General features: G+C 44.1%; 6 protein-coding genes across 9 annotated transcripts; 2 read left to right on the top strand and 4 right to left on the bottom strand.

The window, feature by feature from the left end:
• Positions 1-35307: 35307 nt before the first annotated feature.
• Positions 35308-38425, bottom strand: gdf3 (growth differentiation factor 3). The gene is made up of 2 exons (XM_084022941.1): positions 37303-38425; positions 35308-36311 (listed from the first exon to the last, which is right to left on the bottom strand). Exons 1-2 carry the CDS (start codon positions 37595-37597, stop codon positions 35455-35457), a joined length of 1152 nt encoding a protein of 383 aa, XP_083879067.1. The 5' UTR covers positions 37598-38425; the 3' UTR covers positions 35308-35454.
• A 3277-nt stretch (positions 38426-41702) lies between these two features.
• On the bottom strand, positions 41703-60633 carry trappc10 (trafficking protein particle complex subunit 10). 2 transcript variants are annotated; one of them, XM_084023021.1, is made up of 23 exons: positions 60473-60633; positions 56767-56848; positions 55561-55696; positions 53189-53388; positions 52536-52731; positions 51979-52090; positions 51621-51868; positions 51206-51352; positions 50345-50459; positions 50089-50165; positions 49790-49881; positions 48732-48872; positions 48488-48597; positions 47437-47966; positions 47086-47227; positions 46166-46324; positions 45843-46072; positions 45269-45369; positions 45067-45190; positions 44000-44164; positions 43701-43881; positions 43015-43209; positions 41703-42200 (listed from the first exon to the last, which is right to left on the bottom strand). In XM_084023021.1, the coding sequence occupies exons 1-23, from the start codon at positions 60531-60533 to the stop codon at positions 41953-41955; spliced, it is 3792 nt and encodes a 1263-aa protein (XP_083879147.1). In that variant the 5' UTR covers positions 60534-60633; the 3' UTR covers positions 41703-41952. The 2 variants fall into 2 exon arrangements, with proteins under 2 accessions (XP_083879147.1, XP_083879148.1); XM_084023022.1 differs by lacking the exon at positions 41703-42200 and adding an exon at positions 42254-42372 and having other exon boundaries at positions 42951-43209.
• An 822-nt stretch (positions 60634-61455) lies between these two features.
• Positions 61456-65130, bottom strand: cnga4 (cyclic nucleotide gated channel subunit alpha 4; the record flags this gene model as incomplete). Its single annotated transcript, XM_084022146.1, has 7 exons — positions 61456-62156; positions 62338-62503; positions 62589-62834; positions 62918-63501; positions 64284-64390; positions 64498-64599; positions 64979-65130. 7 exons carry the CDS (start codon positions 65128-65130, stop codon positions 61456-61458), a joined length of 2058 nt encoding a protein of 685 aa, XP_083878272.1.
• Positions 65131-66093: 963 nt separating this feature from the next.
• fhip1b (FHF complex subunit HOOK interacting protein 1B) lies at positions 66094-90212 on the top strand. The gene is made up of 12 exons (XM_084023687.1): positions 66094-66417; positions 70800-71185; positions 74582-74986; positions 75382-75612; positions 79939-80184; positions 80613-80780; positions 81261-81340; positions 81797-81966; positions 82189-83589; positions 84353-84531; positions 84927-85089; positions 85776-90212. The coding sequence occupies exons 2-12, from the start codon at positions 71057-71059 to the stop codon at positions 86084-86086; spliced, it is 3483 nt and encodes a 1160-aa protein (XP_083879813.1). The 5' UTR covers positions 66094-66417; positions 70800-71056; the 3' UTR covers positions 86087-90212.
• A 917-nt stretch (positions 90213-91129) lies between these two features.
• LOC311021542 (uncharacterized protein) lies at positions 91130-97885 on the top strand. The gene is made up of 3 exons (XM_084022145.1): positions 91130-91248; positions 94906-96839; positions 96937-97885. The coding sequence occupies exons 2-3, from the start codon at positions 94947-94949 to the stop codon at positions 97678-97680; spliced, it is 2637 nt and encodes an 878-aa protein (XP_083878271.1). The 5' UTR covers positions 91130-91248; positions 94906-94946; the 3' UTR covers positions 97681-97885.
• A 3480-nt stretch (positions 97886-101365) lies between these two features.
• Positions 101366-113694, bottom strand: ankrd50l (ankyrin repeat domain 50-like). 3 transcript variants are annotated; one of them, XM_084022859.1, is made up of 4 exons: positions 112742-113694; positions 111965-112656; positions 106284-106495; positions 101366-105782 (listed from the first exon to the last, which is right to left on the bottom strand). In XM_084022859.1, the coding sequence occupies exons 2-4, from the start codon at positions 112390-112392 to the stop codon at positions 102256-102258; spliced, it is 4167 nt and encodes a 1388-aa protein (XP_083878985.1). In that variant the 5' UTR covers positions 112393-112656; positions 112742-113694; the 3' UTR covers positions 101366-102255. The 3 variants fall into 3 exon arrangements, with proteins under 3 accessions (XP_083878985.1, XP_083878984.1, XP_083878986.1); XM_084022858.1 differs by having other exon boundaries at positions 111965-113694; XM_084022860.1 differs by lacking the exon at positions 112742-113694 and having other exon boundaries at positions 106284-106490; positions 111965-112171.
• Between the last annotated feature and the right edge of the window lie 8806 nt (positions 113695-122500).

The raw sequence follows: 122500 nt of genomic DNA, 5'->3' as shown, positions 1-122500 counted from the left end.
ATGCGGAGCAGCTAATTTCGTAATGTTAACACCAAGGCGAAGTCGTGTTCCTCGAGACGAAGCCTCCGAGCCAATTTGCTCGGCTTTTGCAGAGCTTCCGTTGTCCAGCGATCTTCTGTCAGTATCCTCCAGTTCAACCTTTCAGTGTGAGACAGCAGCTCTCTCTTTCTGTGTGAGTGTGTGTGTGTAGGTCCTTCCCAGCATGTACAGTATCCAATTAAAGCCCAGAACCCAATTTACATTCTGCTGCTGCCTCGGCCAGGTGGCTGAGGGGAGCCGAGCGAGGGAGCGGAGGGCTGAGAGGGAGATAAAGTTCGCCCTTCTAATTAAAACTGAAACATGGCTTCAGTCTGAAGGTGCAGGCCACTGCTTTTTCCTTTTTTTCCCAAGGCTTTATCTAGGTCAGCAGGACTGTAAAAGTGACATTCAGCAGTACAACCACCGGCTGTGTGTGACGGCGTATTTGATCTCAATTTCAAATTAGAGTCAGAATAAGACTCGTGCTGTTTGCAGGTGACCTGTGTGAAACTAGTTTATTCACAAGTGTCACAGATCGGTACAGTCATTACTTCTGTTCATTACACAGACACGCTCACACTGGTGCTGCTGGCTGGCAGGTAAGGAAGCAGCTACATACCAGGTGGTCTAGTTACCAGGTGGTCTAGTTACCAGGTCATCTAAATACCAGGTGGTCTAGTTACCAGGTGGTCTAATTACCAGGTCATCTAAATACCAGGTGGTCTAGTTACCAGGTCATCTACATACCAGGGCATCTACATACCAGGTCATCTAGTTACCAGGTCATCTACATACCAGGTCATCTACATACCAGGTCATCTACATACCAGGTGGTCTAGTTACCAGGTGGTCTAGTTACCAGGTCATCTACATACCAGGTCATCTACATACCAGGTCGTCTAGTTATCAGGTCTTCTACTTACCAGGTAATCTAGTTACCAGGTCACCTACATACCAGGTCATCTTGTTACCAGGTCATCTACATACCAGGTCATCTAGTTACCAGGTCGTCTACATACCAGGTCATCTTGTTACCAGGTCATCTACATACCAGGTCATCTAGTTACCAGGTCATCTAGTTACCAGGTCATCTACATACCAGGGCATCTACATACCAGGTCATCTAGTTACCAGGTCATCTAGTTACCAGGTCATCTACATACCAGGTCATCTACATACCAGGTGGTCTAGTTACCAGGTGGTCTAGTTACCAGGTCATCTACATACCAGGTCATCTACATACCAGGTCGTCTAGTTATCAGGTCTTCTACTTACCAGGTAATCTAGTTACCAGGTCACCTACATACCAGGTCATCTTGTTACCAAGTCATCTACATACCAGGTCATCTAGTTACCAGGTCGTCTACATACCAGGTCATCTTGTTACCAGGTCATCTACATACCAGGTCATCTAGTTACCAGGTCATCTACATACCAGGTCATCTAGTTACCAGGTCATCTACATACCAGGTCATCTAGTTACCAGGTCATCTACATACCAGGTCATCTTGTTACCAGGTCATCTAGTTACCAGGTCATCTACATACCAGGTCATCTTGTTACCAGGTCATCTACATACCAGGTCATCTTGTTACCAGGTCATCTACATACCAGGTCATCTACATACCAGGTCATCTTGTTACCAGGTCATCTACATACCAGGTCATCTACATACCAGGTCATCTAGTTACCAGGTCATCTAGTTACCAGTTCATCTATTTACCAGGTAATCTACATACAAGGTTGTCTAGTTACCAGGTCATCTACATACCAGGTCATCTTGTTACCAGGTCATCTACATACCAGGTCATCTTGTTACCAGGTCATCTACATACCAGGTCATCTTGTTACCAGGTCATCTACATACCAGGTCATCTAGTTACCAGGTCATCTACATACCAGGTCATCTACATACCAGGTCGTCTAGTTACCAGGTCGTCTAGTTACCAGGTCATCTACATACCAGGTCGTCTAGTTACCAGGTCATCTACATACCAGGTCATCTACATACCAGGTCATCTACATACCAGGTCATCTAGTTACCAGGTCATCTACATACCAGGTCTACTTTTGTTGCATAAACTTTAACTACTAAGTACTACTAAGTTTAACCCTGTAAATAATGAAAACATTGTTTCCAAGTGTTTTACATTCCGATGTTTTCCATCCACAAAACTAAATTAACCAGGTGACACTGACATGAGCGCGTCAGCTCCACGGACAGCAACGTTTCAACGCCCGGCTGCGTCTCATCACGACTCGAGCGGGAGCTCAAACAAAGATGAATTGAAACTCAGCACACTTTTTCACTTTAAATTATCAGACGGCTGCGATGAAACTTCTCCGGGGAGTTCCGATCTTGTCAAGTCTCATCGTGTATGAAGTGAGCGACGCGGCCTCCTGTCAGAAATCCCTGCTGGGAGACAATGTTTTTGTGTTTTTGTAGCCGGCTTCCTGTGTCATCGCTGTTTTAACATAATTAACAAATATCTGTCAGGATGTCGGCTGGTTTTCACCCTGTGATCGAGTCTGTTTCCCGTTCTCCGTGTGTGTGTGTGTGTGTTTGCCTAAACGGCTGTGTGCTCTATTTAAAAAGCCACAGCGGTGTTTTATTTATCAGCCTGGGCAGAGGTGCTGCTCACATCTCATCTCTCACTCCCCGTGTGCTCTGATTGTCTCCGCTAATTCCTGCTTGTTCAGGCAGGTGAGATGCAAATGTCGGTCGCTCTGATTTGCATATTCACGTTTAAAAAAATGGAGGAGAAAGTCGCTGGTATTGAGTGGAGTTAATCCATTATAAACAGCTGCAACCGTGTTTTGTTGTGATTGACTCGTCTGCTTCGACATGTTTTCACCGTCGCTCTTTGTCTTCCACTGATTTGTGATTGTTTCACATATGTTGAGACACTTTTCTGGGAAAAAGCCCCTTGGTGTCAGTAATTCCCAATCAGGGGTAGGTGTAACCCCGGAGGGAACTTCTGCAGCTGCTAGATTAAGTCAGTAAAACATTTAATTGATTACAAAACACATCCACCTACTGTATTTGTGTTCAGCAGGAAAATAAACAGAAATGGGATCGTGGATGTGGTTTGAGGCTGAATTATAGTGTCTTCAATGTCAGAATAAGCAATAACCAGCGATGCTGTACCGGCTCCACTTCCTTTGCTTTCGCACCGCACGCTGTGAGCTGGTGAGCAAAGACGCGTTCAAACGCAAGCAGATGAGTCAAACTGGATAAAGGTGTAATGGATAATGGATGAAACTCGCAGCTTCTGAAACTCCGACTGGAAGCAGTGTGAATGAAATGTGGGCCAAACGGTTGCTGGGAAAAAGAACAATTCCTGGAAAATATTTGTTTAATTGTGTTAGAAATAACATCCAATTGAATAATTGTGTTTAATTGTGTTTGTTTTGTACTATGGAGGACTAAAACAGGGTATTCCATAAAGTTGGAATACTTTGCAGATGTCTTGTCTTTTATTGCACCAAACAAATATTATGCATGAATAAATTTCACCTGAATGATTGGGACACATAATGTAAATCATTGCACCTGGTCAAAAGTGAAGACTGATGCATTTAAATAGGAATCAACCGAGGATTGTGTCTGAAAACTGAATATTCCACCTTTTAGGTCAACAGTGTAAAATACTAATAAACGTTATTTGTATAGCACCTTTAAAAGCACCTTCTGCGTAAAATGTTTACATGTTTTCCTTTTCTTTCTGTTTTTATGTTGATTTGTTGTCTGTATGTTTTTATAATACCTGACTTAGGACGACGAATGAAATTTCTGCTAACTGCATATTTACATTGATGCCCCCTGATATGTTAATTAATGTGCATTGTCCTAATAAATAAATAATAATAAAAAAAGTTTACTTTGGCTGACACATTCATATATACACCTATTTAGATCTTTAAGATAGTGAAACAAATAAGAGATAGCAAAAACAACAAATTAATTAAAGACTAAAGGTGTGAAGCGAGAAGTTAATTTGTTTTCCTCATTTGTACAAAAATTGAAATTCTTATCAAGATGCTGATTGGCTGCCTTTTGGAAAGGTATTTTAGTAAGTAATATACTTCATGTTTAGAGGGAACGGGGGTTTAGTTTGGAAGCAAGCGTTTTTCTCAGCATTCAGAACAACTTTGTACATATATATGTGTGTGTGTGTGTGTGTGTGTGTGTGTGTGTGTGTGTGTGTGTGTGTGTGTGTGTGTGTGTGTGTGTTGACAAGCCAACAAATCTCCCGTGATCTTACGTGACACATTGGTCAGCGCGTTAGAATCTATTCAGGTGCTGAAACAGGTTGATGTGTTTTCGCCGGCTTCCCTTCTCACTTTTTCTCTCGTCTGACTGAGTTACGATCTCGGCCTCACGAACGCGTCTCGACACGGACGCCACACAAACACACCTCAGCCTTGGTCAAAGCCCCAGATGCTCGTAAATCCTCTTTTATGAGCGGGACTTGATGAAAGCGTTTCCCTGGACACTGGCGACGGCGGTGGCAGTGGCGGCGGCGGCGGGGTGTTTTTTTGCCCTCTGGCAGGCTGTTGGTTTATTTCTCCACACACCACCAACTTTATGTGCCATCTCTATCATTCTGCTCTGACAAGGACCAGACACAAGCAACAGTCCATGTCAAATGCACATGCATTATTCAGATTTATCCAAAAGCAGGTGCGCCAGCGTGATGCAAAGTGGGAGGATTTCACATTTAGAAACCATCACAGTATTAGTCTTAGCCCCGACACTGTTGTCTGTCTGAAACCTATCCCGTATTGTATAGATTTTTCAGTGATACAAGCTGATTTCTACACACATTATTTCATGTGTCATTGAACTGCAACGCACTGAAGTGGAAGCTCGGAGGAAATACGACCTCCGACGAGGAGAAGTGCAAGTAACGGTCGTTCAAGTTGGAAATCCACGTCGATATTTGTGATGCAAGTCAGAAGATGATAATTAAAGTTGAACCCATGGATGTCTGCAGCTGATGCTGATGTTTGTCTCTGAGCTTCACAAGCATCAACGGAGGACTTACATCAACCACCTCAGCAGCATCAGGGAAGGGAAACCGTGTTTAAAGCAAATATCTTTCAAATCAACAAGTGCAGAATCCTGTTGAGGAATATTTCAGAAAAACTAGATGTTTCAAGAATCCGCCAGAATCCTACGGAAGTGACATTTTCTCCCTCTCCTATTATTTCAATCCATTTTGAGCATTTTTATTTTATTCAGTCAATCTTAATTTCTCCCATTTTATGGACTAAACAGATGAAAATACTCTTTTTTTGCAGCCGTAGGACAATTATGGCCTCTGAGGTCCTTGCACACCCACACAGGTTGAAGTTATGAGTTACTCGGGAGAATTTCATCATCAAACTCTTGCCTTAGCAGGTGCAACAAGGCCAACAGAGTGTGAGGGAAACGTAAATCAAGCCTGTGTGGGGGACCCGAGTAGGTGAAGGGCCATTCATTAATTAAGCTACTTCATTTCCGTTTCACCTGCAAATCTCTAATAACGTTTCCTGCCTATCGCCGTGGTTACCGACCGACAACCTAACCATGCAATCTCCCAAATCTGGTTGCCTTAATTCGTCATTGCCACACCGAATCTTTTTTCCTGGTCACCTTGTACAGCAGCGAGCATGTCGCTCGGAGAGAAACGGAGCTCCCGCTGCTCTCGCTGCTGATTTAACAACTCTGGGAGAAGAAAGACAGCAGAGAGGAGACGGCAGGAGGGGGAAGATGCTGATGGAGACGGAGAGGTCTGCAGTTCCCCCCCGAGAGTTAGCTAGCTGTGCTTCAGACGAGCTCTCGCAGAGGAGACGGAGATAAATAAGGCTTCGAGAAAGATCGAGATGGAGCCCGATAAACGGGGAGAGTTTGGAGGTTCGGGAGAAGGAGTTGATTAAAAAGAAGGAAAAGGGGAAGCGGTGGGGGAAGAGATAAATTTAGGGGGAAAAGAAGAGAGAAAAAGGCTCCTAAAACATTTTTAGGGCGCCCCTCTTCTTTAATTTGCCAGCAGCTCTCTCTGACATGGTGTGAAATAATGTCGCTTTGTCTCTTTCACTCTTTTTCTCTCCCTTCTTCCACTCGAACAGACCTCAGAACAGTCTTTAGAAGTGATGTTATAAATGGACGACCTTGACGAAGTTACTAGTAGAGATTGTAGAAAAATATTCTCCATTTAATGAGTATTATTGTAGCAGCAAACTATTATTTAAGCTGTATTATATATGCATATATGAAAAGGTATTTACTATGAGAAAGAGGTCACCCTCCCTCTGTGTGTGTTGTTACACAAAACAATGTTGTTGTTTGCACCGTTAGCACTGTTAGCACCGTTAGCTGCAGGCTACCACCTCATTCATGCTGAGAACCTTGTAAAGGGACTATGGATGCTTATTAACAACTGGAAACGTGCAGTCTTGCTTCCATTTCTGACTAGTGGCCACTTACGGCATTACAGCCAAAAATCGCTTTGCCCAAAATGCATTTGTGAAAGAAATGTGTAATTGTTGACAGGACAACTTGAACGTCAAATATGACTCTTGCATCATGATTTTTGGAACGATGGATATTTTATTTTGTGCAACTAGGCTCAAGAAAAGAAATGTACAAATCTGTCACGTCACCACAATGTCAAGCCAAAAGCAAGATCAAGAACACAAAGGCCGGACCATGTGCTTATTCAGCCGGCCGTATACCTCGGAAGTAAACCTGGATAGCTAGAAAAGGTTCTTGGCGTATGTCGAGCGATGCTAATTGGACGGAATCGGCGCCATCTTGGAGTTGAAGCCTAAAATGTACATGTTTGCCAGCGGGACTTTGCATGGAAACCATCGGCTGTCCTACAGGCAGAAGAGTGTATCTCTGAACCCCCGTTTGGGGTTTCGCCGTGTATCCGCCATGCGTTTGCACCTGTGTGAGCGTCTGAGGAGGAATCCACACTGGAGCAGAGCAATTTGTTGTCTGCGATGCGTGACCTGTCACAACATGGAGGCAAGCAGACAAAAAGCCCTGGGCCTGAAGTTGCAATCCAGCCCTCCTTTTTTTTATTCCATTCTCACAGCGCCTCTAGTCTCTAATTTCAACAGAAATTATGCCACAATGCCTATAAATCGTTTATGTAATAGCTTTGTGGCGAAGGCGGGAGGGTTTTTTCGGCTGGAGGCTCGGAGGGGAGACTTGGATCCCTCCAGCTTTTTATTATTCGCCATCCTGCTGAGGCTGTTTGTCTGGTTCACTGTGTGAGGGAACGACCACCTGAACACTAACTCCTGGTTGTCTGGAAGCTGTCGATGGATACAGGAAGCAGTTAACACAAGTCGCATTTATTCTCCTCTCTCTTCCTGATGTTTCTATTTCTTCGTCTTCTCGCCATCTCTCTCTGCAAACTTGGCAATGGGTCAACTCACTAAATGCGGGAGGGGAACTATTCTTCGGTATCTCCCTGCAGCTCTCTGTGTTTTAGGCTAATTGGGCTTCTCATTAACAGCATAGCAACCTTCAGCTGCTAATGATGTGGAACTTTTTGATTTGGCTACAGGCTGTAACGGGGGGGAAGTTCGGCGTGACGTCGGGATCAAATTAGGGAGGTGTGGCATTTCCCCCTCCGTCCCTCGCCTTGTTTGTGCTCGCTGCCATTAAATCGTCCCCCAAAGGAGTTTCACTAAGATGCATTATGCAGGTCGCCCTTTAACACGGTCGCTTTTCAATTCTGGGCAACTTACGCCACTCAAATGAAGGTTAATTAGCTGTCTTATATTATCAGTGCAAGTGGAGGGAAATAAAGAGGCGTAAACAATGTGACCGGTTTGTTCTGTTCATTTTTTATGTACAAGTACGAGTTGAGAAAAAGTGTGGCTGAATTCAGATGACTATGAGTTTGAGGGATGACCAGAGGTCTTCAGGACCCCCCAAGGCTGAGAGTGACCCGGAGGAGGGACCCCCTATTACATATCATATAACGTTCCTTATTAAACCAGCCAATAATAATGTGTAGTGCAGCCTGTAATGTCAGGTATAACAGTACTTTGTAATCATGTATGGATACAATGCTAAGACATTAAAATAAGAATTGTTGTGTAATTATATTTTCACAACAAACGATTTATAGGTCGAATTCATGTTAAGGTTGATTTTTGGACATATTTAGATGTTTGGAAGAAAAAAGGTTTGGGATCAAATCATTTCGGGGACCCCCTTCAGTCACTCTGTGGACCCCCTAGGGGTCCCGGACCCCCTGTTGAAGAACAACCAACCTGCTGTATTACATGTTCATTTCTTTGTATACAAGTTTATAGTGAGATTTGATATTGCACACATGCACAACCCTCCGAATCCAAAACAAAGCTCCCCACGGTCGCGTTTCCCAGAAGGCCGTCTGTTTGTGGAGCCGAACTGACGCCGATGTGAAGTCTGTTAGCAGCCATCATACACTCCAGCGTGAGCACCCTTCAGTAAATGACTGGCTGCCCTTCTGCCCACTCACACTGTCAGCTGTAATGACATTTAACCATCCAGCTGAACGGGCCTGTGTGTGTGTGTGTGTGTGTGTGTGTGTGTGTGTGTGTGAGTGTGTGTGTGTGTGTGTGTGTGTGTGTGTGTGTGCATCAGTTTGTGGATATGTATTTTCAAATATTTATTAAGTGTAAGTCTATTCTGACATCTAGGAACGTATATTAAGTGGTTCTTGACCTTTCGGGGCCTTTAGAAAAGGAAACCAGCCGCCTATTCATGTCCTTTTTATTGTGCGAGCCGTATTCTATCTTTCCCCATTTATTGTTACTTGACATTTGGCTGCATGTTCACTGTGAATGCCTGAGCCACGCTGAAAAGATTTCTTTTTTTCTATCCATTTCTATTCAACACTTTTTTTCAGTTTTTTTTCCCATTAAAAACTTTGTGATGTAATTTTGCCACAGAAACAGCCGAAGCTGCTGTCGGTGGTGCGGTTTGGTATCCACCGGGAGTGGACTGGAGTAGACTGGACCAATGAAAACAGCCGCTGACGGACGGAAGTCATAAGACATTGACGTAAAATATCAGAACTGATCTGTAGACGCTGAATCATGAACACTGCGAATGAACATGTTAATCCATCCATCCATCCATTTTCTACCGCTTATCCTGTATTTAGGGTCACGGGGGGGCTGGAGCCGATCCCAGCTGTCATTGGGCGAAGGCAGGGTACACCCTGGACAGGACGCCAGTCTATCACAGGGCCTGAACATGTTAATAATAATGATAATTTGACTGCTTAAATGCACTGTTCTTTTTGCAACCAGTAAAGGTAGTGACCATATTTGGACTGTGAAGGAGTGACAGGTGGATCTGACGAACTCAAGCGGCAGAGCGACACCCTTACTGGATCTGGATCCATCAGGATTCTGGTGTTGAAGCTGCTAACGGAGTTAGCTTTTATAATTTAAATTCAACTCTACAGCTAAGTGTTGCAAAGTCCAGCAGCTATCTAGCAGTGGTAGCGTGGTAGCGACCTGTCAATCAGCAGGTAAGCCCCGCCCCCTAAAGCATCCCCCGCTTTCTGGTCTGGTGGACTCTAAATGGACCATAATGTACTAAATGAACATCATGCTGGATTGAAGAAGACTTGAAACTAAAGATTGAGACCATAAACTCATGTTTACAATGTTTACTGAGATAATACATCAAGAGAGAAGTAGGACCATTTTCTCATAGACTTCTATACAACCAGAGAGGAGTCGCCCCCTGGTGGCCAGCAGAGAGAAATAGGACCATTTTCTCATAGACTTCTATACAACCAGAGAGGAGTCGCCCCCTGGTGGCCAGCAGAGAGAAATAGGACCATTTTCTCATAGACTTCTATACAACCAGAGAGGAGTCGCCCCCTGGTGGCCAGCAGAGAGAAGTAGGACCATTTTCTCATAGACTTCTATACAACCAGAGAGGAGTCGCCCCCTGGTGGCCAGCAGAGAGAAGTAGGACCATTTTCTCATAGACTTCTATACAACCAGAGAGGAGTCGCCCCCTGGTGGCCAGCAGAGAGAAGTAGGACCATTTTCTCATAGACTTCTATACAACCAGAGAGGAGTCGCCCCCTGGTGGCCAGCAGAGAGAAGTAGGACCATTTTCTCATACACTTCTATACAACCAGAGAGGAGTCTCCCCCTGGTGGCCAGCAGAGATAATGACAGTTTAAGGCACTTCAGCTTGGCTTCACTTTCCAGACATTTTCAGGTTGTATAAAGGAATCCATATTATTATAAAGGACAATACCTTATTTCAAATAAAACCACAGCCAATCAAATTGACTCTTTAAATCTTTTGGGGATTTAACAGAAAGCTTTTCCAGAGAAAGAACTTGAACATTCAGTATAAAAATACAGTTTAAAAGATAATGAGTCATTTTAAGTGGAACATTGAACATCTTTTTCACCACAATTTGAGTGGGAACACTTTGTCCAGAACACCAGAGTCTCCTCAACCTCAGGATCTCAACGTCCCTTGAAAAGTGTCCGGCGTTATTTAAAGTGTCTCACCAACTTTATGGAGCTTTTTATCAAATCCACCATCGGTTAAAAACGAGCTGCAAAGTCTGTGTGTGTTTCTGCAAACTCGTGACCAGGTAAGGCAGATAAATGAGATCATTTAGAGTGAACGTCTTCCCTCTGATTCGTGCTCGTGTCTTTTCTCTTTCATGATCGTCACGGCAACCTTGTTTGACCTGGACTACTGTTCTGCTTTTTCGTCAGTGTATTTAACTTGAACTCTGTCATGTGTTTGCGATGAGTAAACTGGGCGTTGCTGGTCCTGTTTGCTTGTAGATGGTTTAGCGAGCGACCGCTCCCACGCTGATGATCCTGCTTCTGGCGTCCACACCCAGTATGCAAGTACACGAGTCACCGATCAATCAAACACGGCACATGATCGAGGTCACGGGTACAGGAGACAATACCAGACAGCGTGGAGCTCCTCTTTAAAACATGATCTCATGCTCACCGTCTATGTCATGTGTATTAATGGTGCTAGTTAGGCACATAGGTGTGGTTTTTATTTTTGTAACGTAGTCTGTTAGACTCTGCATCCGAGCATACTTAGCGGGCGAAGGCGAGGAAATCGGACAGCGGTGAAGGTCAGATGATAATTTTGGAGGAAGATTCAACAATGAGAGAAGGGAAATGAATACACCTCCCATTTCCTGGTCATTTTGTAAAAGGTCAGGAGGAAATGTTAAAAAATCTACAGGGAATGAAAAACTGCAAATTGCAGCCGTAGAAGAAAATCCACTGAATTTCAGAGACGGTTTCTCGCGCCGAAGCTGTAACTCTCTCTTGTATAAGAGGGTTTTAAAACTATTTCACAAGGTCAAATTACTCAATCTTATAATCAGAGTCTTGGATCAGTTCTTGTGAAGTGTGATTCACGTATTCTGGTGCCGTAACTTTGAAAGGATCAGAGAACGGAACTACGATCCATAAACTTGGCAAAAACACAAAAACGTGTGTTTGTCCTTGTGTGTCAAAAAAAAGTCAACATCCTGCTGAATAAGCTTCAGATTCTGGTTCCCAAAGCTCCAGCTATTGTCTTCAGTTTGAATCCGATGATCTTTTTTCGTTAAAATTTAAGCAAATCCTTGACATCCCAACTAAACATCAAACCAAGCCTTTAAAGGGTAGGTGAGACAGGTTGATTTGGATGTTGTGCAACGTGTTTGCTATCCAGAGAGACAGCTACAGGTCACCACTAAGTGCTTTTGAAGTGCATCGAAGGAAAGAGTCCCCTACAGTTCGACCTCTCAAGGTCGTCTTCTTTGATTTATTGCTTGTTACATATGCGTCTTGGAGTCTTCCATATTAATGGCCAGCATTATGTTAATGCCGTCATAAGACTGCAGGTGTCCATCCGCTTCAACAACGTTCCTCACCTTGAATACGGCACCGGTCAGTCCCGTTAACATGCATCTTCACCAGGCAGCAACATCGCTGAAGTGCCTTCAACTTGCATTCTCTCTGCTGGCCACCAGGGGGCGACTCCTCTCTGGTTGTATAGAAGTCTATGAGAAAATGGTCCTACTTCTCTCTTGATGTATTATCTCAGTAAACATTGTAAACATGAGTTTATGGTCTCAATCTCTAGTTTCAAGTCTTCTTCAATCCAGCATGATGTTCATTTAGTACATTATGGTCCATTTAGAGTCCAACAGACCAGAATGCAGGGGATGCTTTAGGGGGCGGGGCTTACCTGCTGATTGACAGGTCGATACCACGCTACCAATGCAGTTAGGTACTGAGATGACATTTAGCTGTAAAGTTGACCTTGAATTATTAAGTTAACTTTGTTAACAGAATCCAGATGGATCCAGAGCCGGTAAGGTTCCAGATCCACCCGTCGCTCCTCCACAGTCCAAATATGGTCACTTCCTTTTACTGGTTACAAAAATCCAAGATGACGGCCAAAATGCTGAACATGAGGCTTCAAAACCATCGTCCACAAACCAATGGGTGACATCACCATGACCAATGGGTGACATCACCATGACAACATCCTTCTTCTATACCAACGATGTTCACACCCTCAATATCGTACAAACATTAACAGAAATAGCCGTAGCTGTCTACGCCAAAGCCTTCCCGGAGACTTGACCCGGACTCGAGAGTCGTCTCCGCCTGCTGTTTCAGAGTCGTGATGAGAATCTGCTTCCATGAATGTTTCGCTGGCCTCCGTGACCGACCCCTTCATAACCAGCACGACCCGGCACATCGCCTATTCTGGTGAGCAGCCAAGAAACACCTCTGGCATTATTACACAAACACACACACACACACACACACACACACACACACACACACACACACACACACACACACACACACACAGAAGCTCCTGCTAATACGTGCATGTGCGTGCAACGTGCACACAATCTCCCCGGCAACCGTCTGGGACTACTCTCTCTCTCGCTCTCTCTCTCTGTCCTCCTGTAATATATATTCAGGCTGTTGTATCTGCACCCACAGGAATCATGTAATAACAGCTTGTCAAGGCTTTTCTGTGTGTGTGTCTATGTGTGTGTGTGTGTGTGTCGGGAAAAACATTTGCATATTCAAATGCGTTTGAGGAGCGAGGGCTCGCCGCGGCGGATTCTCTAATGTGCACATTCACACGGTGGGTTTGTGTTCATGTTTCCGCACCGCTAATGGACGCATCAGGCTCATTGGTTTTTTAGCTTTCTAGATTTTCCACAGTAAAATAAAAACGGAGAGACTTCGTGTTCCTCACCTGCATATTTATGCAGGGTTTTTTTTAGCGCACGTCCGAATTCCCTCATACCCATGCACAAACACATTTCTGATTTACAGCCTGTTTATTCCCTGCCAAGAGACGCTATCAGCCTACAAATAAAAGATAATGGAGGCCAAGTGCACACTTAGTGCGCTGAGAGCATTCCAAGTCTGCAGCTTTATCACACACACACACACACACACACACACAAACACACACACACACACACACACACACACACACACACACACACACACACACACACAGAAAGATGTGGAGATTTCCTTTAAGGGCTTCTCAAAATCACGGCCCCCGAAACATATTTTCACACTTAGCCTCGGCGGGTTTTTACAGTCAGTTTTAAGTTATATTTGCATTTTATGTTTTTTCGGATAACTCGTCTCGGAGACTTCTCCCCGATTACAATGCAGCCAGATTGGAATTGTGTTCGCCGAAAAAAAAATTCACTTCATTTAGAAACAATGTCCCAGTCGGTCGGAATAATCCGCAGACGTCGCTGAATAACTTTTATGGGAACAAAAGGGGGGAAATCATCACTTCTGGAATCACAACTTGCTGAATTCCATTTCCTCCATTGTGTTCACAGAGAACTCGGCAGATACGACAAAACTACCGCCACGCTGGAGGAAGTGCTCGACTCCAGGCCTCCGGGTTTATTTCTCATTCATCCTGACTTTTGCTGTCTTTGTTTGGGGCTGCCAGTCCTGATATCAGCTGTTCCCGTCACATCCATCCAATAGTACAGCAACACACCTACATTGTTAGCCTATGGTCATGCTGCTGTCTCTACCTCACCCCTCCATCTCCCCATCAGCACCAAGTCTCAGTGGTCTGGACTCCATGGGGGTTTAACCTCCCTGAAGCCTTTCCATCAATATTATCACACATGATCTATTATTATAATATATTCTCTCTACAGGGTTAGAAACCACAAGTAGGTAGTTAGAAAGATCTTTTTGTGTGAGGGGTGAGACAGGTGAGTAGGTGAGGAGACTCCGATCTCTGCAAAGCAAAGGCATGAGGATCATTGAGAATCTGAGGAGAAGGGTTGAATGTGCTGCAGGGCTGATGAGGGGAAGTGGAACCAGGTGGGAGGCCAGAGTGTGCTGGTTTTCATGGTTTAATCAGAGTTCCTTAGAATCAATTGTAGTGGAGCTGAAACGTCATTTCAAGAGTGTCTGTCTTCTGTATGGTGACGTATTAACATACGAAGGAATCTCATTTTTGTATTTTTTTCAGTACATTGTTAAATAGGTGCAGAATATGACCTGAGATGTGATCTAAAAGGGTTAAAAAGGTGATTCTTCCCTTATCTAAAGCTTCAGCAAACAACTAGACAACAACAACAACAACAACGTCCGGTGGCTTAAAGCACCTTTAAGAATCTGAACGGGAGTGAAAGGAAATGGGCTGGTTTTCTACTGCAGGGTTGATGAGGGGAAAGTGAAAACAGGTGCGCAGGTAGAGGTCAGGTGACTGGAGCAGTTGGATCAGGTGACTGGAGCAGGTGGGAAAAGTCTGAGGCCACCTGGTGGACAGGTGGGAGAATGGCAATGAAGGGGAAGCGAGTATGTGGCTGGTAGGAGAGTGACCCAAAGGTAGAGTTTAGTAATCAGTCAGCATTATTAATATTACCATAACATTTGGCTGCTAAGCAGCTGATTCCAAGCCAGTGGAGTGTAAAGTAAACAAGAGAGTCCCAAGGCCTCAAGACAATATTAAAGTGAAAAAAATAAAGCAAAATCATTAATCATCATGAAAATGAAGTAATTGTCTGAAAATGTAAATGCACCATTTATTAAATTCTCTTCATGATTGAACGCATTTTTTCTCCTGGAGCCATAATAATCATATTCAACTATTTGGCTCATTTTACTTATTTATTTATTTTATTGGTGACTTAACAGATATGATGGACATAAAAGAGAAACAGCAGAATAACAACAATAAAAAAACAGATCAAATGAAACCATGTGAAACAAAACTAACAGCTTTAGTCCATTTATGAAGATGGAAAAAATAGATAATAATAGAACACGTTTTTGGTTAATTTTAGACACAGTTGTCTCATTATCTTAAATGAAGTGGAAAAATACAAGGATTATCAACACCCAGTTTAAAACTGGACCCAGGTCAGATCCCGGGTCCATCCAGTTTAATATCTATGGTGGATCCAGCTTGTCCAGGTCCATCACGTTGGATTGAGTCTTCTCTATAGACGATACCGACTGCATTTACTGGAGACAAAAGGAGGCGTTGTGCCGTTACGTGAGGATCCCCGTGGGCCGGCGTATCCGCGGTCGGGCCGGCTGCTTCGCTAGAATTAGTTACGGCCTGTCAGGCCTTTTGGAAGCTGCTTTAAATGGACTCGTCAATGAGCAAACACATAAACATTTATGCTGCTTAAGGCTGAAATATGGAAAGCAATGAGCCTTTCATAAACCCAATTGCTCTCCTAGTGTTGAGTCATCACACACATTAATGACAATTTCAATGCCATCATTAGCAAACACACACACCTACACACACATACACACAGACTACAGCACAGTGTGTGCACCAGCAGCAGTTCAAATATGTCCAGCCTAATTGTAATGGGTGATGTGACTCGTGGCTGTTTAGAGCTATTGACTGGAGCCGGAGACACACTGTTTGTTAAAGTCATCATTAACACTGCCTTCAATAAGGGTCACTGGCAGCGAGCGTAACACTGATTAGTGTGTGTGTGTGTGTGTGTGTGTATGTGTGTAACACAGTATGAAAGAGAGCAAGACGACTGTTTCTGTTTGTGGAAAAAGCACTTATCGCCCTTGTGTTTGTCTGCCTGCTGCTGCATCAAAGTCCGTCTGTAACACAGATAGATGTGAAAAAAACATGATGTGTGTGTTTTCTATAAGTTCCCTTTTCACGCCGAGACACCAGAACAAAGTAGGGAAAACAAAAAGAATAGAATATTACGTGTACCGTGTATTAAAATCCCGTCCAGATATGATGGATGAGACGCAGACGATTAGATTACATATATAGACTACTGTAAAGGCGATCGATATCTGAGTGGTTTTACATGGAAGACCTTGACCTCGATTGATCCGCTGGCATTTATTATCATGTTCCACTCCCGACGCATTAATGTTTTATCGTTATCAAAACACAGAGGTGACACTGCAGATTTTTTTTTGTTCTAGCAGCAACAACTGAAAGCTTTTAGAAATCCAGGTTTTTTTGTAGCAGAGACATTAAAAGACTTCTCATAATGTAGGTGTAAGTTGGACTAAACCACCCTGCACATTTTGGTTTCTTAAACGATTAAAACATATTTTGAGTCAAATTTGTTCTTACCAGTCAGAGAAATGGTCGACCAATCAGAGAAGGCATCACCTTCCTGCACCTTGGCGTCTAAAACAGGCAGCAACCTCCAGGTCTGAAAAGTGAAGCCAATCCTGAAGTGCCTTAAACCTGCATTCTCTCTGCTGGCCACCAGGGGGCGACTCCTCTCTGGTTGTATAGAAGTCTATGAGAAAATGGTCCTACTTCTCTCTGCTGGCCACCAGGGGGCGACTCCTCTCTGGTTGTATAGAAGTCTATGAGAAAATGGTCCTACTTCTCTCTGCTGGCCACCAGGGGGCGACTCCTCTCTGGTTGTATAGAAGTCTATGAGAAAATGGTCCTAATTCTCTCTGCTGGCCACCAGGGGGCGACTCCTCTCTGGTTGTATAGAAGTCTATGAGAAAATGGTCCTACTTCTCCCTGCTGGCCACCAGGGGGCGACCCCTCTCTGGTTGTATAGAAGTCTATGAGAAAATGGTCCTACTTCTCTCTGCTAGCCACCAGGGGGCGACTCCTCTCTGGTTGTATAGAAGTCTATGAGAAAATGGTCCTACTTCTCTCTGCTGGCCACCAGGGGGCGACTCCTCTCTGGTTGTATAGAAGTCTATGAGAAAATGGTCCTACTTCTCTCTGCTGGCCACCAGGGGGCGACTCCTCTCTGGTTGTATAGAAGTCTATGAGAAAATGGTCCTAATTCTCTCTGCTGGCCACCAGGGGGCGACTCCTCTCTGGTTGTATAGAAGTCTATGAGAAAATGGTCCTACTTCTCCCTGCTGGCCACCAGGGGGCGACTCCTCTCTGGTTGTATAGAAGTCTATGAGAAAATGGTCCTACTTCTCTCTGCTGGCCACCAGGGGGGGACTCCTCTCTGGTTGTATAGAAGTCTATGAGAAAATGGTCCTACTTCTCTCTGCTGGCCACCAGGGGGCGACTCCTCTCTGGTTGTATAGAAGTCTATGAGAAAATGGTCCTACTTCTCTCTTGATGTATTATCTCAGTAAACATTGTAAACATGAGTTTATGGTCTCAATCTCTAGTTTCAAGTCTTCTTCAATCCAGCATGATGTTCATTTAGTACATTATGGTCCATTTAGAGTCCACCAGACCAGAAAGCAGGGGATGCTTTAGGGGGCGGGGCTTACCTGCTGATTGACAGGTCTCTACCATACTACCAATGCTAGCTACTAAGATGACTTTAACGCTGAGCTGAAAATTTGACCTTGAATTATAGAAGCTAACTTTGTTAGCAGCTTCAACACCAGAATCAAGATGGATCCGGATCCAGGAAGGTAGCTCTGCCGTCCGTCGCTCCTTCCACAGTCCAAATATGGTCACTTCCTTCACTGGTTGCAAAAATGCCAAACGCAAGGCTTCAAAGCCGCAGTCCACAAACCACCGGGTGACGTCACCATGACGACGTCCACTTCTTACAAAGTTTGTGGTCTGAAAAGGGTTTTTCCCTCTTGACTTTGGTTCACAGTAACTATCAGCCCGAGCAGCTGTTGTTATGCCGACGACAGCCTCTTAATTCAGTGAATGGAAACAAAACCTCAGAACTGGAGCTGCTTACATTCATCTAAAACTGTCACCGAATCTCAAAAGGAACTTCTGGAGGTTTGTTTTTTTTTATTTTCTTTACAAAGTTGAATGTTTCCCGAAGCTTCACTCTGCAGCCAAATCAGCTCATTGATTGGCTGCGTCACATCGGGGAGAAGTCGTAATAACTTCTCTCTTTAAGTTCACATATTTTTCGTCCCACGTTTCTGTACCGATGACTCATGGGAGAGCTGCATGTTCATGCGAGCCTTTTTAGCGAGCGTCTAAAAAAAGGAAAGGAGACGTTTAGTCGCGGACACCTGAAATAACTCGGCGAGTTACATCATCTAAGAGCCTCCACGACTCGCTGGCTGGTGAACTCCTCCACCCTGATCTTCCTCTCAGCTTCCTCCATCGTTATTCTTCTCCCTCTCTCTCCATGTCCCAGTTCTCTCCCCCCTTTGCCTCCCTCCCTCCCTCCTTCTGTCGCCTCAGGAAGAATCCAGCACCAACTGACAGTCTGATTTAGTTCCAATACCAACCTCCCATCTCTCGCTCTCTCTCCCTCCTCCATTTCTCTCTAGAGAGAGGGTGTCGCACATAAATCTCCTCCGTAGCCATCTATTACCTTCCACATTCCAGTCCTGACCTAATTCCTCCCCGTCTCCAATGTGTCAGTAGGTCCAGGATATAGTGGCCCCGATTGGAAGTCCCTCCCTCCGATTCCATGCTGGAGTCTTTGTTTTATGGTTGATAATTAAAAATACTCATATTATCTCACACCATCGATGTAATAAGACACACCGCTCTTATATATAGTTCACTTTATTTCCCTAATCGCCTCTTTTACTTTTTTTTCTCTCGGAGCGTGCGTCTGAAATGATGACAAGATATATTTCTATCGCCTCCCTTATTGAAGGCGAAACTTTAGCCATTTTTTAAGAGGTCCTTACCGTTCCTCACGAGATCCAGATTTATTTTCAGACTTCTTACTAAATTTTACCGCCTGGCTCCAAAGTCCAAATTTACCCCTGAATCCAATCCCATCACCCTCACTCACCAGGATGTCCATTGTTAGATTCTCTGGGACCCAAAAACATTAACCACTGGGAGCCCTGGAGGTCCAGACCTGGAGGTGGTCCTCACCTATCCCCACCCTCCTCCCTGATGGAGCTGAGCTGATAACAGTTGTGTTCTCATGTGATTTGCTTTTTTTATTGCACTTCTGAGAGACAGTAAATGTGATTGCAGTTAATTAGACACAATTCATTTTAATTAACAAGTAATCATCCGTTAATCGGGCTCCGTAGTTAACGTTGTTCCGTCGCAGATTAAAGACGCGCGGGTCAGGTGAAGCGGAAACTCTTTGTTTTAGACTTTATTAGCAAGAAAAGTGAATTAATATAAAGAAAAAAAAGATAATTAAACGCAGAAAAAACACACAGCTGAACAAAAACATCAAAAGGTGCAGTAAGCTTAAAGTAAAAGAGAATATGTATATACTTATTCAAATCAGGCAGGGAAAATGAATAAGTAAATACATAAAGTAAAAAAAACACTGTATCAAGACAGTAGTGATAGTCCGTCAGGTGGCTTAAAGTGGGAGTTTGTAACATTTTCATCTATTTATTGTCTTTTAAGTTCATAAAGTTAAAACAATGGTGGTTGATCGTGTGACCCACTAATGAAAGTGATGGTAAAGATCCTGCTTCGTCCAGAAACAGGATCTCCGTGTCTGTGGCCACATTCCCTGAACTTCCAACTGCTGAGTCATGCTCCCTCTAGTCTAAAGTGTTTGATACATTTCATTCCTGCTGACTCACAATGGAGGATCAACAGGCAGAGAAAGAAGACCATTCGACTTCCAGTCCAAGAAAAAGAAACAACAAACTAATGGAAGTGAAGAAGGAAAGTCATCAAGAAGCAAAGTGACGCCAACGAGGGAAAACCACCGACCTCCTTTCAGAAGGCATCACGCAGAGGAGAGACAGTCACACTGTTGGGTCCCAGAGGCTCGCCTGCAGTTCCATCTACCACCAGAGAGGCCGCTAGAAGCATCTCAAATCTTACGCACTGCCACTTTAAAGCTTAAAGAACGCGACAGACTGTTTCTGATAGAAAAGGCAGCAAACCTGAACACTTAGAGAATTTTAATGTGTGGGTGTAATATGATGCTCGTGATCCAGGTGGAAATCTGTGTGTATCGGGGTCTAGACTGTAGGGGTGTAGACTTTCCACCAAATAAAAACACAAATATAGAAAATATCCCCACGTTTAGTGGTCCCTCCCTTTTTAAATCAGCATGAAACCACGATGAACTGAAACCAGTGAGAGAAGAAGAAGCTTTAACTGCAGCATCCGAGTGCACGGACATGTTTATACACCAGTCGACCTCCATCCATCCTCTCAAACCTTCTCCCTTCAGATGGGTAGTTATCCCCAAAGTGCCCTTCAAAAACGGATTCAATCAGGAGCCAAAAGCCAGAAGGGACTAAAAGAAGGAATGAAATGATCAGTCTGGTGTGCTCGATGGCAAACTGTGTGGTCAGCGATAAAAAAAAAAAAAGGCTCGCCTTAAGGTGCTCGGGAACACGGGGGCCAATAAACGTGATCGAAGGGGTCGAGCTAAACGCACTTTCATCGGTTTCAGGAAGAGATTTCTGGAACTGCAGCGACGAAAACCACCAGAGATTAAAGTTTTACATCCGAGCGGTTCCAGAAGTTTCTGTGGATGTTTATAAAAAAGTAGCAACGCAACAGTGTTAACAAATCTCTGCTAAAAGTAAAAGATCTGCAGTTGAATTTTCAGCAAAAGTATAAAATATTTAAGTGCCAGATAATAACCCAATTCAGTTGTATTGTTATATGTCATAATATTGCATTTTAATATTGAAGCTGCTTGAAGCAGAAGAGATAGTTTGGATTTCTGGGGATTTTAGAGGAAAATGCATCCTATTGAATGAGATGATAATATATTTTTTATGTAAAATGTTAGAATAAGTAGCAGGAAATGGAAGTCGACTTAAGGACTCAGTAAAAGTAACATTGCACCGCTGAACTTCTCACACTGAGTTTTTTGTGTTATTCGCAAGACAGGAGTGAAGTTTCAATCGACTTACTTTATGCAAATATATTCATAAAAGACATATGTTTTCACATAATTATCCTCTTCTTTCTCAGCCAAGAATAAACACTTTCTTGTGATATTTTCACATTTTCCTCCAACGTCTGAATTTGGACTTTGGGGCGGTTTCGAGGTAGTTTGAAGGTTGGAGGATAAGACAGAGGGATGGTGGACGGGGAAAGATTGAGTTTGGTTGAGAGTGTGTGTGTGTGTGTGTGTGTGTGTCCGTGTGTGTGTGTGTGTCCTTATACCATCTTGACATTAAGGACACTTTTAGAAAAGTCCCATTCTGTCTTCTCCTAACGTCTTTAAAGGGCTGCAGGAGGTTTTAGGATTAAAGTCTCTCTAATGGTCCTGACCAGCCTTCATCCTCTGTTTCCTCTCTTCTCTTCCATGATTGTTATCCCATCTTCTCTTCTTCTTCTCCCTTCCTGTTATCTCTTCTCTCCACTCAACGTTTTCTCCTACTTTCTTAAATGTCTCCTCTTTTTCTTCACCCTCTTCCCTGCTTCCCACCCCTTCATTTGTTCCTTCACCTTGTTTTTCACTGTCTAAATATTTACCCCCTTATTCCTCCCCCTTTCCTGCTGGTCTGCTGGTCTCTTCTGGTCCCAGCTGGATTATTGATGGCCTCCTATTCTCTGTGGCCGGGCAGACAGGAAACAGAGACTCCTGCAAAAGAGTGAAACAGCATCGCAACCCCTCAGGCAGGTGACCAGGTGAATGACTCTGTGTGTGTGTGTGTGTGTGTGTGTGTGTGTGTGTGTGTGTGTGTGTGTGTGTGTGTGTGTGTGTGTGTGTGTGTGTGTGTGTGTGTACCCGTGAATGTGTGTGTGTGTGTGATGGGATTTGTGCCCAGGTAGGAGTTATAGTGTTTGCGCTGACTGAAGCAAAAAGGTAAAGGGGGGGAAAAGAGGGAACAGAGGAAAAGAATCCAATGAGAGCTTTCTGTGTGTGTGTGTGTGTGTGTGTGTGTGTGTGTGTGTGTGTGTGTGTGTGTGTGTAGTACCAGTGGACTCCTGCTACCTTCAGCCCCACAGGCCTCTCAGAATAAATGGATTTTCTTTTTCTATTCTAGGACGCACTGGACCTTATTTCCTTCTCATTCTCCTCTCTCTTTCAATCTCTGTCTCCATCTCTGTTCCTCCCCGAGCGACGAGAACATGCTCACAGATGTTTTAACCCTCACCCTCAGCTCCATTATCTCGCTGGGGAAACGCTAATAGACTTTAATTTAATTTAATAATACTATATTACAGTAGACTATAAGAAAAAAAGGAGGAAGCTGAACTAATCCAAAAAAAAAAGGCCGCTCTCAGATGAACTTCAATAAGCGATGTTCGGCTGAGATGAGCACGTTTACGTCCTGGTACGAAAGACGGGTTTCGATCTTTATAGATGATATCTAGGTTCATGGATTGTTTTTATAACTCAAAAACCCTCTTTGTCCATTTTTTTATTGGCTATGCCCAAATTTGAGCTTCTTCCTCCAGACATCAAACAAAAAGTGGTAGTCATGGTAACAAAATCCTAATTATTGGTCCGATTAGTTTGCTGGTTTCTACACAACAGGACAAGAAAGACAACCAAAGTGGTGAAGCGTTCAGAGGCCTCATCTCTGGCTCAGATTTTTCCACGTCGGCATAGGCCAACCTTCCATTCTAAGTCTGGCAGGTCTGAGGTCTGAGCTTATTAAAAACATGTAGAGTCTAATAACCGGCGTGATTAACAGGATACGACTCACTCACAACATTTTTATTAAATCTGCAACCCGAAAAGAATCGAAACAAAATTAATTCTCAACCGGAATAAACACGAATGCACAAAAAGTGGCCTCTTCACTTTGTTTCCGGCGTTTCAAGGTTTTCTCAGTTTTCTCTACCTGCCTGCAGCTTCGGAGTTTCATGCATTTTAAATTCTTGGCTCGTTTAAAATAACGCTCCTCCACTGAAACCATATCTCGATGTCTCGGTAACACAAAGCTGCAGGGCTTTCACGTAAACTCCGTCGTTTAGCATCCACGAGAAAATCCTGCCCTTGAATTTGACTTTTCATATTCCTGAGTGGACGAGTCGTCTCCATCTGTTTTGGCTCTCGAGTCTGGAATCAAATCTACAGAGAGAGAGAGAGAGAGAGAGAGAGAGAGAGAGAGAGAGAGAGAGAGAGAGAGAGAGAGGCTTGACATTGTCCAGAGACGGTCCATCCCCGAGTGATCGCCATGGTGATAACTGCATTATGTCACATCTTGCAGCGGCGAGGAGAGACGTGAATGGAGGAGGAAGAGATTCAGTTTCATCAGGACGTGCAGGCGAGCGAGTGCAAGTAGAATAAAAAACAGAAAACCCTTTTTAGATGGATCTAGATTAAAGGCTTAAATCAATAAAATATGATATGAATGATATTCCAATTAAAACAAAAACCACTCGACTGAAAATGCTCGTTTCTCATTGGCTGGCAGTTGGTTTGTAAATTGGACGCAGGATCACACATCACATGAAAATCCTTATTTTTTCATCTCCACCTTTTCTGTTTGTCTCATTTTTCCATTCGTGTTTACTTTACTGGATTTTTGTACGTTCTATTAAGTTATAAACAACAACGGTGGCTTTGTGAGCTTATATGAGAATTGGAGATTATTTCAAAGCAGAGGATGTCGCTGAAGGCTTCCTCCCGACTCGCCAAGGGTTTGATTGACAGATGGTTCATCCAATCACCTGCCAATCATTTTCATCAACTTTTTCCCAATGTGTAACAAATTGTCTGGTGGGTCCGGTTTAGTCTTCCTGTCTCACTTCTGTTAAAGCCCCCGTTTCGTCCGTTTTAAACGTGGAACATGAAGCTATAAAGAGCCGAAGTCAGGTTCATTCAGCATGTATTTCATCAGTATTTATGATAAGCTGAAAGTAACTGAAAGGAAGTGAAAACATTATTTATTTTCCAACTCACATGGCTGCATCTCTTCAACGTGATTCGACTTGCATCTCACCTCATCTTTAATGAGTTGTGATTTGGTGTCTTTGACTCCCTGGTTTGTCAAAGAGCGAGCAAAGCGTAATGTGAGAAACTCCGTTTCAGTACATAAGTGATTTCAATCCACCAGCTCAGACACCGAAGTGTCGAAGCGTTTTTGAATCCCGGTCGACGTGAGACGTCTGATTCATTCCGCCCCGTCTGCTTGAAGCTGTGATGTTTTGTGAAATCTTCCGGTTCCTCCGGTGGCACGGCGGCTCCGCGGGTTTCACAAACAATCATGTTCAGCTTGATTGTTTTTGCTTTAAACCTGCCGGGAGCAGCAGACGGGCAGGGATAACCGATTTCAAGATAGACTGCGTGAACTTTCAAGTTGCCTTCGGGGAAAAATTCAAACCCGGCAGCAGCAATCTGAGGAAGCTCGTTAAAGCATCATCAAAGTGGAGTCGTTGGTCCGAGGCGAAGGGTTGCGTTCTGTCGGAAGAAATGCTAATTATACCGTTGTTTGGTAAAAAGTGGGAACTGAGTTTTATTTTCACAGGAAACACGTAAACTGAGTAAAAAGCTGGTCTTTCTCATGATACAAAAATACAGTTAATAACTAGATTTTTAGGGATTAGAATCCCATGAAAACTGATATTTTTGGTGGTAGGGACCAAAATGGAGGTAAAAGGAGATATATATTGTTATATAGCATATATTGGACCTTCATCCATTACATGGATTTATAAACTCATCTGAATGAATGCTCATGTTGTTCCGTGTTTGCTGGATGTGTAAATAAGCAACAACACATTATGGATAATATATCATCAATGTTGTTTTCACAGCTTGCTCTGCCGCAAAAAAGTGTCAAAAATAAAATAAAACTCTGCTTTAAGTGACGTTTAAAGATCCAGTAAACGAGTTGATTGTTTACTCGTTGGTAAAACGAGAGAAACATAGAAATGATGAAGATAGTGAATCATCTTAATCATAAATAACAGAGAGAACAAGGGGGGGAAACTGTCAACAACAAAAAAGGCAACAAAGTGAAAAGGAAACGAGGATGTTTTGCAAATGATCCTGAAAGCCTCATTAGAGCAGATCATTAGTTCCCTGCTAGGCTGCTGTACAAAGGCTTTTCATTAATGTTCATGAGATTGTTTCAACAACTAAAAACCAAGTTGCCAGACACGATTTTTTCTGCAAAGCTCAGGACGAGATGAACGTCGATGTTTGGGAACCGGAAAAATACGTTTCACGTCCGTGGACTGCAGATAAACGTACAATCCAGAGATTTCTTTAACTTTGGTTAAACGTGTAATGTCTTGCTCATAATAGTAACAAAAAATACCTTTATTCATTATTAATTCTCAACTCTGTTAGACAGTTTGGAGTTTATTACTCACAAATAAAACTGTATTTTACAGTTAACATCTTGAGTACTGGAGAGAGGAAATGAAAAGGAGAGAACTGGTCGATAGTTCCTTGTTTTTCCGTCTGATTGGTCGTATTTCTGTTTCTTGTAATTGCTGCTGTAAGACCAAGGAGAAGAACGAGCCCTGGTCTCTCTCTGTAACGATGTGCTGTTTTTGGTAATAATGGTGTTAGAAGACTGGATGGCCCTTTGAGAAATAAATAAATAGATAAAAATAAAAAAAATGAACACCCTCTTCCTCCTCAGGGAGGAGTGGACAGGTGATCATCGCCTGCTGCCGTTTTTTTCCACTGACCTACAAACCAAACGCACCTCCGGCCTTATGGGGACTTTTTTTTTTCTTTCCGTAGAGTCAATTTTCTTTCTCTGAGGAGAAATTAATCACTTCTCGGTGTGTGTACGACCCCGTGTGTGTGTGTGTTGGACGAGTTAATATTCAGGTTGTGGAACGAATGCTAATTTAATCAATATGCTGTAAATCCGACTGGGTGCTTGCTCACGCTGGACTGAGAGTCCCAGCGGGGGGAGAAGAAGAAAAAAAGCTGGTGTGTTCAGCAGCTCACATGCAAAGTTCAACCGGATCTATATATAGGTCTCCTATATCGGTTATGAAGATGTGCATCACCTCAGACAGGATTTATTTTCCTGATTTAATATATGCACCAATCATTGATCATCCTGATTGTGTGTGATTATTCTCACCATGTTCCACAAGTGAATATAAAAGTCGTATTAATGATAAAAAACAAAAAATGTGACAAACTGCAATGGAAGCAGACTTAAATGTGATGGAAGCTTCCACCGAAGACACAAGGAGACTGTAACCTTCCTCATATAAATGCATGAAACAAACATCAGTGTCATATTTCCAGCATATTTTCTGTTTTTAAATATCTCGTCACGATCTTTTCTCCTGTAAAGATTTAATGGCAGCCGACTGGAGGATTATATTAAGATTCATTATCCGATCATGTGATCGACAGGCTAACTAAAACGCCACTCCATCTTGTTGTTTTGGGGCATAACAGTGATTTATATAACAGCTGCAGGGAGGTGTGTTTGTTGGAACCCGATTGGAGAATATTCAGGAAACCTCCGTCTCTTACGAAACCAATTTATTTTACTTTCACATCAATTTAAAACAAAATGAAACACAAAATGTGCAGATTAAATAGTCACACTGTGAGCAGGATACGACTCTGGAAACCTCTTATATTCTCAAGGCCGTTGGTGAAACAGTCACACAATGTAAATCATTCAAGTAGTCCTATGCACATTTTCTATTTTTTTTGTTTTTGTTTTTTTTGTTCGAGACCCAAATCTTTTCCAAAAATATTTTTTCTTAAACCTTTCCTAAACCTAACGTCATGTTACGTTTTGTTCCGTAATATCAACCCAACGGACACAAACACAAAACACAAAACACAAAAAAGTTTGAAAATCGTGCTGTGCAGCACCCTTATTGGATCTGGATCCATCTGGATTCTGGTGTGAATGCTGCTAACAAAGTTAGCTTATATAATAACTTTACAGCTAAGTGTTAAAGTCATCTTAGTAGCTAACTAGCATTGATAAGTCCCGCCCCCTAAAACATCCCCTGCTTTCTGGTCTATCTGACTCTAAATGGACCTGTCAATCAGCAGGTAAGCCCCGCCCCCTAAAGCATCCCCTGCTTTCTGGTCTGGTGGACTCTAAATGGACCATAATGTACTAAATGAACATCATGCTGGATTGAAGAAGACTTGAAACTAGAGATTGAGACCATAAACTCATGTTTACAATGTTTACTGAGATAATACATCAAGAGAGAAGTAGGACCATTTTCTCATAGACTTCTATACAACCAGAGAGGAGTCGCCCCCTGGTGGCCAGCAGAGAGAAGTAGGACCATTTTCTCATAGACTTCTATACAACCAGAGAGGAGTCGCCCCCTGGTGGCCAGCAGAGAGAAGTAGGACCATTTTCTCATAGACTTCTATACAACCAGAGAGGAGTCGCCCCCTGGTGGCCAGCAGAGAGAAGTAGGACCATTTTCTCATAGACTTCTATACAACCAGAGAGGAGTCGCCCCCTGGTGGCCAGCAGAGAGAAGTAGGACCATTTTTTCATAGACTTTTATACAACCAGAGAGCAGTCGCCCCCTGGTGGCCAGCACAGAGAATGCAAATTAAGGCACTTTATTTGGCTTCACTTTTCAGCTCAAACAGTTTTGTAGAGGAGTGATTCTGTGAGCGTTTTGATCCATCTAAGCAATTGATCTCTGTAACCGTGACAACGACAATGGCTTTCCAACATTTCACGTTCTCATTTCAGTTCCAAAAAAACCCCCACAAAAAAACCTCAGGTTGCTTCTTTTCCTGGCAGAATGAATTCAAAGCAGCAGGAGATCAACAGAGCCGCTTCGTCCTCGGGCCGTTACACAAACGGAGGTCGAGACCGACTTCACGCTTCCCGTCACGGAGCCGTCTCGCCGAAAACACAAGAGAGCGTTCTTCATAAATATGGCAAAAAAAGGACCCATTAACCCCGGAGAGGGTCCGTGACCTGTGTCCGACTGTCTGACAGTTTATTAGACGCTCGTTAAAATCATATTTGTGTAAGAATTAATGTGAATGTGCTGAACCGGAGCAGCAGCAGCAGCAGCTGAGCCGTATGGTTCCTAATTAAATACTCCCAACTGGCCCCGCCCACTGCAAACACACACACACACACACACACCTGGACACACACACACACGGATGCAGGCTGTAGGGTCAGGGGTAATGGTGTCACCTCTATGTGTGTGTGTGTGTGTGTGTGTGTGTGAGTGTGATGGTGGAACCTGCTGTCACCTCATTACAGGACGCCGCCGGACCGGACTCACGCCGGCGTCCAGGGGCCAGATTTCACTTCACCACCAGGAGTTTCTGCTAAATGGCACTAAAAAAGTTCTGAGCTGAACAGCTTTTCCTCTCAAGATGCATTCACGAAGCTGCTGGGAGCAACTGTTACTGGGAAATAGAGGAAACTATTAAAGAGAGTGTAATAAAAAAATGTTTTTCTTTTTTATACTCGAAATATATAGTTTGTCTTTTCACTTCCTGTAAAAAATTAGTTCATATATGGACAAGCAAAGTGCTTCTGTGGTTAAAAATGCACTTCTTGTTTTTGGGACACACTAGCTACAGTGTGTTTGGATTAGAGGTCTACAAAACCGGACCAAGACCTGACCCTGAGACACACCTGTGCAATAATCACGCTGTCTAATCAGCGTCTTCCTTCACCACACCTGTCAGGTGGATGGATTATCTCAGCAAAGGAAGAGAAAGAGAAGAGCTCACTGACACAAATATAATCACATTTGTGAAGAAAGGGCCTTTGTGTTCGTAGAAACAGTCTGAGATCTTTGATTTCATGAAGAATTGAAGCAAAAACAAAAGTTTATATTTTTTGTTCAGTTTGTCATGAACTGGCTCAGATGAAGGAACACATGATGTGAGATATGAGTGAAAACTAATAAAGCAACACAAACAAACAAAGGGGACCATGCAGGATCTGAGAGACAGGGAGGAACTGAGCAGGCCGGCCTTTTTAAAGGCTTCCCAGACCTGCAGACCAGGTGAACCTGGTCTCGCTGACGACCTGGACTCAAGGAGGGAGGAGTCACAATATAGAGTGGACAGGAAAACGTGCAGCTGTTCTTTGCCAGGTGCTTTTTCAGCTGATTTATTCTTTAAAAGATGAATGCATGTCAGGTTTGGTCGGATCAGGTGCACATTTTGGACCTCAAGAAGAACTCGTGTGCATTCATTTGTGGATGCACCAAAGAGCGTCGGTGTCAAATGAAATGTGTCTGATGCAAAAAATAAGTTGCAAACGCAGAGCAACATTAGCATTTAGCATTCTGATGTTTTAGTTTTAGTCTCCACCAACTCCTGGGGAACGCAGTTGGCTCTTTAGCAGCTAAATGTTTCACTTCCTTTAATGGTCAGTAGATAACTTTGGTAAAAAATACATCGGCGTATTAGGGCCACTGTAGGAAAAAAAGAAAAAAAGAAACAGAGCCGAGAGAGAGGGGGGGGGGGGCAATATTCTGGGGGAAAAAAATAGCAAATTTGCCACTTGCCATAAACTTGCATAGTTAATTATGCAACCGGCATTTATGCTAGCTAACGTCCCACGGATGTACGCATTTATTTTTCTAATTAATACGCCTCCTTTAGGTCCTTATGGTGATGATGTTGATGGTTATTGTTGGTTTCATTTATTTGAGGCCAAATTGTCATCTTATGGGTGTTTTATTGATCGGGGTGGTCGGGCTAAGATGCTAGCGGTAGCTTTCCCTTGTCGTCATAGCAACGGCAAACATCCGTGTTAGCAGAACCAAGCAACCTGTTTATAATCAACAATATATACTTATGAAGTGGTAAATTTGCGAGTTTATAAAACGGCAAATTTGCAACTGAATATTGCCCCCCCTCTCTCTGCAACATTTTTTTTCACTACATATTAAAATGTCACTGTTTTACATGACTTATATTCATTGTTTATGGAGAAATGTAGATTTCCGGAGCATTAAAGTTACAAACACTCATTCAACCCTGTTGGGAAATGCTTGCAGCTCGTCGATCGACTGACGTCGGCTTTAATTGTAACGTCGGTTTGATTGTAAGTAAATACGTGTTCCGACACGGGAACACGGGAACACGTGTACATGCGTGACCGAACTTTAGGTTCGCATGTTAATGACACACAGGCGTCGTGTTACCGGGCAGGATACACAGCGATTCCATTATCATTGATTAGGTGACTGAGTGTGTGTGTGATGGTGTGACACACACACTGCAAAAGGGATTAGAAATATGGGAGCCAAGAAATGTGTGTGTGTGTGTGTGTGTGTGTGTGGTGACAGGACATTAGTCAGAGTGCTTGTCCTATCAGATGGGTTATTACTGTACTCACTATGGAGGTCAATGGAACGATGAGCTTGTGTGTGTTTGAAAGAAGAATAAGTGCCTCGCTGTCGTCTCCGCCGCCGCTCGCATTAAAAGCTGCTGGAACGTCTAATGGAAGCTGTAAGCTCGCCGCAACAACGCCGACACACCGCCGTGTACGCTAGGATTGGAAGGATTAGAGAGATATTAGTGTAAAGTACATTTTTTATCTCATAGCATCTTTAGAAACACATCAATAAGATGCTAGTCGTGAATTTAAAAGTTGACACGTCACAGAGCATTCAGATCATTCGGAGGTGTGGCCACTATGTTGCTCCGTTTTTGGTCTCCACCCACTCCTGAAGGCTTTTTAGTTGCTGAGATCTCCGTTGTGTTCGCCAGCTCGTTGCTAACTGTGTCTGATAGCCGTTTACTGCTGGAGATGAAGTGTACAGTCGGGTTTTAGGGCTTTTTCACCGAAGACAACTATGAATCAGCACATGAGAGCCTAGAGAGTGAATTAATATGGTAGCCTTAAGCTCCGGGCGCCCTGTAAATCAGAGGGGAGCTGCACATTTGGGTGATAATTCTCTGGTTTCATCACTATGACGACGCCTTGTCATCAAGTTGTTATGTTGAGTCTTGGTTGAATTAGATTTTTTTTAAAAATTTTTACGCATACTCATCATACATATAGTTTCAAAACAAAATATCTGCAATTGAATGTAAAATAAAATGAATATTTAATGAACTTATTTTATGCCTTTTTCACCCACGTGGTTTTTGTGATTATGTTGAAATATTGGAAAATAATTAACTTTTTTTTTTATTACAGGCCTCATCTATATGTTTATATTCCTCCACAAACACTTCAGGCTTAATGAACAGAACCAGAGCGTTTGGGGCTCAGATGGAAAATCTGCATCTTTATGCATGCATGCTTTAAATTGAAAATGTGTTTATGTATGAATAACTCTCTGTGCAGCAGCAACAAACATTATTTATGATGCTCATAAGTGTAAGTGTACGCATATGAAGACGTGTCAATCAAACTGGAGATGATGGAGGAATCAGACATGAGAACAAATATCAGATTTGACTGCGTTTCCAAGGTTCTATTGAGACGCCTTAATAAGATTATGAAATGATAAAAACTTACCATTCAGCCCTGCGCCCACACACACACACACTCACACACAACACACACACACACACACACACACACACACACACACACACACACACACACACACACACACACACACACACACACACACACTCATACACACACATGCACCCATTGAACCAAAGACAGCTACAGCAGCCAGTCAGCTGTGGACTTTGAGCTAAAGCCACATTGCCCCCTGCTGGTTGATTGGGGAACATCTCCACACAGTATTAACATCCTTCAGTTTCCAGTGATAGGACTCATCACTCAGTGTAACCCAGACAGAGCATGATGTTGGAATCTATCTGCATCTTTCAAATATTTCCTATTTCAGAATAAATTCAGGAATATCGGGTTATCTGTATTTTTTTTAATGAAATATAAAGCTCTAAAGTGCCGAATTCTCCTTTAAATGTTGGGAAAAGTTGCATATATGAGATAACATCCCAGAATTCAATTGTTTTCTGGTTTCATGTTTCCCTTTCCTTATGATTGCTTAATTAAATGTCTTCCACCAGAACGTTTTTACTTATAATCTCTGAGGAAATAAGGAAGTCTGCCGGTCGCTCCAACAATCTGATGCGTCTCCACATCCTGTTCTGTTGGCTGAATCAGTAAAAAGCTGCTGTGTAACCACAGATAAGCCGACGTTAAACATTAAAAAAGTGTAATTTATCTCCTGATAAAGTTTTGCTTCCCTCTTTCAGCCTTTGTTTGTTGGTCTATAACATCACAGCGTGCTGCAGCATTAAGATTGCCTTCCTGTTGAAATGGACAGAAGGACCGGAGACAGAAAGGAGGCCGGACGGAAGAAGCCACATCCAGTCAGGACGGCTCGGTCATGGCGGCTCCATCTCGACTGCTATTGATTATTCACTCCTCATCGGCTGTGCACACGTGGCCGAGTTAAAACGCAGAGGAAGAGAGAGAGAAAGGAAGCCATTATCCATCATGTCCGATAACAATCTGAACTCAATGAAAACGCAGATTTAACTAGAAGTTTATTTGTAGAGTTTGTGGTCAACAGGTTAGAACAGCACATTTTTGACCAGGCGGAGATGCTAATTTTAATTAATTATATCTTCTAATCATCTAATTCCCATATCAAACAGCTGTTAGCTTTGTTAGCTGAAAGCTAGCCTGCTTGCGGACTGTAATCCTGTAGTTAGACACATTATTTTATGTGATTAAACCATCTTTTAAATGATTCTGATGCCATTTATTCTGTTTGTAGAAAAGAAAAACCTAAAAAAAAAGTCTTCTTTATTACACATTTTCAATCCAGGTACAGTCTGTGATGTAGAGGCCTATTTTTTTTCTTTTTTTGATAATACAACCAGGTTATGCTTAAAAGTTGTATCATTGCATTTAAACTGAAATCGAACTACAATTCCCTTCTTTAACTTTGAATCAAGACGAGTCTACAGCCGTGCCGAATGCTAATCTCAACATGCTAACACACCGATGTTTCCAACGGTCACCATCTTACTTTAGCACCCTGCTAACGTTTGCTAATTAGCACTGGAAATGTACAGCCGATGCTGACGGGAACTTTAGTTTGCAGATCATGAACCTGAAGTATGTTTTAGACCTCATGAGCTCGATGAAGTTAATCAAGTTCCCACATTTTACCCAAAACCCCCGAATGTGAAACTCGAGGAAAAAGGTCACGAGAATGCATCCTCTGGGGACCATGATCATCTGTCCAAGATTTCACGACAATCCATCCGATAGATGTCCAGATATCTCAGCCGGGACCAAAGTGGTGGACCTCAGATCTGCTAGCGTGGCTAAAAAAACAGACTCGGCCCCCCTTTAGTCCAAGCGAGTTCTGGAGGAGATCGGGTGCTCCTGAGGCTTCACCGCCGATGTCAACGCCGAAAGATGATTTGACTCCGCGGCTCGTCGGTAACTGAGTGAAGGTTCTTTTGGGAGGCGGAGGAGAGAGAGCGAGTGTTTTAGTTTTTAGAGACAGTAAGAAAACACTTCTGAGACCTCCGGTTCCAGATCGAGTGTGTACTATCGGCCCCCGAGGGCCAAGAGGAGATGGCTTTGTCTTTGACAGCAAAGTACTGTTGAACAGCCCGAGGCAACTTCCCTTTCTGCCTGTCTGTCTCGCTGTGCTGCTCCACCGTCTCTCTCTCTTCCTCGTTCATTCATCTTCTTCTTTCAGTTCATTTATGTTGCAGAGGAAAATAAAAAGCTGGATGATGAACGGGAAGGAATGCAAAATCTCGAAAAAAAAACCTCATGGAGAAAATTCCACTGCTGTCAGATCTTTTACAGCGGAAATATGATGATCCTCCACACAAGTGAAGCCAAAGCTGGAGTGCCTTAAATTTGCAGTCTCTCTGCTGGCCATCAGGGGGTGACTCCTCTGGTTGCAAGTAGAAGTCTGGTGACGGAAGTCAATGAGAAAATGACTTCCAACTTGATTTATTATCTCACATCGTAAACATGTTTTCTTCAATACACGATGATATAAATATACATAAAAGCATACGTCATATATCCTATAAAATAAACTTTAAACTTTGTGGGCGTTTCCACGTTCCCAAACGTGACGTAGAGTCGGGCATCGTTCGAACACTAATGCACCGAAAATAGTTTTTTTTTAATCTTCGGGACATTTGTATGAATTGATGCTACTCTCTCGCTACAATAATTCCGTTTAACGTAGAAAATCTCAAGTTTAACGGATTAATAATTTTGTTTTGTTTCATGTTAAGTTCACATAACGTGATGGGAAGGAAGACTGACACATTTAAACATGACACGAAACCCCACCGGGATCCTCCTTCACACCCTAAACTCTCCGTCACTCTCTCACTAATTACTACAACCTGCAGCTTCTCCCGGTTGCTGGGGTGACTGGCCGTCTCCATGGCAACTCCAGTGGTCCGTCTGGCACTGTGAGGGCGGTGGTGGTGCTATCACGGGGGGAGATAAGAGTTAATTTCTGCTTTAGTTGATAAAAGAGTAGCTGGTCTCGGTTTGAACCCTCTGGAAAACGGCGGGGAGACTAAAGGAAAACATTACAATGTGCCAAAGAAGGAATTTGGATATTCTGTTTGCCTTTATAGTAAAACTATACACTTATCTGAAATTATTTGTTTTTTTAAGAAGTTTAATCTTCAGACTACATTTGATTAATTGATTAGTAGCTCAATAGGAATAATTTAAAATGCTTGATGAAGCAAACATTCCCTTTCAGCTTCTCAAATGTGACATTTAAACTACCGGCCCTCATAGAGACGCTAAGTCCCGCCCCTTTCTGTGTTCAGAACAAATAAGTACGTTAGTCAATGGTGAAAGATGTGATTAAAAAAGTTGCAGAAAATTGATTCTGGTGAATTTCCGTGATCGGGTGAAAAATAGAGCCTGATTAAAAAAAAAAAAAAAAAAATACAGCATCGAAAAATGTGTTAAGAATCCATTTGTTTATCCTTTATTCATACAGGGAGACCTTTTGATTTACAAATCATCTTATTTAAGATTATTTGATTTATTGCAAATTTTATTAACAATCAGCCGTCATATTAAAAAACAAATACAAATTTTTAAAAATTGAATGTGACAAACAACCAAAGCAGCGTTGAGTCACATTATCAAATCCAGACTCTGAACTTTGGATAAAGAAGCTTCTAAAAGTGGATATCAGAATGTCAGAGACGACCCCCGACCTCAGCGACAGCCGCACTCGTCCACCACCATGTCCTGGTAATGGCGGAGCACCACGTTGTCGTTGTTGTCGTAGTAAAGCATGGAGATGGGCGAGAGGCGGATGGGCACGCAGCAGGGCTGCGGGGTCCCGTGGGGGTCCAGGGAGTGCACCAGGGTCTGCAGGATGGCGTGGTTGGTGCCGTTCAGGCTCTCGCTGAGCGGGAACGGGCACTCACCGTTGCAGTAGTTGGCCATGTAGCCCTGCGGGGCGATGATCCAGTCCTGCCAGCCCACGTCCTTGAAGTCGATGTAGAGGCGGCGGGCCTTGCACACGTTGCTCGGGGTCACAGGGAGGTGGACGGCGCTCCTCCTCTGCCTGGAGCGACACTGGTGGGGGTTCAGGGACACGGCCACCAGCGTGGCCTGGACCAGCGGCCGGGCTCCGGCCGGCTCCGGCGGGAGGGCGTTCCCTGGGTGGAAGGGAAGCAGCTCCTCCGGATCCTCGCCGGCGGGCAGCATCTCCAGCAGCAGCCCGTAGTTGCGTCCCGGTTTGCGCCAGCCCTCCGCCAGCGAGGTGAGGTCCAAGGCGACGGCGGTGGGCTCGGGCTGCAGCCGCACCGACTGGGACAGCAGGAGCCGGCGGTTGGCCTGGGGATCGGCCCCCCGCAGCGTGGCTCGGATCACTTTGTACAGGGACACGCTGAGGGCCCGGGGCCCTCGCAGGAGGTCGGCGGGTCTGAAGGGCTTCCAGTGGAACTTGAGCTCCAGCTGAGCCAGAGACAGCAGCTCCACAGGCTGCAGGACGGACATGTTGAAGAAGAAGAGCTGCTGCTCCAGACAGAGCCGACAGCTGCTGCTCCAGCCAGAGAGCAGCCGGCCTGCAAACACAGCAGCGGGGAGAGAGGGGCCGTTAAACAGCAGGGGGCCACTTTCCTGCTTTTTTCTTTATTTAAGGGGAGATGAGATGCATGATAAGCTAAATCAGTGGGAAGAAGAATTTGTCATGACCGATTACTTCTCGGTCGTCGTCGCTCTGCATATTTACCAGCATGATGATTTTCATCTTAACACAATAAAACATTTATCGTCTGCTATAAAAAGAAATGTTGACAAAAAAAAGAAGCTTTTCAATCATCTGAATAACACTGTTGCTGAATAACACTTTGATCAATAAATAATGTGTTTTTGTGGCTAATATTGAGGTGAAGTCCAGCGGTGCACCATGGGACCTTATTTTGGAAAACAGACTAATCATTTCTTGATTTTGTTTGAATTGTATCACGAGTTACACTATTCAAAAGATCATTTTACAAATCAAGAAAGCCGCAGTTCGTCATAGTATTAGAGATGGAACCATGACCATCCGGCCCAAAAAGCTTCAAACCCTTAAATTGACATTTAAACCCACTGGTATCACTCTATATTTAGTACAATATTTCTACCTTTTCATAAACTGAATCAGAGTATTCTTGAACACAAGTATCTGTACTTCTACTCGAGTAGAGAACGTCATACTTTTGACAGTTAAACATTTTACAGTTAAATTATTGTGATTTTCTTGTTATACAGGGTCAAAACCTTTTACCTTACTCCTTCAATGTTAAAGAAAATGCACGTATATGAGAAGTATATCCCCAAAACCTCCACAAGTAACTTACTTCTTCAAACTTTTAGTAAAACACTGGATCCTGGTCACATGACTCGTCATGTTATGGTGAAAGAAAAATAATCAGATTTTATGATAAACAAAGACATTAGCCTCCATGATTAATAAAGTGTGCATATTTTAAAAAATGTACCTTAAAACATAATTAATCATTATTGCAAATAAAGTGCGATTGGTCTGCATCTATGACCCACGTGACCCACCTTGGTCCTGCACGTAGCGGATGATGTTGCCGCGGACTCCGTACTCCGACACCGTGCAGGGGTCGCCCTCCCGGGCCTGGCTGTCCTCTGACCTCCGGAACATCCTCCAGAGCGCGGAGGGCACGTTGCGGCGGGCCTGCGGGCCCCCGGCGGGCCGAGGCCGGGGCCGCCCGGAGAGCCCCAGGGAGCTGAGGAAGAGCCGCTCCTGGCTCTTCATCTCGTCCACGCGGGAGAGCGCGCACACGCCGAGGAAGCACGCGGACAACAGCACCGGAAGGGTCGCGTTGGGCCTCATGGTTCGGGGTCCGCGGGTTTCCTCTCCCCTGTAAGGTCGGGCACGTTGGTTTTAACCTGCGAGACCTCCCGGTGTGCAGCTGCGTGATTATGCTAATGAGCAGAGATAAGGTGAGAGGGGGGCGGGGATAAAAACTGACCTCAGGTCATGGACTCGAACTCACTTATCCTGACGTCATAGTTTGTTGACTTTACCAACAAAGCCAAGAGGTTAAGTTAAAAGATGAAAAGCTGTTTAACTAATTTAAGGACCACTAATTAGGGGGCGTGGTCTATTGGCAGAAACAGAATATGATATAAATAATGTTTTCTTAGTATTTAATCACCAGTTTTTGTTTGCTTAGAATTCATAACATAGACTGGATATAAGAAGTGACCGTCGTCATGGTGACGTCATCTGTTGGTTGGTGGATTTCCGTTTCAGAGCCTCGAGCAGGCATTTTTTTTTTTTTTTGCAACCGGTGAAGGAAGTGACCATATTTGGACTGTGGAGGAGCAACGGGTGGAACACAAGCAGCAGAGCGGCAAGCTTACTGGATCTGGATCCATCTGGATTCTGGTCTGAAGTTCTTTCTCTGTTCTCAAACCTCACAAACACTGATGAGAAATCAAAACCTCCACTTAGGATTATAAAGAAAGCAAATATGGGGGTAAAGGGGAGACTGTGGCTCCCCTAGTGGTCGTATAAAACATGACACTGCTCCATGCACCACTCATCAGCATGAACACGGAGATCCGGGTTTGAATTGGACCCAGAAGTTCTGAGAGATCAAAGCTCCAGCAGCAGGACCAACAGATGTTAAACTGATGTTTTAGTTTTTTCACCAACATTTGAACCTGTGAGCTCGTCATCACTTAACGGTCCTGCCAGCTCTATGTGGGTTTCTTACGCCACCTAGTGTCCATTGTTGTGCAGTAAAAATGTTCCCTAGTGTATATACTGCTGACATAAAGGAAAACTTCATCAAACATTCAACATTAACACATCTGGAGATTCTTACTAGACAGGAAGGAAAACTGTAAAGAAGCTGAATCCGATAAATGTAGTTGAAGTATATTTACTCTGAAATCCAGTGGAGGAGAAGTAGAACTCAAGTAGAAGTACCTAAAATGTGTACTTAATTCCTCGGATAGATGTACTGACTCACATTCCAAACGAAGTACAAATACCTTTTTGCTGTACTTAGGAATTTTCAGGTATCTGTACTTTAACTTGAGTATTCATTAAATGTTTTTATTTTCTACTCCACACATTTTCAAAACACTCCTTACTTTAGTTTTAATGCATTTTTTAGGCGAATTATCGATTCTTGTTTTTGTTTTCAAAACAAAAGCCTGTAGAAATGTCCTTCATAGTCGCGACACATTTGCTTGAAAAATATTAATTTTAATTTATATTTAATAGATTATACAAACGTGGGAAGCTGCCATATTGTCTTTGTTTAAATATGTAATGATCAATTTATACATTTGTTGTTTTTGCAGTATGTTTAAGTTGTTATGTACGTTTAACTATATAATGCACAAACCAAAATGAAATGGTTTAAAATAAGACTAATAACTAATATTTAGCATAGCTTCAGCTCACAAAAATGAATCAATTTATTGGAAGGACAATAGTTGATGAAAATGCTCCTGTTAGTGTGGAGTTCATATATCACTCTAAGTAAATAATTAGTTATCTTTATTGTTAATATGTGTTGTTTTATTTACTGTAGCAGCTAAACTAAAATACTCTCATTATTATTAAAGGTACAGGGTTGTTTTAAACGCTGGCTTTAGTCATGGAGAACCAGCTAGCACGGTGGTGAGGGTTGGAAAGGGGTTTTAAACGCTGGTCTTAGTCATAGAGAACCAGCTAGCATGGTGGTGCGGGTTTGTCGGGGGTTTTAAACACTTGGTTTAGTCATAGAGAACCAGCTAGCATGGTGGTGAGGGTTTGCCGGGGGTTTTAAACACTTGGTTTAGTCATAGAGAACCAGCTAGCATGGTGGTGAGGGTTGGCCGGGGGTTTTAAACACTTGGTTTAGTCATAGAGAACCAGCTAGCATGGTGGTGAGGGTTGGCCGGGGGTTTTAAACACTTGGTTTAGTCATAGAGAACCAGCTAGCACGGTGGTGAGGGTTTGCCGGGGGTTTTAAACACTTGGTTTAGTCATAGAGAACCAGCTAGCATGGTGGTGAGGGTTGGAAAGGGGTTTTAAACAGTGGCTTTAGTCATAGAGAACCAGCTAGCATGGTGGTGAGGGTTTGCCGGGGGTTTTAAACACTTGGTTTAGTCATAGAGAACCAGCTAGCATGGTGGTGCGGGTTTGCCTGGGGTTTTAACACTGGCTTTAGTCGTAGAGAACCAGCTAGCATGGTGGTGAGGGTTTGCCGGGGGTTTTAAACACTTGGTTTAGTCATAGAGAACCAGCTAGCATGGTGGTGCGGGTTTGCCGGGGGTTTTAAACGCTGGCTTTAGTCGTAGAGAACCAGCTAGCATGGTGGTGAGGATTGGAAAGGGGTTTTAAACACTGGCTTTAGTCATAGAGAACCAGCTAGCATGGTGGTGAGGGTTTTCCGGGGGTTTTAAACACTTGGTATAGTCATAGAGAACCAGCTAGCATGGTGGTGAGGGTTTGCCGGGGGTTTTAAACACTTGGTTTAGTCATAGAGAACCAGCTAGCATGGTGGTGAGGGTTTGCCGGGGGTTTTAAACACTTGGTTTAGTCATAGAGAACCAGCTAGCATGGTGGTGAGGGTTGAAAAGGGGTTTGAAACGCTTGCTTTAGTCCGTCCAACTCACTGCCGACGGTGGAATCTCCCTGACTCTTCTCACCAGCACCACCACCACCTCCTCCTCCTCCTCCTCCTACTCCTGCACTGCTGCTGCTACTCGCCTCCCCACCGGCTCCTGCAGCAGCAGTCGGTATCTCCAGGACCTGTAGGTCAAAGTCTGTCCCTCCCTCCATCTTTATCACCGCTGCAGAGGAAGACAGAGGGGAGACACCGGTGTTTGAGGACTTGGGAAGTGTTTCTCAAGTCTGAGAATCTGGGACTTAAATGTGATGAGTCATCTAAAAATGTTGTTTAAATTGAACACGAGGCGTGTAAAGAAATGTTTTTTGGTGTGGAAGTGCTGGACTGGTCTGAGGTCAGCATCGGTGTTGAGTCTCACTAACGCCTCCTTCAGAGTGTGGAGGAGAAACCGCTGAAACCAGGAAAGAGGAGGCTGTTAAATATCATAATGCAACTTTCATAAACGCCAAACATCCAGTGAGTTCCAATGATTTCTTTTTTTTTTTTAATATAGTTGGCAATCAAAGAGTTTGGATTTGAATCATTATTTACAGATCAGTTATGTACAGTGGTCAAAGAGGAGCAGGGGGCTGTAGTTACACTCTGTGTGTGTGTGTGTGTGTGTGTGTGTGTGTGTGTGTGTGTACAGCTTGGATACGACGCACAATCACACCCGACACACACACAGAATAAATACACACACTGTATATGAACAATCCACTGATAAGGTAAGACAATAGATCAGACAAAGCTGTGCACTGGCTGTTCTCTCACGCACACGCACACACGCACACACACACACGCTCTCGTGTCATCGATGGTTTTACATTTCATAAATGGAGTTATTGAATGAACCTAACTGTCGTTTTAGCAGTAAAAACGATTTTGATTAACTCAGCAACACAATTATTCAAAATATTTAAAAGGTAGATTAGTTTAAAATGTTTCCATGTGCTCAATTCTGATCTGAGGTCATTTTGAATTTCACGTCTAAACACTGGGACTCTAATGGAATTTAAAGAGGAATATTTTGATATTTGTATCTGCAGCACAGAAGTCTGAAGATTATGGATCCGCTTCAGAAACTGTTTTAAAGTCTAAAATGTAAAAAACGACGACTAGGCGACACACACACACACACACAGACACACACGCAGAAACACACACACACACACTCGGCTTTGGTGCATCATGGGACAATCAGGACTCTTCAGTTTGAAGGAGCGCTCCACTCTGATTGATCAGTCCATATTTATATATATATTTCTATCTATATATATATATTGATTTGTAACTATAAATCCATCCAATGAGCTATGTACAAAGTATGGCAAAGAAAAATCTTTATTTAAATGTTATCAGCAGATGTCATTGGCTCGTCACTGCGTCTCGTCCGTAATGTCTCCAGTGATGTGAACGTTTCATGCTTAAGGGGCGAGTCCACGCCGGCGGCCTGCGGCGGCCCTCCCACGTGGACTCGTGGACCCGGTCTGCCCCAGAGCAAAAGCTCATCGGAGTCCATCCGGGGCCGGGGTTCAGTTCTATAAGATGGGGGCGGGCGGTCTCGCCACCAGGGTCATGTGGCGTTGACCTCCATGATGTGGTCGTCGGTGGCGGGATGCACCAGCACCTGCTGCGTGTGGCTGTGGTTGAACACCTGTCCGGGGCTGAAGGGCTCCAGACGCGGCATGGCCACGCCCTTCTGCTGCTGGTCGCCGCTGCCCACCGAGTGCACGCTGCCCCGGCTGCGGATGCTCGCCGTGTCCGCCTGGTCGTCCAGCGTCTTGTCCAGCAGGGACAGGCTGTCGTTCTCCACGCAGCTGTCTGAGGGCGGCGGCAGACGAGATACATTACTCAGAAGGTCAAGTCCGTTTGCTACAGACCTCGTTTGTAAACTGCGATGACGGATTTTGTGGGCGGAGCAAAACTGGTGGTAAAATAATCTGGATCATCTGGACGCCTTCTCTGGTTATTTTACTGGTTTTCCAGCAGAAGCCTGTCTGTCTGACATGGTGAGTTCACTAACCCGAGCTCACTGTACAAAACTAAATTCGGACAGACTTCTTCTATATCTTGTGAGATCTTCAACAGGGGGTTCGGGACCCCGAGGGGGTCCGCAGATTTACAGCAAGGGGTCCCCGAAATGATTAAATACACCTTAACATGAATACAACCTAATAAGCAAATTAAATTTTGTGAAAGAAATGCCGATATATGATTAAAATATGTTCTATAAATATATGAATCTGTCAAAAATCTATATTTTAATGACTTAGCATTGTAAACATACATCATTACAAAGTACTTTTATGCCTAGAGGCTGCACTACATATTATTATTGACCGGTTTAATAAGCAACACAATTTCATAATATTGTAATAGGGGGTCCCAGACTGTATATAAGAAGTGGTCGTAGTCATGGTGACGTCACCTCGTTACAGTTATGAAGCCTCGAGTTCGGCATCTTGGATTTTTGGCAACCAGTGAAGGAAGTGACCATATTTGGTCTACGGAGGAGCGACGGGTGGATCTGACGAACACAAGCCGAGGGCTTAACCTGATATTTAGAACAACTCGATACGTTTTCATAACTAGCATGACAACAAATAATAATGCTGATAATTAAAAAGTGTCTCACCAGGGTCCGGCTGAATGGCCACGGCCGCCGTGTGAGGCAGGTACTTCAGCACCTTGATCTTGGGGAAGGGCAGGCGTCCTGCAAACAGAGGCATCACCTCGATCTGCACCTTGTGGGTGGCGTGGGCCGCCATCGGCATGGAAACCATCCCCGAGCTCTTCCCACACACTGCCCAGTTACTGCTGCTGTCAGCCACTGTGGACACAAACACACACACAAGCTGAAGTCACTTATATACTAATTAATATACTTTTATACATACTAATCAGGTGTTCTTATACTGACACAGCAAACACGTTATTTTCAATATTCTCTACAACCACTGACTCTGCAAATGGTATTAATTAGTGTGTTCAGTCTATCAAGTGTTGGGTATAATGAGAGGCAGAAATGAGGACTATATAAATATAACATTTTCTTTAACCAGGTAAACAATTATTGAAAGAGAGTCTTTGTGGAAAATGTTGGTAATTGTTATTTGAATATATTACTATAATCTTGATAGTATAATAAAAACGACGGTTTCATGATAATACTCACTGACTCTGCATTATGAGAGCCTAAATGTGAGGCTTTTTTACTCACATGTGAAATGCAGTAAGTGGATAAAAGATCCTTCATGTTTCAGTGCTGCTATGATCGCCTCTGCTTTCGTTTATCCGTCCCCAGCCGTGCTCCCGACATACCTTCATACATGAGTTTGGTGGTTTTGAGGCCATCGGTGTCGGTCTTGCCGTCCTCGGCCAGCTCTCCCTCCGCGGGTTCAGTCAGTCGCGTCACGCAGACCTCGAGGCCGCAGAGCAGACCGGAGCGACACTGCTTCTCGCCAGGCGGAGGCAAGATCTCAGCTCTCACGCTGTACAACGTCTGACAACGAACCCACGGAGGTTATTCACAGATCACAGAGATGATCTCACACAGACATAGTACAGCGTGTCTTCACACAGAACTGTCCGGATGATTCCGACATCAGAATTTAACTCACAGTGACTCGCTCCAGCTGGAAGTGGTAGTGGAAGGGCTTGAAGGCGGAGACGTCTTGCTTAAGCGGCGAGAAGTTGGCGGAGAAAACGCACTGGAGACACGAGAGCAGGTCGTCCTTCCACCTCACCTCCCACAAGCAGAACAGGCTGTGCTTACTGCACACAAGCTGCACAAACACACACACACACACACACACACACACAACATGCCGGAGAGGAATATGAATTTGTGGACATCAGTGGAACGACAAGATTCAAGGTGGCCATCGTCTATTTTTAGACAGAAACACACTCTTTCCACCAAAACTACATTTTTCTTTCTAAATTCAAGCGGGAAGATCTGGAAATCTACACCGACAATTTTCACTCGCCTTTAGGCAACGAATGAGGTAAAAGAGAGTGACATGGGCGGGACTACTTCCACACCAAACTAGACTCCATCCAGGAAACAGCTTGAAAACAAACCCCTTCAAAAACATGCTGCACTGAGGCAAACTAAATCATCTATCAATGATATGTTGTTTTTTTTAAGGTTCTTCAAAATCAAAAAAACAACACATGAGAGAAACTGATGGACGGTCGGTGTCCATGCTAATGTGGCTGAGTTTGAAAATGATGTTTCTGTGATAAACAAGGTTTAAAAACAATAAAATCACCACCCACACTTTAACTGAAGCAACACAGCAACTGTAAAAATGATAAAAACCTTCTTCCACACACAGTAAAGACTTTGACGGAAGGATAAAAGACAGACATGTCGTCATCTTTTTAAAGTGAAAGTGAAAGATACTCTACTCTCTTCTGTAAATACCTTCAGAGGGAGGAACCCGATCATGACTTTGAGTTCCCTCCGGATATCTGAGCTCCTCCACCTCCTCACTACGTCTCTCGAAGGAAACTCAGCGTGTTCGCTTGTAAACACGATCATTATTTCCCACTTCACAGCCTCCGCTTGCAAATTAGAGCAGCGGGTAAAATCAAGAGCTGCACCTTCAAACTCGCCTCCCTCTACAAGGAATGCATTTTCATATTCCTACCTAATGAATATTTCATCGTTTCTGCAGCTCACCTGGTGACTTTTAGTGTTGAGGGACTGCAGCTCCAGGGATCCGTGCTGCTTCTCGGTCAGCTTCACTTCTGCCAGCGTGAAGTTCACCTCCGACATGTTCTGAACACACACCTGGATGTACTTCCTGTGGGGTCGGGTCAAAAGGTCAGACGGGTGTGCGAGGGACGGAAATGCAGGTATTTCCATGGGAACGGAGGCTCACCGGTTGCCGGCTGAAAGCAGAGAGTGTTTGGTCTTGAAGGGGATGTAGAAGGTGAGGGCCAGCAGCGTGGAGTAGATGGACCACGGGCAGTCGATGGACATCTGTGGACGGACACCAGCAAAATCTCTCCATCAATAACGAGCAACTAACCGCTATTTTACTAACAGATTCATCCGCGGATTATTTTCACAATCAATCGATTGATCTTTCGGCTCATAACACATTAGCAAACGGTGAAAAATGAAATGAAAAAACAATATCCTTGAGCCCAAGGTCACCTCATCAAATGTCTTGTTCTGTCCAACCAAATGCTAACCCAAAATTAATCAGTGTCCTATAAAAGCAAGCAAATCCAGAGATCTGAGATTCTAGAAATATCATTTTGGCATTCTGAAACCTACAAGTGCTTTATTTCATGTTTCTTTGGATACTAATACCAGTTGTTTGATAGATTGGCTTCACCCCTTTGCTATTATTATCTACTTGTGTGTCTATGTATTTGTTTTACATGATGATTGCTACATATTTTGTCAGGACAAGCTTGTGAATGCTGAGATGTGTTCGGGGGCCTCACCCTCTGGTCGATGGCCGTCATGGGCGTGTCGGGGTGACTGTAGCTCCGCGGCCGGTGCCGGACCTCCCCGTTGGTCAGCCTCTCGTTGGCGGGCCCCTCGGACCCGGACGGGATGACGCACAGCACCTCCAGGTGGAACTCCAGAGTGTGGTAGGGAGGGGCGGCGGGCAGGCTGATGCTGGTCACCTTCTCAGACGACTGGATGTACAGGGCGTTCTCACCCACCAGCTCTGGACACGGGGAAAAAACAGTCATGAGAAGGTTGTAAGCATGCAAATACCTGGTTTCTATACGTTTTTTAAAAGCTTTGCATGTGCACTGACCGGCTGCGGGGTTGGTGATGCGGACGGTGCAGCTGGCGGAGGGCAGGATGGGCATGGTGTCTGTGTTGCTGAGCTGCAGAGCGTCGCCTTTCTTCACAGCGTAGTGACCCGTCAGCAGCGTGAACTTCACCGTCTGAGGCAGACCGGCCAGCAGCGGCTCTGAAAGCACCGACGAGGACGAGTGAGTGTCGCGGTGATCGGAGCCAAAGAAACGGGTTTGTTAACTTTGACTTCTTCAAACAATAAACTCCATGCATGTGGAAGAAAGCAGGAGCTGCAGTCACAATGTTATATAAATGCAGGAAGAACTACAGCCTTGCCTCCGTCAACCAGTCAAATTGTAGTTTGTCCATCCAAACAGTCACTTCATAATTTCTTTCCTGTTAGATGCACAGCTGCTTGGTTAAAGTTAGGCATCAACCTCGAGTGGTTTGGATCAGGACTAATCAACAAAATCAGGTTAGTGGGTACCTGACGCCTGGCCAATCAGATTGCTTGAGTGCTACAGGGGGCGGGTCTTGTCGGGAAAAAGCAGCAGGACTCACTATAACGCTTGAGAAGTGGACATTTCAATCGAAGAAATTATCTCAAGGACAAAAATATCACATTGTTTTTAGCCTCACAGCTTTTTGATATCACAGATTTACAGGCAGGTGATGGAGATTCAGCTCTGGTACCCACAGAAACCATAAGATAGGATTGGAAGTGAGACTGGAACCTCCTAACACAGTTAAACTGAAGAAGCCTCAGTGCTTGTGTGTCATGTTTTGGTCTGACAGCTGCATTTAATAAGAGACATGTATGTGATTGCAGCTCCTGATATAGCAAGCGATCTATAAATGTCAAGAGAAAGCCATGTGCTTGAGTAAGAAAAAAAAAAGAAAAGTGAACTGCATGTCATGTCACATGAAAATGCAGACCTGAGAGCGGCTCCACGGTGAGTTGGGGCTCCTGAGAATAGACTTCGTACTGGACCGATGGGTAGATATGAGGAAGCACAAACTGCACCTGACCCACGGTGGCGTACAGCTGACGCAACGTGTACGTACCTGGTTGTCCGCTCTACAGGAAAGAAAGAGAAAAGGAAATTACAGATTAAATAAGTACGTTTGATGAAAGAGAACAGAGATTCAGAGCGGGATTGAGAGGGAGAGGGAATCCATGCTTTTAAAAATCAATCAACAGATACAGCTTGAATCCTCATTTGAATGTAAAACATTTCAAAAGGTCACATTGTTGTTTTTTTCCCCCATTCAGTACGTGTCTCTTACTGCTGCTGTGAATACGATGCTGTTATTCCCGGGCTCCAACGTTAAATCCTGCACTTTCAGCATGTGCGCTCCGTCCTTCAGGTTAACAACAGGAGGGTTGATGCAGTTGGGCGTGCCCGGCGGCGAGTTGCTGTCATGGCAACGCATGACCAGATGAGTGTTTTTACACACCACTCCCGTGGAGTTGAGGGAATTGTCCGTAGGACTCCGGTCCTGAATCTCGTCGAGCTCTAAAGGGGGGCCGGCGGCCGAGGAGGAGGACGGAGGCCCGGCCGACGAGTTGGCCTGGTTAAACTCCACGGTCCCCGGGTTCGTTTGTCTCTGAGCTCCCTTCGACCGCCCGTTAGTCCCCGCCCGCTCCAGGTCAAAGTGAATGCTGATGGCGAGCTGCTGTATGTGCACGGACACGGGCATCAAACAGCGCAGCGTGAGCTCCACCTCCAGGACGGCTCCGGAGTGCACCGACGCCGTGGCCGGACGGAACTGCAGCCGCGTGAGCTGAGAGAACACGGCCATGCTGAGAGTCACCGCTGTGGGAGAAGAAATACAAGAAAAACATGGTGGATGTTTGGAAAACAGTTGCTATTATTTAACTGGCAATGTAGCATGAAGTAAAGATATGTATTGTTGCTCTGGTTGCCTGTAGGGACAACAATCACCCAAATATTGATAGATTATTTGGCCAGGTAGCTTCCTATGTCATGTGCTTACTGTTTAATGAAAGCAAGTTCAAACCATAGACTGTTCATAAGAAGTGGATGTAGTCATGGTGATGTCATCTATTGGAAGGAAGTGAAGTATTTGCACTACTGACCATAATTTACAAACAAGGGTCATTTTCTCAAAGACTTGCATGCAAAAAGACTTATTTTTACAACCAGAGGAGTCGCCCCCTGATGGCCAGCAGAGAGAGCTTCACCTGGTTCGACACCTTTCTACTCAGGTTGTCGAACTTCATTTTAAATAGACGGTAGGATGACATGAACACCACAAACTGATGCTGCGATATAAAGTGTTGCGTCGTAAACCTGTAATCAACAAGATCACTTACACTGATCTTCAGACTTGCTGGAAAAAGTCAGAATTTCTTGACAAAAGTGCTTCCTCTCCTCCGTGGTCAGATTCCCATCACCAGCCAACAAAGCACTGGTCTGCAAGTAGCTGTGGTGGGTCGTCAAGGAAACCAAACGCTGCAGTACATTGGTGAAAACACAACTCATAGCTGATCACTCTCCATCTCTAAGGTTACATGATCTCACATGACTACTGTTTGAGTGGTTTGTTTTGGAGGATACTCTTCAGTTCTGCCCAGCAGCTTCTGACACTCGGCGATCTGTTTCCTGGTGTGAGTGACGGGGATGCTCCATCCCTCCGATACGTACGACTTCAGAGCTTCCTGTAAGAAGGTTTCTGCCCGCTCGGGGTCGCCCTTCTTCCTAATGAAAAAAAACACAAACACATCGCCTCATTTTTCATATGACAGCAAGAGAAAAATCACAGGGATAACTGACATAACTGACTTATCTAGGAATATTTTTTAACGCTACTTAAAAGTGAAATTATATTTAAAGAGAGGAAACAGAGGGAGAATAGCTATATAATTTACATATGTGCAGTATGAGCATATTAGCATAAACATACCTTAAACGTTAGTGTTTTTTAAGCTTTTTAAAAAGGGTATTCATTTGAAAATCAAAGCCTAACCAGGGACAAATCTGCCAATGAATGCCTATTTAAATGTAACAATACCTACATGAATTGTCACTTTCAAATAAATTAATACATTTTTTTTTTTAAATTACTACTATGAAAACAGATTGGCCAACTATCCATCTGCTATTGGCTGATGTTTGACATCAGGTGACGTAACGATCTGTATTTTAAAACAGTGATTTACGCACACATGTTCGGGTAAAAAAGGTGCAGCGTGAACTAGGATGTGGCACCATCTAGTGGTGAGTTTGCAGATTGAAACCAACTGAAACTTCTGCAGAACTATGGTGACACAAACGGCTCTATCTAATGCCGGTGTTGTTTGTCCATTCCGGGCTCCTGTAGAAATGGAACAACTCAATCTACATGACGGTCTAAACAGCAAAAAACCTGTCATGGCATGATGACCACTAATCGTTACCTCACTTGTTGGCTTCAAATGCATTTTAAAAACCTCGTCACGCCCATCGTACCACATTAGTGTTTCATTAATTCTGCCTGATTAGACCTCATGACTGTGTGGGTGTTCACAAGCAGCGACTGATTGACAGCTCTGGAGAAGAGGCCTAATCAGCAGGAAATACACCAGCGTGGATGATTTCTGAGATGAAACCCAGAGGGAACTAGCCGGGTTCCTTACATGTAGAACTCGGCGAGGCTTTTTCCCACCAGTCTGGCAGATCTCAGCCGGCCGATGGCCGTGTACATCTCCATGGCAGCGTGGGAGAGTTCCTGATGCAAGAAGTGGCCAACGAGGTGGAGAAGGGAAAGCGGGGGGGAAAAAAGAGAGAACGATAATGAACCGTTTCCACTGAGGTTTCCAGGAGATTACATCAGGAAAAAAATAGATTCAGGTTTACGGACAGGAACTCAGAAAATGTGTGTTAACTTGCCAACTACTGAAACACAACGCCGAGCTGTGCCGAGGAATCGACTTACCAGATAGTGCCTTTCAAAAGCTTCCACGGACGACAAGGCTTCCTTCAGCTTTTTGTAAGGACTCTGCAAACTGCTGACTGTGGAGGAAGACGACGCAAGATTAAAACAAGGCTCATTATTGCCTCTTGGATCGTTTTTAGTACAGTTTCTAGTTCTGAAGCCTCCAGTTCTGCATTTTAGCCTTCGCCATCTCGGCTTTTTGCAACCAGGAGTGACGTGAGAGCCAAGAATTACACCGGTATTTAATAAAACTCACCTGTCTCGGGCCTCTCGTCCCCCAGTCCGGCCAGCAGATCTACAGTCCTGTTCAGGTCCTCGGATGTGGGTCCCTTCTCTGACACCAGGCCACAGAGTTCCCCCAGGGACTTCAGCTGGAGGAGGCAGGCAGGGAATTATTATCTATGTAATGTTTTCTTAGCTCGTTTATTCATTATTTCATGCTGCTATCACTTAACTGTTGTTTCAGAATTATGGACAGCCCTGTTTGTTGTGTATAGTGTGTGTATAGTGTGTGTGTGTGTGTGTGTGTGTGTGTTAGTGGGAGTGGAGTTGCGGTGGGCGCTGTCCCTGGTGCTGAAATGGAGTGGAGATCGATAGACAGCGAGAGACACGGTTTCTTGGCCTGCTGGCTTTTTCATGGTTGTAAATAGAACTTTTGGTCTTATTTTTTTTTTAAAGAAACAGTCAACGAAAGAGACACAAGCCGCAAACATCCCCCAGCTGATCTTAGAGAATTGTTCATAAATGTAAAATATATTGAGTGCTCTGAGACAGAGTACTCTTGATTAATAAATGTAGGCAGTGTTGTTATTTATAAATGATCGTTTGTTCCACGACCACATTTTCCTGTTGTGGCAACGATTCCGCTGTGAGTTATAGAGCACTTACAAAAACAAAGTGATCCACAGAGAGAAAACAAACTATCACAGTGAATGATAAAATACATGAACGCCAAGATTAAAATAATAAACAAAACATTTATTTCAAAGAGCATCAAGATATGCTCTCCGATAAAAGTATGTTTTTATAAGAGCCTTAAAGGACGACACCGACTCTGACAACCGTAATTCCTCTGTAATCAAAAGGCAAAGCTGCAGGATTCAGTGTGTTTTATTACCTTGTCAGTGGCGTAAGCCCACAGCCCAACGGTGTGGGAGCAGTTAGCAGCTAACTGGGCCTGATCACAACAGCCCTCGATCCTGTGCAGAACCTCCAAGCAGCTGAGAAACACCCAGCAGTCTAGCGCCCCCTCCAGTACCGACACCTGAACAACAAGGGAAACCACGGAATGTTAGCCGTCTGTTTGGCTTTTCAATCACGGCACGGATAAAGATGACCCCTGACCTCCTAACATTCCCTTAATGAACAACATGTTTCAAAAGATAGGAATTCCTATCTTTCAAGTGGGATATAAGGCAGTCCATATTTCAATCCAAAATGGTCCATTTTCCATAAAAACTGCAGTTTGATTAGCTTACATTTTGTTATTCAAACTATATGAAGTACATGTTTCTAAAAAAATGTATTTGTACCTCCAGCAGGCGGAGCTCCTGGACACAGTTGTGCAGCAGCTCCAGGGCCCTCTGGGTGACCTCCCAGGGCCTCAGGAGGAAGATGAGCAAGGTGCACTGGCGGGAGAACAGGTAGCTCCTGAGATCCAGCAGGCTGGCCTCCCCCCGCTGGATCCCATCCCTCTTCTCCATGTCGATGGGCCGCCGCAGCAGTAAGCCGCTCCAGCTGCGCACCGGAGCGCAGAATGAGCCGAGCCAGTTCGCCGTATCTGAAATTAGAAGACTAGTCAGGACAGGCATGGAACTTTGATTGTGAGATTTATTTCACTTAAAGAAAACATATTGAAGCATTAGATGAGGGAGGTGGGCGGTTACTTACCTCCAGCTCCAAAGTTAAGGACATATTGGGTAAAAAGAGCATCTAGTTCATCGTACTGGACCAAGGCATCTTCAAACTGCTGCAGCATCTCAAAAACAAAGGCCAGCTCCTCCTGCACACACACACACACACACACACACACGCACACACACACACGCACATGCACACGCACACTGATTGGCTGTCTGAAGCAAGTACGACACTGAGAAGAGGTGCAACTCTCTGTCTGGCACTGAAAAGATGAGGATAAATCTAAAAAAAAAAAATGCTATGTGCTCTAAAAACGAAACATGAGCTTTTGCAGGCATCATGTTTCCAGCAGAGGAACTTTTTCAACCAGCACAAACACAGAATCCTTCTACATCGAAATGTTGAATATGTGAATATATGAATATGTTCTCAGAGGACAGCTCCACTGAGAACTCTGAAGTCAGTTTCATGTAATTATCTGGTTTAAACGACGTGAAACAGTGAATATAAATTCTGTAGTTTAACACTGAACAACCTCTACTTCTCTTCCTGTGCAGACTTGGACCTGTTGTGTAAAATATGTATACCTGGACCATGAAGTATTCACAGAAGCTCCAGCCGGGCTGGGTGCGTTTTTCTCGGAGCGTGCGCATGTCGTCCTCGAAGCGTCCCAGGTTCTTGGTGAAGGACATGAGGAGGAGCGTCCGCAGCTTGAGCAGCAAGGAATTCCAGGATTCCTGAGACCGCGACGAGTCCTTCAGAGGATCCGACAGCACCACACACCTGCATCAGAGCGCAATAAGCTTTATGTACTCTACATGGTTATATATACTCAGCTGGTACTGGTGGTACTGCCTGCTGGTAGAATATATGTAAACAGCAGTAATAAGTCTGGTGCTCATTCTCACAATCATGGGACAACTATCTGGCTCTGCTCCATAGACTCTCATGCAATAGTTTCATTTTCAGGCGGCTTTTGTGGATTTCAATCTAGTCAGGGTTAAACGTTGTGCAATAGACCTTTTTTTCATTTCCAAACAGCAATGACTTCAAATAGCATTTTCTACACAGTATTCTATAAAAAATAAAGATCATCTGTTTTTTGTATTTCCAGAGATATGGTTAGTGTCAACTGCCGTGATTCTTGTGACCCTCAGAGTGGCAGCGAGAGGCGGGGCTTAACAAAAGGGTCACGTCCACCTAAATGAAACGTGATTGTTGGTGGCTGGAATGTCCTCACCTGTCATTCTGCTTGTTGCAAAAATCGCTGCGGATTTTGTCGACGATGGACGACCGAGGCAGGATGTTGGTCTTGTTCTTCTTCTTAGTGTCGTTGGTCTCCACGACGATGATGACCCAGTCGACGGAGCCGTGTGTCCGCAAGCTGTTCTGCCAGCGCAACATGTCCTCCTTCACCGTGCTCTTATACGCCTCCGTGTCCTACAATGCAGTCAAACAAAATATCACATAAACAGACACACAAAATGATACATATTAAGCAGGTTGATACTGAATTTGGGGGAAATTTGGGAAATATCAGATGTATTTCATATAAAAATGTATTGAACAATGAATAGAAAAGCAGGTTACTTCTCCTTTAAATACCCTGCACGTTGTGCAAAGTGAGGATGTTTCCACATCGCAGGACGGAAACTACAAAAAGAATGCTGGCCAGCAAGTTTCACATTTTACTGTCGAAGAACTTCACTCATGTCCGGGGCGTTCTCAGTGAAGGACTGCTACCGGAATGTGCCGGTTGGTTTAAATTGGTTGGAACTGAGTAGAGGTCAGATATAATAAGATGAGTCCGTTGCTATGTAACAAGCCTGTCCAGAGGAGGTTAGAAGAACTGGAAGTGAACTTGTAGTTCATTTTGATGATGCAACTGTTGACAAAAATGCAGATTGGCGGGGGAAGTATGTGTCCGAGCATTAATGACTAATTGCATCAGATGCCTCATTTTCTCAAGAATTATGTAATGGTACATTTTACAGAGGCTTTAGTGTAATGAGGGAATGGTTATGCCGTTCCTGTGGCCATCCTGCACAAACATATGCATGCTAACTACTCCCACACTAGAGGCAGAGTCCTGAGGAAATGTCATGAGTCACGCGCTGATGAGGGCGCTTCCTTAGACTAACCAGCTGCTCAGTCAGCAGCAGCAGCTTCCTGCTTTCCCTTTTCTTATTTTTCCTTTCTGCTTTTCCAAAGCAGCAGTGTTCTGCAAAGTATATGTCAAGCTTAAAGGCCGGTTACTGCAGGCTCCCAAAAATCCATCAAGTGAGTGCGGATCCATTTGAAAACTCGTTCTTCTCTCCTTCTATACACACAAGCTCATGTTTTCACTCAACAAAGCAACGTGGATACGGTTGAAAATGCTATTTCTCCAGATAAAATAAAATATTTTCTGAAACAAGGCCATGAGCCAGAGCTTTTATATATAGGTGCTACTTTATTATATTACTTTTGAACCTCTGCCGAGTGTTTTATTTTAAAACCACCAGCCTCTGCTCAAAAACAATGTCATTTTCCACAGACGTGTATGGGCTTTTTACAGCAGAGTCATTTCTGAGACTATGTAGAAAAACAATACATTAACCATCGTTCATCTTGATAAACCTTATAGTGAAGGTATTAAATACAGAAATATAAAATAATAAATAAGGTGATGAATTACAAAAGTCAGGAATAGATGTTTTAAATATGAACTGTGCTCAAACATTGTTTACAACAGGCAAATAAACTAGGCAATGATTAAGATCAGTGTATGGAATAGTGATAGAAGTAGCCACAGGATACCAAAATACAAGCCAATTCCTCACAGAAAGCCCTGTGTGTGCCTGTACACCTTCACAGACATGGAGGTATGCCAAAGTTAACTTGCTTTATCTCACACTATGACTTTGCATGTCACTGTCTGTACCCAAATAAGACGCCCATAGACATGCAGAGGGCTCCCTTCCTCCAGAACACATGAAATAGATTAACTTCATGGAGAACCCGTGAGATTCTCGTGACTTCCTGCCTGGACAGAAGAAGTCTGGCAGCAGCAACGTTAGGATGTCTGCGATAATACAATAAATACGTTAAAAGTGTTCCAGTCGATGTGTGTTTCATATTGTCGGAGTTAGATAACTCAATGTTGTTGACCGTGATACAGTTATGTAATGCAAACTCTCACTGAGGCAGCATTAATTCCATAAGTCTTCGTTGACAGGAAGCTTTTATGGCAACACATCAAGCCTTCACTCATGCTCAACTGTCTGACAACAAACTCAGAAATCACAATAACATCATTTCCACCGAGTGTTATTTCATTAAAGGGCTGGAGTCTTTGCACCTGACCTGCCGGCAAGATAGAGTAGAACGGAATAGAATTTAATATTCGTCCCATTGGAACAGGAAAGATTTTAAAAACAAGCCTCCCTCGCAGCTTAGCACAGTCTGGTAATGCACAGTGTAATAACTCGTGTTTCCCAGTAATGCTAATTAAATCACAGGGTGACAGGATGATTGAGTTGTTGTGCAGAGTGTGTGTGTGTGTGTGTGTGTGTGTGTGTGTGTGTGTGTGTGTGTGTGTGTGTGTGTGTGTGTGTGTTTGAAGCTACTCACACAGCAGTCGGTCCAATAGATGTGGAGGAAGGGGAAGGTGAGCAGAGCCTTGTTGCCCTCCTTGGGGAGGAGGTCCTCTTTAAACTGGACAAAATTAGCTTCAAGGTGGATCATTTTCGGAGCCCGACCGTAAGTCCTGCAGGGAAAGGAAAGCAGAGTTTTATACGATCAATTATAAGCCGTTTCCCGTGACATGCCAGATCAAATAAACATGAACAGTGATGCCTGAATATGCCACTGGATCAGCAGCTTTCTCAGGGGGTTAGTGTAACGGAAATTATGTGTATTGTCATAGCTTTGACTAATGCTTGAAAAGGATTTAAATGAGCAAAACAACAACAATAAAACTATTATAAATATTTCTGTATTAATCAATATAAATTCACAGCAATGCATGAAAATAAGGGTATTTTACATCCTGGATGTGTTATTATTGTCATGGTTCTGCAGAAACAATCTCAAATTAAATGCCTTTTTCTCTCTTCAGCCGAGGGATTTCATAACGGGACAGTATTAATATTTTCTATACAATAATTCATTTAACCGTTAGACCCACAGTTGCAAAAATCCATCTTCATAATCAGCCACCATGCAGAAAGCAGTTGACAAACTGTGTACAATAAATTCAGCCGGATCATCAATAAACTCCTTCTGAAAACATAAAAAACGCCAGGATGTCACTTATCACAACGCCCAGGTACACTTCATCGCCTTCAAATCTCTTACAGAGTAATAACCTGGAATGATATATCAATACAGATATCATATAAAAAAGACCTCAACAAACACTTGAGTCGTTTCAGATCATAAAAAAAAAAAAAATCGAGATGAGACTATTTCTCTTGCTCTGTTTTTCCCACTCAGCCATCATGGGAAGCGTTCTTACATCAGACACGGCTCGGCATTATTGCAGTCCGGGTTGTGTGACTCGCATTAAAAACACCAGCACGTTACCAATAAGTCATCTGAGAATCCCCAGCATGCCCATCCCCTCCTTGCAAGGCTGCGTCTTTGAGCCTGCACACCCTACATCAGGATGTCTTGCCCACCACTACTTCTATTCAAACTCTTTTTAAACTGTGATCCAACTTATATTTGGAAGAAAAATTATGTATTTTTGGATTCGGGGGGGGGAGTGTCTCTTTAGAAGCTTTACAACGACATGCATTACTATGGTTTCCCATCATGCACCAGGGCAGTACTCACCTCCTCCACTCCATTGGCTCCCTGGGAAGTTGCTGGGCCAATGAGGTATAGAGAGACGTGAACAAGCCCTGGTCTCCAGCACCTGTGATGAAAGGGAGCATTCAGAAGTCAGGCCAGAGCTCAAACAGGAAATAAACTGCATTTATATAGCGACTATCTCATCTTCCGACCGCTCAAAGCACTTCACACCACATGTCAACGTTGACCCATTCACACACACATTCATACAACGGTGGTCTTGCCACGGAAGGTGCCACCTGCATCAGGATCCAGCAGTCAGGATCTAAACTAGCACATTGACACACTGATGGAACAGCCACAGCAGACAGGAGGAGCCAGGGATTGAACCGCCGCTCTACCTCTGAACCACTTATATTATAATTTAACATTCCTTTATCAACAGAAAATTATGTGTGTGTGGGCAAAAGACACGTCATGTTGCCCTAAATTCTCAATAAATAAGGGTTCAGTCTAGAGATACATGATGGATATTTAAAGGTTACACATAGCATAATATACAGCTGTAAACACAAATAATATACCCCAAAATTTGAGTGAAAATCAGGGGAACAACATGAAAAGGGCACAAATGCTAGAAGGAAAGCTTTACTGCACAGTACTGATTACTGGTTGAACCCTCTGGTACTTTGTCACAGATATAAACAAATCCAACACACAAGATGAGAGTGAGATGGAGGCTAATTTTATTTTATTTTATTTTTTTAATAAATGGATGGTTTTTGCAGGACAGTGTGATTTGAGGCGCTCTCTTCATAAGCCATCAGACCTTGAAGGCAGCAACGTCCTTTCGTCCTCTCACCTTGCAGGTAGCGTTATAATATTAGAAGGTCATCACTTGACTGATTCACTGGTTTTGCCAAGTACAACAGAATACAGGCTTCAGACTTATAAACTAATTATAACACTGAGGGCATCCGCCCATATGTTTGTACTGGTTATTTAATCACTGTTCAGCATGTCCCTGCACGTTTCATGCGTCCTACAGTTACTGGCTTTAGGGAGCTTCATGTTGAAAATGTGTGGCTGAACTGACAAACGTAGCTTATCTACACAGCTGTTTGTCACAGTTTGTGCCAGGGGCCTTTTACGAATCACCCGCCCCGTTTTCCATCACCATGTCATATTAGTGAACAGAGTCTGAGGCTATCCTACACAGAAGCATCACAACAATCTGAACTGCATCAGTCATTGGAAAGACAAATGTTTGGTATATTCTACTATAACCAGTGCTTTTAAAATAGGATATATTCTCATTTTCACGTGTATTTTGGGTTTCTACTAGCACGTTTTACATGCTTTGAAAACATTATTTTTGTTGTACAGTGTCTGAATATACCTGTATTCACATTCTCTGTCTCTTTAAGTCTTCTTTGTGAGAAAAATATGGTACATCTTTGCAAAGCTAGCCTCAATAATTCATATATCTTCCACTTGTCAATACAAACATCAGTCCTTAGGTTCTGCAGCCAATTTTTGTTTGTTGTTTAAAATGAAAAAAATGACTTTGAGATGAAGGTGTTGCTGTTCAGCTTTATTTAATGGCTTTGATTGTAGTCCCTCATCTGTAGAAATGAGAGTCAAACTGTCTCCTGGACGCTAAGCTGTTGAGATCATCACCGGTCCTGTGAACCAAGCCCTCACCGGGGGTACAATCTCTAGTCCAGCTCAACAATAAAACGCCTTTAATGTCACCACTAATGCTCTTATTAAAAAAGGCTGTCATCCATAGAAACTGTGTGCGTTTTGTCAACCAGTGACTTGTAGTGCTGAGGTAATTGTTCAGGCTACACTGGAGCTGGGCTACCTCCAATAACCCACGTTCAAAAAAGGCCTTTTCACAGAACAGGGCTGCTCGTCGTACACTATTCATCCACTGTTAACATAAACACCTGCATAGATCCTGCAAGACTAACTGCTGCCTTACTTTTCAAGGCGATTTGAATCCATTAAACTGGATTGAGGCCAACACATTTCCTTGTGCTGACAATTTGACTGCATCATAAATCCATCAGCCTCGCCTTGCCAGCCTGCTAAGTGCTGATTAACACCTGGACTCACACAAAACATCGCTGGATGTGGAGTATAAAATAACCATTTCATCACATGCTATCAGTCATTGTATAATCATAATAAGTCATTTGCATGCACCATCGCCATAGTTACAAAATATGAACTGGTCACTCTTACAGTTAGCTGGTGTTTGTGTTCGTTGTATATTCATATTTAGTTTATTTGTCCGTGCGTGTTAGTTTATATGATACACCCTTCAAGGGTATATTAAAGCTCCAGTGAAGTCAGAACAAAACTGAACTTTGAATGTTCACAAAGGCAATGAAAAATTGTTATCAAATACAAACCCGCAAAGCAAACACCAGCATAACCATAACCATCCTGTGACCGTGTGAATCAACACGGTGTCAAGTAATAGTTAAAAGCACAGCACTGCTCATCCTGCTGCGGACGACAATAAAAACAGGAGGAGCACAGAAATCTAAAACTATTTTTTTTCTGAGTCACACACATAATCTGTGGGTGATCTAAATAAATCAATAATTGCTAAAATGTTTCTCAATTTTGGCAGACGGGTGTCCTTTTTCTACCACAACTCTAGATTGTGTTCCTCGTGTAATTATCAGCTTTACATTAATTCCTTTAATAATTATACAGGACTCAGAAATAAGCCACATTTTAACGTCGTCTTTGACGTCTTCAAAGAAGATTTTCTCCACAATATACCATAGACCAAACAAAGATGGCAGATGGAGAAAACAACTTGGACTGAAATCATTGCAAACCATGGCTGCAGACTCTTTAGAAAATATGGATGTACAATATGCATAATAACTAGTGTGTGCACAGCTACAGTGCAGCTTGCATGGATTGTGGATGCACCACATGCATCACTAGTGCAGCTTGCAGGTGTGATCCATTTAGACTAAAATGCTCATATCTGAATCTAATCTGCAATGCACAGAGCACACGCCTGACTTGGGACACCTTATCACCCCCCGAGTTGTTCACCCTTGGGTCAACCTGTGATGTCGAACTGTAATCTAGCGTTAAACCTGTGCTCTCCTTCCATAGTGCTACCTGCCCCTGACTATTCCTTTGGACGGCTCCAATCCTAAAAATGGAGCAGCCTCCGCGGTGAGATAAGGCTGTCAACCCGCTACCAGAGTCGGCTCCTAAAATAACACCTCCAAGAAGCCTCCATATGATCCCGGGAAGTGGGCTGGGGAGGTGTCGGGGTATTTATGAATGACCCCACCGCCCAAACATGATGCTGTGACTACTGTCACGGCTGCTAGGTGGAGGAGAACTGTGGCTGTCCGTCAACGGAACAAGGTGATCTCCGTCCCCCGAGAAACTGCAGCAACTAGCCGTGACGTTCTCGTTAGCTAGGCCTGTTAATCAACGTAGCTGCGAGCTAGCTACAGAAAGATGCCGTTTCCCTCCTCGTTGTGAACATTCACCACAAAGACAGTGTTATAATGTTTGATAATGACACTGTTAGAGACAGTGACGAGTGGGATATTGGAGCCACACGTCACTAAAACACACGCGCGGCGCTTCCAAGCTGGTTAATACGGGGGACCAGCTAGCTTAGCTTAAACGCCAACTAGCTAGCTGGCTAACTGTCAAGACTGGAAGATAAAATTAACGTCTCCTTTTTTATAATACTCACATGTCACAATCGGCTTGTTTTCCATAGTATAGATGATCGGCTTTTCCTCTTGACACTCCATATGTGTTTAGCGGCGGTACTCCATGGAAACGTATGTACAAACCGGGCTTTATTATTAGTAAACGCTTATGTGTGCAGTTGTGTTGAATCGATGGGGCCTGTGTTCCCCACTGCACTTCCGGGAAGTACGTAACGTGTGCGTCATTAAAGGGCCGGCCCGTGATTTCTTTTATGAACAGGTGTTTTATGACGTAAAAGTAACACCACCACATGATGGACCTACTTGGTTACAGATTAAATACAAATTATATACAAATTAAAAAATAATAATAATTAAAAATGATTAATAATACACTTTATTTATACAGCACCTTAAAAAAATAGTTGCAAAGTGCTTTACACGGTAGAACCATGACTAGATTAAACATTCTTATACTGCAATGAGGCAAAAAAGAAAAAGAAAAATCCTAAAACTAAATAATATAATTTTTAAAAAGCAAATTGAATAAAATACCCAACAATATTCAAGATAATTACAGTAACAATAAAAAAACGAATCATAAAATATGAAAATAAAATTACGTGCTAGAATGAATAAAAAGGGGTGGGTTTTTTCACATTTTGAGGAGTGATTAAATTTAAAAGGCGTCACTGATTAGTCAGATTCTGGTAAACACTTACTCATAATACAGAAGAATGTTACATTATTATTCTATAATATGGAATTATTACTGTGACTGTGGTTTCCTTCTTGGTGGCATATAAAGTCACAAAATATGTCAATTAAGTCAGGTGTTACCTGATCACATGCAAATTAAACAAAATAAATAAATAAATGATATAATTGAATGCAATGCTTCCATCCAGGGGTACAAAGTTGTATTACAGAAAGTGTGTCAATGAGATGATTAGGTTTTACATTTTTTTTATTAATACAAAAGACAAAGTCCCACAGGCAAAATACACAGATTATTATTTTGCATTCATTCATTCCTTTCATTTCCTTCATCTTTCTCCTCTTTCTCATCTCCAGGTTCGATCTCAGCTCCGTCTCCTTTCCCAGGTCTGTCATCTTCTTTTTTCTTTTCCTGATCATCTCTCAGCCCACATTTATCTCCCTCCACCATCTTTTCAACATCCTCTTTTGTGCTTTTAGTGCTCTCCCCATCTCCCTCTTTGGTCACATCACCATCTTCTTCCTGGGCCGTTCTTTTAACATCTGAACCCTCGTCTGCCTCACCCTCGGCCTCTTCTCGCTCCCACCCAACCTCCCCTCCTACACCTTCGCCTCTTCCCTGCTCGCTCCCTCCTCCCCCGTCCTCTGGCAGCTGAGCATCCACCGCTGCCACCTCCCACTCCAGCTGCTCCACCCTGGCCTGCATCTTGCGGTGGCTCGACTCCAACTCCACCATAAGTCGAGCGAGTTTGGTCTGCAGGATTTCCAGTTTGCTCTCCAGTCTGTTTATCTTGGTTTCAACTTTCTCCTCCTCCCCCTCCTCTCCCTCCTTGCTCTCCTCCAGCATGCCCATCTTGGTGAGGATCTGCCTGCCTTTCTCCTCCAGGTGACGTTTGGCGGCGGGGAACTCGGACAGCACGTCCGTCAGGTCCTCTTTGGACAAGCTGAACAGATCAGAGTAGCCGATACTTCGGATGTTGGCAGTGCGGCGATTGCGTGATTTGTTACCTAAAAGGAAACGTGTTTTTCTTTTTAAAGGATGCCTTATTCTGAATGAATCAGCAAAGTCTGAATGCACCATCACCATCAGAACATCTGCTTAAAGCATGAAGTCTATTATACTACATATTTTGCACTGATGACATCGTGAGTTCATTTAAAAAAGCAAAGCACTTGGCACTTGACTGACCTTTGATATTGAGGATACTGATTTCCCCAAAGAAGTTGGATTCACTGAGCACAGCGAACTCCGTGACCCCGTCGTCTGCTACGACTGCGAGTTTTCCCTCTTTGATGATGTACATTTCATGGCCCACGTCTCCCTTCCTGCAGACGTACTCTCCCGGGCTGAACACCTGGAAGACACATGGCACATGAAACCTCTTTAGCCTTGAACGGTTCTTTTCCTGCAGGTGTCCCCCCCCCCCCCCCCCTTCCTACCTGAGGTGTTAGTTTGAGCACCAGCTCAGCCAGCAGACTCTTCTCACAGCTCTGGAAGATGGTGACCTTGGAGAGCGTGGGGAGGTGGACGCTGACGGCGATCTCCGTCCTCAGGTGCAACGGCAGCTGCTGCAGGATTTCGTTCTCTCGCATGATCTTCTTGTTGATGTGAAGGTGCTGGTACCAGCTGTCGATGCGCTGTCGCAGCTCCTTGCTGATGTGGTGGCTACGCAGGTAAGCCTTCACCTGAGAGGAGGAGAAGAAGGACCGTGATTTCCACACCACAAATAACAAAGAATGTAATCAAACATGAAGGCATTCCACCTCACCAGCTCGTGGTTGGGGAAGAAGACGTTATCACGGTCCCGGAGGCTCGTGATGACGTTGCCCACGTTGCCTACGATCGAGGCGAACACCAGCACGGCGATTAGCAGGTCGGCGATCATGAACAGGTACTCTTCTTCCCTCTTCGGCAAGGGGGTGTCTCCCACCGTGGTGAAGATCTGAGCCGAGAACCAGAAGCAGTAGAAGTACTGGCGCCGCATGGAGGCGAACTCCGGGTTGGTCATGTTGGGGTAGACCCAGCGGTCGCTGCCGAAGCCGATGTAGCTGGACAGGGCGAAGTAGAGGCAGGCGTTCCAGTGGATCAGCACGAAGATGTAGATCATGAGCTTGGAGATGCGGAAGGTGTTGGGGTAGGAGGTCCTGGTCTCCATGCGGTCCAGGGCCTCGGTGAGCCGCGGGATACGCAGGAGGCGGTTGATCCTCACCAGAGGGGTTTGGATGCCGAAGACAAAGTAGAGGAAGTCGGTGGGCAGCAGGGAGGCCACGTCCCTGAGGAAGCGCTTCGAGTGCAGGTAGCGCTTCCTCAGTTGAGTCAGGTCGATGATCAGGATGCCCTGATCCAGGTACCCTGGAGAGGATACAGGATTTCACAGATCCCAGTAAACTTCATACACACTGGTGGAGATACCTGCTCAGATACCGGCATGTGTAGGTGTAGGAGTATTAAATCCGAGTTAGAAGCCTCCTTCTTTCACGTGAATGGAAGGTATGACTTTTAAGCTTTCTCTTCTTCTCCGTCTCAAGATGGTTGGTTGCAAAGTTGATCATGTGGAGGTTGTGATGCTATTTCCATGTTACATTTATTCTAATAAAGCATGTTGAATTACTTCCAGAGAGGCGAAAGCTCTGCTAGTGCTTTGAGGAGGACCAGAGCTCTCCACCTATGGGCGGCTGCAGAGCTCGATCTAGTGGACTGGACGTCTGATTTTGAGCAGAACTGGACCCAGTGGCACCGATGACAAGCATTAAAAATAATTAGAAATAGCCGGTCTATAGAGGCAAAATAATGGCATCGGTACTAAACTGAGTTCCTCACAGCATAATTTGAATGAACCAAACAGTGGAGTTGGGCTTGTTTTCTTTCTCAGGTATTTTTGTATTATTTAACACCAAATCAGTTACATGGGAGGATTTTGTGCCCTAATTACTACATGGATGTTATTTACCTTTTTTTTTAAACTCACGTTTGACACAAATACTCATTAGGTAAAAAAAAATGGCGTCTCATTCCTTTCATCTTTCACATTTTGACTTCACATGTGATGAATAAAATTTGAATTTGAAGGGTTATATTGCATTTTAAAATCTTAATCAAAAACAACAAACATAATAATAATAAAATCAAATGACCTGTGTGGACGGTGATGATCATGTCCACCATGTACATGAGGTCTGCCACATAGTCCAGCGTGAGCCACACAGGCAGGTAGCTCAGTGCAATGGTAGTGAAGCACGTCCTGAGAAAACAGAACCAATAACCTGATGAGCATCAAATAACTACAAGTTATATGCTTGGATTGGATTTTTATGACTATTATTATTATTTGATGTTCAGAGTTTGTACCTCAAAATGATGATGACCCAGTTGTAGACGATGGGAAAGATCATGACCTGTATCCAGACGTAATAAAACTGATCTGCCGGATCAACAACCCACTCGTTCCAGCTGGAAAACAAATGAGGAAAATAAGTCATAATGATGTCATTGTGAGATGAATACAGTTGTCACGTAGAGATGAAAATAAAAAATAAAAATTAATAAATGTGTTATAAAAATATATAAATACAAATAAATAATAATAACTGTTATTAAAAATAAATAAATACTTTTTTTAAAAATCTCCTCACGAATTAAGAATTCACAACAAATCCTTTTATTGTGGATAAAAATGTTTAAATAAACATTTGATGGAAGAGTTTTGTTTGTTCTTCACCTAATCAGAAGTGATGAATGAATGAATAAATGTCCTCACACTGATTCCACCTTAAATTAATCTGACCAGATATCCAATTAACTCCGAGATCAGGATCCATCAATCACTTACTTAATTTTCCACTTCCGATCCGGCTTGGTTTCACGCTTCCCTCCATCCTTCACTCCGTCTTCTCCTTCCTCGGTCACTTTCTGTCCCCATTGCCACCTGAGCAGCCTCTGCCATTGGTTACCTCCAATACTTGCATCAGCTGTTTTCTCCATTGTCCAGAAGCCTTGGATTAACACATCTCTCTCAGCGAACGTGACCTTTGCTCTCTGGTTCCCTCCTGCGTGAGCGCCGCTTGCTTCTTGGACAGCGATTCAAACAACCTTGTTGACCTGCATCAGGTGGCACTGCGTGGTTCACCTAACAACACACCTGAGCTCCGCCTGGTGATGCGGGTCTCCATGGAAGAAAAAAAAAACACACAGACAACAGATGTCATTGTGTCCTTTGGGAAATCTTCCTCGTCGGAAAACCAGAGAGGTCTTCTTTTGCACATCAAAGAAGAGGGGTTCCTGATTTTGTTTTTCTTGTTAGTATGACGCATGATTCAATTGCCTTGTAAAAAAAACAAAAAACAGGCAGTAGGCCTAGAATGTCCTTCATAGGGATGCTTTTAGTATAAGTACATTTCACTTTTACATGAATACAGAAGTTGAATCAGTACTTCTACTCTTCTATTGTGTCTTTTTTGAAAACAGGTATCTGTACTTCTACTTTTGACACCTCTGGTTGCCCATCTCCATGACAACTAGCTAAGCATCTTGGTGAAGAGGATGGTTGAAAGCCCCATCAGCATTTAGTTTGAAGACTTTGAGTTGTTTTTTAAAGTGTGTTTATATATATAATAATAAAGTAATATATATATATATAGTATATATATATAATTGTATTTTATTTTTTATTATTATATAATATTTTTATATGGTTTCAGATGTGATTACCCATTTTCTCCATCAGTTTATCGTGTCAAGTCCATACACAATAAGTACACAATGTGTGTAAGTGCTGGCTTGGATCTGGGTCACTCCCCTTAATTTTTGCACTTGAAAGCCCTCATACATACACAAAACCACGACTACCGCGACCACCGACCACCACCACGGCGGTGCCGGTTGCAGAAAGGAGCGGCGTCGCTGTGGGTGTGAGTCAGAAGCCGTGTGGGAGGAGTCAAAGTAAGATGGCTGCGCGAAAGGGAAGAGTGTTTGAGAAATCATCAAATGGGATGTTTATCTGTCTCTAACAGGATGCCCAGCAGCCCGAACGAAGGAGTGGTTATTTCGTTAGCGTCCCCGGCTCCGCGCGCTGCGGCTCGCCAGTTGTCCCCAGGTGGCTCGCGCGCCTCTCAACCGTTTACAGCTCTGACATTGTGGAATTCGTTAGCAGCTAGTCGTTAGCAACCTGCCAGCGCTAACTGACTAGCAACCGAAGCTAAAGTTAGCGGGTACCCAAGTGGATACCAGGACCTCACAACAACTGTTGAGACTCGGACACGATTCAAAAAGGCAGGTGACTATTTGAATTACCTTGCTTTTACAGCGCACACAAACACGCCGACTCGGTGAATTCACCTCACACACACGGTTGACATTTTTAAGCTAGCTTGATTATTATTATTTTGTTGTTGTTGCAGTGACTAGCTTTGCTACATCATCGTCGCGATTGAACTGCGATTTGATTTGATTTAATCAACGTTAAGCTGCTCTGGTTGGCTAATAATATGAGATATGCGCAGGGTGGTGAGAGGTGAAGCCTAACAAAAAAAAAAAGGCTATTGATGTTAATGTTAAGAATTAATGAAGCTGTATCAGTTTAGATGCAGTGATTGATGGCTGACTCCTGTGTGATAACCTGTGTTCCTGAATTAAATCAGATGATGTTGTTTTCCCAGAAGGGAGAGTTTGTGGCAACAGCCGGTATCTAATCATCTTACTTTCAGCTGATTATATCATGATAGAGATATTGAACATGCTCAGGTTTAGAGTCAGGGTGTTGAATACCCCACACAGAGTATTTAAAACTCAACTGTATGGAAAGCCGTGATCGGACTCCTGAACCCGAATTCAAGGTCCTCTTTCCAGATGTTTTAAAAATGCATTTCAAGTCTTTCATTTGTTCAAAAGTGGATGTGCATGCTGAAATAATAATAACTTTTTTTTAGTTCATTAATAATAATGCCAAAATACATCAGTGGTTTCAGCTTCTCAAATGTGGTGCATATTTGCTGTTTTTTTGTCACATTGGGCTTTGGGGAATTGTGTTGGGCGTTTTTCACTTTTTTATGACTGTAAAGATTAATCTAGAAAACTCAGTTACCCAACCAAATTGAGTGTGTGACAATGTTTTTGACACTGGAGTGCAAATATCTTGTATTGTCTATTTTTCTGCTGTACCTGATTAGTTCACTTTTAAGGTAAACATCTGTTCTTTTGTACCATATCATTTATATGAATCTACATTTATGGAAATGGAAAGGGTGTGGTGGTTACGGAGAGCAATTTATCAGTAAACAGGCTGCAGGAAATTATTGCGGGTAACACAATACAGATAGCAACATTTGTCTGTTTGAGATCAGCTTGGCCTCTGACTTAAAACAATGTGTTAGGTGAAGAGAATGACAGCTTGCTGCCTCTACCGATGCCAACACAAAAGTGATCAGTTAACAGTAAAAACAGACTGACAAAAGTAGAAACGTGAGGAACGTGAAGACGTGGTTGCATGCATGTGCACACCTGTACAATTCCTGCAGAAAGCAGGCGTGGCTGTCAGTTTGGCCGTTGTAGGAAGTCACAGAGAGTTTGGAAGCAAGCTTTTTTCCCCACTTTCAGCCAGTCTGTCTGAGAATATAGCATTTGAGACAAGCTGTGGTGTGGTGTGTTCGATCACTAACCCTTGACAAAAAAAAAAAGCCTCTTGTCTTTTATGAAGGCAGCCTCATTTCAAGTGGAATCTTTAGTTGAACCTTGAACTCATTTTATGGGTGTTTTTATGGCACTGTGTGTGTGTGAGTCATGAAAATAAAACACATTTTTATTTTAATTTAATGTCTGTAGGTTGATCAGAGAATGTTGTGCCAGAGGTAATTGTATTTATGGTTAATCATAACCAAATTGTGCTTTAAGTACTTCCCCCCGTTCATGTCTGTGTTTGGATTCATTCAGTTCATTTAAAGGAAAGTTTGGATTTCCTGCAGGCAACGTGACTATCATTAACTTTGACTCACCTGCTGAGGGCTGGTGAATCATTAGAGGAGGCATAGACGCTACATTGTACCTGCCTTTGTCAGTGCTGTTTGTGTGTGTACTATACAGCTGCTGTGAGAGAAATCCAGTACATATGTTATTGATTTAGGAGAGTCATCCGATCTGTTTCTCATGTCTGACCAAAGTCCAAGTCATGTGACTTCAGTCCATAATTATACGGCCATAAAAAAAAAGAAAATCTACTTTTCAAGTAATTTTATCTCAACCTCCTTAATAGCATTGAATCCATTAACCCATTGAACCTTGCTGAACCAACCAGAGGGGTCTTATGCATTATGTTTTATTCAAACACTCAGAAGATGAAAGCAAACAGAGTCACAGACAAAGCTTTCAAGCTCCATTAACCAATGCGTGTGACATTAACTTTGAACTAAATGCATGATGTGAAAAATCGGTTTTCTCCAGCAGGAATCTAATTATATAACTGTGTTTTTCTTGATGTATAGTCCAAAGAAAATCTCTCTTTAGATGGAGAGGTGAATAGGGTTAAAAGAAACGTATCACCATGAAACCTCTCCAGCTGATGGCTTCCTTTAAGACTATTTCAGTTTTCTGATATTTTTTCTTTTAAATATGCAAAGGAGCCATTGTTTAATGGTACAGTTTGGTGAATTATGAGGGAATCCACACACATAGACAAAGTAGTAAAACAGACTAGATGTGTATTCTGGATGTTTTCTATTCACAAGTCTGAAAAAAAGTGTTATGGGAGCAAAATAGCCCAAAATAGTTCAGCAAAACCCCTTTTGCAGCATAATCCACTTTTCCTCTGTTGGTCCATCTGTTCAGTCCCTTTCACAAAAAAATGCACTAACTGCCGGCAGACATTTTTTGGAGCTATTATGTGATAACAAGTCGTGTATTTATCTATGAAGGTTTATCATCCAGGCCGAGAGTCGTCTATTTGATAGACCTGCTTATTTCCCCTGTGAAACCAGTTTTAATTTAACATAATAATTAAGTAATGTGGATGCTGCAGAAAGTCCACTTCCTTTTTTCTTTCACCTTTGCATGCTTGTGATAAGATGCAAAATTGATCAAACAGGTGTTTTATTAACCGGGTGTTTTATTAACCAGGTGTTTTATTAACTAGTTGTTTTATCAACTAGTTGTTTTATTAACCAGGTGTTTTATTAACCGGGTGTTTTATTAACTAGTTGTTTTATTAACCAGGTGTTTTATTAACTAGTTGTTTTATAAACCAGGTGTTTTATTAACCAGGTGTTTTATCAACTAGTTGTTTTATTAACCAGGTGTTTTATTAACCAGGTGTTTTATTAACTAGTTGTTTTATTAACCAGGTGTTTTATTAACCAGGTGTTGTATCAACCAGGTGTTTTATCATCTAGTTGTTTTATCAACCAGGTGTTTTATCATCTAGTTGTTTTATTAACCAGGTGTTTTATTAACTAGTTGTTTTATTAACCAGGTGTTTTATTAACTAGTTGTTTTATTAACTAGTTGTTTTATCAACCAGGTGTTTTATTAACTAGTTGTTTTATTAACTAGTTGTTTTATTAACCAGGTGTTTTATTAACTAGTTGTTTTATTAACCATGTGTTTTATTAACCAGGTGTTGTATCAACCAGGTGTTTTATCATCTAGTTGTTTTATCAACCAGGTGTTACAGAGAGCAAACTTTGCACACAACTCAAGCATCTCATATTGTCAAGTAAAAACTACTGTCAGGATATCGAGGCAGCCTATCTTCTGCTTTTAGTTGATTTGCCATTTGAGCATTTGGAAGAATGGATTATACTTTTTTTAAGCGCCCTGCAATGTTTTGTTTAACCGTAGTTATGTTTTGGTCAGTTGTTGGAATTTTTCTGATTCAAATGCTGAATTTGCTGTGGTTGTGAGGCGACCATCATTAATAGAAAAAGCATGCATCTTGCATTTTTATAGTCTTTAATCATGACTCTGTTGCTAACTTTGATGCAAGAAAATTGCTGTGAATTGCAAATGCATGCATAATACAGAACAGACGGATACAAGCCGTGTTGAGCAGAAGGTGGACTGGATGTAGCTTTAACACAGAAGGACTGAATGGTTTCCCTGGCAACAACATGCTGTAGAGGCTGACTTATGTGTTTGTATAGGAAAACATGGAACAAATACAGACGACTTTTGGCACAAATGACAGATTTCTTGAACGAATGGGTGCAGAATTGACATTCAGTTCTCCGGGTGAGCCAAAACGGACATTCCCATCTGGTTGTTTTGCCAACAGTTATGTTCCCTGTTACGTTTTGAGAAAAATGTTTCAATAATGCAAATTTAAAATCTACTGCGATTGACTATTTTATCCATATTTCCCCACCTGAACTGCTGGGCATGAATAATACACTGATGTGGTGGGTTTCAGACGTGCATAGTTATTATGGTAAAACGTTGCAGTAATCCAAATTCCAGTCCGTATTAGATGTGGTGTTAAAATGCCGAACTGTGACCCGGTGTAGGTTGAACATGCACAGCGACTGTATTTCCATTAGTCCAGCCTTTACAGCCGGACTAATGGAAATACAGAGAGATATAGTCATTTACATTTGGTTTTAAAGGATGTGAAACTGCATTAGTTAGCGTGTGCAGGCGTAGACGCTGATGTGCTTTCTGTGTTTGTGCAGCGGGGAGCGGAGCGGCCGTCCTGACCGGCTATGGAGTGGTGTCGGCTCCAGACTGGATGACAGCGTCGACGGGGCCGGCAGGGTCGCACACTTTCTAAAGCAGCAGTGGGCTTTCTCCCCACCTCCCTCTCCTCCTCCTCCGCCTTCCCACAACTTTTCCCTTACCCTCCTCTCGTTGCATCTGTACTTTGTACCTCCTGAACTCCTCTCGTCGTTGACTCCTTGTGACCTTTGACCTGCCTCCTACTGGGTCCAGTATGAGCTGGCTGAGCAGGTTGAACCCGCGGGCTCCTGGGGGTCGACCCGGTCGGGGGGCTGCCCCCACCAGCCCCTGCACCGCTGACCCGGAGACCTGCCTCATCGTGTTTGAGAACCACTGGAGACAGGTGAGCTGGAGACACGCCTCCTTTTCTTGCATTTCGATGTGTCTTTCATTACATTTTGATAATAAAAGTATTATAAAACCTGGATTAGTTTTGCTGAACATTTATTAACTCTCCAACATCAAAGCTGAGATGTGGAGAGACATCGCTGCTATACTGGTATATTACCATTCAGAGGTTTCCCTGGAACGCAGCGATTAGAGTGTGATGTTTTGTGCTCTAAATAATAACCAAAAGGAGGAAATCAACAGAATGGACAGAGTGTCCATTTAACTCAGGTGTACTTCCTCTGGGTGAGTCGTCCAGTGTCACTCAGTGTGACAAACACTTCCCGAGGATTTCATTATAATGCTATAGCAAATAAACAGCCATTAATCCACTTGGAAAAAACAAAATAAATTCACAACTTGCCCAAGAATTCTCAAGGTTTTTTCTTGTCTCAACTCAGTGACTTACAGTAACTCGGTTTAGTTTCTACAGAGGTGACAATGGAACACACAGAAATGGCTGCCGCTCTAACAGTGCCGCTACGTTGATGTAAATGGGAATGTCTGTTCTACTCCTCTTTATTTCTACGGTGTGCACACAGCCCTGCAGTTCATGCCCTTTTACAGGGATTGGCAGGGCTTTTGACTCTGCTAATCAGGATCAACTGGAACACGCCTACAGTTTGAGAACAATGGAATTCATTCTAAGAACACATGTCTGAACAATTCTGAGATGTAAGAACGTGGGTAGATATTCAGCATCTTCAAATCTGAGAATCTAGAACCAGCAAGTGTTTTTGCCGTCCACGTTTGATGAACAGTAAATGATCTCGAGACCGGTTAGACTTTCAAGGCTCTTTCATCGTTCTAGTGAATGATTATCTGTCCAGACTCCAAGTGTGGATGTTCACACATTCGGCTGTGGCAGCTCTGATGAGATTGCTCTGTCTACTTTAACAGTGCGACTGGCTCATGTCCAATCACTGACTGAACTTATACATTAGAGCCTCGCCGCTGCCCGACTGTTGAACATCCGCAGAGGCAACATTAGACATCTGAGTGACACCAACTGGTCTGCTATACAAGTCAATACCAATTATAGAAAAGCAGCCAAGTCTTATTGTTTCATGAAGTGGATATGAGATGTGTTTTTGCATGAGTGTTCACCACATTGTCTCCAGCTCCTACACTGACCACAGACTTCAAGCTGCTTAAACACAAACCACATTTTCTTATCAGCACAAGCTGCTTGCAGATCTACAAATTCAACTTGGCTGTAGTCATGACCAGGCGCGGCGCTACTATTGGGCCTGGTGGGCCTGGGCCCACCCATTTTAGGCCTGGGCCCGCCCATTTTGACTCATGCCTACTGATTAGTGAGTGATTTTCTTTCTAGCTGTTCATCCAATAAGCAGCCTGAGGAAAGCTTTGAGTGAAAGCTTCTCAGCCAATCAGCGGCTTCTACCCCGTGTGGACTACTAAGCCCGCCCACAGGCTGCATCGTCACCAGCAAGTGATCCAATAAAATGAATGACTTTGGCGCGCAAGCTTTGAGATGAGAAATCAGACAGAACAGACAGACCATGATCCATGAGATAGACACAGACGGTAGCTATTAGCTTATATGAAACTTAGCATGGCGAAGCAAAGCAGCTTGTTTTCATTTCAATTTTCCAAGAAACGCTCCGAGGAGCAGGAGAAGAAAACTACCATTTTAAGTAACGTTAGTGATCAATTACCATCCAGCTCAGCCGGCCTCTCCACGTCAAGTCCTCCCCTAGCCACTCCCTCAAACCAGCAAGGCAAGTAACGGTTAGGCTAACGTTAACGTTATAGTTTAACGTTAACGTTATACCCCGTTTTTTTTTTTTTTTTTTTGGCTTATTTTAATTGGCCCATCCACTTTTCTTGTGGCCCACCCACAATCAAAATCCTGGCGCCGCTAGTGGTCATGACTGGTAGACCGCTTTACGAATGTTGCAAAACCTCATTCGTCAGTTTGTTCCTCAGACCACAATGATGGTTTCTTACATTTTATCTGAAGGCATGCCTCCTCAGTTGATTTCTTATACAACTTAGAGAAAGGAATTCAACTAGAATGTTTGTATGCCAGTGCTTCTGAACTGGAGATAACAGATACAACATTGTAAAAAAGACTAAAAAGCTGATTACTTTCATGAAGGTTGTACATTTTTGGATTACAAGTTTTGTGGAATTGCATGTTTAAACATGAAGATGAGGAATTGTCCAACGCTAACTTTGTGAGTTTAGTTTGTAGTAAAACAAAACAGTCAAATGTGTGTTTTAGATCTTTTCTTTGGAAACAAAGTAGCCCAAAATCATGTTTGTGCCTGGATATTCGTCAGTGTTGCATTGTCAGTAATTAATTGCTCCTTGTTGCTTTTATATTGTCAATGCATTTCACAATTAGTAATTGTTACAGTTAACTATTCCCCTTTTAAAGAAAAGGAAATTACTTGATGAGTCAGAGAAGTAGGTTCCAAGATGGTCAAAGTACAGAAGAAGGTTTTCAACATGTGAAAGTGACAAGGAAGGGCCAAGTGACCAACTTGTCTGTCTAAACCTTAAAATCCATCGACCTACAAACCTAGTGGGTCCAACAAAAGTAATACCTGTGTGGTAAATTGTAAAGGATCCACCAAACTCCCACCACGCACCTTACATCAAAACAAAGAAGCCTGCTAACACACAGCAACTGAAGCAGAAAATAACATTAGAGAGCACCTCCTGCAGCTGGCTCCTTTTGTAGACTGCCCCTGGAAGCTGATTGGCCGGGTCCAAAGTGAGAGACCCAATTACACGGCCCGACCCAGATCTCAGATGGCAGTCAATCAGGCTGTTAACCTGAACACCTGAGGACAAAAGAGGGGGAGGGGGGAGCAGACAGAAGCAGGAGGAAAAAACTAGAACACATGAACAACTGAAAGAAAATGTTCATAAATTACCAAATATATATCCCAAATGGTAAAAAGTACATATCCATCATCATGACATGCCATTTGATGAAAAGCACAGGTGTTAATAATGACAAGAAGAATGTGAGAGGTCAGAAATCACTAACTTGCATTTTGGAAATAATAGCAGAAAGCCATGGGCATGTACACTTCTCCTCCTCCTCCTCCTCCTCCTCCTCCTCCTCCTCTGTATAATTCTAAGGGAAACCACAGAGTATAGATTTCATACTCAGACAATTGACACCTAAACATGGCAGACCGGGAAATAGTATTGTTTATGACAATAAGACCATATACTGAAACTGAAGCAGTTTAACTAAATCCAGTCCTGAGTTTCAAACTTTGAAAAGCCTGTTAGATGTGATACTTTTGTGACATTTCAACTCCTTAGACACGACAGATGTAAAGAGTAACTAACACTCTGTTCCCTTGTCCAGGTCTCCTGGGTGTTGGAGCAGCACGAGTCCTCATCCTCCAGCGACGATCTGACGGCGGTGAGGAACCACACCGACCAGATGTTGTGTCTGCTGGCGGAGGAGCGGCCCGCCGAGAGCCCGGAGGGCGCCGTGGACGTCGCGCCCATGGGCCCCATACTGGAGCTGGTGGTCACCGAGAACGTCCTGGAGGGCCTGGTCCAGTGGCACCTCCGCCGCGGCCTGGACCCGGACAGCCAGGGGGCGCTGCTCAAGCTGTTCGAGATGCTCATCGGCCAATCCCAGCAGCCGCTGCTGCAGCACACGGCCGTCCTCCACCCGCTGCTGAGGCTGCTGGGAGCGTGCGCCGACCCGGAGCTCGGTTGTCCTCCAGCCCTGGAAAACAGCCTGGTACTGCTGCTCAACCAGGTACCTTCACCTGCCGTCTGTGTAGCGCTCTAATGTGGATCTGGAGACCTACAATCTACATAACGAGCAGCTAAATGTAATGCTGAATCTAAATATGAGAACAGACTTTAAAATGATTGAGACTCGAGACGAACCGTTGTGTTCACAGATGTCTTTATATATTTATTAAATTAATAACACTTTTGGTTTGCATTGCAGGAAGTTTACCTTGCTTATTCAGCTGCAATATGCATGTAAGAGGCAAAAGGACAGGAAACGTTAAATTTGGATTGGTTGTGAATTTTATATGAGCTCAGCACTAAAACCTGATGAACTGAATTATAGAATAAAATCCCTGCACTGATCACATTATTTTCATATTAGTTGAAACCAGTAACCGTGTAAATCCCCACCAGATCTGTGTGTCCATGGCCCGGCAGCCCGTGCTTCTGGAGATGTTGTTCCGGGCGGCGCCGGCTCAGCAGGGCTCCACCAACCTGCTGATCTTCTCACTCCTCGTGCCGTTCATCCACCGGGACGGAGCCATCGGACAGCAGGCCCGAGACGCGCTGCTGCTGGTCATGGCGGCCTCGGCCAGCCACGAGGCCGTCGCGCGCTACATCGCCGAAAACTCCTACTTCTGCCCGGTGAGTGATGGTACCCACGGAAACCGCTGGAGTCTGATCCATGCTCATGAATGCAATCTCAGTAACACCTGGAGATAACAGTTCCACTTGATAACAGTTCCACTTGGACTCAATGCTGGATGAGATTTTGGTGGTCAAAGGTCACTGTGCACTCACACAACACGTTTTGGCCATAACGCAAGGATTCATATGCACTATGACAGTTTCACACAAATGTATGAAATGATGAAGTGCTAGTCTGAATATGAAGTAAAGTTAAAGGAAGTGAGGGTTCTCATTTCCAAACTGGTTTTTGTATTATTGGCATCATTTTGACCCTCAGGAAGCCAGTGAGGTAGAACATCTTGACTCATACTCTGGCATTAAATAATTATTTCGTTCAATTGTTAATAACTCTGCTCAAAGTAGGGCAGAGAGCTGATCGTTTTAGATCCGAGGGTTTATTAACATCCTCGGTTTCCTGTTTTCAGTCTCAGTTTACAGAGAGAAACATTGAGAAAATGTACAACCTGTTTCTTTTCTTTCACGCTGTGTTTCTACGATCAGAAGCTTCTTTTTAATTCCACTCTTACCTCAGCTGACTTAACAGTAATTCACATTGCTAGGCACCACTGTGCCACATTATATACACATGATAAGATGGCCTACACTTTAATGATAGCTGAGGACAGCTTATAATGTCTTGGCTTGCTTTCATCACTGCTTTTAAGAAGGAGGGGTGTGTGCGAGTGAGTGTGAGTCTGATGCATCAGTGATGGTGTGTGATAATGGAAGGGGAAGGATGTGACTTTGCACTCTGACGGAGCGTTCATCCTTATCTACATCCTATCAGTTCTGCCCCAAAGTATAGGGCTTCCTGCAGATCCTCTGTAGCTGCTGCTGCTGCTTTACACGAATCAATTTTGTCGAAGAATTTGACTGAAACTCGGCAGTTCATGAAGCATGTTGCATAAAATAAGTAATGTGGATGAAAACAATTCATTTGTGAACTCGTTATAAATCATCATTCTGATAAATATACTTTCCTTTTTTGGATGAAAAAGCAAAGTTGCTGCCTGTTTTGATATTTTTATTGTGTGTGTAAATCATCAAAAAGGTATAGAAGATTGCAGCTGCAACCGCCTGTGTTGTTGTAGTTCCTACCAGCTGCCACTAGGTGCTATAAAAGAGCCATATTTTGCTGATTGCACTTCAAAATGTAGAGAGCGACTTATAATAAGAGTATAATTGAATAGTGACTCAGTGCAAGGGGAAGGTGTGTGTGTCGGTCCATCCTTCTAAATCTCAACTCACTAAACATCTGGTTATTAATTACAGCAGCAGATCAACATTTAGCTTCAAAACAGTGTTGCTGATGAGTGTGAGTGTATATAGTCTGCATCCCATGTAGATGCTGTAGCCTGTACTCTTATCTCTTCCTCTGTCTGTTCACTGTGGCTCAGCTATTTTCTGCTCGCCCTCCTTCCAGCAGCTTCAGTCTGACCTACTTGCAGTCTAGAAGGACCAGTGGAGGTGGCATCAAGGACCGAGTCTGGCTGAGCATGCTCACACATTCTAATTAGTTTCACTGGGCATTCGTCTGTGTAGCAGTAGATCCTTGTGACAACTGTAACAGCCCTGTGACAAAGCCTAGTTCACACTCCTTTACTGTATGATCATTAATCATCTTTCATGATCATATATCGAGATAAGAAAATATTTGCAAGCATAACTACTAAGTACTCAAAATACACTTCTTTCTCAGCATTTTATTCACACGAGAGAATACGAAACCGTATGGTTATTTTACACATACATGCTAAAGATGCTATATCATGATATTGCGATAAATATTGTATTAGCAGATTTCGCCTTAGACATTACACAACCCTTTCCCTGAGTTTTTTGAGCTCGACAGCAGAGGCAAATTGTCATAATGTATGTTCAAAGACGCAAACCAAGAGCCACTCAGCTGGTGTGTGTTTCGTGACTTAACGTAGTCCGGAGACCTCACTGGGGTTTTCCCTCCTGCTGAAAGACCTTGTAGTGTGTGACCCTCCTGACACCTGTTAGTCATGTAGGGTGAAAACCACAGCGGCTTCAAGGCCTCCGATTACAAGACAGCGATCTGACCACAAAGTGCTCATCACAAACACTCCTTTCTCCCATCCTGCACTCTTTGTGTGTATCATTTTTTATCAATGAATTGTTTGTATCAGCGTTACAGGTCCAGATCTCTCCATCGTACATTTCCACTGGTCCAGCATCAGCTGTTGTCAAAACACTACATCACATAAGAGCTTTCCCCTTGACTGTAATGTGTGCACATTTCCTCCATATAAATGTCCTGCAGGTCATTTTCACTCATCAAACTCCCTCCTCAGGAGTGCAGTGTATCCGCTGGGTGATTAGTGGTGTTATGAAAGCACAATGTGTTACTGCCAAGATACAAGAGAATACTGCCAACTGTTACGTAGCCAACATTATAAACAACAAGCCACCTCTGGGACTAAAAGCAACTTCTATTTAAGGCTGCAATCTGGGCTTGTTGGCTCTCGGTTTAAACATTCTTAAACCGGTCCGATACTAAGCCAAAGACCGGACCGAACCGATTATACCCGCCGATCTGTTTATAAATAATCACAATATTATTTTAATCACTTATTGCTGCTTATTACTACTGAAAGACATGGTGGATTTAGTGCCATGACGCCGTCGGCACAGGACGCTGATGTTTTTAATTTTCCATAAGGTGTCATATGGAAAATGCTGGTTCAACCGTTTTGTGCATAAATTAAACCGGTTCAGCCCTGTGCCGGACCAAACCGGTGAAACCAGACCAGTGTTTCCCCTAGAATTTTTTTCAGGCCCGGTGGTACCCACCGAAAAAACCCTAAACAGACGAGACGCGTGGGATGGTGTATTGGTGCAGTTGGATTAAGTCAGGTGGCACAGCAAGCAGTCTGCAATTCTGCAATTATTATATTTGCATTCAACATTTTTGTTCAACCAGAGTGTATTCAAGATCACAAGGAGAGAGTGACTTATTAAGGTGCTGGTTGATGGAAATGATCAGGGTCCAGAAAAATATGGCTGGAAAATGATGAGCATCACATTAATAGCTACAGATACTGTAAAACACTACAACGACATATGAGTGCATATATTGTCTTATTTTATCAAGTAAAATATAAGTTATAGGTTTACTCAACAGCAGTTAACTCAAAGTTCCACATCTTATCAAAAACGGGGGCAAACGGGCTTTGGCCGGTTGTACATACGTCATCACGTCCTAATACTACACACACATGGCGTGATGTTATTTTTAAGGAGCGCCGTCTCTGCTTATATTTCTCGACAACACTCGACCTGCATCAGCGCATGTGCGCACGAGCGGATCTGTGCGAGCAGACAGCGCGAGCGCAGCGGGTTTTGGACGGAGACACACAGCGGCATTTTTATTATGTAAAAATAAATAATAATGTAATGTAATAAAATAAATATTATGGACCCTATGGACCGGTTCCGCTCACACCACGAGTCTGAAGAGTGCAACAGCTTATCAAAATACAGTGTCAACGTTCCGTGTTTTCAAAGTAGAAAGCGACATCGTGGTGGTTTAACGAGGCGGAACGGCATCAGAACAACATCAAGCGCGTAAAGGACACGAAGAAAAAAGTAGCGGGAGCGCGCGCGTCTTGCGGAGCAAGTCTGCTGTGCTGCGCGGAGGCGCTCCTAATGTAAATGATTATTGATTTATGAATGAATTGATAGGTGGCTTATTTTTGGTATATTGATTTTTTTTTTGGCCTGGCGGCAGGTCTCCTTGGCCTGGCGAGCCGCCAGGCCTGTACAATGGCAGGGGAAACACTGCAGACATCGGTCCAACCCTACTGCAATCTACTATAAATCTGCTGATTATTTTCTTGTTTAATTGATTCATCGTTTGGTTGAAATAATGTCAGATAATTTTAAAAGATTATCCCTCATAAGAAAATAACTTTCTTTGACAGTCTAACAAAAAAAACATATATATATTTTGCCTGACAAGGGGGTTATTATTGAGGCATTTTAGTTTTGTTTTAATTGTTAAAGCTACGACAAGGAGCTTTAATTTTTTCGTTGCTTTTTAGCCGGTCCTGTGGAGAAGAGTGGTGGTTTCTCCGAGCACCAGAGTCCCTTTAGAAAACCTCTCATTTTACTGCAGCAGCGTCTAACAGTCTCACACACACACACACACACACACACACACACACACGCACGCTTTAGGCTGAAGGCTGTCCAGCACCTCAACCCCCTGTTGACCCACCGCTGTCTAACCTGAAACCTCTCTTGTCTCTGTTCCAGGTGTTGGCGACGGGCCTCAGCGCCCTCTACTCCTCTCTGCCCAGGAAGATCGAGGTGCGAGGAGATGACTGGCATGCCCTGCGGCGGGAGGACTGGATGGGCGTGTCGTCACTCGTGCTCTTCATGAACTCTCTGGAGTTCTGCAACGCCGTGGTGCAGGTGGCTCACCCCCTGGTTCGCTCGCAGCTCCTGGACTACCTCCACAACGGCTTCCTCGTACCCGTCATGGGCCCCGCGCTGCATAAGGTAGGAAGAGGATCACACACCACACATCAGATCCATTTCATGTAGTTCTGGCGGTTATTTTCTGCCAGTTTTGTGCACCACACACTGGCAACATGTCCAGAAGATCATGGATACACTTTTGGATAAACTTACTGTAAGTAAAACAGGATATGGTGCACCACGGAGATGTAATTTGACCACTTACTAGGTTACGAACTGCCCTTGAGTTACTGGAAGACATTATTTATTCTTCATCTGGGCAAGTTGGCAGCAGAACAGCTGTGTGAATTTGTTTGCTGGCTTTTCTTCAACTGATGAGTTGGTGTGAGAGTCATAGGAATAAAAAGGAAATTGTCTCTTGGCCCCTTTTTAATCCTTGACTTCGTCTTACTCATAGTCTAATCTCTTTTGCAGTTTTGATACAGTTTTCTGTGTGTGTGTGTTTGTAGTCGTCGGTGGACGAGATGATCGCCAGCACCGCCTACTTGGACCTTTTCCTGCGCAGCGTGTCGGAGACATCCCTCCTCAAAACCTTCCTGCGCTTCATCCTGCTGCATCGCCACGACAACGACACCATCCTGGACACGCTGCTCACACGCATCAGCAGCAATTCAAGGGTATAAATATATACGCGTGTGTTTGTTTGTGTGATGGAGCCTCAAGGCCCTCCGATGAACTCCGTTGTGTGGGTTGTGTGAGTGGGCTGGCAACAAAACTGATGGAAAGTGACTCCAGCGGAATAGGGAAGTATCTGGTTTTGCAGAACAAATCCGGAGAGTAAATGTCATCTGCATCTATTCGCTCTTGTATCGTGCATTGTTTACAGTCGGTGAAACAATCGGCGGTGATATGTGTGTGTGATCTGAAGTTTTAGTCACACTGATACGGTTGTTTATGTGATGGAGGGCAAACAAAAGAGAAACATTTCAGCTTTCAGGAACGCTGTTGTCGTGTTGTCATCACTCACATGATAACATTTTAATACAACGGTAGCACTAAAGGGATTCTCACGTTGCCTGGAAAATAGTTTTTGATGCTTCTGGCTACCTGGAAAATGTATGAATATATGATTGTGTGTGTGTGTGTGTGTGTTGCAGCTCTGCATGGTGTCGTTGAGCCTCTTCAGGACTCTTCTGTCTCTGAACTGTGAAGACGTCATGCTGCAGCTCGTTCTCAGGTATGTCCACACCTCAGCATGTCTCCAAGTGTTTTTCATCGGCTCATTGAATGTGCAAAACTTAAAAAAATATTTCTCTCCAAATGTTTTTGTCCATAACAACCTTTAAAAATGTTTTACTTCTTTCTTCTTATTTCCAAGGGGAAAACAAACGACTGTGTGTCACAGAAGTGTGTCTCCTCCTTTCGTGTTTGAATTTTCAACAAGGAGATGTTTTTCTTGTCCTCTGTTCCCCAACGGTCACAGATGGGGAATGAACATCTCCACATTTAAAACTTTTATTCACATTTTGTGAACTTCCAAAGGAACAATCTGTCTGCCTGTGACTTTGTACTTCTTGGTATCTTCTCACCAGGATGTTTGAGAATCTTAACGTGTGACTGCCAGCACCAAACATTTAACACAAGAAAGTGTAGATATGGAAAACAACCCAAATGAGTGTTTCTTCCCTCGCAGGTATCTACTGCCCTGTACCCATGTAATGCTGAGTCAGCGTCGTGCCATCAGGGAGACCGACCTGTACGGAAAGTCAGCGGACAAGTTCCTGTCGCTGATCCCGGAGTGCTGCCGGCTGTATGCAGCGCCCTCTGCTGAGCGGGACGAGGACGGTGCATTCTGGGCCAAAGGTGAGAAGCAAACAAGTGTGTGAAAAGGAAATCCCTTCACACTTACAGGTGGAGTTCTCAAGTGAACGACTTTGGAGATTTGAAACACTTTATTTTTCATTTGTCGGGTGGCACAAATTATGTCATTTAAGAGCACATAGTGCATATTTTATAATGTATGCCGTGCAGGATGTTAACAGTGGTGTGAAAAGTGTTTGCGTCTGTATGTTTGTCATCCTACAGTAGTGAGCAGTCCAAGCACAGAGTCTCCAGCCCCTCCCAGACCCAGCACTCCATCCCGCTTAGCCTTCTTCATCCGCCAGGGGAGCAGCGGAGGTGGATCCGGAGGAGGGGGTCCCTCTACCCCCACCAGCATGGAGGCGCTGCAGTCGGGTCCTTCCGCCTCCCACCCCCTGTCCCCTGACAGCCCGATGCACCAGCAACAGACTAACACCGAGTGTCTGGACTGGGATTCGGGTTACCTGGAGTACCTCAGGGACTCCCGGCGGGGCATCGAGATCTGCTCATGGGCCTGCCGCGACTGGTCGGCGCCCTACGATGGAGAAAACCCCTCCCCGATCACGGCCCCTCCACCTCCACCTCCACCTCCCCCTACCTCGAACCCCTCCATGGCTATGTTCCCCGAGCACTTCTCTTTCCAGCAGGGAGGGGGCAGCAGCACCCCTCCGGGCCAGCAGAGGGCAGCCATCGTGGCGGCGGCGCGATCCGAGTGGAGCAGCACAGAACGGGACAGCGGCGAGTGGGACGTCACGATCGGCAAAAACAACTGCATCAGCCTCACGCCGCGCTCCAAGAAGCGCAGCCTGCAGAGAGAGGAGGTCCTGCTGAAGCCTATGCCTCGCCTCGTCCCCTCCTCCTCCTCCACCTCCTCGTCTTCAGCCGCCCCTTTATCGTCCTCCCACCCCGCCTCGTCTCCGGCGCCTCACAATCCCACCTCCGCCATCACCGTTAGCTACCAGGCCATGTACAACGGCACGGTGAGGCAGGGGGACGGCTGCTCGGACAATCGGGACCGAGGACTGGAGGTGAAGAAAGTAAAGAGAGACTTGGGGGAGCCGCAGTATTTGGATGAAAATGCAAATCAAAACGGATCTCTCGTCACCTGCTCCTCCCAAAGCTGCGCTCCCCTCCCTCAGTCCATCTTCAGCAACAGTGAAATGAGTGACGCGACATCGCTCCGTCCGAACCCGAGCCCCGTCACACAGCCAAAGTCTGACACCAAACTGCTAACCGGCGACACCTCACACCCGCACGGCGCATCCTCAGATCTTCCAGAAGCCAACCAGACGCCACAATCTGTAGAGAGCCTCATCCAGGAGCTGCTGGAGCAGGCGCCGGGAGAACCGCCGCTCCCCGGAGACTCCAACGGCCAGGGCATCAGCATCGAGGCCTTCACGCAGGAGCTGAGGGAGCTGGAGGAGCGGGTGAAGGAGCGCAGCAGAGCAGCCTGCCAGCCGGAGGAGGCCAGGGAGCCCCCGACTCCTGAGCAGCAGGAGGAGGAGCAGCAGCTGTCCTCGGCCCTGGAGGCCAAGCTGACGGGCGACGCAAAGGGAGACGGACCTCTGGTGGGTCTCTGCAGTCCTGCTAGACCACTCAATCAGCCCGCGTCTCAGCCGTACACAGGTGAGACCTCAACTTCAACTTCTTTTTTTATTTTTGTTATTTAGAAGTGTGATGATTTTAAATATCCCCAGTTATGAAATCATGGGTCATTCGTGTATTTTATTTTTAGCTGTATCTCTTCCTCTCTCTCTTTCTGACTATTTACTTGATGCACAGTCCAGGTTCGATAACAATAAGATGTAAGTTTTAATCCTTAGACAATAAATCAGCAAAAATAGATCAAACCCTTCTACATCTTTATTTCAAATGTTGAATAATAATAATACATTCTCCAGACATGACGCCTTTTTAAACGTAGTTTTTTCTGCTAAAAATGTTGTGAAAATGGTGACTTGTTCATGTCAGTGTCAGTGTCATCCTCCTAACACAGCTGTATGGTCCCTGATAGTAAAACAGCACACGGCTGCATTAAGCTGGAGGAGCGTTGTCCTCTTGAAGAAGTAGTGAGCTGTGTGGTGCCACCACCTGCTGCTGGGCAGAGTTATACACCTGCTTTAACAGAATGTTCAGGACATTTCTCGCAGCCAAGACTTTACGTCTTTCCTTCTTTGTGATAACTTTTCTTTATAGTCACAGTTTTGCAGTAACTCAGCGTCCTGAAATCTTCAGGGGATCGATTACACTTTTTTTTATTTTACTCCCCACAGCTGCAGGTTTAATGTTTTTAGAAAGCTGTCAGACACCTTTTGATTTACAGCCATAGTTTGTTCACAGTGCCCTCCATCCTTCCCTTTCAACGACCCATCCATCTCCCCCCGTGCAGGTCCGTTCATGGTGGTTCTGTTCACCAAGCTGGAGAACATGCTCCAGAACTCGCTGTACGTCAACGTCCTGCTCACGGGCATCGTGGCCCAGCTGGCCTGCTATCCTCAGCCCCTCCTACGCTCCTTCCTGCTCAACACCAACATGGTCTTCCAGCCCAGCGTCAAGTCACTGATCCAGGTACAGAGCATCATCGTTCATGACAGACCTGTGATTACATCGAGCCAGGAGTGCTCTTTAATGAGCCTAAGTGGTTTACATTTGTAGACCAGGTGCACCGACACCGGAGTAAATGGTTTTTGTATTTCTACTTGAAGTGAGCTTTTCGTCTCCCATTTGTAGGCATAGTCATCCACTTCTAGTCCACCCACTGCTGTGTTAGCATCAGGCCCACAAAGCATTTGCATAGAGTTTCTTATTCTTATAAGTGGATGACTAATACTGCGTCATACACTTAAAAAGGTTTTTGGCTCAGTTCACTTTGGGTTCATTGATAAAAAATTCACTGAGCAACAGAATAACAAACAGATCAGTCAGAATGTTTTTGTTTTTTTTCTTCCCCTGACTCACCTCAGGTTCTAGGTTCTGTGAAGAACCGCATCGAGGCGTTTGCAGCCTCTCACGAGGACTTCCCTGCCATGCTGAAGAAGGCCCAGCAGTACCTGGTGGCCCGAGGCAAGGTGGACTGGGCCGACTCGCCTGCAGCCGTTCCTCCGCTGCGGCGCTCGGATTCGTTAGGTGAGAGTGGAGACAGGAGGCGCTGCAGCTGGTTATTAGTTATTAGTTCTCACACTATGCACTGTGCATGTGATTCAGTTAATTATCATTACTTGGAAATATGAGATTGATAAATCACAAAAAATCAGTCACAAAATGTTTCTCGATTTCTAGAGAAGGCAATTACATTTTTAAGCAGTTAAGCAGTTTAAGTAGTTTCAAAGTGCTTTTCATGCAGTTTAACTGTGTCAACAATTAAATACAAAAGAAGTATAAACAGAGAAGACACATAGAGAGAAAATGAACGAATAAAAAACACATTAAAATGAATTTGGAGGAAGAAACTCTTCATATGCATCAAGAAGACACCAGAAAAATATTCATATTGAAGCTGGAATCACAGAATTTTGAAGTATTTTTTCTTAAAAACCTACTTTAACTGCATCATTAAAATAGTTGCCAATCAATGAAATAGTTGACTGATTCATCATTGCAACTGGAAAGCAGAATCTACTTTACTCTGTTAGCAGAGCAAAGGTTAGTTCATTTAATAGATTTCCATTATCAGTGTGAATGTTAATTAAAAGAAGAATCTGAATTCAGCAGATGTTTTCCGGAGCTTTCAGCCGTCTTCCCTGTAGAAACCTCGTAAGAGGACCTTGAGTCGTTGTCATCACTCACTAAACCCGACGTTCTCCTGTTTCCAGTGAAGAGTCGGAAGCCGTCTCTCGGAGACCTGATCCTCCGTCACACCAACAGCCCGACCCGGGCCCGGCACGCCGCTCAGCTGGCCCTCGCACACGTACGGGACGGCAGCCAATCGCTGCACAGCGCCCTGTTCAGGGGCGGGGCCGGCGCCGGGGCCTCGGGCCTGGAGAAGCAGGCCGAGGCGTTGCGGGTGAAGAACGCCGTGTACTGCGCCGTCATCTTCTGCGAGTTCCTCAAAGAGCTGGCTGCCCTGGCTCAAGAGCACGCCGTCACTCTGCCTTTCCCCCACAGCCAGGAGGCGGAGGAGTAGAGGGCGGAGTCTTTTTTTAGCCGCCATTTCACCTTTCTTGATGAGGCTGTAGAGTGAGAACGAACTGGAGCACTGAGACTTTTTACGTCACTGAAGGAAGACGTGGAGATGAAAACGGTGGCGTCTTTTTGTACCAAAATCATTATAGGATACCTATAGGACGGGAAGAAGCTTCCTCATCTGTAAACGTATATGATATTGTGCATATCATGTATTATATTTACATTCTGTACACAGAGAATCTCGGTTAAACGCCTGAGATGTAGGAGCTTGTACATAGCCACAGATACAAGGAAATAGGTGCACACATCGGTGCTAGTCTCTTTTTCTGTTGGAGGTTGGAAGGTGCTTTCAGGCGGCACAGCGGAGAAGGCTTCTGTCCTCACCATTACCACAAACACCAAATGTAGTTTGGCAGGAAAACAGCGAGAGCGTGGACTCGTCAATCAGCTGCAGAGTGACCCAATCAGCAAATAGAGGAAGAGTGTCCATGTTTTTATTTTGTCATCGCTGTAAAAAAAGTGAGTCATCAGTGAAGAAGATGAAAACTGTAAGAGTGCCAGTGAGTCAGCGCGGCCACTTGTACTGGAAAACCCTTTGGGTGGTGAATCCCATCTCTTTTTTTTTTTTCATATTATATTTTTTTGCATTTGCACCATCCTTCCTGACATATCAGCAGCAGCGTCTGCGAGCTTCATTTCAACCGGTCACTCCTTTCCAAAAGGTGACGCCGACTCGCCAGGAAGCCATTCACCTGTTGCCATAAAGGAGGCTGCGGGGTTTAAAGAGTTCATACCTTTCATGTGTCGTTTAGTCTTTTTTTTTTTTGTGAGGGTCTGCCAGAAAAGGAGAAGGGAAGCTTTTTTTCCTCATGATTTACATTTACTTTGAACTGACATTTGAAAAAGGTCACAAGGCTTTCTGTTCAACACAGCTTTTGTGTAAAGCTCCGATTCCTTTTTTTTACACTTAGCTTCAAAATATTCGTCTCTCTTGGATGAGACGGGCCAAACGGAACGTATAACGGTTCATCCTGGAACTTAACATGCTGCTATTATTATTATTTCTAACACTAACGCCCATTTCTCATTTTTTGTGTAATAGCTACTATTTCTTACCAAGGTACCAAGTATAAGTGTGCATGTGAGGATGTGCCAGCGGTGGTCGGCATTTAATTTATGTTCTTGTGTCTGAATGAAGCCACGCAGTGTTAAAAGCATTTTGCCGAGACGAAATTCTCTTTGAATATTTGTTTTTCTTTTTTTCACTCAGCAAATCTTTGAGGCTCTTAATTGTTGGTTTTATAAGATGGTTCTTCTTTGTTTTACAGCTCTGTCGTTTTCTAGTTCTGTTCAGAACAGTGTGAGGAGATGAAGGACTTGTAAGATGAAGCGTTAGCTGGGTTCTTTTTTTTTTTTTTGTCTGCACATACTAGCCATTCTCTCCTAACTTTCAGCAGAACAGAAGCTGCTCAAAGTTCCTGCCATCCTGCAAAGTCTTAATGTTTGACATTGAACGCCACATCACACGTAGTCGTCGTGTTCTTAAATGTGCATCGTCATTACTGCCGTCACTCCGTTTTTATAGGAACAACACATTTGGTAGATCCCTGTGAGTGTCTGCATGCCAAATAAGGCCAGGTTTATTACGACATAAGTAAGTTTTCTTTGTTTGTGATGTAGTTATGAACTTAAAGGGAAACTTTTTCAACCATCTCGATGCCTTCGCCAACGTCCAGACGACATTTGGCTCGTTTCCACCATAATTGTATGAAATCCTTATTAGAACAAGAATCGTCTAAATTTCCCAGCAGCACGCCCCGCGTACAACCGGCACCCGCAAACTGTGGTTGATGACTAATAACTCACTTCATTCATATCATTTGAAATATTTAGATTGCAATGTATGGAATTGTTCCAGTATTGAGGGAGAAACGCTGCAGAGAGCAGCCGGTAAACTCAGATTGTTTATATTAATATCTGACAACATTATGGAGAAGAACCTACTGAGAGTTCGTCTTCACTCTGAGCTTCATCTGTCTCCTTCATGTCACGAAGCTACACTTCCTGTACTCCCAACACATTTCTCTCGTTTCCATAATGTCGTCTGACTCTTATGATAACAATCTGAGCCTGTTCCCACCAATACTGGACCTGCTATACTTTTTATACACGTCTTTATTATTCGCTTCAACACAAGAACGTGGTCCGAGGTGAGCAGGTTTTAGTGGTCAGCGAGTCCTCCTGGTGTCTGAGACGGTGAAGAGCACGTTTCCTCCCTCACCTTTCTGTTTGTCACTCACTGCCATCATCCGTCCATCCGTCGGTCACTCCTCATCAGGTTCCTCCACTTTTACACTCAAGATTGTGTGTTTTTTTTAAACTGAACTATATTTTTACAGCCGCGTTAAAAGGGAGATGGTATATTTTAACTCGGTCGGTCAGCGGCGTGTATCCGTGGACACCAAAGACCATCTCTCTGATGATACTGAAACTCCCAGCGGCTCCGTTTAAACACACAATCTGTCTGAGAAGCTGAAACGGAGAACGTTACGAGAAGATCGTGCTGACGAACGCGACCGCATTGTCTGATGGCCAAACCAGTGAAAATGAGAGCAACGCTGTTTGTTAACCAGCTGAAGCTCATTGGACAGCAACATTTAAAAAGGGAGCCTCTTCGTGACCCTGAGATCAATTTTTTTTCACCTATCTACACTTCCAGTCCAATATTTACTTGCATTTCATTTTTACAAATATAAAGCGGGATGTTTTTATAAATAACTATTTCCTACCAGTAAGCTGTAAGAGTTAATTAAGAGATTCACTGAATTTGGAAACCTGCACACAGTGAAATAAAAACTTTGGCTGTAACCGTGATGGATGAGCCGGCGTTATGGAAATTCTTTATGACACTCCACGAGAAAGTTGCTTCGTCTGCTGGTAGAAAAGTGAGACCTCCTCCTTCTGTAAATGTACATTTGGGAAAGTGATTTTTTGTTGTTGTTGTTAAATGTCTTTGACCGCAGTTCCTTTAACGGCCACCAGGAAACTGTCACAAATGCTTTCTTAAAGGAGCAGTTCGTGGCTTTTAAGGGGATCGTTATAGAGCTGAAGGAATGAGTCAGCATTTTTTACACTTTTGGTTCCCACGTCTTAAAGTCGATGGGATTTGGTGACATGCCTGAAATATTTTGGGATTTTTTTTTGTATTCGCACTTCAAAAATCATAAGATTGGTGTCCGTTAAGATTTTTTTGGTTGAACAAAAACATGTCATAAACTTGAGTTTGCCGACTAACAGCACTCTATTGGCAAAGAAGCATCAGCTGTTTAGTTTGTGGTCATCAAATTAAGTCACAGATGTTGTTGTTGTTGTTTTTCTTCCGATATACTTGAACACTACAGTCGATCTATCAGCGAAGTTCAAACTAGAATCCTTAGTTTTAGGCGTTGCTACGTGGTTTTGGATATTTAAAGGGCAACACACCAGCTAGTGTTGATTGTAATTCTAGCTCTCTTTGTGTCAGCGTGGGTTATGATTGGCTGTTCCTTCCCCCCTGACGAAGGTTTCCACTTTGTTTCGAATGCATGCACAGTTGGTTTATTTCTGTTAAGAGTTTGAGTGTATATTAGAAACAGCTGGAGCGGTTTGACGGTTCATCTGAAGGGACTCCGAATTTGTTTTCACAGCTGATTTCTCAACACATCATGTACATGTTTCAAATAGATTTTTTTCACGTGTTGACTTGCAATGCTTTATCAAGGGATGTACAGTATCTTTTCCTTTTTTTTTTCCTTTTGAAAAGCTTTGCCCCCCCGATGGATTTCTCCCCTGTGATCTATGCAAAACGAGTCTGAGGATGAAAGATGGCGTGGACTGATTCAATGTGTAAATACTGTAAAAGAAAAGACAAAAAAAAGCAACGGGTCAGAGGTATGTGAAATAGCCAACGGGACAGAATGAAAATCATGCTTAAAAAAATAATGTAATGATGAATGTCGTCAGAAATATTTTTCTATATTTTGAAATCATTAGAAAAAAAAGTACAAAAGTGGGAAAAAGCTGTCAGAAGAACACTACAAAGGGAATGTTTTTATTAATTTATAAATTCTTTGCCTAGCAATATCGCTTTTGTCCCGGTGTCCTTTCTTTGTCGTCTTGTGTCTGTATCGACTTTATCCATTTTTAGAGGTCTATAAAAGGGGAAACTTTTTGTAACTCTGAAAAACAGCAAAAACTAGGAAAAAAGTTATTGTGTGTAATAGAAATATCTGCTTTAAAAAACACTAATTAGTCGAGTAATCAATAAAAATCTGCAGCTACTTTCATAAACGTTTCAAGGCATTTTTAAAGATTAATTCCAAAAGTTCCAGCTTCTCCTGTGTGAGAGTTTGCTGATTTTCTGTTTTATATTATTGTAAAATGATTATATTTTGTCTGACAAAACAAGTCATTTACAAAAACACGCAGTTAACAAGAGAAAATAATTAGGAGATCAACTGATAATAATAATAATAATAATAATAATAATTGTTTCAGCCTTTATAATATTATGGACATTTAAAGTATGACTCATAATCAGGATAAAAACAAACAATCAATTAGCCAAAGCAGCAGGAAATTAGCCTGCAAACATTCTGCTAATCATTTAATTATTTGATTCCAGCCTCTCAAATATTATCTGTAAAAAAAAAAGAAAACATAGTTGTGCTTTGGAATATAAGAGATCGTACATGTTTCACCGTTTGCTGATATTTTCATCACCTGAGAATTGTTCCTTTCAGCACTGACTGATAAATCACATTAATATTCATATAAAGTCCACACAGAAAGAACTAAGACCGCATGCTGGCTGATCATAGATGATGGAATTTCATCACACAAACGCTCATAGGTCTATTTCACAGTAAAGTCTTGGTTCCAGACAGTGAAGTTTGATTTTAAGTTCTCTAAAACAACAGCTTCAGGATTCTAAGTTAGACCGTAAACCGAATGTCCAACGTGGATGCACATTCAGAGTTATGGAGGAAACCGGAGACGGCTTGGCGGTCTCCTAGCAACAGCCAACAGCCGGGGAGGCGGTGCAGAGGGGCGACGGTGAAAGCGAGGGAGTAAATGGTGAAGAGGAGCAGAGCATGGAGGTCGTAGCGGCGCCGACGGCAGGTAAGACACCTTTCTGTTGTCATTCCACTTAATCACACGTCAACAGTTTTATTTATTATATATTCATACACTCATTAAGGTTTCCTTGGTCTTTCCTTTTTTGTTTGATACACATTAAAGTTGTATGTATTGCACTACTTTTTTTCTTCTATATATTGCAATCTCTTGAGTGTTTTCTAAAGATTAGTCTGATTTTTGGAGAAGGACTGCTAGTACTAATAAGCTTATTTTTCCATAACGTGACACCGTTGTCCCACAGCGCTAACGAGCCGAGCAACCGGACCCTCCTCATCTATTATGTAGTGTTGAAACGTGAACCTGTGACACACAGAGATGCACCTGTGACCGAGCTCTGCAGCACAGATACCTCCACCGCTCCACAGCCGTTACAGTCATACAGGCAGGAGAATGACAATAAGACAATCCATCGCCAGTAAAAACGTATGAAAACCAGTAAGTAAACCCTGAAGAGACCCACATGGGGGGCAGGGGACCTCTAGGGGGAGACATCCGGTCAGCAGTAGATAGAAGTGGAGTTGTCAAGGTTTTCTAGTCATGTATGAGACATTTAGTGTAAAAAGTGCTGAGAATGTTCACTTCTACCTTTTTGTTACACAAATTTGGTGCTAAATTTAATTTTAACTTCATTAAAACATTTAGAATACCACATTAAGACCCTGATGAACACCATAGAAGAAGTCAGGCTGCGATTTGAGGGCTCAAACATTTGAGATTTGGAGATTCCTGCAAGAATTGCATTTTTTTCGGGGGTTGGATGGCGAGCCCTTGTGTTTAGGTAAACTGCTCAGAAACACTGTTATTGTCAACACACCAAAGAAAGGTCTCACCTACTATGAAGACTAACATCACACATGAAGGAGGTGGGCTCTTGGCTCTCCAGTCAAACCCATTATATGTCATTCTAAGACTGTTTAGGGATCCGAGGCAGCAGGAATATTTCTATTTTTAAAGAAAAGTTCCATTTATTCATGGTATTAGAATAAAGTAGGCATGTCTTTAAAGGGGAGACTCATCAGCACCAAGAACCCACTTTCATTCACATATCTTAAAAGGTGAGAGGTCAAGAGACCCCTTCAGTGCACTTCCTTAACGACTCCATCCACTACTGCAGTTCATCTTATCAAAGGACGAGAATTAAGGCATTTTTTAACACAGAGAAAATAATGGCTCATCTCCGTCTCAGACCTAGCATTCAGTATTTGGAACTATTCGGTTGAAAGAGGCCTTCAGGTGTGTGTGAAACACTTCCTCGTCAGCCAAACGGGTGCACCGCAGCACACGGTTTGATTTCTCCACCAAATACACCAACGAGAGCTACACTGTTATTCTGTAAGCAGCTCAAAAAAATTGAAATTCAGTCGGTGGGAGGCAGCCAAAAATAATCATCGGATACATTTTCACTGTATTTATAACCAGGCACCGAAAACTTCAGAGCCCCGACATTTTACAGATCAACTACACAGTGTACTTGTATGTGTATTTATATATATCAACTGTTTTAATGTAATCTTTAAAGCTTGCTGATTGGTCTCGATGGCCGGGGGTCAAAAACATGCATATTTGTAATCCGGCTGTAAAAACCTCTATAAGGATAAAAAATACTTGCACTCAAACCGTTGAGAAATACAAATTGGAAAGCGCCAACGCCAACACTTGATTGTCTTTTCTTCTTGAATTAAATACATATTCTGCAATTTGAGTCATACTTTTGTTGGATTCAGACCAGAAAGATCTTTGTTCAGAACTTCAGCTGCATTGAAATGTGAAATATTTGGTAAAATAGAAAGTAGACGGCAGGACCGGCAATCGTATCCATTCCTATAGGAATATCGGTGTGTTTGTGTTATTATAGGCTAGCTTCCTGCTGTTTCGGTATCATCTCCATCATCACGTGGATGACAGACGTCGTTCACGGCCTCTTCTCCGCATCTCTTTCTTCTGCTCATGAATAAAACATCAGAGCGGGGTTTGTTTGCAGAACTGCCGAGTTGAGAAGTGTTGTGCTGTTGACACCCGGGCCGTCTCTTCACCTCCCACTCTCGCCCTCACTCTGGATGCTTCTGGCTGTCTGCCTCCATTTGAAATGCTAATACGTGTTCCTCGGTGAGAAACTTTCCTCCTTCCCCTCCGCTGGGTTTCTCTCTGCCTACAGGCTCATCTGTCTTACAGCCCTTCGCAGCCGCTTCACCTTTTTCATAAGTGTATGTTCACTTGATAGCATATAAAGGGCATAAAAGATCTGCTTTTCGCCACGCTGAATTCAACGTGTATGACTCTGTAAACTACTTTGAAATAATACTGATTAAGTCAGGAAATGTCACACATAAAAAAAAGTAGTTTCTGAGATGTTATGTGTATATATGCAAAGTAGGCATCACCCTGTACTAATTTCCATTTCCAGAACATTGGATGAAGCCAGGTTCAAAATTCTTGTTTCATTTTGACATATTAGAGTCAACAGAGGGTTTTTAAGGTTTCTCTTCAATCAGAAAATACTGCAAAGAGCCTTTACAAAAATAACATTTTGCCATGTTTTTAGGAATAAAATATATAAATCTGTGATCAACTGGATTTTGTAAGGAGGGAGAGGCCTAAACATATTACCGGCAATGGTCAATATCTTTCAAAGCATCTTTATTTACATATGTGACCTGTGGGCTACACAGTAGGTCAAAATAGAGTCTAATGCACTTGTGCCGTTGCCCATATACTAGGTTATTTACGGTAGGTTTTCAGCTGACTAGAAACCTCCATCGTAGTTATTTAGAGACATCTTCACTTATCCCGCTCATATATTAAGTACTAACTCTCTACCTGTCCCTCTGCACAACATGTTCTGGTTGATTTTGTCTTTGTTGACCGTTTTAGACTTTTAATGTGTGCTACTGCTTAAGTTTGCAAAGTTTCAGCTTGTGACGTCAAACTGGAATCATCCAGGTTCTTTACGGCTCAGAGACCAAAAACACATGTTGCCTGTTTCCTTCCTCCATGTGTCTGACCTCCTCCGCCTACTGAGGAGTTTATAAAAGCTCTGAAATCACCCAGATCACCTGCAGCTGCATCAATCAGTTGATCATCCACACACCTCATCTAGTTTTCTGTTTCCCTGAGAAGCTTAAAACAGCCATTGACAGTTCACCAAGGCCACACAGCTAATCCTGCCTATCATACAGCTCAGTGAATACACCAAATGTGAGCTATATTAGAAATTCACTTTCACGATTTGAGTCAATGAGACATTCAGTTTAGAAATATACCAAATATGAATCGAGTAAAACACTTGAACTAATAGATATTGCCATAAAACTGATTACTTAAATTGAAACGAGAATCTTTTTTCGATTACAGATTTTCTGGGTTTAAATGTGGAAATGATTGCATTGAGGACACACATAATTAATTGAAATAACAGCTAAACAAATGTAAAATTATACACATGAATATAATACAATTTCAGAATAAATGGATTCACTCAACAGATTTGCTGATGCTAATGTTAGCTAGCTTACTACCTACCTAATAGCATGTTTGTTGAGGGAATACAGTTTTAAAGGAATGCATTTACTTGTTGATGTGGTTCAGGCATTTCTTAAGGTCATGTTTTTAGCGCTCTTTCCCTTTCTTATGTTTCTGTAGGAGCTCAAACTGAATAGAAAGTACAGATTCATCCATCCATCATGATGTCTGTGGGAACTCCTTTGGGCAGCAATTCATCCTCCCCCATCCCAGGCCACAGTCCCGGTCCTGATCATCACTCAGATGGTCCCGCCCCTCAATCCGCCCCATGCTGGGCGGCTCAGGCCCGGTGCGACCTTGCGGAGGCAGAGGCAGAGCTGCGTCGCCTGCAAGAGCGACATGCGACCGAGACCGACTCCGTAAAGCGGGGTGTGGAGCGGGCCATCCTGGGAGCCCGCAGAGAAGAGCGCCGCCTGCTGGAAAGGGTGGAGCAGGACCACCGGGACACTCAGCAGCACCTGGAGCAGGTCCAGAGGGAGAACACGGCAGCCACCCGGGTCAGCCAGTCCCTGTTAGACCAAAGGCTCCGTCAACTAACTCAACTTCAGCAGCGGATAAAGGAGGTGGGTCGACAGTCAGGTCTGGATTCTGGTGGACCAAACCAGCTGCTGAAGGACGTTGCCGAGTTCCTACAACCCTGGGAAGTCTCGGTTTCCCTAAAGAAAGTGACTTTCAAACCCAGCTCCCAACCCAATGCTGTCAACTTTGGAGATATTCGTGAGCAAGAACAAAGCCTGTGCCTGCATGTCGGAGGTTGCGGGCCACAGGGCCAGCTGTGTGCTCTCCATTCACAGGAGGTGCCATGTGAAGACACAAACCATCAGGGCGCTGGAGGAGAGAAGAGCGCCCTTGGTAAGGGGTGGACCTCACCGACAGGCAGGGTTGTCAGAAAAATCAGCCTTTCGACCCGGAGTGATCCGGAATCAGAGGAGGAACGAAACGTCTCCTCGACGAAGATACATCGCTGGCTTCCTAAGTGTGAGCAGTCTGACTGGGAGTCGTACCAGGACGACGAGATGGAGTCGGCCTCCTTCCAGCCGCAAGGAGAGGACATTTTCCTGGCTGTCCCTACGGTACTTAAAAACACTGATACCAAAGACAAGGAGCAGGTGTATAAGATGAACAGTAATGTAAAACACTACTCTCCCAGGAATCCGAGGAAAGCGATCCCCGCAGTCTCTCGTAGGAAGCCGTCCCCCTCACCCGAACGAAGACGGGAGCATGCAAAGCTGAGTCACTGCTTGAGTTTAGACAGCGGAAAAGTGAGTCAAGATTCCAATAGTAGACTTTTTAGGTACAGCAACAGTGCCCTACCAATTCCCAGGATGACTTCAAGAGAGCCTCTGACCAGCCAAAGCTGTCTGGACCTCACCTCCAGGGGAAGACCTCACTCTGGCCTCAGCCAGTCCTCCGATGAACACTCTCTAGGGACCCATGGTGACAATGGCGGAGCACCATCCCCGACAGACAGCCTCGACTCCAGCTATACTTTCATCGTTAGCCCACCTGGTGACTACAACACGAACAGAGGCTCTTTGAACTACAATTGCCGTCTATCGAAGTCTGCCGTGGACTTGACGCACAAGACTCGCCCAATGATCGGCGGTGGGACGAATGATCACGTAGGAGCGTGGACCATGAGGTCTGGCAACTTCAACTCCATGTCAAGCTCAACCTCCCAAACTCTGAGTAGAGGACCTAGGGTCTCTGACGTGGAGCAGACCCTGGCTTATCCTACATATAGAAGTCAAAATATACTGCACCAGAAAAAAGGCACAGTTGCTGGCCCAAGTCAACCACTGGTGGCTAGGTCTTTATCTATGTCTGTCATCGATGGTTCCTCTCAAGAGCCAAAGAAAGGCAGAGGTGAGCCAGTCCTGGTGGAGCTGGAGGAGGAGGGAGACTTGACATCATTCAACCCCAGGGGAGTCCATCTGATCAGGCAGTTTGGGAAGCAGGGTTCAGGTCGAGCTGACCTCACGCTGCCAAGTGGGATCCATGCCACACCACAGGGTCTACTTTACATAGCAGACTGTGGAAATACACGTATTCAGGTATGTTTTTGTGTTAATTTTAGACACGTACAAACATGTGTTCTGTACTAAATTAAATTCCCACCTGATTTTAAAACTGAAACTAACTTTGAAACAGGTGACTGACCTTCGGGGCAATGTCCTCCAGCAAGTGACCTCCCCAAGTCCCGATGGCTCCGCCAGACGATGCCGGAACTACTTCGACATTGCTGTCAACGCTAAGGGTTTGATTGCACTGAGCTGTGCAGCAGAGCGGGCCCTGCTTGTCTTCAGTCGGCATGGTCGCTTACTCCAGACCTTTGGAGGCTCAGGTTGGGGCTCCGCAAAAGATGAACTTGAGGCTCCCAGGGGCGTAACCATAACCAGACTGGATGAGTTCTTGGTCGCTGATATCCGGAAAGGTTCCCTCATCGCTCTGAAGCTTGAACCTAAGACAGGGTCCCGGCTTGAGCGCACAGTGGTGACCGGATTCCACAGGCCTTACTTAGTTGCAGCTTGCTTGAGTTCAGGCATGGTGGCTGTGTCCGAAAGGGGCAATGAAACGGGTCGAGTTCCTTGCATCAAAGTGCTGACGCCAAGCTGGAACACAGTGAGAGTTTTGGGTGTATGTGCCGGTATGGGACCTGTCCTGGCCTGTCCCTGGGGCATCTCTATAGATGTGGATGGTAACGTGCTGGTAGCAGACTGGGGGGAGCAGCACAGAGTCCTGTTATACCCAGCACAGGGAGTGGGGTGGTCAATAGTGACCCAGGGCTTGAGTAGTCCACGTGGACTGGCCCTGCTATCCGGGGGCCAACTAGCTGTGTCCGACAGCATGCACCATTGCATCAAGATATACCAGTACAAAGAAATCCAGGACTAGACAGAGTGAGTTGATTTTTAAAACTATCAACACAACGACAATTGATCATGCTATTCTAATAGATTACCTGGAAAAACGGGTTGGGATATCTGGTTTAGCATTAAATTGGTTTTCATCTTATTTATCCAACCAGATTTTTTGGTATCTGTAGATGACGAGGTATCAACATGTTTTCCTTTAACTTGTGGGGTACCTCAGGGGTTAATACTGGGACCCATTTATTTGTGTGTGTATATATATATATATATATATATATATATATATATATATATATATGGTATATAAATAATCTGGTTTACTTATTCTGGCTCAGTAAATCAAGCTTCAATTCCACTTTGAATAAGGTCAGTGTTTTTAGACCACTAGGTGGAGCCAAAACACTTCTGAAGGGGTGTTCAAACCAGTTTGGTTCCATGAGTCATCATGTCTTTAACTGGAATGTGAGAACAAGTAAGAACATATGAAATGTTACAGGCTATTATCGTGCTATTCATTCATCATAAATGCTTAAACTACGAAGCTAAGATATATCGCAACAGGAGTCGTGCAACTGAGCAAACAGTGCATCAGTTTCCTCTCGAGAGTTCAGGGCCAAATATAATTGCTGATCACACCCTGAACACAGTTTATAGATTACATTACATTACCTGTATTATAAATATGGTTGATGCCTTTAATATTCTCTCACCCACAGTTGATAACCTGCAGAGATCAGATGTTGTAGCTGTACTAAAGTATTCACTGTGTATGGATTTAACATTCAACAATATTCAACCAAGACAAATGCAATATTTTGTCTTCCAGCGCTGCATTTTTGTGTGATAATGGTTTCAATGTTTCAACGGATTCTTGTCACGAATTCCTGCAGATTCTCCAATGTTTCACGCAGTCACTGATGTTTACTGACAACCAGTGGAGCTCGCTGGCTTCTTTTCAGTCCGCCCACTCCCTCCTTTCACCAGCAGTGTCTGTCACGTACATCCACCAGCCTTTGATGGATTCTGTATTTAACATGTGGACCCGCTGCCAGAAAGTACAGGGTTAGTGTGAATCACCGGCAGCGAAACCAGACTGTCATCCAAATGATTTTCTGTGAAATGTTGTCTGTTTATAGAAGATCAGGGGAACATTGCTTCTGTGGGATTAGCCACGAGTTACAAAGTGTGTTATATTTTGCAGTAACGTAAAAAGACTGTTTCATTTTGAGGATACCTTCTACTTTTACTCCACAATGTTTACTTTACTACATTTATTTGACAGCAGTTGTTACTCGTCACTTTTCAGATTAAGATAAAGTTACATTACTGTTGTTGTGGTAAAAAAAAACTTCAGTTTTGCATTTATGACATTTTTTCAGTATGGAGAGAAGTTAAAACAGTTTTCTACTCTTGTAATCCTGTAACTGATCTGAAAATAAAACAATCGTATACCTTTTTTTTTTCAGAGACAGCAACAAGCTAACATAATGCTGTGGTCAACCCGCCAGTAGTATCACGAAATATACACTTTTTGGGTTCAGGTTGTACCTCTTTAAACTCAATTTAAAGAGGAAAATACATTGGGGGAAGGGGCTGTTGGGGAACACGTTGTTGTACATCCCTGTCGCTGCCACTAGGTGCTACTAAAGAGTTAAGCGAGTGAACCTTGTTCCTCGGTCATCAGGTTCACCTGATTCCCATCAGCTGTTTCCTCGCTGATCAACCTTCCTGTTTGTCCATTGTTCCTCCAGGCCGCCGGCCTTCTTGTTTCCTCGCCAGCTGGTCAACCAGTTTTCCTCTTCTCCCAGTCCTCTAGTACCCCTCTATTACCTCTTATATTTACTTATTTATACTTAGCCACTTCTTGTGCTTTATTTTAACCCGAGAGCATCCAGCTTTTCTCTTTCACTCTCACTATCCAGCAAAACATCATTGCCCAGTATTTGCATATATTTGGTTTTGAACACTCAGAAGTTGTCTAAATTATGGAAATTAGAACGGATTTTGCTGTTGATCGGCTTAATTTTTTTTATATACAATAAGCACATTAGAGATGCCTTCAAACCAACGTAAATACACGTTCCAGATAAAGTTTACACTTGTTCAGTGTGTCTGTCTGTTGGGATCAAGTATTCTTTAAATAAAACCACATTTTTAGGAGGACATCTTGTGCTCAGTGTCTTCATGGATGTAGATGTAACACCTGAGCTGTGGAGGAAGCAGTAGACTGCATTTGTAAAAGGTTAAGAGGCTTCAAGAAAATAACAAATAACAGTTTTTCTGTATTCAGAAGCCATTGCTGTACTTTTTAAGTATTTTTCTCCCTGTCTCCCTGAGTGCCGGATGTTGGTAATAGGTCTACTAAGACACCAAAAACCAAGTTCTTGTTCCTTATTAGCGCAGTAGCACAGCTGTCAGCGCGCCATGTGACCGGCCTACGCTCACAAACGCACAGCGTGAACATGCTGTCTCATCATCAGTCACCTTGGCGACAGACGAAGGACCTAAAATTAAGGACGCTGCTGGATGCACTGTAGCGTGTCTTTGCAAAGGTGTATAATTTCAAAGCACATGTTTTTTTACTTTCGACTTCCTGCCACAGCAAGCTGACATTTTCTCTTGCAGACAATCTGAGAAAAAAGTCTGGTAGAGCTTTTTGAAAACCCCGACGTGCGGCTGTCAGTCGTCACAGACGTGGCTGAGAATGCGATGCATCAAAAACAGGAACATTCTGCCCCCAAAACTGTTCATTTGTGCAGCTTTCTGACAACAAAACATTTGTCAGTCAGAGACTGCTCGGGTGGAGAGAGCCTCATCACACATCTCGACATTTGTTCCATTATTTGTAGCTCTCAGTTCCTCCGTCAGCACTCCTGAAACACTGAATGTTTCTGTCTGCGGTTTATTCACATTCTAAGCACCGAATATCAAACTGTCAAGTCCTTGTCAGGAAATATGATGGATTGTGAATCATTTAACATTACTGTTCGTTAAAATGGCAAAGTATAAACTTCTTTCCAGTAGTGTAGAAAAATGCACGTTTAGCTTTGAATAAAAACCTCGGCAACAAACTTTAGAAAACTAGATGAAAGCAGTCGCCTGTTAGTAAATACAGTGAATTACAGGGAGGGGGGGCTGTGAAGAGTGGAGGGCTCGCTAACACAAAAATAAGTCATCGGAGTTGTAAGGGATGACAAAGCAGAGATTGAGGAGGGGAAAAACACTCATATATAATGCATTGTGCTGCAGAATCAAAGTGAATTGTTGAAAAAAAAAGTTGTCGACACAATGCTGAAGGTGCTACAAGGCCACGGATCCGTTCACTTAGATCCCACGCAAGTATTAAATAATAAAGCACTTCAGGCTCTCGAGGACCGCCGGGGGTACGAGTCCACAAAGGGACATCAAAAAGAGCACAGCTCTGAAATGTAGCTCCCAAAAGGGTCCAACTATCTAAAACATTTCACTGATACAACACATCACAAAAACAGAAGCGGAGGAGAAATTACTGCGACTTTCTCCGGCTTCAAACGGGTGTAAAGAGCGCCGGCTTTAAAGCTCCCAGGTGGCCGCCCCTCTCTCTCTGCCAGACTTTTTATCTCTGCGTGGTGCAGCTACATCAGAAGGCTTTCTGTCACATGTTGTAGTGGAACTGGATGTTAACTACACCACACGGCACACATTCACAAAATAAGCAGACAGGGGAAGACGGTTCGCCACTTTTAATGAATGAATTCAATTAAATATCAATCCAGATGCAAAAAAAAAAAGATAAAGAACTAAACATTTTTCTTTTTAAGTCCACCAACCCTCAGCTTTCATTGTCCAATGTTCATTTTCCTGCCTGCGTGCTCGCAGACGCCCTATCTGAGCCGGTTCAGGGAACTTGGCTGTCTTTCTTAGTTTGTATCATAAACCCACACTGGGGTCAGGCTTTGGTAGGCTTGCATTTCTGCAAACTGTTTTTGGTCGTCAGCAATGGATCTATGAGGGAGGGGGGGCGGTTTATAGTAAATATCAAAGACTTTCAATAGGCCACAAGCCTAACAAAACATGACCCGATCTGTGTTAAATGGGATCCACATTTGAAAATGAACACAGCTATGAATTAAATGAACGAGCTTGATGGTGTGCGAGAGCCCTGCTCACCACACACACAACGGACGGGCAGGAATGTAAGCTTTGATGTAATTCAGTTCCTCTGGTTAGGGGGAGGAGAGAGAGAGAGAGATCATGTCCTCTCTCTTCTGGACCCAGAAAGTCATTGTACATTGAAACCAAAAATGTTGTCATGAGCATAAAAAGTTCAATGTCTTGTTTTGGTACCGAAACGTAACCTGTAAATACCTACAATGTGGCTGCAACTGTATTATTTCCATTCTCAAGTGATTTTTCAATAATAAAAAAAAATGAACCCCTTCCCTAATATATTGATGTCAAATGATATGAAACAATTCCTCCCATTTGAAACACTGGAACAAGAGTTTATAAATGACTTCTTTAAATGACTTTATTTGCTGTTGATGAACTAATGTCCCCTAACAAAGTACGAGGCTAGTGAGGAAAGCGGAACTGTGGTGACGTACTGGAGCGCCGGTCAGAGCGGCGTCTCTCTCTTGTATAAGGCTGCACTGGTGGGACCCTCAAACTGCAGTTTGATGGCCTGTTTCAGATTAAGCTGCGGGTCCGTGGTTGTCATAGCGACCATAACATCCTCCGGCAAGGCACTGCATGGTGGGACGGGGCTAAAACTGTAGCAGGCAGGTGACAAAATGTTCTTCTGGGGTGCAGAATCCCAAGCGTCCCCTTGAAGTGGGCTCTGGAGCCGGTACGGGTAGCCCAGAGGGGGGCTCTCTCTGTTCTTAGCACCCACCACGGGGCCGTCCTGCCCCGGCGTTATCCCGAGAGAGGCCATGACCGAGTGCCATTTACCGCCAGCGCAAGTAGTCCTGCCTGCTTTTATCAAGTTTGAGTTTTGTTTGTTCATTTTGTCGTCATATTCAAGTCCGGACGAGGAGCCTTTGCGAGGCGGCTCGCAGTTGTGCACCATGGCGGCGACCGTGCAAACGGTGGAAGGGGGGCTGCCTTTGCGACGCCTCTGGCTGCTACCGTGGAGGCTGCCCACGGCGGAGCTCCCCGGCGGGGGGAGGGTGGAGGGGCGGCTGCGACTGCGGGGCAGCGAGTGCTGTTGGATCTGCTGGATGAAGCTGAGGCTGTCGGCCGGTACCGTCTGCACCGTGGCCAGCGAGTGGCAGGTGGACGAGGTCTGGGAGCTCACCGCGGAGTGGAATCGTTCCGCGGTGGAGGCGGGAGAAGATACCGAAGAGGAGGAGGTCGTGGCTTCGCCTCCTTTACTCCCGAAGGCGCCCGAGGAGGGGACCTTGTTGGGTTTCGATGGGGAGACAGTCTTAGAGTTAGGCAAGTGGCTCACATATGGCTTGGCTCCGTAGCTCTCCAAGAGTCTCACAATGTTAAAGTGCCTGTGTTTTCCAGCCACTTTGACCGGACTTCGGCCGTATTTGTCCATGTGATTGGGATTTGCGCCTCTTTCCAGGAGCATTGCGACTATGTTTGTGTGACCCTCCTGGGCAGCGATGCTCAGAGCTGTTGCCTTCTGGTGACAAGCGAGGTCTATGTTGACGCCGCTGGTCTCAAGGAGACGGCGTCCTACTTCAGCATGGCCCGTCCAAGCCACCGAATGGACTGGCGGTCTCCCCTCCGCATCCTGTGCATTGGGGTTCGCCCCGTGCTTTAACAGAAGGTTAACCATCTCCACGCATCCTTGCCAGGAAGCCACATGAAGCGCTGTGCGGCCTTCAGAGTCCCGAGACTCCAGGGGAACCCCTCCTTTCTCTATGAGGAGAGTAGCCCTTTCGAGACGATCCTCCAACACCAGGAGGTAGAGCAGAGGCCTTCCCTCTGCATCCCGAACATCGGTATCAGCCCCTCGCCTCATAAGCAGCTCTGAGACCTCGGCGTGGCCCTCCAGCAGGGCGGCGCTCAATGCTGAATGTCCATCGTACGCCCTGTGGTCAATGGGAGACCGTCTGTCCAACAACAGCCTGACCGTGCTCCAGTGACCTTCCTGGGCCGCCAGGATGAGAGGGGTGCGTCCTTCGATGTCCATCTCCCCGACACGAGCCATGCTGCCTCGCTCCGTCAGGGCAGCACACACCCCCCGGTGGCCTTCGCAGGCGGCGGCGTGCAGCGGAGTCCAGCCGAGGTCATCCTTGTGGTTCTCATCAAGGCCTCGGTCGAGTAGGGCTCGGACAACCTCAGTGGTGCCTCTCGCCGCCGCCAGGCAGAGCGCCGTTCTGCCTTCACAGTCGATGGCGTCCACGGCTGCCCCCCAGAAAAGCAGCCGCGACACGGTCCTCATGTGGCCCATCGCCGCAGCCGCCAGCAGGGGGGTCACGGCGGCCGCGGCGGGGGCGTTGCCGTTGGGGCCGGCCGTCTCATCGACATCGGCGCCGGCTTCCAACAGAAGCTCGACGATGTCGTCGTGACCCTCGTAGGCCGCGAGGAGCAATGGCGTCATTCCATCATGGTCTCTGTGTCCGGGATCGGCTCCTCGCTCCAGTAACAGACTTGCTACCTCACCATATCCTTTGACTCCTGCTGCTGTGGGAACGCAGAGGGCAGCGACCGACAGAGCTGTCCGCCCGTCTCCGTCAGCCAAGTTGACGTCGGCCTTGTGGTCCAGCAGGATCTCCACAGCTTCATGATGTCCCATATAGGCGGCGGCAATGATTGGTGTGCGGCCCTTGCTGTCAGCCTTGTCGACCTGTGCCCCATAATCCAGCAGGGTCAGGACAATTCCCTCATGCCCCCCCCACGCAGCAGCCCTGAGAGCAGTCCGGCCCTCTGCGTCGCATCCGTCCACATCGGCCCCCGCGTCCAGCAGAAGCCGGACCGACTCGCCGTGTCCCCCCCAGGCCGCGGAGCGCAGTGCTGTCCAGCCTTCGTTGTCGACGTGCTCCATCAGCCGCACAGCGGTGTCCGGCCCCTGGCTCTCGGCCCACTCCAGGAGCACCGAAAGCACGTTGACGTGACCCTGCCTGGAAGCCAAAGTCAGCGGCGTTTGACCCTGTTGATCGCTGACCCGCGGGTCGGATCCATGCGCTAGGAGAAGCTCGGCCACATTCGCCGAACCCTCGTGGGCCGCGCTGGCGAGCAAGGTCTGTCCGTCTGCAGAGCCGGGCTGGTTTACAGATGCCCCGCTGCCCAGCAGCTTCTTTATGGACACGTGCTTTTCAAAAGCCTGTCGCAAACTAGTTCCCTCCTCGTCTGTGCAATGCACTCCCACACTCGGGTCTGAGAAACAGGCTGCAGGGACGAGCCCACCGCTCATCAGCAGCTGAAGGACTTCCCGACTGACCAGAACAGGAGGCTGAACTAGGGACGTGCGAGGAGCAATAGCAGGCACACCTGCCCACAGCATCCACAGTGCCAATAGTGAAGGATTGTCTTTGTGGTGCCCTGAGGAAACTAAATGTGTGGCCAGCTGGCAAGTGTCCTCAATGTCCAAGTGGGGTCCCTGTAAAGTCAGAGCCATGGCGAGCATGCTGTGGCCCTGCGTTCTGCTGCACAGGTACTTCTGCGTGCAATACTTAACATCCGTCAGCCACTCGGCAAAGCTGGCGTGAAAAAGCAGCTTGGTGCCCCCGGGGCCATCGATCAGGAGTGGCGCGAGGGTTCGAAGCTTGTTCTGGAAGTCCTGGAGGCCGAACGCGGTGTCGTGCGTCCAGGCCGCTGTGAACAGCTGTCGGGGTGTGAGGGGCCTCGGGGCCGCCAAGAGGACGTTGAGGAGAGGCCTGACGTAGACGAAGAGGCCCCGGGGGAACAGTCTCTGGCACAGCCACAGGTAGAGGCCGTTCAGGGTCCCGGGGATGTCCCGGATCTCCCGGAGACCCACCAGCGCGCCCGCCACGCCGTCCAGCACGCGCTCCAGGAAGAGGAAGCAGCCGCCGCTTTTGATGTGCAGCAGGTTCAGCATGTCAGCCGTGTCGGGGGTGAGCTGGCGGCGGAGCGCCGTGTCTTCATCCAGCCGGCAGAGGATGTACTGCTGCACGTCGCGGACCGGCGGGGGTTTGCAGAGGTCGTCCAGAGAGAGCCTCCGAAAACCTGCAACACAGAAAGAGATTATTATTATATTCACTTTAATCAGCCCTACATTTTATTATTCTGGTTCTTCTCCAGTACAGCTATTTAAAACCATCTAGTGGTATCATCCTTCTGTCTCTGCAACACAACATGTTTTTCTTGTATTCTCCAGTGTTCCCTTTTACTATAGTTTCCATCCACTGATTCAGGTATAAGCAGATCATTGTATTTCTTGTCAGAGTGGTAATGTTGGAATCATCTGCTTTGCTGTACAAATAAAAAGTCTAAAAAAAATCATGTTTGTTTCCTGTAACCTTTTGACATAAAAACGATTCAATTTGTGTTTTTAATTAGTTGAGGATAACAATCAAACAGCAATTTAATTGCCCAATAATGGCAGCCCAACATCCACCACACACATGCCTGAGGAACTTCCTGTTCCTGTCTGGCCTCACGTAGACATTTACAACGTGATGGTGTCTATATAAAAGCCCATTAAGATGAGTCAGTCTCTCTTCATACCAGAGAACATCTTGCAGACGGCCTTGTTGTTGCGCCGGACGGAGCAGACCAGCAGCAGCCAGCCGGGCAGCAGGTGTTGGTTGGCGGCGAGGAGCTGAGCAATGGAGCCGCTAGTTCCCCGTCCCTCGCCGGCGCCCACATCCAGGGAGTCCACCAGCAGCATCAGGGTCTGGGCGGGAGGAGGAAGGTCCAACAGGGGTCCCAACACTGCTCTGAGGACACGTGACAAAGAGACAGATGCACAAAAGGACCTGATTAAATTTAAGATGGCCATGCGGGGACGTTAGACCAGCTCATGCATCACAGCTGAGGGCAATTTCATTTCAGGCTTTCAGACACAGTCATTAAAAAAAAGTTGCAAACAAGTCGATGTGTCAGTCAGACGAGACCACAGCCTGAAACATGACTCAGCGTTGGTTTAACTCAGAAGGTAAATTCACCTCACACCTTAAACACGGGAATACAGCTGTGATTACGGGGAACAGGAAAGGCAAATATTAAATCTTCTACTGTGATTAAAATATGTAAGGAAGAAAAAAGAAATCCCTCAGTCAGCACCCACACCTTACTGTCATCCGATGGTGACTCAGTTTAATGGAATCTCTGCAATGTCCTGCTCCACCCTGGTCTCACACACACACACGCAAACACACAACCATGACACCAACTCATGCAACACGACCAGAAGGATCTATATATATTTATATATAGCAGTGTATATATGCTTTAGCCCCGCCCCCTAAAGCATTCCCTGCTTTCTGGTCTGGTGGACTCTAAATGGACCATAATGTACTAAATGAACATCATGCTGGATTGAAGAAGACTTGAAACTAGAGATTGAGACCATAAACTCATGTTTACAATGTTTACTGAGATAATACATCAAGAGAGAAGTAGGACCATTTTCTCATAGACCTCTATACAACCAGAGAGGAGTCGCCCCCTGGTGGCCAGCAGAGAGAAGTAGGACCATTTTCTCATAGACTTCTATACAACCAGAGAGGAGTCGCCCCCTGGTGGCCAGCAGAGAGAAGTAGGACCATTTTCTCATAGACTTCTATACAACCAGAGAGGAGTCGCCCCCTGGTGGCCAGCAGAGAGAAGTAGGACCATTTTCTCATAGACTTCTATACAACCAGAGAGGAGTCGCCCCCTGGTGGCCAGCAGAGAGAAGTAGGACCATTTTCTCATAGACTTCTATACAACCAGAGAGGAGTCGCCCCCTGGTGGTCAGCAGAGAGAAGTAGGACCATTTTCTCATAGACTTCTATACAACCAGAGAGGAGTCGCCCCCTGGTGGCCAGCAGAGAGAAGTAGGACCATTTTCTCATAGACTTCTATACAACCAGAGAGGAGTCGCCCCCTGGTGGCCAGCAGAGAGAAGTAGGACCATTTTCTCATATACTTCTATACAACCAGAGAGGCCAGCAGAGAGAATGCAGGTTTATGGCACTTCAGCTTTGGCTTCACTTTTCAGAAACCTGACCTTGCGTGGGAGCACAGAGATCCAAAGTTGTTGTTTTTTGATCTCCAGACTTCTACCCCCGAATCTAGACTTGAGAGACCTGAGACAGGTTCATGAGAGAGATTAAATCCTGCGGTCGCCATGATTACTGCTCAGAGCTGTCGGAGCACGAAAACTTCATCATGAAAGTGCAAGTTGTATTTGAGAAGAAACGTTGTTGTTGTTGCTTCTAGATAATCACTGTGGCTCCCAAAGAAAAACAACTCCTGTTTCCCGACACCTCTGATAATGTTACGGTAGCTGTAGAGTAAGACTAGTTATTACAGGAACCCGTGTTCACCCCGACCTGACAAAGCCAGACCTGTGTTTAAACTGGGCCAGGAGACCTGGAGACCAGTAGTTACTGGATTACAGACGACGCCTACTGACACCTTTTGCCATCATCGACCGTAAAACTTCTTTACAATCACGACTGACTGTTTTTTCTACTTCCACACGAAAGTGCTCAAGCTATAAAGACTCAGTCACACCTTGAGGTGGAATTCCAATACTTTCAAGGCCAGACTAGACTTACTGATCTTACTGAAACTATATTTAATAAGCAAAATACAGGGAATTCTGTTTTGTTCAGCAGAGATCTGCAGACAGGCATCATGTTTTAAAAGTGACGGGTATGAACGGGTCACACGGAGGCTAAACCCAGGCTAATTATCCTGCAGCAAACACAGGGTGTGTGTGTGTGTGTGTGTGTGTGTGTGCTGTCATTAGTGTCGATGTGTATATTTTTAGGAAGGACCAGAAGGTCCAGTCAGTCACCTTTAGGCACCAAGCAGGTTTTTCTGCAGCAAAGGGTTTTTTTTTTGGCTGCCCCACTGCTGCTGCTAAATTATTCTATTCTATTATTCTATGGAAAGCCCTTAACCAGTGCTAATGTAAAACAAAAGATCATTGGACCTGTAAACAGAGCCGTTACGACAGAGATTTATGAAAATGAATAACAATATGTTGCACCTTTGCAAAGGTAGCTGTCAAGCCGAGATACTGGAGGTATTTCACAGTTTTTGTGGGTTGATACCCAGATACGTCCGTTTTTCATGATCATCACCCAGCTGGGGTGGCTCAACCCCTCCCCCCCAGACTTGGGTCCAAGCGGTACCCTGCTTTGTGGATCCCCCTTCTCGGATCCACAACCATTGCCTTTCCAGAAGCCTCCAGAACGTTCCTCACACCTTTATCATTGAACTCAAGCTGCTATAAAAAGCAGATATAAACCTCGCCCTGGGCTCATCACGCCTCTGTTTGCTTTAGTCATCGAGCCGACGCTCCCTCTCTGTGCAAACGGTCAGGTCTGGACGTCGGTCCATGGGTGACCTTTGACCTGGAGCGTATACAGGTCAGCTTGTCACAGTTACAGCAGGTTTCCCCTGACCACAATCACTTCAGACCTCTCAGGACTTCCTGTAGTGGGTAACTGAACCTGGATCTGGAGAGGGTGTTCAGGTTCTGTTCTCTGTAACAAACAAGGCAAACTAAAAAAAAAGATTTTTCTCTGCTTTATGTTTCATTTTTCTTGTCTTCTTTCTTCTCTTATCCATCAAATTCCCCCGTAACTGCTGCTGCACGCATTTAAATCTGAAAAATGTTTACTTGTCATGTAACGTACGCTCGGTGTATAAAAAGAGAGCCTCATTCAGACAGAAGAAAAAGAATAAATCAATATTGCCCTGGGCGAGATATGCAGCAATAACAACGAGCTACAGACTTCTGATACGGGAGGAAAATATCTCACATTCAGAAATAAGAACAGAACAGTTTGTGTGTGTTTTTTAAAAACAAACAGCCGGATAATAAGATATGAGCTGTTAAAGCCCACCATCTCTATAATTAGTAGAAATATGACTTCATGATGTGTGTATGAGCATTTGGTAACCATGGTAACACTTATGTATGCATGTCACCACCGTGTGAGTGTGAGGACACAGAACAGCAGTTCAGAAAGCAGCGTTTTGCGCTTTGGTAGCGCACTGCGACTAAACCCCTCCATAATAATAATAATAATAATAATAATAATAATATAACGCCTTTCTGTCCCTGTTAAGTATTATTTATGTATATTATAAAGTAGTCCAATAACTGATATTTGAAAGTGATATTTGTCTGCAGTAAAAAAAAGTAACAAACTTGAAAGCATTACTTCACAGAAATCAACATGACCTGAACACAAACAGTGCAGGGATCAGCAGGTTTATTATATTATAATAATGATCATTTTTGGGGGCGTGTCTTTGGCTGGAGGCCTGAAGGGAAGGCTGTCAGTTTCTGTCTAGATTTAGCCGTCGGGGACATTTTAGAGAGTCATGTTCAGGCTTTCAGAAACGTTTGACAGTAATTTATGTTTTGATGGAAGTGTGTGAATGATACAGTCCATATACTGTCAATCTACAGAATATTACATTTCAGGGTTGAAGGAAGTGTCCGTAGAGTTTTAGTAGGATTTATAAATGCAGGACAACTTCCACCACGCTCCTCTTGGTATATTTGTAACACGATAGTGTGGACACATGACACCAACCGGACCCTGAAGGCAACAATGGATCACTTCCCCCCCGGAGGCCGAAGCGAACCAAACTGCAGGTGTGACACCGACCTCAAACTGTCACCCCAAAACACACCCAGTTATTTCTGTGATTTAAGTCCACATGCAGACGTTTTAAATCTAAAATGTTTCACACATAAAGAGTTAACTCCTCCCGTCCCTTTCTCCGAGCCGGCGTTTTTTAACGGTTTGTCAAACCGCCGTTCTCGCATGGCAACGTTTCGCCCGCAGACACTTTCTCTCTCCCCGAAACACAAACAGGCGTCTGGCTGTGAGCCAGCAGTCTGAGAGAGGGGAGGAGAGGGAGGAATCCAGCTCTGGTACTTCACACCAGAGGTAAGCAAACACAGGAGGAGTGGAAAAGGGCTCAGACTCACGGCAGAGCAAACACGCCGCCGGAGAGGGAAAAAGTCCCGGAGAGGACGGCGACCTCGCCGACTGGTGCCGAGACGGTCACTGGGCTACTGGAGGCATTTTTCACCCCTTTGTTCTTTTCTCCCCCCTCCTCCCTTTTGCTCCCTTGCTGAAAGGAAGTTGTGTCGTAAATAACACTGTAGCATTCATTCACACTGGAGGCCCATTGTGTGCGCTGTGAATGGGCCGCATTATGAGAGGAGAAATAAATATAAGACGAAGAAGAATAGCTGCTGCCGGTTGGCTTTTCTTATTTTTGTTTTCTTCTTCTTCTTCTTCTTTCCAGCGACCGTCTGTCTGCGTCACATGTTTGTTTTTTACACTCGGCGTTTAAACTCGCTGTGTGTTGACGGTTTAAACACCTGCAGGAATCAAGCTTGTTGGATGTTTGTCTCACAACATAAGTTGATCCTCAAGCACTCGGTTTTAAGTGGCCGAGGGGCTTTTTATATGTATGAGTGTCGTATTTACTGTTCGTCGACTTAAAGTGAAATTGTAGCATATGAGGATCGACCCGACCGGGCGTAGCGTAGCATCGTACACTCATGCATGTCGTTTCGGATTCAGATTTGTGGATTCGTTAGATGCATACCCTACTTTGCTGAAACGCTACGTTTCTACGTATAGAGAAACTCTGCGGAGCTAACATTAGCAGAGTATGCTAGCACATCAATACCTAGCAATTTTATGCTACGCTAGCTACTGAAGGTAATGCCGAATGTATACACATGCTTTCTCCAGTGAGGGCGGTTCGTGGGCTCCATGGTAACCGACAGCTTGGCGGAGAAGCAGTGGAAGGGGGCGGGGCTTAGCGAAGGCACAAGTGAATGTTTGTATTTTACAATAAAATGATCTTGATGCCAAGCAAATTTAAAAACTGACAAAAATCCAAGGCTACAAATCAAATGTGCCTTCGATCGCAAATCAAAAACAGACCCAGAATTCACGTCGTCGTGACAACAAACTCTGAATGTTTTTGGTCGACACAACAAAACGTTGAAACCATTTACAAAACAAGAAGGAGGCGGGTCGAACCCCTCGTGTCGGACGTAACTTTGTTATCAACATTAATAATCACCTTTTACAGAATGTGCTGGCACACGTACGCTGATCTGGGATCTGGAGGCGCTCCTGAACATGCACCCACATGTAGGACGTTACCGTTTCCCTCAAGCATGCTTCAATAGAAAAACATGAGATTCAAACCTCTTGAAGGTGTCATCGGGGTCTCTCTGACAGGCGAGGGGCTCCAGAGAAGGGGCCACGGACGGGCCCTTGAGGATCTCCTCGTACCCGGGAGGGAGGAGCGGCGATGCCCTCAGCTGGTCCACCAGACCCAGAACGAACCTCCACAGCAGCGTGCTCCTCCGGTCCTCCCACTGGCAGAAGTGGTATGCCAGGCAGCGAGGCGCCAGCCCGGCCGATGACCCCGCCGCCGAGGTGGGCCATGCCACCTCCGTGCACAGGGCGGTCTTCCCGGCGCCGGGGCCCCCCGTCACCAGGAGCCCCGGCGGCTGCCCCGGCACGGAGCGGGTGTCCAGGCAGCGCCGCAGCTTCTCCAGGGCCCATTCCCGGCAGTAGAAGCGCCGGCCCCGGAGCAAGCTGGGGCTGCCCATGAACCCGCCGCTGCTCATTCGATCCCAGGGGTCTGACTTCCAGGGGAAGATTCGCCACCGCTCTCGTCTCCACGTCCCATAATCTAAGCTTCAAGCCGCCGGCACCGCTGGTGACACCTCTGCTTGTGTGACAGCTCCCGACGGGGGTTGCATCAGGTGATCGTTATCAGAGGTTCAGAAAAGTCCTTTAATGGATCATCTCTTCTTCTCCTCGGAGTCCGTGTTCTTTTGTTTTTTCCTGAAGCGCCAAAAGCGGAGAAGGGGGATCCATGGTTACCGCCGCTGGAAACCAGAACGGAGGGAAAAGAGTGAAGAGAGGAACTGACAGCGTGCTTCTTCTCCCAGATATAATCACACAGTATCTCACCCCTCCCCTGGCCACCGACTTCCTCCGTCCTCTGATTACAGACAACCTTCCCTCCTCGCAGCTTTTCCTGTCTCACTTCTCCTCAGATTTCCAGCATCGATCTCAAAACTGCAGATTGAGCACAAAATTCATGTTTTCTCTCCCGTTCATACCTCACACCTCCCTCCCTCCCTCTCTCTCTCTTGCTCCATCCCTCTGTCGCTCTCTCGTGCTCTCCGGTTTTTCCTGTTTGGGGTTTATGTGCCTCCTCCCTCGCTCGGTGTTTCTCGGCATGTCAGGACATGCAGGGGAGGGAGAGAGAGAGAGAGAGGGGGGAGGAGAGAGAGAGAGGGAGGACTTGTGTGGCTGTGGGCGATTGAACAGTTGACAGGTGGGAGGGGTTACCTGGGGTCAAGGTTCAGTCGCGGGGCAATACTACAGCGGGCAGCGGCAGCCTCCGGGTGCTGAGAAACACAAGCCAACGAGGAAAAAAATCAAAAACAACTCTGCAGTTCCTCAGCTGGCTGAGAGAGAGAGAGACATAGAGAGAGAGAGAGAGAGAGAGAGAGACATAGAGAGAGAGAGAGAGAGAGAGAGAGAGAGAGAGAGAGAGACCCCCATAGACTTCCATGTTAAAACACTTTTATAGCAGAAATAAAAGGCCTTTATATAATTCACCCGTTAAAGTGGAAAATAATTGAGGGCACTTTGAGTGACAGTTTGACGGATCGTCATGGCGACAGCAGCTACTTTGAGTGGCTGTGATGTAACACGTTTCATAAGGTCCACGCGTACCAGACCTCAGTTTGTTTTCTTCACGTGACGGAAGTTTTGTTTCATGAAAATGACTCATTGTTTATTTCTTTATTTTCTTTCACTCTAATTAACTCTCAGATGATTCATTCATGTTTCGTCTCGAGTTGAAAACGTTAATTAAGCACGACGACGTGACGTGCCACACTTGATTCATAATGGATGTAAAAATGTATGTTTAAAAAAAAGTCCGCTTGTAATTAAATGACATTGAAATGTTTGTTTTGTTGCCTTAATTGGACCTTTACACGTTTTTCATAAAATGCTCCCAATTTTCCGATGCTACTTCCACCATCTTGTGAAATATATACATTTATATATGTTTTTGTTATTAAACTGATCATTCACACATATTAAAAGACCATGATGCAATGCAAATTTAAATCAAGACATTTTCTTTCGAGGAACTGCAGTAATTCTGACCCCCCCGATGAAAGCATTTAAAGACTCCAGACGAGGAATGTCAAAAGCTTCTGTGACAAAGTTACGAGTCGATGACTAATCAAACAGCAGCTCCTCTCCAGTGAATCCGTCTGATTTAAATGTGATGAAACACCGGACGGAGCTGAGCAGCATTAAAACCGTCGCTGCTGTGCATTTTCCTTCCCGGTTGGACGTCAATTGACTGAAAAAATGACGAGACGTGACTGACCAGCGTCAACGTCGTCGGTCTCTCGGCATCATGCTGACTCAATCTGATTTACAAACGGAGCCCAGACCCTCGGCTGGAGGCTCGGCTCATTCTCTCGCTTTGTTTTGACCAACAGCGTCTGGATTCAACCGCCAAACGTCCCGCAGTGACATTGTGTCCATTTAAGTTAGTTAGAATGCAACAACGTCTCATAATGCTGTTGTGGACGTACTTCCCCCCGTCTGAGCTGCATGATTCCTTCATCAAACCGCCGATAACAAACCTCACATACACAACCAAGAAGACATGAAGACGGAGAAAGCCTCTAGTCCCAATTAGAGGGAACCTGCTTTCCTGTAATTGAAGGAATTGGTTTAGAGAAACCTTATTTCTTATTCTATTCAGAGAAACCACCAAAGGATGAAGTTGCTCGGCAACCAGTGAGGACACTGTTCAGGAGTACCGGGGAGCGCGATTTCAATCGAACGCCCTCCAAAACCAGAAAGAAGCAGGGTAATTATATTTTATAAAACATTTATTTCTCTCAGGCTTATAGATGCCTTTAAGTCAGATGGAAAGATCGACGGTCTGCAGCTGGTTAGCTTAGCTTAGCAAACAAGACTAAAACAAATCTGATTTGGGCTCCATTTACAGCAAAGTGTTGAAGTCATCTTAGTAGCTAACTAGCATTGGTAGCGACCTGTCAATCAGCAGGTAAGCCCCGCCCCCTAAAGCATCCCCTGCTTTCTGGTCTGGTGGACTCTAAATGGACCATAATGTACTAAATGAACATCATGCTGGATTGAAGAAGACTTGAAACTAGAGATTGAGACCATAAACTCATGTTTACAATGTTTACTGAGATAATACATCAAGAGAGAAGTAGGACCATTTTCTCATAGACTTCTACACAACCAGAGAGGAGTCACCCCCTGGTGGCCAGCAGAGAGAAGTAGGACCATTTTCTCATAGACTTCTATACAACCAGAGAGGAGTCGCCCCCTGGTGGCCAGCAGAGAGAAGTAGGACCATTTTCTCATAGACTTCTATACAACCAGAGAGGAGTCGCCCCCTGGTGGTCAGCAGAGAGAAGTAGGACCATTTTCTCATAGACTTCTATACAACCAGAGAGGAGTCGCCCCCTGGTGGCCAGCAGAGAGAAGTAGGACCATTTTCTCATAGACTTCTATACAACCAGAGAGGAGTCGCCCCCTGGTGGTCAGCAGAGAGAAGTAGGACCATTTTCTCATAGACTTCTATACAACCAGAGAGGAGTCGCCCCCTGGTGGCCAGCAGAGAGAAGTAGGACCATTTTCTCATAGACTTCTATACAACCAGAGAGGAGTCGCCCCCTGGTGGCCAGCAGCAACTTTAAGGTACTTCAGTTTTGGTTTCACTTTTCAGACCTGGTAGTTGCCACCTGTTTTAAAGGACATTTAATCACTAACCTGTACGTGTTTGTCTTCCTGTCTCTCCTTTTATAGATTAACTGATGTCTGTGTCATAAACACTACAGCCAGTCAGCGAGCTCGCGTGCGTCGCCGTCGGGCTCTACAGGTGATTGTTCCCAGCAGGTGGACCATCAGCAGCCTAATCTAACGTGTTTTATCTGATCGGGGGTCAGTTAAAACTCGTTAGATGAGATCAGCCTCTGCAAACATAAACACTGAGCAAACAGGCGACACGGATATAAAAGCGACAGACAGGTCTTACCCAACAGACAGACAGGTTCTCCACCGGTCTCTCTCTCCCTCCCTAAACGAGCACGTTTAATCACGTGCGTCCACTCCCACAATCCTCCGCACCATCACGTCAAAAAGGTGCCGTGCAGTTCAAAGACCGTCGTTTTCTCCAGAGTTGTCCACCGACGTGTCACATTACGGAGACGCATTCATGAAAAAAAGACAGTTGGGAAACCTGAGAGATAATAGTCTGAGTCAGAATGATGAGTTAGTTCGTCGATTAAGACTTTTTAAGTCAAAATAATTAAATAAAAAGTCAAAATTATACTAAAAAACACTTTTTAAAGTGAATACTTCTCATAGTTCAGATTTTTTTTGACTTGTGATCTCCCAAATGTACCTTAACAAATTATTACATAATATTAGTACATTTTTACATTAGCTATCACAACATTATGATTACGTATTATTAATTTTATTGTATTGTTCATTCAGCAGGGACAATACATACAACATTGCCACGAATAATTGGGAAAATGAAATGTGTATAAGACGTTTATTACTGTGCTTAGGACTTTCAGGTATCAGCACTTTATTTTCCTGTCAACTTTATTACATTTACTCATAAATTTTCTTTCATGCATTTAAGGGAAACTATGGATGATATTTGTTCTTCATAATTTGACGTGAGGTTCAGTTAGCCTTGCAAATAAACAGCCAGTAGAAACGGTTAATAGGGATACTTTTACTGTGTACATTTCAGAGCGTCTACTTTTTCCACTTTTACTTGAGTGAAGAAGTTGAATCAGTACTTTTACTTTTACCAGTCTTTTTCAACACAAGTATGTGTATTGAGGATAGAATATCTGTACTTTTGACACAAATGTAAATGTATCCCAAAAAAAGAAATCACCAATTGGGTCTCCACATATTGGAATAATGTTCTTCAAAGCATTCTTCCCAGAATGCATCAGAATGTCATGCTGACTTGGAGACATGATGTCGTCTTGTCCAAACCACGTAAAAAAAACTCCTTTAAACTCTAAAATCCCGTTTTGCCGGCGGCCTAAAACTGTCCCACGATCACAGCTGAGCTGGCGGTGAACTGAGAAAATGACCTTTTGACCCCGCCGGCCGATTCTCCACATTCTAACATGCTCTCAAAGACCAATAAACACCGACGAGCTTTTCTCCTAAATCATGTCTTTTTGTCGTTACCACACATTTTACATGATGATGTCATGAATGCGGCACATTTCTCAACTAAGAGACCAAAGAATGCAAAACATTAGATCTTTACATTTTATTATTTTATTCTCTGACCTCCTTTATGTTGCAGTTTCACTTCTGAGTCTTTGTGATAAACTCTAAAATAGAACATTAAAAAAAAAACATTTTATTAAAGACATTTCAGTCTTCAACTCTATTTACAGCGGAGACCTCTACTGGACACCTGTGGTAATGACAGGCTTCTATCAAAACTGTTCAGCTGAAGAATAAAGAATTTGGAAGATGCTTTAAGTTGATGATTGTTATACACTTATTAAAAACACTGACACACTTTTTTTTTTACAGTTATATTAACTATATAAATGCATTATATAGGAAACAGAACAACAGAAACAGCTGCATTTATTGCATAAAAAATCAGCTCCATGAAATTTATTAAAAAAAAAAAAAATTAAATTAAATTATAAAAAATACAAATCAACCAGTAGGTCAAAACAAGTAAAAAACAAAACAAAACCAAACCAAGAAAAAAATTCTTAGACAAAAAAAAAAAAAAAAAAATTACATATATCCTTATATTACGAATGAAGTCATGTACAGTAAATGTGCCTGATGCTTCTTTTCTCTATGTAACTCCTACTTCCTCCTCCTCCTCCTCCTCCTCCTCCTCCTCCTCCTTCTCCTCCTCCTTTGTGCTGATATTTCATTGTGCCTCACAGCGTTTTTTTGTAATGCTGAATAATTCATTAATGTTACAGAAGCTCTCCTCCGTCTCTGATGCAGCGAGTGGAGGCGAACTGCACAGCACCGTTAACCATTCAACACATTCAGTCATCAGGTTCCAGCTTCCCGAGGCGTCCTCGTAGATCAACTTTGACTTTGTAGATGAAAAAGAAACTCTGGGGTCAACTCTTCAAGCATCCCTTTAAATATCCTTAAAAATCCATCCCAGTTGCCTTCTAGGTTTAACGCCTATCAGGGAATTAAAAAAAATAACACTGTTTTCATTTAAAATGTGTCCTTCCTCATTCGGTTTGTACTGATTTCACTCGATTCTCCTTGATCCTTCAAGCAAAGACATCCAGACTCTCCATCTCTTTGCTATATTTCCATTGTGGATCGATGTTGTCCGCAGGACTCCAAAGAGAACTACAGTTTTACAAGTTGCCACCACGCCTTCCGGTGAAGTGAGTGCTTTCAGGGTCGGGAAAATGAGTCAATACCTAGGCCCTAAGATATCGATGTTTCCACTGCACCGACTTCAGGGGTTCAGAAGTCTATCACCTCCACTGAACCCATAATAAGCTGTGTTTGTTAATGTAAACTCATGGTGCACATATCTCTACCAAATTCACCTTAAAAAAAACCACGAAGGACGAGAGAAATCTCTAAAAAAGATGAAAGTAAAATGGTAAAAGGAATGACAAGCATGAAGCAGGCAAAGAACAAGAGAGTGGAGTTCACGTAGGCGTCTCGATACTAAAGATTTGAGGAGCAGGCAGACTGGAAGGGTTCTCCAGCATCCTGTTGGACTAATTGAGAGTGAGTGGCTGCTTTCAGGGTCTTTTCATGAATGTAACGTGCAATTAGCTGCAGAGAATACAGATCCAAAGTAAAATCCATGCGTGCACGGGAGAATATATGAAAAAAAGAGGCCTTTTAGTGATGTGAGAATGGATGAGCTGAATGAAGACTGAAGTGTGTGCCGATGCAATGATGCATGTTTGGGCTGGAAGCTAAAAGGTAGACCTCCGTCCCCACAGCGTCTACGGACTCTAGCCGGGTGGGAAGTTCCAGGGTTCATCTTCAGTCCTCACAGGTTCCTCCAGAAGTCACTGCTCTTAGACTATAATTACATTCTCTGATTCTGAGCTGGTGAATGTGCTTTGAAGCGTTGCTGCTGATATCCTGCAGCTCGGGAACGAGTCGTTTCCAAAGGCCTGAAGCTCACGCATGAGGAGAGTTGACGGAGAGCGCTGGGACTCGGTTTGACATCCGCTCGGTCGTCAGGGAGACGCTTCGTCATTAATGTTAACACCTAAAAACTTCAAGTTCAAGTCCCGGTTCATCTTGTTCGGGGTCCTGGCAACGTGTTGCTCTCTTTCAAATCAATCAACTCACAAAAAAGAAGAGTAAAATGTGTATTGTTCTATCAAAAGGTTGTGAATTCATTGAGTGGTAGAGAAGGAGCTTCACGTCTGAAGGTTGTGGGTTCAAATCCCACCTAGACAGTTTGTGTTTTTCCAGAGGGCTGTTTCATAAAGTTTCAGAGGATTTTTAACTTCCTTTATTCAACTTATTCAAACATCTTTTGGACTTTTTTTCTATACGCAACTTTGGAGTGAAGCCCTGAATTAATGTGAACAACGTAAGTCCCTTTAAGGGATTCTTACCCCTTAAAAAAGCTGAAACCCTGCAGATAATCCATTAAAAACCTTGAAGGAATGTAAAAGACAGAAAGCTGGTTTTGAGGGTTGGGATCAAACAAGCCAAAGTTGCCATAAGAAGAAGGTTTTATTAACAGATGGGGAATCAGACCAAACAAACCAAGAACAGAGGTCAGATGTGAAAATCAATAAAAGAAGGACCAGCCTACAACAGACCAAATTAATCCGTGTAACAAAATCAAAACCAACAAAAACACCCAGAAAGTTGACCAGCAGGCAGAAAACAAAGCCAAACACAAGCTCAGGTGCTTCCTGCCTCCTCTTTGTAGCCTTCCCTCAATCAGCCTCACAGGACACACCTGAGGAAACGGCTCAGAGGACCAATGAGTGACGAGCTCGGCCAGAATGAGACTTCCCACCAGCAGAGGGAGCTAGAGTTCCACTTCAGCTTCTTGATTCCCTCCAGCAGAGCATCACAGATACGTCCGTACAGGTGTGACATCATCTTCTACACTTGGAGATTTGTCAAGATTCCCCAAATTACAAGATAATAGGTTATATATTATATATTTTTCATGCACAATGTGGAGATTTGGGGCTATTTTGCTGCCATAACATCAGAAAAAAATATTCAAATGGGTGTTTGTTTTATGACTTTGTCTATTTGCGTCTGAAGATTTCTCCTAAATTCACTAAAGGTTAGCGTTAGATAAAGCCTCATTTACATATTTAAACATATGATTTCAGAAAACTTAATGTAAGTAATCAACCGGGGAGGTGAGATCTATTTTGTTCCGTTTCACCTGTAGTATCTAAAATGTATGACATCATCTGAGGTAAATTGCACCAAACCTCCAGATTCCTGCTCTCCCATTGAGCCGGAGAAGAGGAGCGACGTTTGAATGCTGTGTTTCCAAACAGCAGCCGACCATGTGACTCCGTTTAAAACATGTATGAGGTTCAAATGAAAGATTCAGGTCTGTCAAGTCTCTGAATCCATCCAATCAACACAAACATGTGCTGTGTTTTTCTCTTGTTATGACATCACTGAATCCCTCCAGTGGACAGGAAGTAATAATACATATTCAAACTGTCTGAATATTCTGTAATTCCAGGATTTCACAGTCAAAATGTTCTCAGGTCAAGTTTTTAGAGTCGAGTCTGAAGTCACACGTCTGTGGATCTCATTGACTTTGCATTGGCTTTCCTTACATGATGCAGAAATGAATTGTGGGTCCGCGTGAAGAAACGTTGAGAATAATAAGAAAAACGTTTCAGGCGCCGACGGATCCGTCAGCCAATCAGATCACGTTATTGCAACTCCCCCCATGAGCTACACACAGTGTGTCATCAGGGGAGTAAAATACTATTATATTTGAAATATGAGGCAGAAGTTTAGGTTCTTTTATTTGCTTTGCAAAAGCAGGCCTGGTAAATAATAATGATAAATAATGATAATAATAGTATATACAATAAATACAATAAATATAATAAATACATATAATAATAATAATAATAATAATAATAGTACATACATTAAATACAATAAATATAATAAATACATATAATAATAATAATAATAGTACATACATTAAATACAATAAATATAATAAATACATATAATAATAATAATAATAATAATAATAATAATAGTACATACATTAAATACAATACATATAATAAATACATATAATAATAATAATAATAATAATAATAATAATAATAGTACATACAATAAATACAATAAATACAATAAATATAATAATAATAAATAAAAAAAATATAAAATAAATAAATAATAATAAAATAATAATAATAATAATAATAATAATAATAATAATAATAATAATAATAACAGGACTTGCAGTGATTTGGGGGGGTCTCCCTCCGACCCCCGGTGACCTGCTGGCCATCGTGCAGCTCTGAACTGAGGCGATGGGATGATGTCAGCTTCATGACCGGAGTCTCTGATAACAGCACGCTTCATTGGCTCACACAATCCCTCGCTTCACCCCGCGGCATGCTGGGATGACAATGACAGAGGGACACAGTGAGGCCCTTCACCAGCACTGATATGATGCCACAGTTCACCACGGAGGCTGCCAGACGACACACACACACACACACACACACACACACACACACACACACACACACACACACACACACACACACACACACACACACACACGTGTCCTCCAAAACAACAGTGTTTATGTGATTCAATGGAAACGTTGTGCATCTGTTTTCATGGATTCATGAAATTTCTGCAAAAATAAAATATGAATCAAAGGTTTGTTAACCAGATTTGCAAAGTACCTCATACATGTACTTCACTGTTACTACGAAATAATTTCCGACTTAAAACAAATGACATTCTTGTGATCCATGCATGAGCATGCACGTTATAATAAATACAATGATATTAACTAGTATTGGTATTTTTATTATTATTATTATTGTTATTTATTGTTGTTGTAGTTGTAGTTATAGTTATTGTGTTCACTGTGTGGGAAACAGGAAACTAGCACAACTATAATACAACAGTTTATAACACTTTCACTTTGACACCTTCACAGCTTTAGTCTGACAAATTGTGTTATGCAGAAAAGCCAACACACACACACACACACACACACACACACACACACACACACACACACACACATGAACTGACTTTGTAGGCATGTCTTTAGCTCTCTAGTACAAACAGCCGTTGGACTGTCCGGCTGTGGGCATGTACAGTATGCTTGTGCATGTGTGTGTGTGTGTGTGTGTGTGTGTGTGTGTGTGTGTGTGTGTGTGTGTGTGTCTCCTTGCTGTTTGTGATGCTGCTTAATTAACTGGACTTTGAGGGTTGACGGACATCTGCTCTCAGCCTGTCGTTTCGGGTAGCTTGACCCCCAGTAAGTGTGTGTGTGTGTGTGTGTGTGTGTGTGTGTGTGTGTGTGTGTGTGTAGAACAAGCAGGTATGGACTTTGGCCAAGACTGTGCCAGATAAACGTTGGATCTCAGGACCAGATGGTGCCAGCTAGCG

The sequence above is a fragment of the Eutrigla gurnardus genome (assembly GCF_963514095.1).
Source record: "Eutrigla gurnardus genome assembly, chromosome: 12".
Classification (NCBI taxonomy): Eukaryota; Metazoa; Chordata; class Actinopteri; order Perciformes; family Triglidae; genus Eutrigla; species Eutrigla gurnardus.
The sequence above is the reverse complement of the archived record's forward strand: the minus strand, read 5'-3'. Positions and strand labels throughout refer to the sequence as shown.

Excerpts from the sequence above, each read along its gene's own strand:
- LOC311021542 (XM_084022145.1), top strand. The coding sequence starts at position 94,947 with ATGATGTCTGTGGGAACTCCTTTGGGCAGCAATTCATCCTCCCCCATC. Across the intron at positions 96,840-96,936 it reads GTGGAAATACACGTATTCAG|GTGACTGACCTTCGGGGCAA; the intron begins GTATGTTTTTGT and ends ACTTTGAAACAG.
- gdf3 (XM_084022941.1), bottom strand. The coding sequence starts at position 37,597 with ATGAGGCCCAACGCGACCCTTCCGGTGCTGTTGTCCGCGTGCTTCCTC. Across the intron at positions 36,312-37,302 it reads CCGCTACGTGCAGGACCAAG|GCCGGCTGCTCTCTGGCTGG; the intron begins GTGGGTCACGTG and ends CTGTGTTTGCAG.
- fhip1b (XM_084023687.1), top strand. The coding sequence starts at position 71,057 with ATGAGCTGGCTGAGCAGGTTGAACCCGCGGGCTCCTGGGGGTCGACCC. Across the intron at positions 75,613-79,938 it reads AAAACTCCTACTTCTGCCCG|GTGTTGGCGACGGGCCTCAG; the intron begins GTGAGTGATGGT and ends TCTCTGTTCCAG. Across the intron at positions 83,590-84,352 it reads CGCGTCTCAGCCGTACACAG|GTCCGTTCATGGTGGTTCTG; the intron begins GTGAGACCTCAA and ends CCCCCCGTGCAG.
- trappc10 (XM_084023021.1), bottom strand. The coding sequence starts at position 60,533 with ATGGAGTGTCAAGAGGAAAAGCCGATCATCTATACTATGGAAAACAAG. Across the intron at positions 51,869-51,978 it reads CCTTAACTTTGGAGCTGGAG|ATACGGCGAACTGGCTCGGC; the intron begins GTAAGTAACCGC and ends TTCTAATTTCAG. Across the intron at positions 48,598-48,731 it reads CTGCTGGGCAGAACTGAAGA|CTACTTGCAGACCAGTGCTT; the intron begins GTATCCTCCAAA and ends GACCCACCACAG.
- ankrd50l (XM_084022858.1), bottom strand. The coding sequence starts at position 112,392 with ATGAGCAGCGGCGGGTTCATGGGCAGCCCCAGCTTGCTCCGGGGCCGG. Across the intron at positions 106,496-111,964 it reads CCCGATGACACCTTCAAGAG|AGCAGTGTTGGGACCCCTGT; the intron begins GTTTGAATCTCA and ends ACGTGTCCTCAG. Across the intron at positions 105,783-106,283 it reads CGTCTGCAAGATGTTCTCTG|GTTTTCGGAGGCTCTCTCTG; the intron begins GTATGAAGAGAG and ends TCTGTGTTGCAG.